The 106,586-nt window shown below is 36.3% G+C and overlaps 11 protein-coding genes, 1 long non-coding RNA gene, 1 other non-coding gene and 1 pseudogene across 32 annotated transcripts; 6 read left to right on the top strand and 8 right to left on the bottom strand.

Moving 5' to 3' along the window:
* Window positions 1–6,198: 6,198 nt before the first annotated feature.
* On the bottom strand, window positions 6,199–16,347 carry LOC111776515 (K(+) efflux antiporter 3, chloroplastic). Of its 3 annotated transcripts, XM_023655981.2 has the most exons (21): window positions 16,121–16,346; window positions 15,880–15,968; window positions 14,952–15,024; window positions 14,299–14,673; window positions 13,928–14,029; window positions 13,545–13,625; window positions 13,335–13,436; window positions 12,493–12,570; window positions 11,332–11,400; window positions 11,149–11,199; window positions 10,854–10,967; window positions 10,666–10,767; window positions 10,441–10,575; window positions 10,052–10,233; window positions 9,828–9,963; window positions 9,064–9,135; window positions 8,851–8,952; window positions 8,551–8,712; window positions 8,395–8,484; window positions 8,135–8,296; window positions 6,199–6,599 (listed from the first exon to the last, which is right to left on the bottom strand). In XM_023655981.2, the coding sequence occupies exons 4-21, from the start codon at window positions 14,638–14,640 to the stop codon at window positions 6,420–6,422; spliced, it is 2,262 nt and encodes a 753-aa protein (XP_023511749.2). In that variant the 5' UTR covers window positions 14,641–14,673; window positions 14,952–15,024; window positions 15,880–15,968; window positions 16,121–16,346; the 3' UTR covers window positions 6,199–6,419. The 3 variants fall into 3 exon arrangements, with proteins under 3 accessions (XP_023511749.2, XP_023511748.2, XP_086974207.1); XM_023655980.2 differs by lacking the exon at window positions 14,952–15,024; XM_087118081.1 differs by lacking the exons at window positions 8,851–8,952; window positions 14,952–15,024 and having other exon boundaries at window positions 16,121–16,347.
* A 1,708-nt stretch (window positions 16,348–18,055) lies between these two features.
* LOC111811414 (peptide methionine sulfoxide reductase B5) lies at window positions 18,056–21,763 on the bottom strand. Its single transcript, XM_023698249.2, has 3 exons — window positions 21,354–21,763; window positions 19,094–19,250; window positions 18,056–18,391 (listed from the first exon to the last, which is right to left on the bottom strand). The coding sequence occupies exons 1-3, from the start codon at window positions 21,698–21,700 to the stop codon at window positions 18,242–18,244; spliced, it is 654 nt and encodes a 217-aa protein (XP_023554017.1). The 5' UTR covers window positions 21,701–21,763; the 3' UTR covers window positions 18,056–18,241.
* A 2,274-nt stretch (window positions 21,764–24,037) lies between these two features.
* LOC111811412 (glutamyl-tRNA reductase 2, chloroplastic) lies at window positions 24,038–26,747 on the top strand. Its single transcript, XM_023698246.2, has 3 exons — window positions 24,038–24,676; window positions 25,094–25,335; window positions 25,425–26,747. The coding sequence occupies exons 1-3, from the start codon at window positions 24,409–24,411 to the stop codon at window positions 26,550–26,552; spliced, it is 1,638 nt and encodes a 545-aa protein (XP_023554014.2). The 5' UTR covers window positions 24,038–24,408; the 3' UTR covers window positions 26,553–26,747.
* Window positions 26,748–27,499: 752 nt separating this feature from the next.
* Window positions 27,500–31,820, bottom strand: TBL12 (trichome birefringence-like protein (DUF828)). 2 transcript variants are annotated; one of them, XM_023698247.2, is made up of 4 exons: window positions 31,225–31,819; window positions 29,735–29,872; window positions 28,116–28,365; window positions 27,500–28,036 (listed from the first exon to the last, which is right to left on the bottom strand). In XM_023698247.2, the coding sequence occupies exons 1-4, from the start codon at window positions 31,755–31,757 to the stop codon at window positions 27,755–27,757; spliced, it is 1,203 nt and encodes a 400-aa protein (XP_023554015.2). In that variant the 5' UTR covers window positions 31,758–31,819; the 3' UTR covers window positions 27,500–27,754. The 2 variants fall into 2 exon arrangements, with proteins under 2 accessions (XP_023554015.2, XP_023554016.2); XM_023698248.2 differs by having other exon boundaries at window positions 27,862–28,032; window positions 31,225–31,820.
* An 855-nt stretch (window positions 31,821–32,675) lies between these two features.
* On the bottom strand, window positions 32,676–42,726 carry FAAH (fatty acid amide hydrolase). Its single transcript, XM_023698896.2, is given in 21 exon segments — window positions 32,676–32,972; window positions 33,179–33,274; window positions 33,380–33,441; window positions 34,267–34,307; window positions 34,309–34,329; window positions 35,716–35,784; window positions 36,265–36,357; window positions 36,434–36,537; window positions 36,624–36,707; window positions 36,794–36,874; window positions 37,160–37,211; window positions 38,301–38,372; window positions 38,666–38,741; window positions 38,904–39,016; window positions 39,666–39,813; window positions 39,888–39,965; window positions 40,051–40,180; window positions 40,267–40,457; window positions 41,908–41,968; window positions 42,046–42,155; window positions 42,257–42,726. Coding segments are annotated over 21 exon segments (1,818 nt in total). The 5' UTR covers window positions 42,336–42,726; the 3' UTR covers window positions 32,676–32,915.
* A 7,430-nt stretch (window positions 42,727–50,156) lies between these two features.
* LOC111811512 (Octicosapeptide/Phox/Bem1p family protein) lies at window positions 50,157–52,011 on the top strand. The gene has a single exon (XM_023698399.2). It carries the CDS (start codon window positions 50,302–50,304, stop codon window positions 51,751–51,753), a length of 1,452 nt encoding a protein of 483 aa, XP_023554167.2. The 5' UTR covers window positions 50,157–50,301; the 3' UTR covers window positions 51,754–52,011.
* Window positions 52,012–54,398: 2,387 nt separating this feature from the next.
* Window positions 54,399–56,052, top strand: LOC111811510 (uncharacterized). The gene is made up of 3 exons (XR_002817552.2): window positions 54,399–54,811; window positions 54,890–54,972; window positions 55,177–56,052. It is a non-coding gene; the product is annotated as an uncharacterized LOC111811510 (long non-coding RNA).
* A 5,873-nt stretch (window positions 56,053–61,925) lies between these two features.
* LOC111811498 (transcription factor GTE2) lies at window positions 61,926–64,406 on the top strand. Of its 2 annotated transcripts, XR_002817551.2 has the most exons (4): window positions 61,926–63,545; window positions 63,636–63,852; window positions 63,963–64,092; window positions 64,187–64,406. XR_002817551.2 is itself a non-coding variant. In XM_023698377.2 (3 exons), exons 1-3 carry the CDS (start codon window positions 62,199–62,201, stop codon window positions 64,019–64,021), a joined length of 1,623 nt encoding a protein of 540 aa, XP_023554145.2. In that variant the 5' UTR covers window positions 61,926–62,198; the 3' UTR covers window positions 64,022–64,406. The 2 variants fall into 2 exon arrangements, 1 of the variants encoding a protein (XP_023554145.2); XM_023698377.2 differs by having other exon boundaries at window positions 63,963–64,406.
* A 1,306-nt stretch (window positions 64,407–65,712) lies between these two features.
* Window positions 65,713–75,991, bottom strand: LOC111811433 (DNA polymerase V family). The gene is made up of 9 exons (XM_023698277.2): window positions 75,832–75,991; window positions 73,638–74,255; window positions 72,908–73,033; window positions 72,600–72,797; window positions 71,145–71,372; window positions 69,905–71,029; window positions 69,355–69,642; window positions 67,936–68,374; window positions 65,713–67,039 (listed from the first exon to the last, which is right to left on the bottom strand). The coding sequence occupies exons 2-9, from the start codon at window positions 74,226–74,228 to the stop codon at window positions 66,174–66,176; spliced, it is 3,861 nt and encodes a 1,286-aa protein (XP_023554045.2). The 5' UTR covers window positions 74,229–74,255; window positions 75,832–75,991; the 3' UTR covers window positions 65,713–66,173.
* A 1,408-nt stretch (window positions 75,992–77,399) lies between these two features.
* On the top strand, window positions 77,400–83,474 carry LOC111811240 (heat shock protein). Of its 2 annotated transcripts, none has more exons than XM_023698001.2 (10): window positions 77,400–77,681; window positions 77,840–77,941; window positions 78,060–78,219; window positions 78,310–78,489; window positions 79,888–80,022; window positions 80,240–80,322; window positions 81,650–81,743; window positions 81,829–81,927; window positions 82,115–82,205; window positions 83,158–83,474. In XM_023698001.2, the coding sequence occupies exons 1-8, from the start codon at window positions 77,428–77,430 to the stop codon at window positions 81,916–81,918; spliced, it is 1,098 nt and encodes a 365-aa protein (XP_023553769.2). In that variant the 5' UTR covers window positions 77,400–77,427; the 3' UTR covers window positions 81,919–81,927; window positions 82,115–82,205; window positions 83,158–83,474. The 2 variants fall into 2 exon arrangements, with proteins under 2 accessions (XP_023553769.2, XP_023553768.2); XM_023698000.2 differs by having other exon boundaries at window positions 82,103–82,205.
* A 2,306-nt stretch (window positions 83,475–85,780) lies between these two features.
* TRNAG-GCC (transfer RNA glycine (anticodon GCC)) lies at window positions 85,781–85,851 on the bottom strand. Its single transcript has one exon. It is a non-coding gene; the product is annotated as a tRNA-Gly (tRNA).
* A 2,278-nt stretch (window positions 85,852–88,129) lies between these two features.
* On the bottom strand, window positions 88,130–90,492 carry LOC111776357 (L-type lectin-domain containing receptor kinase IX.1 pseudogene; annotated as a pseudogene).
* A 5,601-nt stretch (window positions 90,493–96,093) lies between these two features.
* Window positions 96,094–103,853, top strand: LOC111776300 (methylmalonate-semialdehyde dehydrogenase [acylating], mitochondrial-like). 15 transcript variants are annotated; one of them, XM_087118062.1, is made up of 7 exons: window positions 96,094–96,242; window positions 96,334–96,428; window positions 96,818–96,916; window positions 97,016–97,173; window positions 98,609–98,715; window positions 98,904–98,969; window positions 102,119–103,853. In XM_087118062.1, exons 4-6 carry the CDS (start codon window positions 97,052–97,054, stop codon window positions 98,924–98,926), a joined length of 252 nt encoding a protein of 83 aa, XP_086974188.1. In that variant the 5' UTR covers window positions 96,094–96,242; window positions 96,334–96,428; window positions 96,818–96,916; window positions 97,016–97,051; the 3' UTR covers window positions 98,927–98,969; window positions 102,119–103,853. The 15 variants fall into 15 exon arrangements, 9 of the variants coding, with proteins under 9 accessions (XP_086974188.1, XP_086974187.1, XP_086974185.1 ...); XR_015411953.1 differs by lacking the exon at window positions 102,119–103,853 and having other exon boundaries at window positions 98,652–98,715; window positions 98,904–99,253; XM_087118061.1 differs by lacking the exon at window positions 102,119–103,853 and having other exon boundaries at window positions 96,838–96,916; window positions 98,904–99,253.
* Window positions 100,220–102,407, bottom strand: LOC111776299 (L-type lectin-domain containing receptor kinase IX.1). Its single transcript, XM_023655722.2, is given in 3 exon segments — window positions 100,220–100,503; window positions 100,505–102,014; window positions 102,017–102,407. Coding segments are annotated over 3 exon segments (2,037 nt in total). The 3' UTR covers window positions 100,220–100,367.
* Window positions 103,854–106,586: the final 2,733 nt, after the last annotated feature.

The following is a 106,586-nucleotide window of genomic DNA, read 5'->3' as shown; positions in this document are numbered from 1 at the left end:
ATTGTTAAAACTTTTAACTAAAAACATATAGAATAGACTTAACCTCTAAAAACTAACCTCGACAACTCCAACAAGAGGCGAAGATGGCACATCTCCAAAAATTTGAATTGCAATTGTGGACATAGACATAGAAAGTGGCCTTAGACCAGGCGTCACGCAATGTAAACACACGAAGTTTACCGGGAGATGTGAATTGCAACTGTGGACATAGTGATAGAAAGCGGTCTTAGACTAGGCATCACGCAATGTAGGCACACGAAGTTTTGTCGGGAGATGTGAATTGCAACTGTGAACATAGCTATAGAAAGCGGCCTTAGACTAGTCATCATGCAATGTAGGCACACGAAGTTTATCGGACCCTGCAACAAGAGAAGTAATTAGCTAAAGAATCGATACAAAAATATTAAATATAGACTAACATATTAGCTTAGGCTTTTGGGTTTGGTCAATCCATAGACTATGCATACAAAATTACATGACATTCTAACTTTCTTAATTTGACTCCCTAGTGAAGTTTATAATTGGCTCGGTCTTTATACTCCGAAAGGTCGATCTCCTTTTTATCCTTAGATGAATATCGATCACTATGTCTCTACTAATGTCATGTCAGATAGAAGTAGGCTATAACTTCATATAAAAGAATGGTATACGTGTGTGTCAAACAGTAGCAGCTCGCCAAATGAGAAAAAAACTAGGAAGTCGTACATGTTTTTGAAGCAAAATGCACCAAATCAAAATGCTGCTCCAATAAATATTATACCAAAAACGAGCTCCAATTCAAATGTAAGAAATAATTACATTATTCAAATATATCAAACTTGGTCCGAATAATAAATAAAATTACCTTGAAAGCAAATAGTGGTGCCTACGTAATACAATTGTTACAATAATTCCACGCGTTAATCCTCCAAAAATCATATCAGCACATTTATGTAAAAAAAAAATGTTCTAAAATGTCAAAAATTACTCCATAAATAATTTAAATAAAAGTTAAAAATTTTAATTTTTTTTAGAAAGATTAAAAAGCCAAAAACCATAGTGATAAAGACGTCCACGGTTGTGCCCCATTAACATCTCAGTCTTTATATACTTTAGCTCAATCCCCTTCTTACGCTAATAAATACTCATCTAAAATCGGTGACCTGACGTCCTGCCTCATTGACAGCTCGGCCTTTATATACCTTCGGTCAATTCCCTTCTTACCCTAATGAATACTTATCTAAAATCGAATGTATACTCATCTAACATCGGTGGCATAACACGTCAGGTCAGCTAGCAGATACTCTTGTAACATTACATAATAATCAATAAAAATAATCTTACTTTATTCCGGAACCAAATGTGCATGTATCATTAACACGACAACTTTTCTGAATCCAGTTCACGCTCGCAATGGCAGCAATAACCCCTCTATCCATGTAATTGATCCAACATAGTGGCGTTAGATACTCTCGTAACATTAGATAATAACCAATAAAAACAATCTTATTGTATTCCAGAATCAAATGTGCATCTATTATCACCGCAAGTTTTCTAAATCTCGTTCACGCTATTACTCACAGTGTTCTAATATAATAATTGATTAGATGAATGACCCAAAACAATTGAATGTTTTTTTTATTAATTTTTAATTATGATATTTAATTTACTTTCTCCTCATTTTTTTTTAATTATATTCAAATTATGATATTTAATTTACCAGTTTCTCCTATTTTTTATATTTAATTTCTCCATATAAAATCTAACCTTGATTTGGATTAGGCTATTAAAGATTTATTTATTTATTTATTTATTTTATTATTTTACTATTTATATGATTGGTAGAAATTATATAATTTTATTTATTATTTTAATTGGATTTATATATAATTCGAAAAAAAATTAAACTATTATAAATTTCGTTATTCAAACCAATAAATTTAATTTAAAATAGATTTTGTTAACTTAAATTATTTATTTATTTAACATATATAATAGTTATTATAAAGTATAAAAATTTTATTGAACATTTTAAACGAATGAAATACAAATATCAAACTAAATAAAATAAATTTATAACAAAATAGTCAATTTAATCCCGAAAAACTAACAATAAATAAATAAAATAAAATAAAATCTAATGCTCTTCAACTCTTTATTCTCTTTATAATTGAAAAAATAAATATTTACAACAAAATATTGAATGATACTGAAATAAGAACTAGTAGAAGATCCTAAACTATTACTGAGATAATTTTTTTTTGTTTGTAAGGAAGGTCTTGCTTTCGATCCATTAATTGTGCCTTGTTGCACATCCTACTTATTTACATCATCAAAAAACACTCCTGTAATTGAAAAGAAAAATGTGTCAATATAATAATCAACATTTATTCTTTTATTTTTTCTAATAAAGGACCGATACTCAAACATAGTATCAATATTAACATGAACATGCATGAACATTACAATCTAGTTATGACATGTTTTCAAAGATAAAAGAAAAATAACTCATCGATATTCATAAAAAAAAATGAAAATACTGCACACTGGACTATAGGTTAACTAATTAATGCATCTCTTGCCCCATATGTCGTTGAACTCAAAGAAAAAACTAGATTAAACGGTAACGAAATATCCACTTAAAGAATCAACATTATTCTCATTCGATGTTTAATGATCGATACCGTCCCTAATGTGGCCTACTTTTAGAAATTACGTGTTCATGTTGTCATATTAGTGCCATATGTCTACGTGTTCTAACGTTTACCTATAAACCATATAATAGCAGCTAGGAAAAAAATGGTTGTGAGGATGAGAGTAGTCTTCCTCCAATTGTTAAGATGGTCCTACAAAATTGAGTAAACCATTGTTAAAACTTTGATTGTTAAAACGTTTAACTCAAAACGTATCAAATAGACCTAACTTCTAAAGAACAAACCTCGAGAACTCCAACAAGAGGTGAAGATGGCACATCTCCAAAAATGTGAATTGTAACGGTAGACATAGCCATAGAAAGCGGCCTTAGACTAGGCGTCACACAATGTAGGCATACGAAGTTTACCGGACCCTGCGATGTAAAAGTAATTAGCTAAAGAATCAATACAAAAATATTAAATATAGACTAACATATGAGTGAGTTTGATGGAGAGTGGACCTTAGAGAGTTCTTAAACTAACCCATACGAAATTACGTTGTAATAAACTTTCTTAATTTTAACTCTACATTCAAGTTTACAACTGGCTCAGTCTTTATATACTACAGAAAGTCATCCCCTTATGAATATAGATGGTCATATCCTTACATTGCAGATAGTCATAAAAAGTTAAAAGGAAATGATTGAAAATAAGAAAAAATATAAGATGTTTACTTACCTGCGACACACAACAATCGACCAAAAATTAAAAGAAAAACCACAGCCAATTACTGACAAAGTCCAAACAGATAATCCAACACATATGTCAAAATCGATTTACCCTTCAAAATTTAAATTATATTATAAGTCAAACAAATTATACTTGAATCATAGTCGACAATATGCTCAACAGTTATTTAGATTACCTCTTCGACAATGATACAAATATTGGACAAGCTAGAAGAAGTCCAACCATAAACGCCGAAGATAAAATCCAGTCCTCAAAATTGTTTAACTTAAATTGTCCCATCATAATAATCCATAAAAACATCCTTAGAAACCTCTACAAGTGACAATAAAATATTACTTAGATGCACTTCAAATAAATTTTACTGGATCCCGGAACCAGACGTGCACGTTCCATCAGCACCACATTGGATTCCATTTACACCATTGCTTGAAATAGCTCCTCTATCCATATAATTAATTAAATGGATGATACAAGAAAGAACGAGCCCAAATTCAGAAATAAACAAAGATTTAAAGTTTAAAAAAATATAAATGAGTTGAATTCTAACGAGATTAATCAAACATAGATGGTGAATGATTGAACCTTCAAATACTGCTATCATATTTAAAAATCAAAATATGAGAAAAGTAAAAATAGTACCGCAATGGCGTGAACCAAGATCGGTTGGAACTAACTTCGTAAGCAACATAACTAGCCATTAGTTCAAAACACCAAACAAAAAAAGTTTGATATTCGAAAACTATGAAAGGTTCGTGAATTCAAAATAGTGTAGAAAGAACTCACGACAGTACAAGAATAAATAAGAGAAAGTAGGATTGATTCCGGCCGGTTCTAAATCTATGATTCATATTTTATCTTTTGTAATTTTAAATTTAGTATTTAAATTCATATTTTATTTTTCATATTTTTATTATGTTCAGTAATTTTAACCCATTTTTATTTAACTCCATCTTAAATCTTTCTTTCATATTTTTTTTTTTTAATTTTCTAATCAGAATATTATAAATTTTTTATTTATATTTTATGTTTTGTAATTTTAATTGAGTTGTAAATTTTTTTATTCATATTTTATTTTTTCTAATTTTTTATTAAAATTTTAGACTGAATTTTCAATATTTGATTCTTATTTTATCTTTTCTAATTTTAAAATACTTGATTTATATTTTATCTTTTTTTAATTTTAAATGAGTTTCTACATTTTTTTTATTCATGTTTTATTTATGTTTAAATTTTGATTTTAACTGTTTTTTAATTTTTTTTTATTCATATTTTTTTTTTCTAATTTTTTATTCAAATTTTAGACTAAATTTTCAATATTTAATTCTTATTTTATAATTTCTAATTTTCAAACTTGATAATTTAGACTGAGTTTGATTTTTTTTTTTTTTTTTTTAATTTTAAATGAGTTCCTAAATTTTTTTTTTTTCATATTTTATTTAGATTTAATTTTGATTTTGAGTGTTTTTTAATTTTTTTTATTTATATTTTATTTTTTCTAATTTTTTATTAGACTAAATTTTTAATATTTTATTCTTATTTTATCTTTTTTAATTTTGAAACCTTCTAATCTTGAAACTTATATTTTGATTTAGATTGAGTTTTGATTTATATTTTATCTTTTCTAGGCTTTACTCTTTTATTCGTATTTTATTTTTTTAATTTTAAAAATTGTTTTTTTTTTAATTTTAAAAATTATTTTTTTTAATTGAGATGAAAATACAATTAAAAAAAATACAGTAAATTTAAATATATTTACCGAAAAAAAATTAACTTATAGCATGTAGTAAATAAAGTATTAATTGAGTGGTTAGAAGTAAAAAGTTGAAATTGTAGTTTAATGCAACGCTAAATTTCTTGAACGTCTTTTGTGATTCTCAAATAGTTGTACTTGATTTTAGCAATCAAATTGATCTTTTGCCAGACACCGGGTATATGTTGAACCCGAAAACCTGAACCGACCTAACTAAAATTATATGGGATTGTTGCTAAAATTATATGGGATTGTTGGATTGAGTTAGTATTTTTAGTTGGATTGAGTTAATTTTTTTAAACCAAAAAAATAAAATAAAATTGTAATGTTATCTATTTCAATCAAAAATGCCCTTTTGAATTAATCGTAGTTATAAAATAATTTAAATTTAAGTTAAAACGTTCATACTTATATAATTTCTACTATTATATTAAGCTAAAAAATAATTTGGATGTAAACAAATAATTTAAGTTCATGCATTTTTTAAATTACAAATTTAATCATTTTCAATTTTTCTAAGTTTATTTCATACCAAATTTAGAAATGAGGTTTACATCAATAATATTTTTAAATTAATTGTATTTTTTTAATTGCACGAATTTATTAGATAAAAAAAATTAAAAAATTAAAGTTTTATTAAATATAAAATTTAATTTTATATTGAATAAAACATTAATTTTTTAAAATTTTAATTTTGTTTAAGATTAATCAACCACACTTAAAAACTTATTAAATACTTTTTCATTAAATTACAAAACTCTTAATTTTCAAAACTTATTAAATACTTTACTTTTTCATTAAATTACAAAACTCTTGAATTAATATTTCTTTATTTAATTACAAAACTCTTAATTTTCAAAATTACAAATTTGAATTTACAAAACTCTTAATTTTTAAAATTACAAATTTGAATTCTTAATTATTAGTCTCCTATCTTCCGAAATTATAAATTTAATCCAAAAATTATAAATTTGGGTTCTCTTAATTTTTAATTTAATTTTCAAAATTACATATCTCATTTCTCTTAATTTTTAATTTTCAAAATTACATATTTCTAATTTTGTATTTTATGAAACTCAAACCAAATCTAAAAATGCTATTTTTCTTAAACATTTATTCTAAAAAAACATCTTCGAAGCATTTAACACCAACGACCAAATAAAATAACCAAATAGCTATAAAAAAACGAAGCATATTCAGCTATGGTATTCAGATGTTGAAAACAAAAAAAAAAAAAAAACAAAACAAAACTTTTGGAGGATAAAATGAATGTTTCAACATGATTCGGTTTTCTAAACCATCTGTCATCAGAGTGTCTGGCGGTTGTTGTCTGTATCAAGTTCACAGTATAGGACTCCCTTTCCGTCTAGATCTTCATCTTGATTCATTTGATCCACCTCTTTTCCGTTTAAGATCCGAGTATTATCTTCCCGGTTCAGCCTCGACAGTTCGTTCTCTGGAGACTCGATTGAGTCCTTGACGCGTATCTAATCAACCGAATCAGTAGCATTGTCTTTTTTTAGTGATTACAGACAAAGATTAAGCCTTGGAATTATGGCTGTTATTATCTCTTTCGGCATTTAATCGAACATGTCCCAAAGGATTCTATCATTGTGCTCACTAAGTTGTTGGAAAATGAAGCCATAACTCAAATATATTATCTACCAAGTTCGAAAAAAGAAACAGCGGGAAAGTTGAAATTATCTGATGAGAGATCTACTACAACAGTCTAAGCCCACTGGTAATAAATATTGTCCATTTTGGCCCATTATGGATCGCTGTCAGCCTCACCGTTTTAGAATGCGAGATTTCCACACCTTTATAAGGAGTGCTTCATTCCCCTCTCAAACCGATGTGGGATCTCACAATCCTCCCCCCTTAGGGATCCAGTGTTCTCATTGGCACATCGCCCAGTGTCTGGCTCTAATACCATTTGTAAGAGTCCAAGCCCACCGCTAACAGATATTGTCTGTTTTGACCCGTTACGTATCACCATCAGCCTCACAGCCTCACAGTTTTAAAACGTGTCTGTTAGGGAGAGGTTTCCACATCCTTACAAGGGATGCTTCGTTCCCCTCTCCAACCGATGTGGAATCTCACAATCTACCCCCCTAGGGGAGCTAGCTCCTTACTGACACACAACCCGGTGTCTCGCTTTAATACCATTTGTAACAATCCAAGCCTACCGCTAACAGATATTATCCACTTTGACCTATTACGTATCGCCGTCAGCCTCACGATTTTAAGACAAGTCTGTTAGGGAGAGGTTTCCACACACCCTTGTAAGGGGTGCTTCGTTCCCCTCTCCAACCGATGCGAGATCTCACAATCCACCCCCTTGTGAGTCCAACGTCCTTGCTAGCACACCACCCCGTGTCTAGTTCTAATACCATTTGTAACTACCCAAGCCCATCACTAGCAAATATTGTCCGCTTTGGCCCATAACGTATCGCAGTCAGCCTCAGGATTTTAAAACGAGTCTGTTAGGGAGAGGTTTCCACGCACCCTTGTAAGGGGTGCTACGTTCCCCTCTCAACCGATGCGAGATCTCACAATCCACCCCTTTTGTGGGTCCAACGTCCTCGCTAGCACACCACCCCGTGTCTAGTTCTAATACCATTTGTAACTGCCCAAGCCCATCACTAGCAAATATTGTCCGCTTTGACTCATAACGTAAAGCTGTCAGCCTCACGATTTTAAAACGAGTCTGTTAGGGAGAGGTTTCCACACCCTTATAAAGGGTGCTTCGTTCTCCTCTCCAACCGATGTGAGATCTCACTATTAAAAACATGTTGACCATCGACCATTCACTATTGTAGGGCTATCTAAGCTTACCCAAATAGGATGCAAAAACTAGCTAGTGTTCCTAGTCAAAACTCCATCAATTGTCAACTCTAATCTTTACTTTTAATCGATGCAACTTATACGAAAATCCATCGGGGCATCGAGCACGTTTTTTCCTTTCCTTTCCTTTTTCTTGTTAACCAAAAACATGACTTTCATTTCATTCAAATATACAAACCTGCAGCGGTTTCATAATCTCCAACTCTTGCTCATTGGATTTGTCAAGTGCATCTTGAGCTTGTATTTCCATGGAGTTTAGAACCATCCGACTGAGAAAAGACACTTGATCGGACATGACGCCGAGCCCTTTCAAAAGCTTCGACCCGAGTTGTAAACTAGTCTGCACAAACAAATTGCAGAATTATATGTTGAAGGTATCCAGAAGTGTCTACAAGAACAATAACTAAGCTTCATGTCCTGATCACTCGACACCGATACCTCAGCGTCTTCCAAAATAGCATCCGTCGCACCTGCATTCTTTAAGTCTAATAGATGCACCACGTCTTTTGCTCGGGCGTAAATTGGGATCTGTGGTCATAGAAGCTTTGTTATGTTCAAAATCAGACCGAAAATAAAGAGAGTGTGTGTTCGTACAGCTGGGAAAGCAAGCCGAAGCTTTTGAACAGCCTCGATTGTCGCCTTCTTCTCTGTGAACATAACCATGACAGCTTTTGGAGAAGAGATTCCAGCTGATTGCAAAACTGCTGGTCGTGATCCGTCTCCATAGAGAACAGGAAAACCGAGCTTTCTAGACGTCTGAGGATGAAAAAAAACCATAGAAGTGTAAAAGAAGGAGCTATTTCATGAGAGAACACAATGCCATTGCACATATGGGAAGTACAAGAATTTAAATCACTAGACCATTGTGAAAAAATGAAAATCTAACCGACTGACCTTCACGACGGAAAGATCAATGTCGAATGCGACATATGGCCATCCGGGAGTATTGCGATCTGCCCCAGATACCAAAGGTGTAGATAAGAAATTAGCCAGGACCTACGTAAAAAAGACGAGATTCAAAAGAAGAAAAAACTTTTGGTTTGTATCCTTGCTAGATAATGATTCTTAATATAAAACAAGAAAACATAAATACAGGCGGATACATACCTGACCCATTTGGCCGAATCCAACAATGACGACGGGTTCGGTAGCGTCAAAATTCACCGTATCTGCAGCTTTCTGTGAAAATTTCACATTACAAAATATGCCGAGAAATTATTTATGTAACAGTTGTAACGGCCCAAACTCATCGCTAGCAGATATTGTCCTCTTTGAGATTTTTCTTTTAGGCTTTCCCTCAAGGTTTTTAAAACGCGTCTGCTAGGGAGAGGTTTCCACACCTTTATAAGGGATGTTTCGTTCTCCTCCTCAACCGATGTGGGATCTCACAATCCACCCCCTTTCGGAGCCTAGCGTCCTCGCTGGCACTCGTTTCCTTCTCCAATCGATGTGGGACCCCCAATCCTAGCACACCGCCTTTGGGGCCCAGCGTCCTTCCTAGCACACCACCTCGTATCACCCCCCCCTTCGAGGCTTAGCCTTCTCGCAGGCACATCGCCTGGTGTCTAGCTCTAATACCATTTATAACAGCTCAAGTCCACCGCTAGCAAATTTTGTCATCTTTGGGTTTTCCCTTTTGGGGTTCCCCTCAAGGTTTTTAAAACGTGTCTACTAGGGAGAGGTTTTTACAATTTACTTCAAAGTATCTTTCCTGTCTTCGTAGTTGGAATCTCGTGTCCTTACCAAGTAAAGATACGAATATCTTCATAATACAATTTTATTGCTAGTAACAAATGCAAACTTAATTCAGGTCCAATCAAATGCAAATCAAACACCAAGTATCGAAAGGAAGCCTTAAAGTTAGAACATACATCCTCTGTCTTGTAGTTTTCACTGATGAATTCAGATGCTTTTCGTCCAGCTTCATTAAGCAAGGGAGTTAAAGCCATTGACAAGACAACAATAATGATGAGCAGCTTGTTTAACTCGAGTGGTAGCACTCCAAGCCTGCTACCATGAAGAGCAAATAATAAGCAAACATGAAGCAAGGATTCATGGTGGAGAATAAACAGGCACCATCTAGGTTAAGACTTGCCTGTTTGCCAGAGAAAACACTACAAATCCGAACTCGCCTCCTTGAGATAGAAGAAAGCCTATTCTTACGCTTTCTTGAGTACTGAGGCCGACACGGGGACCTATTGCTGTTATTATAAGGGTCTTGATTGCTATTAAACCTGCCAAAAGTGCAAGAACATTTGGCCATTCTCGGAACAGGAGCTGCATAGAAATGAAATCGCTCATTAAACAAGATGCAGAGGAATCCTGAAGTCGTCATAGTACGTCTTATACAGGATGTCGGAACGGGGACCTATTGATGTTATGATTGAAGCAGGCTTGAAGTCGTCAAGTCGTCATAACATGCATAACTACATGAACCAATAAAGTAATCTTAAACCCATACATGGCAAACAGAAGATGTTGCACCTGGATATCGATCGAGGTCCCTGTGGTAACGAAGAATAGCCCAAGGAGCAAGCCCCGGAATGGCCGAATATCTGCTTCAATCTGTGTCCGGAAGTTCGTTTCTGCTAATATTGCCCCAGCCAAAAATGCTCCCAGCTGTACTGTACATCAAGTCTAATTAAGAGTTTATAAATATGAAAAAGCTATTCACATTAGCTGTTCCCAAGCATGAAAAATGAGACAAACCGTATCACTAAAGCCCAATTTCTGAGTGATTAGCGAAGTGCCAGCAACAGTCAGCAGGCAAAGGGCCACAAAAGCCTCTGAGCTTCTTGCTTCCGCGACAACCTGAATGTCGAACGCTCTTGGTTAAGATACTGTAACAAACTCGGAGCGACCCTTACTAGTACTACCAAAATAAGCACGATGCAAACCTCAAAAACTCGCCTAAGAATCAACTTTCCTCCAAGGGACAGCAGACCCAGGCCACCTAAAGCCTTCAAACTTTCTTGTGCAAGCATCGGCCAGATACTTTCCGTGCCCAAATTCTAGGACGGAGACGTAATACACAAAGTCAAACTATTTGATAAACATGATGGGGGGGAAGAGTAAAGTGTACAAAAGCAATCACAGGGAACATTTTAGATGAGCAGCAGAAAGAACATATAATTCCCGGAAAATCGCTTTAATTATAGATGTATCTCTAAACGATGTTAAGCTTTCATGTACCTGGCTCTCGAGGACGGGAAGTATGACCAGGAGAGGGACAACAGCAATATCCTGCATCAAACAGTAAGCATTGAAGAAAAGTTACAGTCATAATTCTGATAGAACTTTGAAGAAAGTATATAATATACGAAAAGAGAACGAATTTGAAACAAGTCCTGAGAAAAAATTTGAAGGGGACAAAACCTGAAGAAGAAGTATCCCTAGAGTTGCCGAGCCAAATCTTGTCGCGAGCTCTCCTTTCTCTGCAAGAAGCTATCAATGATAGGTAAGGTCAACTATCCTAAAGGCTTGCCATTAGCATATTCTAACATTGTAAAATGCAATAAACTATAAACATTGTTCTTCTGACTAAATTTAATGAAATTAGTAATAATAAGATCTAGAATCTTGTCGTTGGATTGAAGTGAAAGAGGATTTGGATGATGAGATATTAAATCAATTTATACATGATTAACGATAACTACGGCGTTATTAGATATTATCTCTAGACAATAAGCTTATTCCTATGAACATTGGATTGGTTTACGTCTTCTTTTTGCCCTATTTCCCCGTGCCAATGCTACAACTGTTCCTGTTCTGTCTCTTAATGTAACAGCTCAAGCCCAGAAATTGTCCTCTTTGGACTTTCCCTTTCGGGCTTCCCCTCAAGGTTTTTAAAACGCATCTGCTAGGGAGAGGTTTCCACACCCTTATAAAGAATGTTTCGTTCTCCTCCCCAACCGATGTGGGATCTCACAATCCACCTCCCTTGGGGTCCTACGTCCTTGCTGGTACACCGCCTTGTATCCACCCCCTTTCGGGGCTCAACCTCCTCGCTGGCACATCGCCCGGTGTCTCGCTCTGATTCCATTTGTAACAGCCCAAGCTCACTGCTAGCAGATATTGTCCTATTTGGGCTTTCCCTTCGAGCTTCCCCTCAAGGTTTTTAAAACAGGTCTACTAGGGAAAGGTTTCTACACCCTTATAAACAATGTTTCATTCTCCTCCCTAACCGATGTGGGATATTTTATTCACAGGGCTCTCTGATCCGAAAATCAAATACAGAAGGATTTAGGTTTGCAATCTTCAGGAGTTTATACTTGCCACTCCATTTGGTAGTCTTGTCCTGCATCTTTTCATGAAATTACACAAAATGGAGACCCTAATAAAACAAAAGGACTTTTGCTTCATTACAGGCTCGGTAGAATTAACACCGAGACACGACCAGACTGTACGTATGTTCTATTGTTCTCAATGTTTAAAAAAAAAGTACATAATTTATTCCTTCAAAATCATGTCTGAAATGGTGTACAGAAAATTAGACAGATGTACAAGTTTGATCATGAGAGTACTTGATTAATGTACCTGTAAAACAAAAGCTGAAGAAGATAGAGAAAGAGCTGCACCAATCACAACAGCTTCATCAATGCTTCTGATGTTAACCTACAATTCAGATAATCATATCTCAAGTTGGTGAGTAAATGCAACATTGTCATCATAACATACAAGGTAGAAATGAAGACAAGACTTCCAAGCCAAGACTGCAGTCATAACACAAAAGGGCAGATTTTATTGTTTGAAAGTTGTAAGATCCCACGTCGGTTGGAGAGAGGAACAAAGCATTCGTGGAAATCTCTTCCTAACAGACGTGTTTTAAAACTTTGAGAGGAAACCCAGAAGGGAAAGCCTAAAGAGGACAATATATGCTAGCAGTGGGTTTGGTCTGTTACAAATGGTATCAGAGTCAAACACCGGGTGGTGTGCCAGCGAGGACGCTGGGTCCCTTGTGAGATCCCACCTTGGTTGAAGAGGGAAACGAAGCTTTCCTAATAAGGGTGTGAAAATCTCTCCCTAACATATGCATTTTAAAACCTTGAGGGAAGCCCAGAAAGGAGAGCCCAAAGATGACAGTATCTGCTAGCGGTAGGTTTGGGCTGTTATAGAAGTTCTTACAAAATTGAGCAGCAAAACTACAAATGTTTATACACGTGGAGACGACTCTAGAAAAGGAAATGAAAAAATTTTAAGAGATTTTACACAAAATATAATGAGAAAAAAGAAAAAATATTTTTGTCAAAAAGATCTTTTATTCACTGATATTCCCTCCAATCTCAACTCATGAAGTCAGACAGCCAAAATAAATTGGGATTCAGAATTTCCATCAATGTAATGCATATTAAGGATATCGACCGAAACAGAGTGCTTACCAAGTCGGGTCTGGCGTGAAAAAGGAACACCAAAATTTTTGTACCAATAGCCCCATTAGGAGGAAGTTCAAATGCAGTGAAAGCGATAGTAGATAATATGACCTTCAAACGAAAAGGTAGGAGTGCGCGAGTTAATAAGTTAAAAGACTTGATACTAAAAGCGACAATCGATATATTTGAATCAAGCATCGGTTTTTTTTAGAACTATACCTGTGTCAAACCCATGCCAAAAGCAAACCGCGCAAGAGCCTTTAGACGTGCAAATGAAAGCTCCAAACCCATCTCAAACAGCTAAAAAGGAATAATGTTAGCACAATGTATAATTAAACAAACACACTCATAAGCCATGCATGCCCGTGCGCGAATACGTCACAAAATTATAACCATAATTTGGGAAGGTAAGAAGCAACGTAATATGAAGCCAGATTAGGACGGTCGAACCTCTAATACTGCACATCACCTTTCTTCCACATTCAAGAATTTATTTCATTCACTTAATCTTAATGTATGTTCATTGTCATTCAATGATAAGATGACAACGTAGCATGGTACCGACAAACTTCGTAACTGAAGCAAGAGTTGACGTGGCTTACCAGGAAAAGTATTCCCCATTCGGACAAAACTTTAACATCTACAATATTTCTAATCACGCCAAGTTGATTAAGTACAATCCCAGCGAAGAAGAAACCGAGTATCTGAAAACAGCCAACATATGGTTAGATTTTGAATCAAACATGAAGAAAAATGCACATTAATTCATATTATTTATGTAGTATAATGTAACTCCACCAAGCTTAAACATGATAATACACAGCTCATTTTGAAATGAACGTCGTATTTACAGCTCGATTTCTTGATGATTAATTGTTATATTCACACGTTCAATAAAGATAACTCGCTTTCAAAAGATCTGAATAAAATACGAAAAGTAAGCGGAGAAGAAGAAAGAGAATATCACTCTTACAGGGCTAGCCTTAATTCTCCTAAATAGAGGAACAACTACGACAGTCACAGCTAGGAATGTCAATGTATCCAATCCTAAATCATTGATGACATCTACAGCAGCTGCAACATCAAGCGCTGCACGCGTTCTTAATCTTTCCCTCCGTTTAGGCCTATGATTAAACCAACTGCATCCATTCGGTCCAACTACTTTGAACGTTACCGTAGCAGTACTGCTGTGGACTAAAGAATAACCATTCCTCCAGCAATTTATGGTGCATGATGGAACGGCGACTTTCGAGTGTGGATAATGTAAGTTGAAGGAAGAGCCACAAAGTTGATGAACAGTATGAGAGTAGGCCATGAAAGAATTCTTCTGTTTAACTGCACTATAAATCTGCATAGTAATAAACAAGTGAAACAACTGAGAAACCCAGAGGAGACTAAGTCCATATTCAACAATTCATTGTCCAAATCTCTTTACACGCTTTGAAATCAATTGAAATCAAAGATCACCAAGATGTTTCAAACAGCATGGTGGAGAGTTCTAAGATATACTCATCAGTTTCCCAGAAACTTACTAAATTGTTTTATATTTCAAATCAATCATGTCATAAGAGAAACTAAACATTGTAAATCATGAAGATATGCAATTTCCAAGCCAAGTTACATAACCAATCATGAACATATTAAGAGATGATCTTGGGAAGTTCATCAGGCATCCATATACCCAGCCCCATCAAGATGCCTGAAAAACGTGATTTCATAGGATCAATTTAAATGTCAAAACCCCATATAGAATGTTATCAAGCAAGAAATCAAAGTGTGAGATCCCACATCGGTTGGGGAGGAGAACGAAACACCCTTTATAAGGGTGTGGAAACCTCTCCCTAGCAGACGGGTTTTAAAAACCTTGAGGGAAAGTCCAAAGAGGACAATATCTCTACCGATAAGCTTGGGCTGTTACAAATGCTATCAAAGCCAGACACCAGGCGATGTGCCAGCGAGGAGGCTGAGCCCCAAACGGGGGTGGACACGAGGTGGTGTGCCCAACAAGGACGCTGAGCCTCGATGGGGTGAATTGTGAGATCCCACATCGGTTGGGGAGGAGAACGAAACACCCTTTATAAGGGTGTGGAAACCTCTCTCAAGCAGATACATCTTTAAAACTTTGAGGGAAAGCTCAAAGAGAACAATATCTGCTAGCGGTGGACTTGAGCTGTTACACAAAGGTTCACATCTCAAGCCTTTTATCGTTGAACTTCACAAAAATTACCACATTATCATCATCCCTACCAAATTCCAATCTAATGAGTTTGTGATCATTTTTTGAGAATGGTTCTTTTTAAGAAAATCAACTTTCAGAAGAACAAGTATTTTTAGAATTGTTAAAATCACTCTTGATTACATAACCAAACACTTCAAAATATTTCAAAACAGGAAAGGTTGTATCAAACCACTTTTGACACATTCAAAACTCAAACTCACAAGTCAAATAAATAGAATCATACAAAATCCAAGAACTCACATCAATACAGTAAAGATTATGAAACATCATAGCATGAAAAAATGAATAACAAAATCTAGTAAAACAAGAAGCTACCTGGGAGTGGGAGCTCTGGCAGCAACTAATCGGCTCCAACATATTGCCTAAACTCGTAATTCCAACACACCCACTTTGAGAAACATTTGCTAGTTTAAAGACAAATTAAACCCAAAATTAGAAGATTAGAACACAAATATTTAGATGAAAATCAAAACTAAAATGTGGCTCAATATCTGAGGCCAAGAAATGCCCACGATCCAAAGTGATTTGTAAGTAGCTATTGCAGAAATGCGCTTACATTGCCGGAATTTGTCATGCAGCGAGAGAAATTGGGAAGATAGAATGGGAGTGTGAGTTGAAAATTGGAATGAGCGGACACCCCATGAAGGGTAGCAATGTTTTTACGTGTCAGTTTTTGCGGCCATTGCAATTCCTGCGATCGGGCATGCAATCCAGTACTCATCCGAAAGAGGACGCTTGAAATTGAGAGAGGGAAAATCTCAGCCACCAATCTGATCACTGTGTAATCCAATTGTGGTTCAGAATGAACCCCAATATAAAATTAATAAAAATATTTTTAAATTTTATATTTTTTAAAGAATATACTTAAATTTTTAAAAAATTTAAACTTTAAAAAGTTTAATTAATAATAACATTCCATTTTTTAAAAAAGTTTTAAAATACATTTTTCGTTAATAGTATGATTAAAAAAATACAAATAAAATTTTAAAATAACGTTAAAATCCTTTACATTTATAAAAAAAGTCTTACTGTCAATAAATAGATGAAAATCAAACATATTATAGATTCTTTACAAACGTTTTTAATGTTACTTTGTAAAGTTCATGTAGATTTTCGGAACGTGCTACTACCTTCTATCAATTATTCCAGGCCTACAACAAGATCCATTGAAGCAGGGTAAATGGGCTTTGGATTTAAGAGTCCAGGGTTGAAAAAGGATTCAGTTTTCGCACCTTAGCTTTGGTTTTGTCTGTCTCAACTTCCTTCACGGGAGCCGGCGACCGAAGCCCCGGTGAACGGCGGCCTCCGTATCAGTGATAAATACCAGTGAATAGGATAGAATGAATGGAAGAACTCCGTTCACTACCTAAAAATAAATAAAAACATTTTAAAAGTTTAAGGGTGATATATATAGTTTCTATCCAAAACTAACCGTAATTATATTTTATTAATTTTTTTGAAAGTTCAAACATATTATTGAAACTTTTCAAAGTTTAAGGATATTTAGTGCAAAATTTAATGGTATTTTTATTAATTTAACAAAAAAATAACATTGTTTTAGGGCCAATAGCCAAGCATATTATTTAGATTTGGTTATTAAGGTGCAATGTCCGTGTTAACTATCAAAACTGTTTCTTGTGTGTCCGTGCCAATTTTGCACACACCTTACTAATAACCTAAGTCCTATTCCATTTAGTTATTAAAAGAAATTCGTATGCATGCTAAAAAAATTCATTGATGTTAAATTGAAACCTGTATTGATCACGATCAACCCATGGTGGTTATCGTTGAATGAAGAAACTAGAGGTCACAACTGGAATAAGAAGAAAATAGGTTGTGACGGTTTGAAAAGTACGACCGTGCACCAGACATATACTTTCTATCCAATTGGTAGTGGAGCAATCTAACGTCGATACAAATTATAAATTATACAAATAAATAGAATTATTAGGCGATTTCTATTACTCTTACCAAAATATTGTAATATATATTGTGAAGTTAATAAACTTTGGACTAAATAAATTTAATATCTTAGAACATAAATAAATTTCAACCCAATGAAATCATATTCGTGAAATTTTGACTTACCATACTTTCAAACAAAGCTAAAAAATTGAATATGCATCATACATCTCAAATGAAACATGCTATCCCTACAAACCTGGGAGGGCTGAAAAAAACTACCAAATTCAAAATATACGCTCAAAAGCATATCGAGATCGAGATCGGGAATAGAGATGGAGGAAATTACTTACACGTCACCAAAATGTACATAGAATAGAAGAAGCAAAACAAAGCTTTTTTCCTTCCCTTTTCCTCGTTCGCCTTTTGAAGTCATTAAGAGCTTATTGAGTTCAGGTTATGTAAATACAACTACGAGATTCAAAAGAAAAAACATACAGAGATTTGAAAAACGAAATCATGGGGAAGGAGAAAACTTGAGTGAAATACTATTGACACAATGAAAGCATATCAAGATCGAGATCGAGAATAGAGGGAAGAAATTTACTTACACGTCACCAAAATGTACATAGAATGGAAGAAGAAAAACAAGCTCTTTTCCTTCCCTTCTCCTTGTTCACCTTTTGAAGTCGTAGAGAGCTTATTGAGTTCAGGTTATATAAATACAATCACGAGATTCAAAAAAAGAAAAAACATAGAGATTTGAAACAAGAAATCATGGAGAAGGAGAAAACTTGAGTGAAATACTGTTGACACAATGGCGCTCGTTTGTAGGTGTTGGAAAGCCTTCTCCTTTAAATACGTGACCCAGATGACCATCGCAAGCAGCACATGTGATTTCAATCCTCATCCCATCAGGGTCAGGCTGGTTATCACAAAAGTAATGTCACTATTTCAACTCTAGGATGTTGCTGGAGGATAACTTTGAGAGAGAAAAATGCAACACTTAATGCATAACATAACATCCACGAATTCTGAATTGTTGTTCTATGTCGTTCTTGTTGTCAACAAAATGATGACATGATGTGCTAATGGGACATATGTTCGGTTTTTTCTATATCTTTTTAAAATTTGTGAACGTTTGGGCTAGATTGTGCATTTCTTATCTGACCCTACCATATTTGGTTGTTACGTTAACTCGCAGGATACTAAACTCTAGCTAGGTGGCTACCGTGGCTTGAACTCATTCTCTCTAGGCTCTTTATGATATTGGACATACATCAGTCGATGTGGTAAGACGAAATACACATGACACAATCGAATGTTGGTCGTGTATGTTTCACATTCTAGCTAGATGTCTACTTCCTTTCATCATTTGTCTGTCACGTCATAGCAAATCAGACAACATTTGTCCGATAACACATGTTGTGTCATTAGTTTAGACTCGGGAGTGCATCTAGTTTATTCTTCCCATACTTCCCTCCGATCAAAAGGAGCCTCCTTTTAGTAAAGGAGCTCCTCTGCTAGAGAGATACATTGCAATATTGCAGAGAAAAATAGCATGAGCTACTAAGAGATCCTAGACTTAACTCCTACACACAAAGAATGATGGAGGTCAAACACTCACAGTGGATTTAATTGCTCCAGGAATACCGTCGAAGAATGCTGGCCAACCACAGCCGGAGTTGAATTTCGTGCTCGATCGATAAAGGGGTGCTCCACATCCCGCACAGTGATAAACTCCCTCGCCATAGAACTTGTCATATTCGCCGGTTCCTGGATACCTGTAAAACCTCAATATTAGATCTGTAAAAGGAACTTAATCTTGCAATAGGATCGACAGAAAATAACACTGAAATTTTGTTATATTGCAATATAAAAAGGGGAACTTACAACTGCCAAACACTTTGCTCTTAAAATACTTTGTAACGGCCAAGCCCACTGTTAGCAGATATTGTCTACTTTGGCCCATAACGTATCGTCGTCAGCCTCACGGTTTTAAAACGCGTTTACTAGAGAGAGGTTTCCACACCCTAATAAGGAATGTTTCTTTCCCCTCTCCAACCGATATGGGATCTCACAATCCACCTCTTTGGAGGCCCAACGTCCTCGCTGGCACAACCGCCCGGTGACTGGTGACTGCCTCTGATGCCATTTTAAAAACGGTGAGGGGAAGCCTGAAAGGGAAAGCCCAAAAAGGACAATATCTTTTAGCAGTGGGTTTGGGCTATTACATATCTATTCTAAAATTCTACCCAACTTTGCCCCTCTCATCCACTCTATTTCTGTTCACCCCAGTACTAACCAACTTCTTTAGTACCAACTTCTTTAACCAATGTCTAACTTAATGACCTAATATTACTCCAAATAGTAACTCCAATAGGTTGGTCTAATGGATAATAAGGGTCATGAAGGTAATAAATGGTTCAAACGTAATGGGTCAAGTCAAGATTGTAACCGTTCAAGCACACCGCTAGCAGATAGTGTCATTTTTGGGCTTTCCCTTCCAGGCTTCCCCTCAAAATTTTAAAACGCGTCTACTAAGGAAAGGTTTCCACACCCTTATAAAAATGTTTTGTTCTCCTCCCCAACCGACGTGGGATCTCACAATAATAGTCACCTATATAAGATTTAATATTTTGCGAGTTACTTGACAACCAAATCTACTGACGAAATTGTCCCGAACTTCAATGAGAAGTTAAAATGAAAACCCCCTCGGAGAGAATATTTGAAGACTTCTTCCATTTCTTTCTAGCCAGGTTTCCTATAGCCATGCTATGATAAAGAACCTCGGCTAGATATATAACGAAGCAACAAGGATGATATTGATGACAGTATTATAAAAGGCCAACTGAGTATTTATGCTGCATTGTAAGGGGGTTTGTGAATGGATGAAAAGAACTTTAACCCAGTAAAAGTACTCTTCAAAATTTTAACCAAAACTGATTATGAAGATGATTTGAATACTTTTAGGAGAAATCCTGGATTATTAGTTCTTCTAAAAACATTTGCAGCAAAAAGCACTTTTGTCAAAACGAATCACGAAGTCACCCTGAGTTTCCACACCATTTGTCACTAATTGAATCGGATTGACATAGAAAGTAAGAAATTTTGCAACTATGGAACTTATGGTTCGAAATGGACTGGATAACTAAGAATACAAATAATGCAAGAAAATATTACATTAATGTAATCAAAACAGAGGAAGTGAGCTAGGCTGCGGACAGACATAAAAACGGTGAGATCCCACGTCGGTTGGGAGGAGAACGAAGCATTCTTTGTAAGGGTGTGGAAACCTCTCCCTAGCATACGCGTTTTAAAAATCTAGAGGGAAAGCTCCAAACGGAAAGCCCAAATAGGAAAATATTTGCTAGCGGTGGACTTGGGCCGTTACAAATGGTAGCAGAGCTAGACACTTGGCTATGTGTTAGTGAGAAGGTTGTGCCCCAAAGGGGGTGGACATGAGGCGGTGTGCCAGCAGAGGCGCTGGCCCTAAAGGTGGGTGGATTAGGGGGTCCTACATCGATTGGATAAGAGAACGAGTGCCAGCGAGAACGCTGGGCCCCGAAGGGAGATGAACTGTGAGATCCCACATTGGTTGATTCTCCTCTAACAGAGGAGTTTTAAAAATCTTGAGGGGGGAAAGCAAGACAATATCTGCTAGCGATGGACTTCCGCCGTACCAGAGTGTGGTGTTGAATAATACAGTTTTCTAAACATAAAATAGCAATTGAGCGATTCAAAGAATAATTATAAGATGATTTCCTTGAAAAATTCATAGAAGCTACAACTACCAATCAACAACCAAACGCAGAATTGGAGAATCAACATAACCTAAAAAAATAAATATAGATTCAAGTGTAGAAATAGCAAGAACAGGTGCTTACTCAGTTCCTTTTTGCCGGAGAATTCGAAACTGCTCGGGCGAGAGGATGGCTCGCCACTCCTCCTCCGATTTCTGGACTGAATTAGGCGAAGACATAGCCAAAACACGGCCCCGACGGAAGCTACGAGGTCTCAAAGCAAAAGCCCCACCAAATCGAGTAGCAGAAACGGCAAAAGAAGTACGATTCGCCGAGGAAGAAGATGATTCGAAATGGGTTAAGGAGAGCGATGAATGGTGAGAAGAGCGAAGAGGAAGACGGAGGATGGGAAGAGCGGCGACGGACGTGGGGTTGCAGAGAAGAGCTCGGGAGGAGGAGAGAGGGGAAGCTCGGAGAACGGAAAAGCCCATGAGAGAGAGAGAGAGAGAGAGAGAGAGAGAGGGAAAGCTTATTTTGCAGAGAAAGCGCCGATGAGGGTTTCCATTGCTTGGACTTCGAAAATGTGGATAATGGAATGTGAAGGACTAGAAAATTTTTACCTGAAAATTTTACCGAGATAAATTGGTTAAACATATTTGTTAAAGGAAAAAATTACCGAAAGTAATATTTTAATATTAAATAGATTTTATCAGAGGATCGAAGCTCGGAGACCAATAGAAAGTGGGTGAAGCAATCGGGTCCGCCTCCATTCGAATTATGTTAGGAGGTGATAAGATAAGGAATCAATACTAGGGGAGTAAGATTCGAATTACCTTGTTCACCGAATATCTCAAATCAAGAACACTTGTTTGAGAGTCGAATCAAGATCGATCATGTCTAGCTTGAATGATTCTTGTTGATCAAATATCTCAATGCAAAAATATTTGATTGAGATTCGAATCACTCCACCGACAAGAATGACCATAAGCTATTATCTAAATGTAACTAAAAAATCTCTAAATTACTCTAAATTGTAACTCACCCAAAAATTATAAGGTTCAAACTTCATTCTTATTCAATGTGACCTGAATTGAAACATCTTTTGATAATTTTGACAAACTTTTCTTCACATATTCATTGAAGTATATTGTATGATTGATGTCTTTTGGTTCATAACAGGAGGTCTTTTGCTTTTGTCAGATCTAAAAAGATACTACAAGTCCTCCGTATCAAATTATGATCTGGAAAGGGTGGAAGCTGTGAAACCAATAGGAAGAGGAGGCAAACTAATACTGACTATTTTTTAAAAAAATAATTATGTATAATGAAACTTTTAAAAATTTAACAATATTTTTTAAATAAAATTAGAATGATATTTTTTAAATAAAGTATTAAGAGTTTTTAAAGGTATATATATATATATTTTAAAGTTTAAATATATATTTTTTTCATATTTAAATATATTATTGAAATTTTTATTAAGCTTCTATGGTCTAATATTTCCATAAAAAAGTTTTTATGTTTTTTTTAATATATTTTTAAATACCTGAAAAATGTATTCCAAACCAATATTTAATTTCATTAGATGCCCATTTTCCATGAGGGACCAATGTGCATACATTATTATTATTATTATTATTATCAAAGATTTAACCCAAATTAATTACTTTTATTCAAGAAAAAACCCCAAATTAATTACAAATATTTAATACAAATAAATTGATTTTAATTAATCAATATAAAATGACTGTAAACCATCTTTGGGAGGAATTTTAAACAATTCATTTAATAATTTAATCAAATAATTAACTATATTTATTGAAAAATAAATACTTTAAATTATTTAGTTAATAAACTAATTTAATTGACATTCCCAAATCAAGTTTGAATTTCTTACTCTTTTTTTTAAATATATATATATATTTAAAATAAAAATACTTTTTCAATAAAAATGTTTTTGGGATAAATAATTTTTTTTTTATAATAAAAATGCATTTAGTTTTGGTTGAATTTTTTAAAAACAAAAAATTTAGATCCATTCACGAATTGATTTTTTTTTTTATCGGGTCACTATATGAATTCAACCATTGACTCATGGCATGTACCAGCAATTTTATGATGATTTAAGTATCAAATCAAGAAAATAATGAGCGACACTAAATAATTGAACTAATTATTTATTTCATGTCTTATTTTCTTCAATTTTATTTAATAATTTGTAATTGATGGTCGTTTTAATTATCTTTTTGGCCTATTAGAGACAAGTAACATTAGGTTAAAAACAAAAATCTTGGATTTTAGTGAAATTTTTTTGTGTTATTATTTTCAAACTCTGCTTCTAAATTTGAAGTTAAACCGATTCATTGATTTAGTTTTGATCAAGCTAATTTTGAAGCGAGTCATCTTGTTATTTAAGAGCGATCATAGATTCCAAGTTCGATATGAGAGTTATTCTTCCTTTACTAGCTCTCAGTTGGAATCATTCGTTAAGTCAACTCTACTCGTGAAACTTTGCAATGATCCTAGAATGATCTCTAACTTTGCAAATCCAATATTGTCAGTGCTTATCACCGACCAACTCGAAAATAAGGTTACAACTCAATCCTAACTCGACCCTCTATCTGAAACCTTTAAGTTGGATTGGATTGGATTGGATTATGAACTTTATTTAGATTCCGACTTTTTAAAATTTAAAATAAAACAAATAAATCCAAAGACTTCCTTCTTGTTAATTCAACCGTGTGAAAACATAAATATTCTGTACGTGTGGATCTTTCTTAATTGAAGAACCCATTTAAAAATTAGGGCACTTTTTTAGTTCTATTTGTCAACGAACGTAAATTAGGGCACAATTTCCTGCCCTCAGTGCTGAGCACGTTCCTTCCGACCATATAGCGGCCGCCATTGGACCCCTCACCTCAACCAAAGCGTGTCCCTTTCTTTGGTCAAACTTTCCGCACCAAATACCAAACCCCTTCTTTGAATCATTCTCCTCTCCATTACAGAATTTAAAAGAAGGTTGAGGCTTTGAATTTCTTGCGTCAAATCATTGATTCATTTCGTCGAAGGGGTGTGTATATATTGGGTGAATCCCATCCGCGGCCGGTGCGGTTTCGCATTGGGTTTTTGTTGTTTCTCTGCGATTTGATCTGGTGAGGGGTTTCTGGGATTAGGAGCCGCATTTTTGGTTTTCTTGTTTATGCCAATGGCGGCTGCGGTGGGGGGTTTGACGATGGGATTTGCCCGTCCGAGTGTTGAATCTATTGCCCCTTCGACGTCGTATGCTGCTCCAGTGCGTGTGTTTTTCAAGCCCTTGAAGGGTAAGAGAGTTGTGTTGCGGAGGGGAGGTTATTGGGGTCCTAGATGCGAGATCGATCCCAATTCCAATTCGGTTCGTAGCGATCAGATTGGTTCGAGTGCGCCTGGGCTTTCGGCTCTTGAATTGCTTAAGACGTCTTCAGTTGATAGTGAGTATCAAGAAGAATTTTAGATTTCTTTAGATGATTTGTGTGTTTGGATGTTCGTTCTCTTGAAACTTCCTATGCTGATGATCTAGATTTGATCGCATTTTCTTGCATTGAAATGAATGATAGTTTGATTGGAATATTTTGGTTGCTGGTCCTGTTAGTTTCATAGGATTTTGCCAATCTCGATCATCTGGCAATCTCAAATGTGTCAATATCGATAGCAACTCGTTGCTTTGTTGTACCATTTCTGTATCATGGAAACACTTGCTCGAAATTATGCTTTAGGATTATAAACTATAATTTTCTTGTTCTTCCCAATAATGGTTTGAATCTACAGTGGTAGCAATTTTGGTCATTTGAAGCTCTGAAAGCTGTAGGATGGAGCTAATTGTTGTTCCCTCTTTTTTATTTGAACAGGATATACAAGAGAAAGGAGCAGTATTATGGTGATTGGGCTTAATGTTCACACTGCACCAGTTGAGTTGCGTGAGAAACTTGCCATTCCAGAAGCTCAATGGCCTCATGCCATTGGTGAACTCTGTGCTCTGAATCATATAGAAGAAGCTGCTGTTCTTAGTACTTGTAATCGGATTGAAATTTATGTCGTAGCGTTGTCGCAGCATCGTGGGGTTAAAGAAGTGACAGAATGGATGTCCAAGGTGTGTGTAATTTACTTTTATGCGCATTCTTTATGTCAAATGAGTTGATAGTCAATGTTCTTAATATTCTTATTCTTCTTATCTGGCAGAGAAGTGGAATTTCTGTTTCAGAGCTTTGTAAGCATAGAGTTTTGTTATACAATAATGATGCAACTCAACATCTCTTTGAAGTTTCGGCGGGTCTCGACTCTCTTGTTCTTGGAGAAGGTCAAATCCTAGCTCAAGTGAAACATGTGGTAAAAACAGGGCAAGGAATAGCTGGTTTTGACAGAAAAATTAGTGGATTGTTCAAGCATGCAATCAGTGTTGGTAAGCGGGTTAGAACCGAGACAAACATTTCCTCCGGGTCAGTTTCTGTCAGTTCAGCTGCTGTGGAGCTTGCACAGAAGAAACTTCCAGAATCTTCATATGCTACTGCAGAAGTGATGGTAGTTGGTGCAGGAAAAATGGGGAAACTTGTGATCAAACACTTGATTGCAAAAGGATGCAAGAAAATGGTGGTTGTGAACAGAACTCAGGACAGTGTTGATGCTCTAAGCATGGAACTCAAAGATGTTGAGATAATCTACAAACCCCTTTCAGAGATGTTAGCATGTGCTGCAGAGGCGGATGTCATCTTCACCTGCACTGCTTCGAAAACGCCCTTATTCATGATAGAACATGTAGCTAAGCTCCCCCTTGCACGTACAGAACTAGGAAGGCGTCTATTTCTTGATATATCAGTTCCAAGGAACGTCGAGCCATGTGTATCAGATCTTGAGACCGTATCCGTTTTCAATGTGGATGATCTCAAGGAAGTTGTGGCTGCTAACAAGGAGGATAGACTTCAGAAAGTTCAGGAAGCTCAGTCAATAATCGCAGAAGAAATAAGAAAATTCGAAGCATGGAAGGATTCCCTTGAAACTGTTCCTACCATCAAGAAGTTTAGAGCTTATGTTGAGAGGATCAGGGCCTCTGAACTGAACAAATGTTTGTCCAAGATGGGTGAAGACATCCCAAAGAAAAAGAAAGTAGCCGTTAATGATCTTAGCTTGGGTATAGCTAACAAACTACTTCATGGTCCAATACAGCACTTGAGATGTGATAGCAATGATAGCAGAACGTTGGATGAGATACTTGAAAATATGCATGCTATTAACAGAATGTTTGATCTTGATACAGATTTGTCCGTCTTGGAAGAGAAGATTAGAGCAAAATTTGAACGTGGCCAGAAGTAGGTTTGCATTTTTTAATGATGTTTTCTTTGATATTCTTACTGTTACAGCATATTCATATCTTGTGAATGCTTGTAACTTCACTCTGTTCATGGTTCGGTTCCTCTTCATTTCATGGGGCAAATTGCCTGAGAGGATGCGGATAGCAAAATATGTAACAAAATGATAGATTATAGAGAAAAAATCAATTGATATGTTGCTGCTGGTGCCTTCTAATTATGGTCTAGATCATCTTATGAATGTCTTAATCTAAGAAACAAGTTCGGGGATGTTTTGCTGGATCATCAACGGTTTGAATATTCTTGAAACATTCTAAGAAAGATCAGAACTTTGTAGAAATTTCTGAATTGGATAGCTAAATGGTGAACTATCTGATATTGAGCATAGATTGATGAGCAACATTGCCAATGGTACCTGTAATGAGGGCATTTCGGTATGGGGTTGGATGATCGTCCCTGGTGATGGCACCCCCTTACTAGTAAAGGGAACTGGAATGGATGCTATTGGTGGTATCGATACTGCTCTCGTTGTCATCCAACGGCGGATATGCTTTTTTTTTTTTTTCTATTAGCGTGGGTCTTTCTTTATTGTTGTTGGTATCTGCTTCTATATATGCAAACTTTTACTGATGCTTATGAATTACTTGCTGGATCGAACTTAAAAACATCTCGATTTGATCAGCCGCCTTTATTGAGTGTCATCACAGCTGCAATGGATGCCCCACGTTTCTATTTCTTCCTTCTAATGTCTCAATAAAGGCGGGGATGGACTCTAAAATCCTCCCCCAATCGGTTTCGACAGTCTTTTCTTCACCTTCTCTTCTCGGCATGATCCATGCATTCAAGCTAGCAAATCAAATCATGGGTTCTCATCTCCAACGTTGGGAGAGAGAGGCAAGTGAGTCGGTTGGGTAAGAATCATTTTATACGAGTACAATAAAGGAAGAAACGAGACGAAACGAAACTTTTCATTGTATTTTGTAGGAAAATCATCAGGATCAGATTACTTCTCTACAGTAAGCAGCACATACCTGTTCCATCAAAATGGCTCTACAAAACTGCCTTTGTTTTAGACTAGCTATGCATTGCATGCCTCTTTTCTCATCAATGTCTAAATGTTCTAAGAACCAGAGATATCATTTTGATGATCTTCACAGGAAATCTGCGAACATCTTGACTCGAACATTTACGTATACGTACCATCAATTATCCCATCATCGAGTGATGACTGATGAGTTTGGACAAAATATCGACCCATGTATCTGGAACTCCTGGTAAGCACCAATGCATACAGTCTTGTCCCCAAACTGCTACTGCATCTTTTCTTCCTAACCAAATGGCTGGATGAGCATCTGCTCTGAACTCGCTCATGTGAGTGAGATCAAGAACCTCGATATCCGTGTCACGAACTGCCTCGTTGATGAGACGATTTATTGTTCTTGCTTCTCTATTCACCCCATTGTTGCTTGGATCAAACCAAAAGTCTAGCTGTCCAGGCATTATAACTCAATCACCTTGTGGAAAAGGAAAGTTAAAAGATAGGCTAAAATTTCAAATGGTTGCTAACCTGAGATTCTTGAAGGGGTTCATTGAACAAGCAGCTGCCATTTTGATTCCATTCACCACCATAGAAATGTCTAGGGGATTGTAAACGCCAAAACTTAATTGTCTTGCTGGGAATTTCTTTTTGTATGTGGGAGACCATATGTTTAAGAACAAGTTTCAGTCCATCCAGCATTTCGAGAGCTGGAAGTATCGGTCGACCAGCACGATAAAAAACTAGAGGCGTCTCTTTTGGAAATTTATCGTAACCCCACCTGATACATAAGAATTATACCACGTGAGATATAAAACTGGTAGTTCAGGAGATGAAAGCAATTTATATCGTTTACATGGTGCTCACTCGAACTAGATTAGTATTCTAACGCGGTTTAAGTTTGCTAAGGATGAACTACCAAAGGGGAAGAACATTGTAACAGCTAAAGCCCGCTGCGGATTTTTCCTTTCGAGCTTTCCCTCAAGGTTTTAAAATGCGTCTACTAGATAGAGGTTTCCACATCCTTATAAGGAATGTTTCGTTTCCATCTTCAACCGATGTGGGATCTCACAATCCACCCCCTTTGGTGACCAAGCGTCCTCGCTAGCACACCGCTCGATGTCTGGCTCTGATATCATTTGTAATAACCCGAGCCCACTGCTAGCAGATATTGTCCTTTTTGGACTTTCCCTTTCGAACTTCCCTTCAAGGTTTTAAAACGCGTCTATGAGGGAGAAGTTTCCACACCCTTATAAGGAATGCTTCGTTCACCTCTTCAACCGATGTGTGATCTCACAATCCACCCCCTTGTGGAGGCCCAACGTCCTCGCTGGCACAACACCCAGTGTCTGGTTCTGATACCATTTGTAACCGCCCAAGCCCACCGCTAGCAGATATTATCGGGCTTTTCCTTTCGAGCTTCTCCTCAAGGTTTTAAAATGCGTCTACGAGGAAGAGGATTCGACACCCTTAATAAGGAATGCTTCGTTCCCCTCTCCAACCAATGTGGGATCTCACAATCCACTCCCTTGGAGGCCCAACGTCCTCGCTGGCACACTGCCTGGTGTCTGACTCTAATACTATTTGTAACAACTCAAGCCCACTACTAGCATATATTATCCGCTTTAGCCCGTTACGTGTTGCCGTTAGCCTCACGATTTCAAAACGCGTCTACTAGAGAGAGGTTTCCACATCCATCTTTATAAGGAATGCTTTGTTCCCCTCTCCAACCAATGTGGGACCTCACAGAACAACTGCACGCTCGTTGGTAAGCTCTAATGATTAAATATTTTCATTTTATCCACTTTGAAGACCATGGGTTTCTACTTCATCCGAGTATAAACCAACCCCCGTTATTATTATCACCAAATTACAATTCTTTTAGTCTTTACGATCAGATCCGACTAGATTCCATAGATTCAGTCGATTGGGTTAGAATCAAGAAACTATATCATTAAGGTGAATCACAGGTTGAGGGCATATCTAGCCCTCTATCTATAACCCTCCCCGACAACCGTCAACTTACTCGACCTTCCAACATAATCACTCACTCAGTAGACTACTTAGTATCTAACAGAAAAAACATTGAAGGCATTGGAAGAATTCTGTTGATTAACTGTCATATTGCTTAAGAGGGAAAAAGAAATTACCAATGGCCAGTATTGAACACGAGAACGTCGTAGAAGTTCGTGATGTTCGCCCAATCATCTGCAGGAATATCGACATCGACACGGTACACTCCTTCTGATTGACTTTGGTCACCAGATGCAGAATACTTTGGCTTCCACCTTTGTTCATTCAGTAACAAGAACATAAGAATAAATCTAACTATTCATAGGAAGGAGATAAAACAAACCAAACATAGTTGTCAGGTTTTGGTTCCACAGACAGACAAGATTTATTTCGTTCAATGTTGAAACTTTTTTTGTCTTTCAACAAATGATCCATTACTATACCCACATCCGAGTTTCATAAGTAATCTGCTAAAGAAGACAGAACATGTCCTGAAACACGAACATGTTTTAGACAGCTCAAAAATAAACTTCACTGACTGAGTGGTAAATGTGACAAGATATTGAAGTTAGAGTATATCCCTGCCAGGTTTCCATGCAACAACTTTCTTTATCAGAGACACAAGAACTTGATCAATAGAAACAAACATGTTGTGAGTAATAATGAAGAGGATAAGATATCATATCCTCTTTTAACTAAAAATGCAACCACAAAACCAATTCCACCGCTAGCAGATATTGTCATCTTTGGGCTTTCCCTTTCAGACTTACTCTCGAAGTTTTTAAAACGTGTCTACTAGGGAGAGGTTTCCACACCCTTAGAAAGAATGTTTTGTTCTCCTCCCCAACCGATGTGGAATCTCACAATCCACCCCTCTTTGAGACCCAGCGTCCTCGCTGGCACTCATTCCCTTCTCCAATCCACCTTTCGGGACCTAGCGTCCTTGCTGGCACACCGCCTCGTGTCCAACCCCCTTCAGGGTTCAGCCTCCTCGTTGGCATATCCCCCGGTGTCTGGCTCTGATACTAACTATAACGACCCAAGCTCACCGCTAGCAGATATTGTCCTTTTTAGGCTTTTCCTTTCGGGCTTCCCCTCAAGGTATTTAAAACGCGTTGGCTAAGGAGAGGTTTCCACTCTTATAAAAAATGTTTCGTTCTCCTCTCCAACCAATTTGGGATCTCACAATCCACCCCCCCCCCCCCCCCCCCCCCCCCTTTGAGGCCCAACGTCCTCGCTGGCACTCAATCGATGTGGAACCCCCAATCCACCCCCTTCGAAATGCAGCCTCCTCGCAGGCACATCGCCCAGTGGTCTGGCTCTAATACCAACGCCCAAACCCAGATATTGTCCTCTTTGGGTTTTCCTTTTTGGGCTTCCCCTGCTAGGGAGAAGTTTTCACACCCTTATACATAATATTTTGTTCTCCTCCCCAACCGACATGGGATCTCATATTATACTCATGAAGTTCTACTCGTTTAGCTAGCTTACACCACAAAAAACTCTAAACATTTTAACTACCAATAGATACCAATCGTTTAGCAAGCAAGATTATCAAAAAAAAAAAAAAAAAAGCTACCAATCGTTTAGCAAGCAAGATCATAAAAAAAAAAGCTACCAATCATACTTGTATTTGGCGAGCAACACAGCACGGTGATAAGCAACAGTGACATTGAAGTTTGGAAAATAAGCACCCTTCCAAGCCCCTTTCCTCTTCCACTTCTTTGCACCCAAATCAGCCACTCTAAGACTACACAAAAAGGAAGTCAAGAAATTCTCATTCAATGAATCACCAACAAACCCTATATTCCTGTTTCTCATCAGATCAAGAAATCTAAACGGATCAATCTGCGGCAAATCACAGGTTTGGGGCACCCATTTCCACGAATTGATTGAACCCATATTATCCCTCTGGTTCCTCAAGCAATTCCAGGCGTTTCTATGAAATGGGCAAGTCTCATCATAAATGGGTCTGCGATTAGGGTCTCGATTCCACTGGCCATTGAAGAGATCGCATGTGGGTGATGCAGAAATCTTTTTGGTTCGTGGAAATGGCGAAATGGGTGCGCGAAGAGACGCGGTTAAGGAGTAGAGAAGGAGGATCAAGAGGGGGAGAAGAATCAGCCATGGGAAGAGGGGTCGGATGAGCTTACGATGCATCGCAGAACATCGTTTATGGCGGCGAATTGTAGAAAGGAACTGAAAGAGTGGTTGCTCCGGCGAGTTATAAATTTTAGGAGAGGCAGTAACAAAGAGCTGTCGTTGTTTAGTTTTTTTCTCATTTCCTTTTTGGTTTTAGAAAGGGCATTAATTTTTGAAGGATGGATGAATATGTATCCATTTAATTTCAAGAAAAATATTTCAATTTTTTTTTTTTTTTGGTGCTATCAATTTTTACTAAATAATTTTAGATTTCATTACATTTAAGCTATTGAATATTGTAATTTTAACAAAAAGAAAAGAAAAAAAAAATACTAATTTTGAGTTTAATGCCAAGATTTTGGATATTAAAATTAAAGTTGCATATATAAGTGTTTGTTCGTTTAAATTTCGATGCTTCAAGTAGTGATCAAGCTAAAGTGTTCGTTTAAATATCTTCTAAAGTGTTTGTTTAAATTTGGATGCTAGAGTCATTCAAGTAGTCTTGATCAAACTAGTGATCAAGCTAAAGTGTTCGTTTAAATATCTTCTAAAGTGTTTGTTTAAATTTGGATGCTAGAGTCATTCAAGTAGTCTTGATCAAACTATTTTCTAGAGTGATTCGAGCTTTAGATTTGGATGCTAGAGTCATTCAAGTAGTCTTGATCGAGCTATCTTCTAAGGTGATTCTAATCGAGCTTTAGATTTAGATGCTAGAATCATTCAAGTAGTCTTGATCAAGCTATCTTCTAGAGTGATCTAATCACGAGCTTAGAAGTGCATTTTCTTTATTCTAGATCTTAATCGTCAAAGAAATTTGTGTCTAAACTCTCTTAAGTTGATTCTTAATCATTTTTTGGGTTATTGGATAATAAACCCTTGTTCTTCAACGAGATCATTAAGTCGAATTCCAAGAGTTCCATAACAAATTCTTTAATATTTTAGATCTCGAATTCTCATCGATTTCAATCATTTGGGATGAAATGATCACTAACAATTTCATTATCTTTTGTTGCTTCTTGAAACTAATGGAATCTTGATTGTTCACCTGTGAATGAGTGAAACCACAATTTCTGGTCTCAAATATTCATCCTTACATCACAAAATACGTTTTATTTCTTCTTTCTCGATCGATTATAGAGGTCGGAACCACTGAACTGAACATCATTCCTTTAGTCTTTAACATTTTAGAACATCATAAAACGACATCGGCCTCTTCGGATTTCCGCATAATTCCTGGGAAAATCAGAAGAAGTTCGTCAGTTGACAAAAAGAGGTAATAGAAACCGTGACTCCTGATCGTTTAGTAGTGTTTCCGTTTCTCGTTTTATTTCTTAAGAAGAAACAAGAAACACGAAAACGAGAAACGAGAAACGAGAAACGAGAGATAGGAACATTACAAAACTGGGCATAAAAGATGTATTCTAAGCCAGTATCAGTACCTCTATTGCAGAAGCCAAACGTAATATTGTAGCTTCACCCCATGGACGACCAATCAGTTGCAAGCCTATGGGGAGGCCTTGTTTATCATAACCAATCTGAAAGACGAACAAGTCGGAAATGAGAACTAACATTGGCGAACGGAGGAAACGAAACTGAATTCATAGATTATCACAAAGCGTTCGAGAATGGAAGCTACTCACTGGAACAGATATGGCGGGGAGTCCGATAAGATTGGCCGCGATGATGAACCGCATGAGGTAACCTAACATCATTCGAGCCATGAAATTTGATAGGAGCGAAAGTATGTATAGATATAGATATATGCATACATATAGCTGCATCCTGCAGGTAAGTAATGCTATTTCTCCCTTGTAAAGATTTATTCTCAACTTATTAGAGGTTGTAACGGCCCAAGCCCACCACTAGCAGATATTGTCCTCTTTGAGATTTCTGTTTCGTGCTTACCCTAAATGTTTTTAAAACGTGTCTGCAAGGGAGAAGTTTTCACACTCTTATAAAGAATGTTTCATTCTCCTCCCCCAACCGATGTGGGATCTCACAATACACCGGACAATGTGCCAGCGAGAAGTCTGAACCCCAAAGGGGGGTGGACACGAGGCAATGTGCCAACAAGGACGCTGGGCCCTGAAGGGGAGTGGATTGGGGAGTCCCACATCGTTTGGAGAAGGGAACGAGTGCCAGCGAGAACGCTAGGCCCCAAAGGGTGGTGGATTGTAAAGATCCCACATCAGTTAGAGAGGAGAACGAAACATTGTTTATAAGGGTGTGGAAACCTCTCCCTAGCAGACGGTTTTAAAAACTTTGAGGGGAGCCCGAAGAGAGTCCAAAGTGGACAATATCAGCTAACGGTGGGCTGGGGCCATTATCTCTGCATGGAAATTTGCTACTACCGTTCTTGAAAGTAGATTTCGGTTGATCTTCGCACGGTATCCAAAGAGAATATATAAATATATATGTGATAAAAAAGTTCAATGGATTCAATTATATGCCAAAAAATTTGTTTGAAATGCTCATAAGCATGTCATGAGAGAACTCTTAAACCATAATTTGCATAATGTTCACAAACCTGTAACCGGCATGTCTGTCTCGCCATATTTATGAGCACTGAGGTATAAGTGGTGCAGTCATCCTGTTATCATTGAAGGAATATAATTTAGATAAAGAAAACGAATATAACTCAAAAGCAAAGTCTATACTGGCAACCAATGCCATGCTAAGGGAGATAAATTATATTTGGTATCTTTCTACAATGAACGGCAGATGGTCTGATTAGAATTTTCAATACATATATAGACTCTAAAGAACATTAAGCATTGATTTGAAAGACCAAATGCAGATTCTTTATCAAAATCCCCATCATAAACTGGGATATATGTGAGATCCCACGTCGGTTGGAGAGGGGAACGAAACATTTCTTATAAAGTGGGGAACTTCTCCTTAGTAGACGCGTTTTAGAAACCTTGAGGGGAAGCTCGAAAGAGAAAGCCCAAAGAGGACAATATCTGCTAACAGTGGACTTGGGCTGTTACAAATGGTATTAGGGCCAATCACCGGGTGGTGTGCTAGCAAGGACGCCGGGCCCCCAAGAGGAGTGGATTGTGAGATCTCACGTCGGTTGGACAGGGGAACGAAACATTCGTTATAAGAGTGTGGAAACCTCTCCCAAGTAGACACGTTTTAAAAACCTTGAAGGGAAGCTCAAAAGGGAAAGCCCAAAGAGGACAGTATCAGATAACGGTGGGTTTTGGCTGTTACAAATGGTATCAAAGCCAATCACCAGGCGGTGTGCCAGCGAGGACGTTGGGCCCCCAAGAGGGTGGATTGTGAGATCCCACATCGGTTGGATAAGGGAACGAAACATCCCTTATAAGGGTGTGGAAACTTCTCCCTAGTAGACGCATTTTAAAAACCTTGAAGGGAAGCTTAAGGGAAAAGCCCAAAGAGGACAATATCTACTAGCGGTGGGCTTGGACTATTGCAAATGGTATCAGAGCCAATCACTAGGTGGTGTGCCAACGAGGACGCTGGCCCCCAAGGAGGGTGGATTGTGAGATCCCACATTGGTTGGACAGGGGAACGAAACAGTCCTTATAAGAGTGTGGAAACCTCTTCCTAGTAGACGCGTTTTAGAAACCTTAAAGGGAAGCCCGAAACGAAAAGCCTAAAGAGGACAATATCTACTAACGGTGGGCTTCGGCGGTTACCTATTATGTGAGATTATTTGGTATGCAATATGCTTTCTCAATGCTCATACTTGCTTGAATTATCAATTTAATAACAATCAATTGAGTATACTAATTCTACTGTTCAATGGATTGGTTACAATAACATGATATCACGGTAACAACAGAAGTGTGCTCTTTTTCCTAGTTGATGAGTATCCACCCTTCATTTTGTCTATCAACGAGTTATTTTTCTATCTAATGAGTGATGATATCAGTCTAAATGATCAAGTGGGTTAAAGAAGACTCCACAGATTCAATTCACTAACAGGAGTGGAGACTGAAGAACATACCCAGTTGTAGGCGTCACGATTACATCGACCTTCTTGAATATTTCCATGTGATGATGCATTATTCTCCGCCTAAAACAAAATATACCTTCATAATCCACATTTTTCGGGATAGAGAATCATAACGAAATAAAACACGGATAATTCAAAAGATCTAAGAACGAGTTAAGCTTCAATAGTTGTAAAATAATTATAAAGAAAGCTAAACACTACAAAATACTTGATACCACTTGTCACAATCGCACTTTTCTTGGCAGCGGACTTTACGATTGTGCGGCACTCACTCCCAACACCAAGTGAGTCAAGCTAATTTGTATTTGCATTGCCTACGGCCGGGAAACGTATGCTCAAGCCTCTGCCCCGTTTGAGGAGAAGGTTTCAAAAAAGGAGGCAGAGAGATCTTTGAAAGCGAGGTTGAAAGTAAGATTTTAAAAGCAACGTTATATAACTATAAGTAAAAGGCAACACAACGGCTTAAATAGCATATAACTTTTCGGGTGGAGGATGACGATTCAAGATGTGAATAGTTTTCTGGTCCCTAGTTTAGCTCACCTAAGACACTGCGCAGCGACATAATCTGATGCGGTAAACGACCGAAATAGTGCTGAACTGGTACGACTGTCATACGTCAATCTTTTACCTTTCCTGAAGAAAATCAATATCACATCATGTGAAAGCTAAAATATCTCGATATAAATCTTCCGACGCCAAAGTAGCATACCCATCTTCACAATCAGGATTCATTGAAGCAAGAAATTCAGACCCAATGGAAACAAGATGAGCAGTGCGCATTTCAAGCAGCTCAGGCACAACAACTTCTACAATCTTGCACATTTCAATATAAAGTATACAAAATATGTAAGCCAATGAGTACACGAATTAGCTCGAAAAAATAATAAGAATGGGCTTACTTCGCAACCATGAGTTTTCATCAACAATTCAAGAATGTCCTCACTCTTTTCGGAGATATCAGTTGAGAAAACGTCATTAAACCACTGCAAGAAAAGAGTGAAATGCTCCATAAAACATCATACATAGAACGATCGAACATAACCAACCAGATCACAAGAAAATAAGTTACCGGCGAGTACTTTCCGAGTCGTAGTGATCCCAAAATATTCAAATTATCATGTGATGATAGAATTGGCAAGCAAGGCGGGGCCTAGAAATGTGCATAATGATGATTAAGTTGTAGATTTATATATGGAAGAAAAGTAGATCATCTCGTCTTAATAGACATGTAACGGCTCAGGCCCACCACTAGCAGATATTGTCCTCTTTGGGCTTTCCCTTTCAGGCTTCTCCTCAAGGTTTTTAAAACGCGTCTGCTAGGGAGAGGTTTCTACACCTTTATAAAGGGTGTTTCGTTCTCCAACCTAACCGATGTGAGATCTCACAAGACAGTTCTCATCTTAAAACTATAAAAACAACAAGCCTATAACCTTACTGGTTTCAAGCTGATTTTATCCTCAGGAGTGGAGCCCAAAATTGCTGCATACCTGATAAGAAATAAAAGGGAAGACAGTAACCAGTGTTCTGAATCAACCAACATGTCAGCATATGTTCAAAATCAAAAGATTCATGTATGATTGTGAAGATTAGAAGCATGCAGCACCGGCAATTAAAGAAAGTAATGGTGACAATGAGTGTAAATATGTCATAGAGTAGCCATTGAAGGTTCAATATAGGAAAAAGCCTAGTAAGCCACCAACTCGGTGCAGGGAATAGAACAAGAAAGACCCGGCCGTCCCACCCCTAACGATTCTGCCTTACCCTACTTATGCATGCATATTATGTCACCGGAGCAAATCGAAGACATGACAGGAAATGACATCAACGAAGCAACTTTACCGATAGGTGAAGGAGCGCAATCTTCTTAGAGATGTCTATGAGGAGGGGCGGAGACGAGGAAACCTTCCACATCTCCGTCCTTGCTACTTATGTAACGACCTAAGCTCACCGCTAGCAGATATTGTCCTCTTTGGGCTTTCCCTTTCGGGCTTTCCCTCAAGGTTTTTAAAATGCGTCTGCTAGGGAGAGGTTTCCACACCCTTATAAAGGGTGTTTCGTTCTCCTCCCCCAACGATGTGGGATCTCACAATCCACCCCCCCCCCCCTCCCCCCCTCAGGGCTCAACGTCCTCGCTGACACTCATTCCTTTCTCCAATCGATGTGGGACCCCCACCAAATCCACACCCCTTCAGGAAACAGCCTCCTCACTGGCACATCGCCCGGTGTCTAGCTTTGATACCAACTGTAATGACCTAAGTCCACCGCTAGCAGATATTGTCCTCTTTGGGCTTTCCCTCAAGGTTTTTAAAACGCGTCTGCTAGGGGGAGGTTTCCACACTCTTATAAAGGGTGTTTCATTCTCGTCCCCAACCGATGTGGGATCTCACAACCTATTTCAATCCCCATCTCTGCAAAATTCCCTTTTATTTTTGCGGAGATTAGGTTCCTCGCAGGGAATTCTTTTATTGTAATCGGTAAGTAATGCAAAGTGATCAAAATGTCAACCATGGCATGAAGATGCGTATACTAGACCAGTGAGCCACAACATATGGTGGCACCCAATGTGAATCACTTACACTAGCATGATATCTTCCACCGACGACGCTATCGGTCCAATAATCTCGACAGTCCCACTATCACATAGTGAACTACAAAGAAAAAGTTAAGCATCAGAGATCCATTGTTTTTCATAAATAAATAAGGGGGGGAAAAGAAAGCATAACTAAGATACCCTCAACTCCAATCGTTCCTAATAATCGAAGTTCAGAACTCGTACCATTTGCGAGGTACATTGCAAGAACCTACTCAATAAAAAACTCTAAATTCTATAGCTTATAAAGCCGTACTTCACGTGTTACAATGTCCTGGACTTTGTTTAGAAATATAAGAGGAACTTGTAATCTTCATCCCTATATTCAAGTATATTAGTTGAAGGGCGTACCCTTTAATACTCGTCCTGCCATACGTTGTTTTTAAGCCCACGACACCACAAAGGGAGGAAGGAATACGAACCGAACCTGCCATTATACATTATCTTAAAATTTTTACACTGAACTAATAGCAAATGATTTGCTGGAAGAAAATAAAACTTTTCGTTGAAACGAAACGTCCTTGCGACATTACAAAATAAAATACGGAGAATCAAGAACACGGAATCTAAAAGAAGTATGTTTCGCTACCTCCACCATCTGTTCCAAGTGCAGCAGAACAAATACCAGAAGCAACAATGGCTGCAGGACCTGAGGATGACCCACCTGTGTACCTATCAGGTGCATGAGGATTTCTTGTTGTTCTGCACACCCAATGAAATCATAAGGCTTAACATTTGATAATCAACGACTGGACGATTTCCAATCATACAGTCAAAAATGCAACCTCCAATTCTCAGATTATACAGCACTAATGTAAGATTCCACATTGGTTGGGGAGGAGAACAAAACACCCTTTATAAGGGTGTGGAAACCTCTCCACAGCAGACGCGTTTTAAAACCTTGAGGAAAAGCCCGAAAGGGAAAGCCCAAAGAGGACAACATCTGCTAGCAGTGGGATTGAGTCATTACAAATGGTATCAAAGTCAAACACTGAGCGAGGAGCCTGCGAGGAGGCTGAGTCCCAAAGGGGGGTGGACACGAGGCGGTGTGCCAGCAAGGACGCTGGGCCCCAAAGGGGGTGGATTGTGGGGGTCCCACATCAATTAGAGAATAGAACGAGTGCCAGCGAGGACGCTGGGCCCCAAAGAGGGGTAGATTGTACGGTCCCACATTGGTTTGGAGGAGAACAAAACACACTTTATAAGGGTGTGGAAACCTCTCCCTAGCAGACGCGTTTTAAAATCTTGAGGGGAAGCCCGAAAGGGAAAACCCAAATAGGACAATATCTGCTAGCGGCGGGTGTGGGCCGTTACAATTAATGTTATCAAGTTAGTGATGAGCGACGCGTACCCATAATTTGGATTATTTCCAGTTGTACCCATACCCAACTCGTGCATATTTGCTTTCCCTACAAATATTACACCACATCTACGTAACCTCGAAACAGAATCTGCATCCTTTTCCACAGAGCGGACCTCATGCATCCATGTCGATGCACCTGTAAGTATAAAATGAAAACCTTAATCTATACGACTTCACGGAAAACCCTTAGCTCTTCCCAAGATTGTTAACCTTTAGTTGGATGTGGGTAACAGTCTATATCATCCTTGATTGCTATAAATATCCCATCCAAGATAGACAATGGATTCCCTAAACAACCAAAGAAAATCAAAGAAAATCAGCAATTATTGCAACTTATCAATATGCAAAGGAGATATGAAAAATGGGCCAATACCTTCCTCAAACCTCTGTGTAGAAGCAGCTGCTTGCTTCATGACTTCCTCAGGATCAAAAGAAATCAATAAAGGTGCTGCTGGTTTTCTGTGATTGAACTCCTGTATAATTGAAATTATGTGTTCCGCGACCTATTACAATGTCATAATGGAAAAACTTTAGTTAGTTAACCACAAATAAACGAGGTCCGGGCATCTAGAAGCTAGTTATCGAATACCATGGAAGGGGTCGTATGCCTTGACCGATACGCATGTGCATAGTCACGAATTTTCCAATATCTGAATGGTGAAGATGGGTCACTCTTAACACGATCAATGGGATCATAATGTGGAAGACACTTCAAAGCTTTGTCTACTCGGTCTTCGGGTTTCCCATCTTCATCGAGGGTCGATACAACAGGCTCTTCTTCTAAAAGTTCATAAGATATATATTGGGCATTTCAGTACTAAGAGGATCATACATTATTTGGAAGCATCTTGGTTGTTCAATTAGTTGATCATATGAAAAGGCATAGTTAAATTATGACTATTTTTCCATTTTCTATCCCAGCATACGTAAAATTTTCACCATTTCGACTACCCAAAACGTTAAAATACCTCGAGAGAAGGAAGTAGTGTCTGAACTGCTAAGCTAGGCTCACATTGGCAACTAAATCAAAATCCATTGCACTTAGATAGTATCAATAGTGGTTCCATTCATAATCCTAACCAAGCAATTCGAAGAACGACACCAAAATAATTGCTGAAAGATCGATGAACAAGCCGAATCTTACTTTCCTTGTAGTAATTCTGTGAGATTCCATATCCGTTGGGGAGGAGAATGAAACGCCCTTTATAAGGGTGTGGAAACCTTTTTCCAACAGATGCGTTTTAAAAACCTTGAGAGAAAGCCTAAAAGGGAAAGCCCAAAGAGGACAATATCTGCTAGCAGTGGGCCTGGGCCGTTACAAATGGTATCAAAGCCAAACACCAGATGATGTGCCAGCGAGGAGGTTGTTCCCCGAAGGGGGGCAGACACGAGGCCGTGTGTCAATAAGGACGCTGGGCCCCGAAGGGGGGTGGATTTTGGTGGGGGGCCCCACATCGATTGGAGAAAGGAACAAGTGTCAGCGAGGACGCTGGACCCTGAAGGGGGGTGAATTGTGAGATTCCACGTTGGTTGGGGAGGAAACCTTTTCCTAGCAGATGCGTTTTAGAAACCTTGAGGGAAAGCCCGAAAGGGAAATCCCAAATAGGACAATATCAGCTAGTGGTGGGTTTAGGCCGTTACAGATTCCTTATCATTTAATGATATATCACTACAAGGGAAGTAAGATTCAGATTACCTTATTAATCAAATATCTCAAGGCAAGAATACTTGTTTGAGATTCGAATCACTCCACAAGCAAGGTTGATCAAGTCAAGCTTGAATGATTCTACATGCAACCTAAACTACATATAATTGCAAAGAAACTTAGCCATTGGCTAAAGGAAAGCAGAAATGCTCCTTTTACTACACTTTCCAGTCTGTTTTACAAAGATAACATACATGACTATATATAGCATCAAAATAATAAAAACTCTTAACCTTCGATGAAGCATTCCAAGAGTTATCTATATTTTATGACCATAATTAGCCACGATGTATACTTTAGGGCCATAATTAATCACTATAACTCTAAATTATGATCCACCCAAAATTAATAACAATGAAACTTGATTCTTCTTCAATGTAGCATGAATTGAAACATTTTTCGATAATTTCGAAACATTTTCTTCCCATTTTCTTTAAAGTTTATATTGCATGATTGATGTCTTGTTCATATCACGAATGATTAAGCAACTAACTAGAACGGTATCATTCAACAAAAACAAAGAACCTTGAGGAGGAAATTCGGGCTTAAACATAGGTGCCTCTGGTATCACTGTATTCAACAGCAGCTGCCATTGACAAGAACACAAAGAAATTTCAATGATCAAACAAAATGAAGACAAAAGGAACTAAAAACTCAAAAGACCTCCTCAATTTTATTCTGCTTCTTTAACATGGAGACCACAAAAGAACCAATAACCGGCATTTCAAGGATCCCAACAAAAAGCTTGAAAAGAAACCCAGCCAAATGAGGAGCTGCTACCAAATCAAAACCAAAACCAAAATCAAAATCAAATTGCTACCCATTTCTACCCTAGAAATCATCCAATGAACAAACAGGGGTTTTAGAAGATAACCTTGAATGACCTCTTTCTCGTATTTGACCGCCGATAAATCGAGTTTCTCAACCGGTACCATCACTCGCTTCTTCCCCATTTCAATGGGGCTTTTGATCTTCGTTGAAAAAAGAAGGGGAAGACAGAGAATGACACGAAATTGAAGGGATTAAGCTCTGGAAATACGAGAATAACGAACGATTGAAGGGTTAATTTGAAGGCGATGAATTCGAAGTAGGGAAGAGACGATTGAGCCGTCGCCAGGGAGCATATGGGTATTGAGTATAGGATTATTTGCCGCCCAAATTCCTCGCTAAGTCCAATCGTACAAGAAGAGGGTCGAAGGGGGTGAATTTTGTGGGTCAGTTAGTATTGAATGGAATTGAATTATGAACGTTTATATGATTTGGGTAGTGACGGAATAAAAAATGTATTTTAGAGACGGGAAAAAGGAGAAATTCAAAAAGCTTTTCACTTTTGTGCTTTGATCTTCAGCCACACTCATTCCAATGTTCATAGTTGTAGAAAGGTAGAGATTGCTTTTTAGTTTTCGAAAAAATGGGGGCGGAGATTACCTTCTCTATCTCCATCTAGAGATATCCAATTTACCTGTGGAGTTCGAGCCTACAGTGACTCGCCCTGAACATAGAGGGGATTTCTCATTTAAACGGGAAATGGGGAGAGACTGTGGAACTTTTTTTTTCCTTGGATAAATGGGATTGGAGACGAGATTATGTTCCTTATCTTTGTTGGATGATGGAAGTCCCACATCCGCTAATTTAGGGAAACCCAAGTGAGGAATACTAACTCTATTGTTATGAGGCTTTTGAGGAGCCCAAAGGAAAGCCATAAAAGCTTATACTCAAAGTGGACTCATACCATGGTGGAGAGTCGTGTTCGTCTAACATGGTATCAGAGCCATGCCCTAAACTTAGTCGTGCCAATAGATTGGTAACTCCTCAAATATCGAATGTATGTACAATTAGGTGTATTTTTGTCCGGTTTTTTTTATTTTTTTTTACGAAGGTAAACCGTGTTAATGCAAATTGTTAGACGAACACGACTCTCCACAATGATATGATATTGTCCACTTTGAGCATAAGCTCTCGTGGCCTTGCTTTGAGCTTCCCAAAAGGCCTCATACCAATGGAGTTAGTATTCATCACTTATAAATCCATGATCATCCCCTAAATTAGCTGCTGTGGGACTTTCATCATCTAACAGAAATTTTTGTGGGGATGGGAAATGAAATAGGTGGCACACATGGACTTCTCCGTCATCGCCTCGCCCGTGGAAATCTCTATCTCCATTCCCATTTCCATCTCTAATCTCACCCGTCCCATCCCGCTTCGTCTTGTGGACATCTCCATCTCTATCTCCATCTCCATCCCCAATCTCGCCAGCTCCGCTCCACTTTTATATATAATGGCAAAAAAAAAAAAAAAAAAAATCTCCATCTCTAACTATAATATATATATTAATTGCACATATAAAACAATATTTATAGGACATTAAATATTACCACTAAAAGCTACATATTTAATGCAATTAAATGAGATATGAAAGTAGTTGGAATAGGTAAGCTACTTTGCTTGACTAATTAATTTTTTATTTTTTTTCTTTTTTCAACCCCAATTATTGGTTTGGAGATCAAAATTCTAAAATTCACCTGAGATGAAATGTTTTTTTTTTTTTTTTACTCGGTAAAAAATATTTACTAAAGGGATAATATATTATAATATCATATTTAAGTTAGACTTAAATATTATAAAGTATATAAATATTTATTTAACTCATTTAAATCATATATTTTTATTTAATAGGTAAATATATTAATTATTTTAATATTTAACGTATTAAATAAAATAAATATAATTTTACGAGCTCTGTAATCAATATATTTAATATATTAAATATTAATTTAAATGTTTTAAATTTTTTTTTCTTTTTTGTATATAAATATTGATTTAAACACTTTAAATTAAATATATTTTTATCTTTGGTATATCATATTTCTAATATAATTATTATTTTAAATACTTAATTTTTTATTTTAATTAAATGGGTCATTTTAATGTTATAATCAACTCATAAATATTATAAGCTTAAAATGATACAAAATTACTCTTTAATTAATTAATTTTTTATGAACTTAGAGTGGAGTTGTCGTCTTAAGATAGGACAAGTTATATCTATTGATATAATCATTACAAGTAAGTTAATTTTCAAAAGTTATTCGTAATTATTAAGTCAAAAGTCAATTTTACCCCTGTAATTATATCTTACGCTTTAAGTGTCGTTGATTCTCTGATGAACAATGAGAAGGTGAGACCCTATTGTTCAAATCTTTAAATTTAACATTTAAATTATGTGTTCGTTTACTTTATATGGGAAGCGGTGAATTCCATCTTATGAAATTATGTTTCCAGCTCTCTATTTGGTCTCAGTACTCAAAATGGTATGCATATTGAATTGACTGCAAATCAAATAACAAACTCCCGCAGATAGAAGTTCATAACTCACGTAGCATTAAGATCGAGTCACATATAATCATTCTCTAAAATGTTAATATTAAGAATCAACCGATTTATAGAGAGAAATTATTATCTAAAGAAATCCTAAAATCGAGAGGATTTTCGGTAGGAACAAAACATCTATGAAGATAATCTTCACTCTTAGAAGCAGTTTAAAACAAGTACGTAGCATGACTCGGTCGTAGGAGTTGTGAAGGAATGTCGAGGTTGTATACTAAATCAAAATTTCAAATCCAGGTACCAAGCGTTTTTTCGTTCTACCTACTTTCATTGGATTTATCTAATTGATAATCTCCGGTTAATTAACATCAATGTCTTAGACTCATTTACTGACTTGTATTTTATGAGTGTTTATCTTTTTACGTGTTCAAGTCAATCTCAACCTAATTTAAAACATACGAGTCAAAACTAACCTAAATTTTTAATCTTTTTTTAAAAAAGAGCTGTCGATTTCTATTACTAAGTCAATAATCGAACCTAATTAAATAATTAGTAATGACTTTATGGGCAAGTTGATTAATGGTTCCACCCTAGGATTCAAATGAAAAACCCCACCAATACTTCATAAGCTATTAAATAAAAAGGTCAACATCCATAAACTTGTAACATGAAACTTGCCCACAAGATTAAATATTAAATTCCAATCTTTATATATATATATATATAGATATATCTCGAGGGGCATGAATTATCGATGGAAACTATTTCAAAAGGGATAAGGACGAGAACATAAATTTCGAGAAAACCAACCACTTTTTAGAGTTTGATACGGAGTATAACAGTCCAAGTCCACTGTTAGTAGATATTATCCATTTTGAGTTTTTACTTTCGGGATTTTTCTCAAGGTTTTAAAACGCGTCCGTTAGGGAGAGATTTCCACACCCTTATACGGAATGTTTCGTTCCCTTCTTCAACCGATTTTTATTTTTAAACGGTTTAAGTTCTTGACATCATTTATGAACTATTTTACATAAAGTATTTGCACTTTATAGTTATGTCATGCATGTCGTAGCGACTCAATTTTAGTAGAAAAATATGATTGTTACAGTTGGTATCAGAGCTCTAGACTTATAGATTCGGTATACTAGCTTATGACGTAGGCTTATGATGTTCCCATGACCTTACAGTAAACGTTTCGTCAGTGTCAGATATGCCTTACGAAAGTATTGTGAGATCTCACATCGGTTGGAGAGAGGAACAAAACGTTCCTTACAATGGTGTAAAAGCCTCTCCCTAATAAACAGTATCTACTAGTAGTGAGTTTGAGTTGTTACACGAACACTGAATCAAAGTCTATTTATACATTTCCTAAAAAAATGACAGAAATATAATGACCACTCTACTGATAGGTTGCTAAATGCCATTTGTTTGTGGCAATATCAGATAAAGAATAGCCAAAGTCTGATATATCTACTCGACAATTCATCTGGTGGCTTCAGTAGTAAGAATTCAACCGAATGAACGGGAGGTATCGGAGGAAGGACGGAGCATAAAGACCTACTAATTCTATGTGGGAAAAGACTTAGAAGAATAAGGGTTGAATTATGAATAGACTTCAAATACTTTTTTTTTTTTTTTTTTTTTAATTAAAAATAATAATGTGGAAGAATTGGATTCCTTCTTTTCAATCATTTTATAGGGAAAGAAAGACTTTTTGGTTTTATTTATTTATTTATTTATTTATTATTATTATTTTCCAACTACTCTAACGTGGGCCCCATGGGGAGCCCCTTTTTTGTCATTTTCTTCCTCTTCACGCTCCAGGAGATCCCCCAAATTGCTTTATCTCCTTCACGCCGGATCTCACGCGTTAACCCACTTTCCACTTTTACCCCTCTCCATCCCTTTATTTACAAATACAACACGTACCTTTATATATATATATATATATTTAATTGTTAATATTACATTTTTAAATTCGCCTTTATTTACAAATACAACACGTACCTTTATACATACATACATATATATATATATATATATATATATATATATATATATATACATACACCCGCGCACACACCCAATTAATGGTTTAAATTGTAACAAAAAATATATATATATATATATATATACACGCGCACACACACCCAATTAATGGTTTAAATTGTAACAAAATATATATATATATACACGCGTACACACACCCAATTAATAGTTTAAATTGTAACAATATATATATATATATATATACGCGCACACACCCAATTAATGGCGTATATATATATACGCGCACACACCCAATTAATGGCGTATATATATATACGCGCACACACCCAATTAATGGTTTAAATTGTAACAAAAAAAAATATATATATATACACTCGCGCACACACACCCAATTAATGGTTTAAATTGTAACAAAATATATATATATATATATATATATATATATATATATATATATATATATATATATATATATATATATACGCGCACACACCCAATTAATGGTTTAAATTGTAACAAAATATATATATATATACGCGCACACACCCAATTAATGGTTTAAAAATATATATATATGTATATATATATATATATATACGCGCACCCAATTAATGGTTTAAATTGTAACAAAAAAAAATATATATATATATATACGCGCGCGCACCCACCTAATTAATGGTTTAAATTGTAACAAAATATATATATATATATATATATATATATATATATATATATATATATATATATATATATATATATATATATATATATATTTTTTAGTTGGATTAGTTCGTATAATTTATTAAAATAAATTAATAAAAATAAAACATTTATTTGAACTGAATCCAAACCAAATAAATTTATAGTCATAAACTGTACTGATTGGGTTGATCGAGTTTTTTAGATTATTTGTACTTCCATAAACACCCTTAAATAATATTAAAACAAGGTACAATTTTTTTTTCATCACTTTTGAAAGTTTAAAAGTATTATTGCAATATTTGAAAATTAAATAATATTATTGAAACGAAAAATAAAGTTCACGATTATCTTCTATACTGCTACTTTTATTTTCTCGGATAATTATTAAGTAAAAGTAGCAATGACTTTTCAATTTTTGTAAAAGTAACAATACTTGGAGAAAAAAGTCAAAAGTCAAATATATCATTAAAGAACACATGATATGAATGTCGATATGTTATATTACCAAAATATCTTAATGATATTCTTTATTACCTTTAATTTCTTTTATTAATCTTATAAGGAATAATATTTTTTCATTACAAATAAATCCTCAATTTTCAAAGGAATGATTATAATTTTTTTTATTATTATTATTAAGGATACACTTGAAAATATAAATCAATTTCTAATTTAAATAATAAAAAAGGATAATTTATTTATTAAAATTATTTAATTTGTTGTCAATTTTGAGTGATCTTATCGGCTGGTTCCCGTTATATCTTGCACTCATCAATAAATGCCACGTGGCCTAAATTCCACCTACTCCACGAATAAATCATTTTTCCAGTAACAAGCGAGTTAAGCTTATTTGTTTTTGCTGTCGCCTACGGCCAAGCGACGTATGCTCGAGCCTCTAGCCCCGGTTCAAGAAGAAAGTTGTAAGAAATTGAAATTGGTGTTATATGGGAATGTAAGCCAAAGACAACGACAACGGCTTACTGCATAAAACTATCGTGTAGGGGATACAGGAAGGTGCACGTTATTGATATAAGTAATAAATTTCATTTTCTAAAGTTTTTTTTAGTTATCGTATCCTTAGAACCACTCTCGTTCAAATTGGTCTCGGTTCAGTTAACATGTTTTTATCTATTCTTTACAAAAAAAATTTAAAAAGTCACTTAACATACTCGAGTGTCGACCAATCATATACTATATACGTAATAAAACGAATCGTTGATATACATAATACCAAAAAGAAAATATCAATCATATACCAATTTTTTTCTTCATAAATGTTTATAATATATTTTAAAAAGAAGATTGGTATAAAGTGAGTAAAACAAAATAGAAATAAAGTATTCCACATGAAATGGTCCAAATGTTATGATACTCGGGTCCATTTTTAAATATATCTGATTGGATAAGGCATATTAATTATCGTCTCAAATGTCGATGGTTCGATTTTTTATCTGTCATTATTAAATTAAAAAATAGAAAAAATATATATATATATATATATATATATATATAATAGATGACTCTCGGGTCCATTTTCAAATATATCTAATTGGATAAGGCATATTAATTATCGTCTCAAATGTCGATGGTTCGATTTTTTATCTGTCATTATTAAATTAAAAAATAGAAATATATATATATATATATATATATATATATACACGAACTTAAAGGTTAAATTGATGTACAATTGATCGATTAATTTTTACGGGGACTGAGGCGGAATTCTCCATGAGGAATTAATCCTTGTCCCCGCCCTGTTATCAAATCCTCATATTTGCGAAATTCTCCATTTAGTCTTGTAGGGATTGGGCGCGAGATTCTCGATGAGGAATTAATCTCTGTCCCTGCTCCTATTATCGAACCATCATCTTTGTGAAATTCTCCATTTATTCTTATGGGTGGAGCGGGATTCTCCACGATAAATTAATCTCTGTCTCTGCCCCTGTTATCAAATTCCCATCTCTGTGAAATTATCCATTTATTCTCGTAGGGATTGGGGCAAAATTCTCCACAAGGAATTAATCTCTGTCCCTCCTGTTCTCGAACCCATCTTTGCAAAATTCTCATGGGGATTGGGGCGGGATTCTCCACGAGAAATTAATCCCCGTCTCCACCCTTGTTATCAAATCCTTATCTCCGCGAAATTCTCCATTTATTCTTGCAGGAATTGGAGCGAGACTCTCCTCAAGGAATTCATAGAGATTATACTCCTCGCAATAAACATATATATAATTTACTATGAGTGGGGTGAGAAGTTGGTTGTCACAATCGCACTTTTGATGGCAGCTTACTTGCGATAGTGCAGCACTCACTTCTCAGCACACAAGTGAGTTAAGTCTATTCGTTTTCGCGTCGCCTACAACCAAGCAACATATGCTCGAGCCTCTAACCCCGGCTCAAGGAGAAGGTTTTAAAAAACGGAGCAAAGAGACTTTGAGAGCAAGATTTGAGAAATTAAAATTGGTGTTATAGGGGAGAAGTTGATAACTAGTCATATCCCCTATAATATATAATACATTTTGAGACATTTCATCCTTAACTGTTTAGTATAAGAATAATTAAACGGTTAATAAATGTTTATAACAATTTATAATAAATTTAAATTATCGATCTTTGAAATGATAATTAATTGACGAGTGGATAATTACGACTATATATATAAAACCGCTAAAGAAAGCGAACTCCAACCCACCACCTGTCCGAAACGAAAACGAAAGCAATAGAGAGAGAGAGAGAGAGAGAGAGAGAGTGTGTGTCACTCCCTATCTCTGTTTCCATTTCCATTTCCATCAAGAAATCCTCAGAAACCTCTGAGAATAAATTCCCCCAATCGGATGAAACCTCTCCGCTCCGGCTGAAGATTTCATCTCCTCCGCCATGGACAATTACGCTTACAATTCCTATGCTGAGTCCGGCGACTCCTCCCCACGCTCCCGCGAGATTGATTTCGAAAACCCTCCTCCATGGGACGACGCCCAGCTCCAGAACCAGAACTACAAGGTCAAGTTCATGTGTAGCTATGGCGGAAAGATCCATCCACGTCCTCATGATAATCTCCTCTCCTACGTCGGTGGCGAGACTAAGATCTTTGCCGTCGACCGTTCTGTTAAGTTTGCTTCCATGCTTGCTAAGCTTTCTTCGCTCTGTGATACTGACGTTACCTTCAAGTACCAGCTCCCTGGCGAGGATCTTGACGCGCTGATTTCGGTTACCAATGATGATGATCTCGAGCATATGATGCACGAGTACGATCGCCTCTATCGCGCTCCTGGAAAGCCCGCTCGGATGCGGCTTTTCCTCTTTCCGGCTAATCAGAGCCCTAGCTTTGGGTCTGAGGGAGGTAGATCGGATCGGGATCGATTTGTGGAGGTTTTGAGTTCTGGTTCTACCCATGGAGGTGATGTGCCTAAGCAATCTGTTCCGAATAAGGTGGATTTTCTGTTTGGTTTGGACAAGGGCGGAATCGCGTCTCCTCCTCCACCTGTGGCGCTCAAATTGCACGATCCGCTGCCTGAGCCGGTCGCTCCGCCGATGGAATCTGCTGCTCGACCTGTTCCGGGAGATCGGATCGCTGTATCGGATCCTGGGGTTCATCCGGCCGAGATTCAGCGTCATTTGCAGGAATTACAGAGGTTGCATATTAGCGAACAGGAGCAAGCCGCGGCGTATCGGAGGAAACCTGAAGAGCATAATCTTATGGGAGGTTACGGCGGCGATTTCTACGCGCAGAAGATGGTGGAGAAGACTCCACCACCGAGCGCACAACCGACCTTGCAGCCACCGGCTGGATATTGGTCGGAGAAGCAGGTTTCCAGCGGAGGTTTCCCGGCGACGATGACGGCCACACCCGGTGGACAAGACCAACCGCCTGTCTACATGATCCACGCTCCCGGTGCGGTCTATCACTCGCCCCAACATCCGATGGTGAGACAAGTTAACGCTCCCCCGCCCAATCAAGGCTACTACGCTGTACAGCGTATGGCCTCAGATGTGTACCGTGAGCAACCGGTCTACAATGTTGTACAACCTCCACAACCATCTTATCCGCCCACATCATCGCCGTCTCTGCCGCAACAACCTCCGAAGGTCGCCGCCTATCCCGGAGGCGGTATAACTCTTGCAGCAGATTCAGGGCCTTACACACAGGTGGCCTACGACAGCACCACCGGGAGACAAGTATACTACACAGCCGGTGGAGCCGCCATGGTAGCATCGCCTCCAACGCCGCCATACCAGGGGGTGTCGGCGCCGATGAGCGGCGATATTAGAACAGGACCAGTGGGACAGGATGGGAAACTGATTGCAAAAATTTCACAAGGCTCAGTTTGAATAAGGACAACAGCATGTGGTATAAAAATTTTGAGCTTTTCTTTTTCATTTTTCTTTATATTATATGAATCCCGACTCTTTAATTTACATGCTTATGCTATTATATGCTCGTTTGCTTCTCGATCTGTGATAAAAAAAAAAAAAAAAAAAAAAAACATAATTATGTTTGTTTATGTTATCATGTGCTATGATCATCCATCTATCTGGGTCTGTATACAACATTTTAGAGGTTATAAAACCATTTTCTCTTTCACTTTTTCACTTTTTTCTTGTCTATTCTTCTGGTAAAAATATTTGTGACTTTGCCCATGTTTCAAAACCATTCATATTCGTTTGATCTTATCCTTTCGTAAGAGCTTCAAACCTATTTGCACGTGGAAATCCATTAGAATGTTGGTCAAGAATTGAGACTTAGAACGATGTGACAGTCATTTAGAACAAAAACAGGGACCCACTTATTATTGTCACATGGATTCCATGTCTCAATTTTCATCCAACTTTAAGTAGATTTTGAAAATGTTTAGGAAAGATCTTTTTTGTGCATGGTGTTTAGCCTTTTAACTTAAAAGTAGTTCTCATTTGTTCATCGGCACCATTTCAAATTAGCTTTAACTTAGAATACGTCTTGAAGTTATAAGTTGTAGATTCAAATCTCTTTCTTTCTTCGATATTTTTTTAAGAAGTATTGAGATTCGGGTCTTGATTATACTGCGTGAGAAAGTTATTCTGGCTGAAAATATTGAGTTTATGTGAGTGCATGATAACAACAGAACTGATTCCATAGGTTTTTTACTTTTGAGAGTATCATTTTTTGGGTGAAGTTGGGAAGATGCCATGTATGGTGTAACCAAGGAAATTTGTTGGAAACCCAGATAGAGAATCCTCCCCAATTACCAAGCCTAGCCTGTCTGTTTGGATTTGGACGGTGTCTTTGTTTTGTTTTGCAGCCAGCCTGACATCACCCACTCGCCCAAACCTAATTCCGAGTGCGTACGACCAACTTGGTACATGCAAATTGGTCCGAACACTCGAGTAAATAGGTGATTGATTTAAGTCTCTTAAATCTTTGGCCACTATGAAGTCACCGGATGAATTACCAAGTAGATATATCAGATCCAGACTCAACCCACCCCTATTCATTCCGAGGTACCATAGCATGTCAGGAGAAGCTATCACTCTTGGAAGCCCTTGTTCGACAATAGATCGAGTTCAAGAAGTCAAGGAGAGAATCCTATTTACTGAGTGAAAGAAGGGAAGAAACAACTCTAGATGCCTCCCGTTCAGTTTGTTTCGTTCTTTCATGTTTTTTGTTTTGTTTCGTTTGTAGATCCCAAGCCCCTCTTGCCTTCCACATCTCTCCGTTCTTAGCTGTTTCTACTTTTTGAGATCTCTAATAGGATTTGAGTTTGCAGAAAGGTTATTTTCGGTAGAAATCGAGTCTTGTGAACGCCTTTCAAGAAGGTATCTTTCCATGAAACCGTGGACACAAAAATCTTGTTGTTGAAGGGACAGAGGTTGTGGTTTCATTGGATTAGTTTGCAAGTTTTGTTCCAAGTTGAAACGATTCTCTTGGGGTAAAATCCACTCATTTTCATAATGATTCCATACCCAACACCACATGTGAATAGAATCTTAGTTTTGTTTTCTTTTTTGATTTTTTCGACCTATTCATTATTTTCCCCAACTATAAAGTGCAACTATTATCTTATTCTACCCCGAGCTTAAAAGCAGTCTACGAATTTCAACGCTTCAAGTTCAAGACTCGAAGTTTGAAATTCGGGATTTGATATTTTCTTACCTATTCTGTGACCTGGCCACATCATCGAAATTGTTTTCACATACCAATATCTAAACCGTACATACGACTTTCATCGAGTACGGCTTTCTATAGAACTTACTCAGTATCCGTTTGTCTCCCTTTCCTTCTTGGATTAGATATGATTGAGTCTCTCTGGGTTTCCGAAATAGTGTCAAAACCAATGTTTCGAATCATTGCTTGGGTTTCCGAAATAGTGTTAAAATCAATGCTTCGAATCATTGCTAGTGGACCCAGATTTGTTCTAAAAAAATTAGGCATTTCGAATTTTTTGTTGACAGAATAAAGTCAAGAAAAACGTCTGGAATTATTCCAATATTGGATCTTGGACATATAATAGTTCTAAATCGAAACCTCGATGCTTCTTAAAGAAACGTTTAGGAGAACTACCCAACATACGATTGCTTCCAACCAAGCACGCTTGACTTTAAAGTTTCAGTAATGGAGTTCACCGAAAAAAAAAATGCAACATATTGGTAAAAAAGAAGGTGCAACTTATTGATATATGTAGCGGTACCTGTTTTGGGTTCTTTTCCTTTGAATTCAAGGGCAAGTTTGTGTCACTTTCTTATCTTACAGTATGAGATCATGGGTTGGATATTCCACTTTTGTTTCACATTTTCTTAGCACTACTTGGCACCAATACTATGGACACCAAAATAAAATAATAATATATATTTTCCTTTTCTTTTTCTTTTTAGAATTTAAAATTTAAAATTAATTTATGAGACATGATTCTAGCTTCTCCACTTTGTACCCATTAGTCAATCATATCATGTAAGAGGACAGGATCCATCACATAAGATAATGTTTTCTTTTTAATAACAATTTTTATTTTTTGAGTGTGATATTTTATTTTATTTTTGGTTAAATTATGTATATTTCGGGTTTCGTCGTTATGCCGTGCATTTTATTGTACAAATATGTAAGGATTCGAAGAAAAAAAATTGTTGGTTGCTGGAAAATTCGAAAATTCTGGCGAGGCACCTGAAAACACGAACAACCAATACCCAGCTCAAACACTCCACACACTCCCACCCTCTTCACCAAAAAAAAGAAATGGCAAAGGTGAGCGAGAGAAGACGAACAACCGTCGAAGTTTTCGGCGAGCGCAAACCGGCAAAATCAAACCAAACCTCTCCCTCTCGTTTTAATATTACCTTCAATCTCCCCTTGATGTATTGAAGGCATGTCCATAGGTTGGAGTTTCTTTTCCGTCAAGCAATTGAGAAAACCCACGAGGTTAGGTTTTAAGTGTTTTTCTCAGATTTAGGACTTCCGTTGTGAATTAAGGTATGAAATCATTATATGTTCATCTAGGGGGAATGCTCTACAGGATTTGTGAAGAAAGCTAGTCAAAATTTTGGTCCAAAGCTGGAGATATAAGAGTCATTCCAAGAACGGTAAGGATGATAATGGATCTTGTTCCGGTGCTCATAACTTGGTCTTTGGTGGCATTTAAATTCCAAGAAAAATAGTAGGATGTAGATGGAACTATGATCTAAAACTTAACTGAAGAGAATGGCTTGAATTGGATCCAAAATATAAAGATATGAAAAAAGAGAAAACAGTAAGAAATCTAATCGAATATCGTTGTTCATCCGTAGGAGGAGAGAGATGGATCCGACAAGCCCCATGTCGACCGGCGAGTGGAACTATGCGTACCACCAGGTGGAGGACCTACGTCAGGCGTCGGGTGGAGCCATGCGTCGAATGTCGCATGGAGCATCACAACTCCACCCGATTTGCGACATGCGGCTTCTGTCGTAATTCCGACCTGCAACCCGTTGGCTCAACCAACCTGCGGTCCAACCCAAGTGAATCGAACCATCTGACCCGGCACTTACGAAATCGATCCCACCGCGCGCAAGAACCCAACTCCACAGCCACGCCTCAGTAGCGTATACGACTCAACTCCACAGCCTGCGACCCAGTGGCGTACACGACCCAATTCATCGACGCCCGCAACCCGCACAACCCGAGGACACGACCCGAAGTCCGCACCCGACACACTCTCATCTCTCCAGCGACACTGTTGTGCATGCAGATGTCGACTCCTTCGGCTCACACGGCTCGTCAGCTCGACTTGGCTCCGTGGTGGCTCGACGCAGCTTCTCAGCTGAAAACTCGGTTTCTCGGCTTAGATTACACAATTTTATACCATTCCTTATGTTTTCAACTCCAAAGCTGAAGTTGACCTTAATTAAGGCAATTGAGATCAATATAGTGTCTCTTTTCCAAGTTTAAGGTGACTTAGGCTAGAAATGTGAGATATGAACGTAAATAAGATGAACATTCAAATAGGACACAACTCCCGACAATACTTGGAGCAGCTTCGAGGGACGAAATTCAACCAACCAACTCTCTGTATGCACGCACTCGCGTACGTGTGTAATAAGATGTTTTTAGTTTAAATGTTTATTTATTTCATTTAAATGATTGTTGTGTCGTTTTAAAGATGTTTTCGAACACGTAAGTCCATGAAAGTGTTAAGTAAAGTTTATATTATAAAGATGTTTAAATGAAGTATTTTCGTATTTAGTATATTAGGTCTGGTTGGAACGTTTTTAGTCTCAACCCAATTCATGAAGTTTTATATTTTTTTCAAACTCAAACATTTATATTTTTTATAAAAGTATAATGTAAAATTTCGAACATTTAATTAAAACTTATAACCAAATGTCCAATTTTTAAAAATTGCCTTTTAGATAATTAATATTGTTTTTAAAGTGGGTGAACCATAAATAATTAAAAAATAATAATGAAATTATATAAAAATAATAATTATATGCATATATAATTATATAAAAAATAAACTATTTTTAAAAATTAATTTATTTAAACCCAATTTATACACGATCATACTTTTAACATTTTTTTGGGCCTAACTCAATGGTTGGGCCCACTATCTCAAAGCCCATATATTAGGCCCACTATCTCAAAGCCCATAGGTTGGGCCCACTATCTTAATAAGCTTTCTCTATGCTCAGTTGGGCCCGCTATCTCAAATCCCAAGGGCCCACTATCTCAAAGCCCATATGTTGGGCCCACTATGTTAATAAGCTTTCTCTATGCTCAGTTGGGCCCGCTATCTCAAATCCCAAGGGCCCACTATCTCAAAGCCCATATGTTGGGCCCACTATCTTAATGGGCTTTCTCTATGCTCACTTGGGCCCACAACACCCTTCCAACTTTAGAATACATTCTATTAGTGTTAAATAGTTCCCCATATATTTTTTTAATTGTTTATAAAAAATAAAAATAAAAATTTATTGATTTAAAATATATATATATATATATACAAAAAAAAAAATCTTTTAATCTAATAAATATTTTTTTAATATATAAATTTAAATGATATGGCTAATTGCATTGAAGATCTACAAAATATTCACAATTTACCAATAAAAAATACATAATATTATATTTTTTGTTTTAATTTCTTCTTAAAATCTGATATCTTTTAAAAATAATTAACTCAATAAGAAACTTTAATTAGTATAAAACAAATATATATATATATATATGTAATTACTATTTTTAATTTAATTACAATATACAAATATAAACTAATAAAAATACTAATGCTATATACTTTTTTTAACTTTAATTTATTCTTTAAATTTGACTTTTTTTTTTCTCTTCCTATTAAATTAAATGGAAATGAATTAGGAATATTTTTAAAATGTTATTAAATTCTTTTTAATTATTAATTCTATTGAATGAAACTAAAAGATATCAAGTCTCTCTAGCGTGTAAAGTTCTAGATTCGTCATTCATAAATGAATTGCATCAACGTGTATATTATTATACCCGAACTTAATTTAATATAAATTTCGATTACATACATAATTCATTAGACATTCGAACCACCTGACTCAAGTTTACCTTGTACCCAAATTTAACTCAATATAAATTTCGATTACGTACATAACCCATCAAACGTTCGAATCGCCCGACTCAAGTTTACCTTGTACCCGAACTGAACCCAATATAAATTTTGATTACGTACCAAACCCATCAAACATTTGAATCTCCCAACTCAAGTTTATCCTGTACCCAAACTTAAACCAATATTAATTTCGATTACTCACAAAACCCATCAAATGTTCGAGTCTCCCGACTCAAGTTAATCCTATACCCAAACTTAACTCAATACAAATTTCGATTACACACAAAACCCATCAAATGTTCGAATCTCCGAACTCAAGTTTACCCAATACCTAAACTTAACTCAATACAAATTTCGATTACACACAGAACCCATCAAACGTTCGAATCTCCCGACTCAAGTTTACCCTATACCCAAACTTAACTCAATCTAAACTTCGATTACGTACAGAACCCATCAAACGTTCGAATCCCCTAACTCAAATTTACCTCGAACCCAAACATAACTCAATATAAATTTCGATTGCGTACAGAACCCATCAAACCCTCGAATCTCCCGCCTCTAGTTTACTTTTTGGCGCTCGAACCCCTAAATCGAGGAACATTCTAGCTTTTTCTTTTCTTATATTAATGTAAAGGGAATAATTGAGAGTTGGTGAAGAAAAAAGACATCTTCAAAAGTGGATTAGCTTAGCCCATAAACACACAAACGAGAACTCTCTAGATGCTCCACTTTTCCAACTGCTCCTTTCTTCTTCAATACAACTAGAATCTTTCCTTTTTATTGTCAAAAACACACGAGCAAATAGTGATAAAACAAAGAGAATCCCACAAACTTCATATCTTCTTCTTAAATACCTTCTTCTTCTCTTCATTTAAGCTCGTGTTGATCCGAAGATATGAGCGATCCCAAATATGCCTACCCATACCCACCTCCTCCAGGTATTACTAGCTGTTATCTGTTGAGCTATGCTTAAATTGATCGCTTTCTGGGTCTCGTTTGATTTAGCGATTTGGATGATGTGATCTATTCACAGGAGGGTATTATCAAGGACCGCCCGTGATGGCACCGCCGCAATACGCTGCACCGCCGCCGAAAAGACAACCGGGGTTCTTGGAGGGATGGTATGTCAAAAAGGTTTGTTGTTTGTTGAATGGTTTAGGGTTTGAATTTGGCTAACAAAGGGTTTAAATTGTGTGATGCAGCCTTGCAGCTCTGTGTTGCTGCTGCCTCCTTGATGAGTGCTGCTGTGATCCTTCCATACTCCTTGTTACTTGATATGAGCTTTGCTTGCCTGATTTGTAGCTGTGAAATGGGTTATGTTCTTTTACTTCTTTGGGAGTGGGTTTGAGTTTGTGTAAACTTTGGAAAGAATATTGTTGATTGGTGTCTAGAATAAAGCTTTGTTTTGATGTGAAGTGTAGAGTTTAATTACGAAAGTTGTGAAATTTGTCGATCGTTTTGATTTTTCGACTAAAGAATTTGAGGTTAAACCGCTCAATCTAGGTTTCGAATTCAAGAAACAAAAGCGTTCTTGTATTGTTTGCTTAAAAAAATTGTGAGATCTCAAATTTGTTGGGGGAGAACGAAGCATTTTTTATATAGGTGTGGAAATTTCGCACTAGCGAACTCGTTTTAAAAACCTTGAGGAGAAGCCCGAAAAGGAAAGTTTAAAGAGTACAATGTTTGTTAGTGGTGGGCTTGGGGCGTTACAAACGGTATTGGAGATATGAGGCAATGTGTCGACGAGAAGGCTGAGCTCTAAAGGGGGTGGACACGAGGTAGTGTGCAAGCAAGGACGTTGGGCCCTGAAAGGGGGTGGATTATGACATGAGGCGATTTACTAGCGAGAAGGCTGATCCCTAAAGGGGGTGGACACGAAATGGTGTGCAAGCAAGGACGTTGGGCCTCGAAAGGGGGTGGTTGTGAGATCCCACATCTGTTTACGGATAAGAACGAAGCATTCTTTATAGGGATGTAGAAGGGAGTGGACACGAGGCGGTGTGCCAGCAAAGACGCTGGGGGTGGATTGTGAAATCTCACATAGGTTGAGGAGGAGAACCAATACATTCTTTACAATGGTGTGGAAGGGGAGTGGAGAAGAGACGGTGTGCCAGCAAGGACGCTGGTCCCTAAAGCGGGGTGGATTGTGAGATCTTACGTCGGTTTTGTGAGACCCCACGTCGGTTGGGGAGAAGAACGAAACATTTTTTTATAAGAGTTTGGAAATCTCTCCCTAGAAAGCTGAAGAAATAAGTTTAATCGCGTAAAGGGAGACTTTTGGGTTTTCCAAAAAAAGTACCATTTTCTTACTCGAAAATTAAATCATTCAAATTTATTTGATACAATAGTTATTAGCTTCATCGACAACCACACCAAAACGAACATCAATAGTTAATTTTGAGTAATAATATATTGTATTTTAAGGATTGAAAATCTAAAAAAATTATTCAAATATTAATTATATATATATTGGGACGACTATCTTATAGGTATGTGAGAATGTTTGCTTAATTCACTGCACCTAAATGGTGTGAAAGTTATCTTATTTATAATAAAATAAATTATAAAGATATGAAAGAGTAATAAAGGAAAATAACAGTATATAGAAAGATATTTGTTTTTAATAAAATATCAAATATGATATATATGGTAAACTATAATTTAGTATTAAATATCCTTAATACTTCCCGCAAGTTGAGCGTCGGATTTGAACGAACGTGAAGCTTAAGTCTGAAAAATTCAAAAAGAGGTCGAGAAACACTTTTCGTGAAGATGTCAACAACCTGATTCGGAGGAAGTGTAGAGAAACACTTTCTTGGCCATTGAAAACTGCAGAGGGATCACCGCTGAGCGGCGATGTTGCCTTGGCTTCGGCGATAATATGTCTAACCCATGAAGAGGGATCGTCGCTCAGCGACGATGCTGCCTTGGCTCTGGCGAGAATATGTCTAACCCAAGAAGTAGAATGGGAAACCTAGAGTAAGGGACAAAGACAATGTTGAAACTGGAAGAGTCAGTGGACGAAGGAGCCAATTTTGGCGAGAAGGGCAGCGGTGACTTGGTTGGCGAAGAGGCTAGTGCAGCACCCAAATTCCAAAGGTAAATCTCTGTAGAAGGTCGATGGGCTTATGGAGATTCCGTTTATTTTCAAAGAGAACACTGATGAGGATCTTGAGATTAGGGTTTCTGTGAACGATGAAGGGTTGATTGGGAGAAAATGAGAGAGGTATGTTGGCCTAAAAAGGTGAGGTTGTATGTACAGAATATGACGAATGGTGATTTGGAGGTCAAAAGGCTGGAGCCGAAGAGTAATCAACCGGCTCCAACTGCGGTAGCTATGGAGGGGCGTCAAAGCCAACAGTGGTGGTGGAGAAGATGAGTAGAGCATTCAAAAGGGCTCTGATACTATGATAATGTTTGGATAATTCACGTAAATGATGTGAAAATTTTCTTATTTATAATCAAATAAATTACAAGTATATAGAAAAAGTAATAAATGAAAATAACAATATATAGAAAGATATCTATGGTAATTAAGCAAATATCTAGTCATTTGCCTTTAATAAAATATCAAATATGATATATATATATATATATATATATATATATATATATATATATATATATATATATTTAGTATTAAATATCTTTAACAGTATGAACGAGTTTAAATGAAGCTAATGATATTTTTAAATGGGTTGAAGATTAAACCGCTCATTCAACTCTAAAGTACATCCATACTTCGATAATTTAAAATTTGAATTAGACGTTTTAAGAAAATAATACTGAAATGAAAATTGATTTATGCATCTACTAGATGTCATCTCTTCCATAAATGAACTTCCCTTGTAATTTGAAATTATAATAATAGTTTTAAATTTAATATGTTTTAATAAAAAAATCTATAGATATATATATATATATATATATTAAAAAAACTTGCAGAAAATAGGATTTTTAAAGCCAAAAAATCCAATTTTAAATAAATTAAAAAGAATGAAAAATTCAAAATATTTGTTTTGAAAAAATCCCGCGAAACAAAAGCGACTAAAATATCATCCCAAACAAAAAAAAAAAAAAGTGAACATTTCCCGGTCTTTTTCACTGGGAATTTACCAAATTACCCCTCTCATGGCCCACCCATCGTCTTCACACAGGGTCCACGTCATCAAAGTATGGGACCCACTAAACATGAAACTCAAATGCACGTCACATTCACCCCAAATTCAAACGCAACTGACTTAATTTTATTCCCATTTAACAATCCAACGATATAGATTTGGCCACGTGCTTAAAACAGACAACATCCACCGTCCATTACAGCTCATTCGGTCAGCCCACCGAGCAGCAAGCTACAGCGTATCCACCGTAAAATCGGTTAGATGAGTATCATCGACGGCTATCACTCTGCCCGAAAATTTCACGGGCAGATCTCAACACCTTTAAGAACCCCCCTTACCTCTCTTTGTTCTTCGCGCTCTCAGAAATTAGGGCTAAATCTTCCTTTCCCAAACCCTAATTTCATTTCCTTATGGAATTTTTTTTCAATTTTTGTTTGAATTTTTTTTCTGAGGGTTAGATTTGGCGCGGAGTAGAGGAGAATCAAGAGCTCGTGATGTTTGATTTTCCCGCCTTCTGTTCTTGTTGATATTTCGTTCTGATTTCTGGGTAAACAAATTTTCTCGCGGAGCTTCACCGGATTGACGAACGGTCTTTGAGTTGCTGGTTCCTTTCATGGCGTCTGCTGTTTTAGCAAATCACGAACCTAGTTGGCCGACGAGCAAACGCAACGGCGATGGTGGAGGAGGAAGCGCGTTTATGTCGAGAGTTCCGTTCTCGAACCCTAAATCTAAACCTAAAATGAAAAAGAGGAAAACTAATGGTGAAGTTAACAACTTCCACCAGATGAGTGAAGAACTGGCCAACGTAACAACTCTATCTCCCTCGGATAATGGCTCTTCCATCGATCGTCACCATGGATCTTCGAACTCCGAGTACAGCCAATATGTGAGTTTCAATGTAACTTCATGTTCTGGAAGGGATTTGATTGATCTGAAGAAACGGTTGCTGGCGGAGCTTGAACAAGTTAGGCGATTCAAGAATCGCATTGAGAGTGGTGACGTTGGTTTTGGGCCTAATTATTTCAAGAAATCGTCCGAGGCCAAGGGGATTAACAAACGGCCGAAGGTGCTACCTATTTTCGGGAAAGATTTGCAGGTTTCGAATTCAATTGAAGTTAGGAATTTGATGAAATCTTGCTCTCAAATCTTGAACAAGTTGATGAAGCAGAAGTATGGATTGATCTTCAACAAGCCAGTGGATGTGGTTGGGTTGGGACTTCATGACTATTATGATATTATTAAGCGTCCTATGGATTTAGGGACCGTGAAATCAAAATTGACTAAGAATTTATATGACTCACCTTTGGAATTTTCTGAAGACGTCAGGCTAACATTTAACAATGCCATGTTGTACAATCCCAAGGGCCATGAAGTTCATACATTGGCTGAACAGTGGTTGATGAAATTTGAGGAAATGTTTCTCCCTGTTAGTAGAAAGTTGAGTGCACTGAAGCAGCCAGATCCATACGATGAGGAATTGCAAGCCAGTTCTTGGAATCATGTAGAAATGGAGAAGTCCAACTTCAACTCAAATTGGAACAAATCAGAAGAAGTAAGAGTTCCATCAAGTTCATCGAAGCCACCATCGATACAGTCGCCGGTGAAAACCCCATCACCAATAAGGGTTCCGCAGGTGAAGCCTGTAAGACAGCCAAAACCAAAGGCAAAGGATCCCTACAAACGGGAGATGAGTTTAGAGGAAAAACACAGATTGGGAGTTGGATTGCAGGGGTTACCTCCAGAAAAGATGGATCAAGTTATACAGATTGTAAAGAAGAGAAGCGGCCATTTGAGACAGGATGGGGATGAGATTGAGCTCGACATCGAAGCTGTCGATACCGAGACGCTCTGGGAACTCGACCGGCTTGTGACGAATTGGAAGAAAATGGTGAGCAAGGTCAAACGGCAAGCTCTCTTCAATGACAATGGAAATGCAGATTCGAGTAAAGCGAATAATGAGGTAAATATGACATAAGTTTTGCTTAAGGGCATGCTTGTTTTCTTTATCTGATGGGATTTCTGTACTTTTTTTTTGCATTTTTCGCTGTAGATATCATCTGCAAATGAGATGAATGAGGTTAAAACAGAGGGGAAGAAGCTTAGAAAAGGGGATATGGGTGAGGAAGATGTGGACATTGGGGATGAAACGATACCAATGGGGGGTTTCCCACCTGTTGAAATTGAAAGAGATGCAGCAGCTACTCATGCTAGCAGTAGTTCTGATAGCTCAAGTAGTTCAGGGAGTGATGATTCTTCCTCTTCAAGTGGTATGAATGATTACGGCGTTGGGTTTGTGATTATGCATCATTAGAAAGAGCTTCTTTTGGGGTTAATTATTTTGAATCTCTCTCTCTCTCTCTCTCTCTCTCTCTTGTAGGTTCTGATTCAGATGGTAGCTCCTCCGACAGTGATTCAGATGGTGATGGTCAATCATAGGTTGTTTAGGATGGACGAACAGCTTTCTGAACGCACACACCATTGAAGCACATCAGTTTCTTTAATCTGAGGTATGATATGATGAGTAAGAAAGCAGCATAATATTCTTCCATCATTGTTGTTACTTTGAACATACTTCATCATTCATGCTCTCATGCTTTGAAGAAACAAGCATGACATTCAAAGCTTGAAGGAGAGACAATTTTGGAAGTTTTGGAGCTTTCAACCTGGAAAAAGGTATCAGAAGCAAGAGAAATTGTAAATGGGGCAGGAGAACAGTTTTCTTATCTCTTTGTTTTTTAATATCTTAGAAGGTTGTTTTTGTGTACATAAACAAATTGTTGATTTCCCAGATCGGTATATATTTCCTGTTTTTCTATGTGAATTGAAATTTGTTCTAATTGTATTGTACGCTTGAAGGAAGCACAAGAAGTGCAGTGATAGTAAGAACTTTCAAATTTTGTAGTCAAATTGCACAAACCTTTGAAAAGCTTTTCTTAAAATTTGATTTTAAGATTCATTGGAAAACAATTCGACTCATCCCGCTAAACTGCTTACCGCTCGAGAGCGCGAGAGTGCTTCTTGCTCGAATTCTTAGGCCGGTATGAAAAGGTTGAAAATTGGAGTATAATATTTGCCATATATTGAACTTTTCAAGTAGAAGCATTTTGAACATTGTTTGGGGAAGCTCTAAAAAGAAAATCCAAAGAGGACAATATTGACTAGCAATGGGTTCGGGTTGTTACATTTAGATACTGGGTGTTGTGCTAGCCTCCATTGAGCTCTGAATGGGAGCCTCCATTGAGCTCTGAATGGGAGAAGACACAAGGCGGTGAGCCAACAAGGATGTTTCTCCTAGCACATTTTAAAAGAAAAGTCCAGAATTGACTAGAAATGGGTTCGGGGTCGTTACATTTAGATACTGAGTGTTGTGTCAGCCTCTATTGAGCCCCCGAATGGGGGAAGACACAAGGCGGTGAGCCAACAAGGATGTTTCTCCAAGCACATTTTAAAAGAAAAGTCCAGAATTGACTAGAAGTAGGTTCGGGTCGTTACTTTTAGATACCGGGTATTATGCCAGTCTCCATTGAGCTCCGAATGGGGGAAGACACAAGGCGGTGAGCCAACAAGGACGTTTCTCCTAGCATATTTAAAAGAAAAGTCCAAAATTGACTAGCAGTGGGTTCGGGTCGTTACATATAGATACCGGGTATTGTGTCAGCCTCTAGTAAAACCCGAATGGGGGAAGACACAAGGCAGTGAGCCAACAAGAAGAAAAGTCCAGAAAAGACAATATCTACTAATGGGTCGTTACACTTTTCCTAAACCTTTTCCTAGCATACCCACCAGTTTGGATCGTTACACTTGGTATCATAGAGAGTTCAAACTAAGAGAGTTCAAACAAGGTTGAGGCGTTTAGTTGGTGGCAAGTATCATCAATCAATGGAACAACAAGACAAGTAAAACCGTCCAAGCATTGAAATTTAAAAACATTGGACAAATTCTTCAATACATGAAAAAAGGAATTAAAAAAGGCATCTATTTCCCTAATAAGCTTACAAAACTTTCAATATTTTACTAGCAAAGATCCATCTATAAAAAGACAGAACATTATCTAAAACTAAGAACAAGTACTGCCCGCTCATCTGCCAAATGCAAAGAAACTATGAAGAACAGGACATCATCAAGAATGAACAGCCAAATGATTCTTTCGATAATAAAATACAGAGAACAAAACAAAACAAATCAATCTAAATGGTATTTTGACCAATACTTGAGTTTGTAACTAGTAAGTAATAAATGTTCTATGCGTTTAACACAGTTTAAAACAAGAGATCACAACTATCTAGGAACAACCAATAAGCACCTGCGTCGGGCGATCGCCAATATTATAAGGTCGTCGTTCCTCCAGGAACCAGCCCCAAAAATTTTGTTCTGGAAACAGAAATCTGAATATGAATCTTCATGTGAGAGCTTTGCTTTCTTTCCTCCATCCATCAAGGTTTCATCTCAGTTATAACAAGAAAACTTTGCTTCTTTTTTAAGTCAAAATGAGTAGATTCTCCAGAAACTTTCTACTCTCAAGAATAAAGCATAAATAGGCTGAATCTGTTGGATAACCATTTAGTTTAAGACTGACATGTTGCTATTATCATTCACGATGCTTCAATTGCTTCAATTGCTTCAATTTACTGAACTGCTCGCCGAGTTGAGATTCGCATACCGCTACAGCTTCGGGAGCCAAGCTCGAAAGGAAAGACTTACTAATGTTAAGGGAGGATACGAAATGGAAAATCTTGCCACAAAACTTGCGTACATCAGCCCGTCGTGCCTGCTTTTCGGGCATATTTGTCAGTAACTCCTTTATCAAATTGCATAGTTCATGCAGGAAGTTCTCCATCAGTTCCTTTGTCACATGATGTCCATTTTCAGAAGACATTGATGATTTTATCATCTCAGTTATTAGATCTAACGCTTCGATTCGCCGAAACTCTGAATTTGTACTGACACATCTCTCGAGAAGAGAACCGTAAAGCTGATGTCCAACCCATGGCCTTCTTCGAATTATCTCTTTCAGAAATTCGGCCTTTATCTGAGACTTTTTACTATGAAAATAATCCACCAAAACCTTATCAAAAATATCAAACACTTTCTGTAGTTCAGGCTTGGACACTCTTTTTGCATCAATAATCTTCAGGATCCAAAATGATGAATTCTGACCAAGGGAAGTGATCATCTTGTAATGATTCAATGATGCTGTCTGCTTCTTTTTTGATACATTTGCAGCAGATTTCTTTTTCTTGGTTGGTTTTGATGCCAACTTTAGGTTCTTCTCCAACAAATTTTCAAGCGTGGACATTTGAACCGCTTCGCCCTTCGGATAGTCTTTTGCTTTGAAAATCTTTTTCTGCAAAATTCCCCATATCCGCTGTTCAAGCTGTTCGCTACCTTCTGTAGTATGAGGGTTAACTAATGCCTGAGCCAAATTTGAGAGCACTAACAAAACATTTGGTTTGCCTGTGCCACAAAAAATGACGAATCAGATAGAGACCATAAAATATCATTACTCCAAGAAAAAGTGGGATACTGAAATAAACACTTAAAAATATCGAACATGTCAGCAAATCATCCATGAAGCTGAAACAATGATATGATAGTACTACACTAATATAAAGAATCGGACTGCTTGTGATTTCCTCAGCTCCAGGTGTCCATAGAAATTACTGATCTAAGTGAAAGAAAACTATCTGAGTTTCATCCCAAACTTATCTTTCAAGAGTCGTGGTGCAGATTACAACCATCTATAACTCCAGATATCTACTTGGAAGACTAAGCAAAAGGATCTTTAAGACCTCGATTGATAACTATTTGGTTTTTTTTTAAAATAAGTTCACGAAGAATACTTCTACCGTGAGTTTCTTTTTCCCCTAGTGTTCTAACAATCCAAGCCAAGTTTGAAAACTAAAAAACTAAAAATTGTTTTTGTTCCTAGAATTTGATTGTGATTTCAAACGTTTATTTAAAAGAGAGAAAACTATTAGTAAAGAAATTGTGGAGAAACAAGCATTCTATTCAAAAAATGGAAAACTAAATTAGGAATTTTAGATATTCAATGAAGATGCTATTTTGGAATATAAGACGCTTGGAACATTAAAACAGATTCTGATAAAAGAAACTGAGATGTAGACTAATCGGAATGCAGTCGCCCTCAAGTTAGAAATGGCAAATAGATACTATTATATCGGTTCGGTGCGCTGGGGGTTTACTAACTGGTGGCATCCTAATTGTGAAATAACATGGTCAATGTTTTTCGTTATATCTCCTTAAATCCTACAATGTTTTAAATTTATTAGTTAGATTATATTAAGTTGCATCTGCTCAAGTCCTAGAAGATCCAGCTAAAAGCATCATACCTGGATTTTCATGCAAGTAGATTTCCAGAAGTGACAGAACACGAAGCTTGAATAACATAAGCTGAGACTGAGCAGTTTCACTCCCAGCCTGATTTTTTCGCTCTTTGAAGATTTGGGCAAGATAAGAATCCATTCGAAACATTGCATCATCGTCCATTCCTCCATCAGATTCAGAATCATCAGAACCGTCAGAATGTTCTTGACCTACTTCTCCAACTCTATCTATGGCTTCAGATTCATCAGTATGTTCATCACTATCTTCATCTTGATTAATTTCCTCATCTTCAACATCAAGAAAATCTCCATCCTCATCTTCATCCTCATCCTCGTCTCCATCCTCTGCATTGTGATGTCTAGAAGGTTTCAAATTTTTCTTGACAACCCTCAACATTCTCATCAGCCCATCATCAGTGATATCACAACAGAAGTACTTGAAAACCTACAAGACAAAGTCTAAACAAAGTCAGGTTCTCTCATCAACTAATATAATAGAGAGAGCCTTGAGTTATTCTCCTTGAGGAATGCATGTGCAATTGATAATGCTAACCTATTAAATTTGAGAACTTCCAGTCAATTATCATAGGCGACCATTTATCCAAATCAAGATGATAGATTGACCATTCAAATGGAGCGACACGGGTAATTTACACCGCAGGGCAAGCAGGAAAATGTTATCATTAAGAAGAAGAAATCAAGCCATACACCCAAATAAGATAAATATGTTTTCTTCATTAAAATAAGAGCACAAGGGGAAATGAAAATACGAAACTAAGGGGATTACAAAAGCTTGTTAACTGGCATAGATATGAAGAAAGTATCATCGGTAAACACCAAGAAGAAAAAAGGATTTTAACAATCTCCCCAAAAATATCTGACTTATCCCCTCCCCTTGAGTATGCAACATGTGTGTACATACTTCAAATGAGATACCATGAACAATAATGTGAATGATGTAAACTATAATACTTTGCATTCATAAAGTTACTAGTGAAAAAGAGGAAGGCTGGAGTAATATATCTATTATTATAGGGAAAATGCGAGAAGAAAAATTATCCAAACAAGGAAACCCCCTTATGAGTAAGAAAATTAAGAAAAGAAAAGCATTAGTGTTTAAAAAGTATTTGAAAAAAAACGAACACTTGCTATTCATGCAATGAACATGCTTAAATGAGATAAAGGACAAAAGATAAAATTTAACAAAGCGCCCAAACGATTTACAAAAAGCGAATTTCATTTGAAACAATAACTAGAGGGGAGTAATTACTGAAATCCTCAAAGTTAGCTATAGTTTACATCAGCAATGCCAGTTTTTTTATCAACATCATAATTGCAACCATATAATGTAAATATATAGATAGATGCAAAAATAAACCTCAATTACTAGTATACACAATTTGCAACATTCAGCCTTGCACGCACCTGCTCAATGGCAGACCTCATGGGTGCCGATGACTGTGGTAGCAATGAGAGCAATGTGTCCACAAGAACATCCATTAACTGCGGTGTTCCATCACCATCCAACTCATCATCTCCAGAGGAGCCTAGTAGATCAGCAGAAGAAAAGGCTTTCTTACAACATATAATTAATTCTGTTGCAGCCTCAGTAAATTCCTCTGGTCGAAGGAGCACTTGCAAAAGCAACTGGATGAGCAAGTACCTCAGTGCATGCAATTTGTTTGCATCAGCACTTAATCCGTAATTCCTTTCCTGACAACAAAGTAATATTTATTAATGACACCATAAATTAATATTTACAAAATTGCATGTCAAATTAAAAGATAAACTATTGATCTTTAATCCCTAATATAATATAGGTTTTTGATCAGTCAAAATTGAGAAACATTTTTGCAGAATTTCCTCAACTCTAATTATAAATTTCTAACATGTCTTCCAATTCAATTGTTATAAAATATTGCTAGCTTATTGTTGATATTAATACATAACAAATTTATTAAACGTAGAAAGTTACCTCTCTCCATAACCTGGTTTCCATCTCTTGTAGTTTCTTGAATGCATCTTCATCCTCATCACTCAGGCGACGGAATAGAGAAACTGAAGGAATGTTGCGTAAAGTACTGAGAAACCTCATAAAATAAGAGCCAAGATCATTTGGCTCAAGACCATTAACCAAACCATGAGACCCCTCGCCCTTTTGAGCATTAGCAAGTAATAACTGCAGTTGTTCAATACACATCATGCAAAGAGCACTAGATGTGGGAGCTTTTGGCCACTTAAATTTCTCCTGCAATTCAAAAGATGTCACTTCTGTGCCAAGCGATGCAGTGAACAAACCCTGGACAGCTAGAAATTTCAAAACTTCTTTCTGCACTCGGAATTTTGCTTCAGGTTCCAGCTTTAAGTGTTTCAACATACATGGTAGAGATTCTATAATCCAAGTTCTCAAAAAATCAGAGTTTCCCATTGTTCCAATGGAGTCCTTATCCTCAACCGAACCAACCTCTGAGTTGTCATCAGTTGTTTGACTTTGATCTGAAGGTTCCTCTGATGTTTGACTTTCATCCACAAACATGCTCATCAAGTTCTGAATAAACAGAAAGCAACCCGATTCCGTCTTAAACTCGGACATCAAGTGTTGAACTGCTTTTGTTCGTGTAATACTATCAAACTTGCCATTGCTGTGCTTCTGTAAAGCCACAACAACGGAAACTTTTCTGACATCATCATGCAGTGCCCATTCAGATAATTCTTTTAGAAAATTCTGCACAACTTTATGCAACCAAGAATCCTTCGTTGAAAGTATGTCCATCAGGCACTGGACAACTTTATATGACAGCATAGCAGGGATAAAATTTGCTGGCAGTCTTGGCAGTAGATGAAGTAGAACATCAAACACCAAGTGCTTACGATCATGAGATGATAGCAGAAGTGCTCCTTCAATTACAACTTCAAAAAAGTTTTTAAAGTTTACCAGAATTTCTTCTTCAGAGGAGCCACTTTTACGGTTCTTTTTATGCTTCTTCAATGAGATTGAAACAGACAATGCATCTTGAGCTTGCAAAACTGTATCAGGCAACAAAATGTTTAGCAGAACAGGCCATAAGCTGTGAACTCTGGGCTGGCAAAAAGTAGACTCCTGCCAAATACCATGCACAAAAAAAAAAAGAAAAAAATATTTCAGTGATTCAATTCTTAAATTGTTATTACAATAGAACTTCTTGTAGAAAAAGATGGACACTTCCAAGTAGCACCTTGAAACAGTTGACTAGGGATGACAGATGATCAACAGAAAAGAATCTACTAGGATTGAATGGATTTGGTAAAAGTTTAACTAATGTTGGACAATCAGCAGAAACTTTTTCTCGTAATTTTAAAGCCAACAGCAGTGCATCTGGGTTCCCAACTTCAGTAGCTGCTTCAAACCACTCTTGAATTCCAGGAGCTTCAAGCACATGATTCAACACTGACTCGGGTGTTAACTACAAAACCATAACACCATTATCAGGGGGGGGAGATTAAGTTGAGACAAAAAAAATAGCTTTTGAAAAGCAACTAGGTACAGCCATAAGAAAAAGTGACCCAAACATAATGGCGGAAGAATAGGTGGGCAAACACCAACAAGTTTACAACCATTTTGGCATTTTCAATTATTTCCAAAAATGAAATAAATTCTAAGAAAAATTGAACCACTCATAATATAAATAAGGTAATTCTCATTTAGTTTCATATGAAATATCGAGAGTAATGAGCTCTACTGACTACACAAGAGGGCTATCTGCATTTCTTCATGTTATACACAATGAATCAAAGAGGAGTGGCTCACCCATCCACCCACTTAAGGCCAAATGAGTTTACAAAAGATGCTCCAATAAATCATTTCCTAAAGAGTTAGGTGGTAGATTGCATGCTAAAGCTAATTGTCTCGTTGAGTTTGGTGATTACTTTTGTTTTTAATGGACAAAGTTGGGAAAGGATTTCTAATAAGTTTATGCTGGATGGTGGGATTCGGGTTATTTTTTTGTGATTTTACTTGCCATCTCAGTTTTGTGTATTGCATTGCATCACAGTTTTGTGTATCACGTCATTTTAGTTTAATGTACCCCAAGTTTGTGTCTTCGTCAAAAGTTAGATACCCATTTGCTATATCATTGAAAAGTTAGTTTTAAAAACAAACCCTAAGGTTTCATTTCTAGACATATTTCCCATTGAAGTCCTAAAACGCTAAAAGTTAAGGACCTTAACACAATGTTTGAAATGGTGACCACCTAGAGGCTAGAAATTACCCTATTCAATCATGAGCTTTGCTTGAGAAGAACCAAGATAGGCAAATTTATCCAAAAAGCAATGTGTCAAAGAAGCCAATTTCATAATTCCATCGACCCAACATCATAAATTATTTCTAACTTGTCCAATATACACAAAAATTTATTTAATTTAACATTAAAAAAATATACAATAAATAAATTTAGAAAATAATACCTCCATTCGAAATTATATGCTCTGTTAAAAAACATAAGTGGAACATTTCTATTTGAAAAAATTGTTTTTGCCTGCCCATTCTTAAGAAGTCCATGTGCTCATTAACTTCTTTTCTTCTCCTTCTTTTTTTTTTTTTTTTTTTTTCAGTATCTCCAAGTGAAGACAGCTCTTGATTTAAAAACCAAAAGAACTCCAAGGAATAGCATATAATTAAATAGATAACATACCTTTTCTACCAATTCTACAATAATTAAGACAGCTGGCTCTTGTAGATAACGTTTTTTAGCTGCAAGAGATATAAGAACACTGGTGATTTCCTTCACATGTGAAGAGTTTTTATCAGAAGAGCATTCTTCAGTTAGTCTTCCTGAGTGAACAAGAGCCCCATATGCAAACAAGCGACCCAAAAGACAGTCCCTCGCTTCCTGCATCACCATAAAAAAGTAATGAAGTAACATTAAAAAAAAATTAACCAGAACACAGAAACCATATCATAGAATGATAGAATAAATCCGTGTAGATGACTCTAGATTACCTGGCCCTTCATTGATGAAGAAACCTCTAATATATTAGTAATAAGTTTCAGCAATGAGTCCACCTTGACGTTGGACTGTGTACCTATCAATGCAGTTAATCCTAAGGCAAAACCCTGTCTAGCACACTGCAATTGTAATCCATAGCAAGCACAGAAGGAAAGTTAGGATTGCATCAAATGGATAGAAATAATCTACAAAATCATCAAAGTTTTCATCAACCTGAGACACCATCAATAACAGGGAAAAACATCATATTGCTCAGCCAAAACTAGTAAAATTAACAAAGGATCTGAGGAAAGGAGCACTTCTACATGCATTCTAGACCAAGATCCGTTGATGACCAAAAAAAAAAAAAACAACCTCAGAGAAATTACGAAACCATGTGATTTTTCAAAAGAATCAAAAGTGTGTCAGATTACTAAATAGAATAATATGAGAAAATCAAACCCCCACTGTAATTGTAACTTCAAGAATAGAAATTTATATAGCTAATTTCATCATTACACTTTTTTGTTATGGCATTCTTGAAGAAATTGTAATAAAATCTACTTATGAAATAATATTGTTTTTGAATATTGATTGTTCTTTCATATTTTAGAAATGAAGTTTACTTTTTACATTGGCCTCGAACCTGAAACTTTATGATGATAGTCTGGAATGTTATCCACTTATTGTACTACTAAAAAGGTAGAGCGAAAGATGCTCTAGATAGATAAAATCAAAATATACCTCTCTCGAAGAAGACACGCCTCGAATCAGTCTACGTACAGCATATCTCACAGATGGGGCACAATTATCCAAGCCATCATCCTTCTCAGCTTCCAGTTTTAATCCACCCTCAACCAAATCCTTATTTTCAAGCTTTTCATATGCTTGTTGAACCTTTAGCAGCTCAGTTGCCAAAGCTTCTGCAGCTGATTCTCTCACCAAAATGTCAGCAGATGCCAAGTCCTTAAAAACACTGATATGAAACTCTGGAAGACCACTGCTTGAAACAGAGACAGAAGACGGCTTAGTCTCATCAGCTTTAACCTTTACACTTGTTTGTTTTGCCTTGGGTTCTTCACTTTCCGAAACAGCTCGCTTTCTTTCTTTGTCAAATGTTTTCCTTTTCTTTTTTCTCTCCATTGGTTTCTCAGAATCGGGAAAGGAAGAAGAGGAAACATCAACATCCCCATTTTCCAGTTCAGCGTCTTTCTGTTTATCCTTCTTCATTTTTCTCTTTAAGGATTTTGGAACAGCACTAACGTCAACCATCGATGTATCTTTCTGGATCTCCACTCCATCTGTTGGGTTAGAGCCTCTTTTTTTACTGTCCATTGTATAAAAGAATTCTCCTGAATTTTTCTGGTATCAAGAATGCACAGAATAAAAGAAAATTAAAAAAGTGACAATCACTATATGAACGTACAAAAGAAACTGGAATTTTAATAATGCACAGATCAAAAAACCTGTCAGACACTATATGAACATATAAAATACACTGGAATTCTACTCAGACATTGGTGCTTGCTGAAATCCAAATATATGGTCCTTTTCCGTTAGGAAATAGATTGTTACCATTAGCTTCTTAACTTACTACTAACTATTTAAAATTTAGAAGAAGCATAAGAAAATAGAAAAATTATAGCACAGAAAAACATCAAAGAGAAAGGACGTTGAAGTTAAAGAAGAGGCAGGCACTCAAACGTTTGGATTGTAACCAACAGGACAAGAATAGAAGGTCCCTAGAAGCTCATGAATAATTTAGAAGTCATGTTGTAGCTTTGGGAAGGAGTATGCATCGTTTCAATTTGATTGCTCGACATTCAACTAAACTGTGTGAACAGAAGGAAAGAAACCAATCCAAATTGAAACAACTGGGTCACCTTTTTCCCATGCTTTGATGACGATAGATGTCATAAACTATTTTCGGCCGAACTTATACAGATAAAGTATCTCAACTATTTTCAGCCAAGCCAACTAGTTTAAGATTTATAATACACTCTGTCTTCTTTACCTCCTCTACGTCTTATAGAATACAATTTTGGGTTCTATAATAGGTTTTTCTCATCTATACTGTATATCGGTGGGGTTAAGGATAGAATAATTACGTCTCCTCTAATCCATCCATTCCACGTTCTAATACATGCCTATTTTACCCTATGCATTTTCTATAACTTCTTTAATCACGTACATAGAATACAAGGCATAGAGGCTGCTCTTATTTCCAGTAAAAGTATCGTGGGTGATTGATTAGTGAGAGCTTCCAATTTTCATAAAGACTTAATTTCTCATCAAACTATAATCTATTAATATAAATATGGGTGGGGTTGTTCTGTCAATCAAAAGAACTCCTACGAGCAAGGAATTTAAAGTGAATTGGATAAAAGAATCCTCCACTTTCTAACGATAACTTGCAAAAAATAGATATACATTGAGTAGTGGCGTGCTCTTTGCAAGAACATAGAAACAAGCCGCCATGGAAGCGCCAGTTTCCAGCAGAAATTTCCTTAGACAGCTTTAATTCTAACATCTATGAGTTTTTTCAATTTATTTGTCGGAAAAAATTGGTAAACGATAAATTACTTAGCAGAAGGAGATTCTGGAAAATTCATGGTCGCAGAAACAAGACAATTTTCCGCAGAGACCAAAGAGATAATACGGATTATCAAAGTCTCAATAAACAGACATGCACAAAATATCACAAGGCAGAGAAGGAAGAAAACGGGAGTTCGAAGAGTCTCAATTCGCCGCAAGGCTGAAATTTTTTTTTTTTTCGTTGCTATTCTGCTGCTGTTCTTAACATACATATAGATATCTATAACAACTCCTCCATTCGTCCATTAACATGTCCTATTTGAGTTTTTCAAGTGAGAAGAAAGACATGGATGGAGATTGGTAGAATAACAGTAAAAACAAGAGAGAAGAAAATCAATGTAACCTCCAAAGAGGGAGGCTGCGGCGGCAGAAAGACGGCCGGGGCACGACGGAATGAGAGAGTGGCCCGACGGCGACGCGGAGCTGCTGAAAGAGAGTGGGAGCCGGCGTGGAGAAGAAGAAGAAGTGCAGCACGTGAGAGGTAGCGGAAGATAAAGGGTTTAGGGTTTCATCAAATTTATTATTTTTATTATTATATATTTTTTTTATTTACGTTGTTACAAATATGTAAGGGTTTAGGGTTTTTAAATTTATTTTATATATTTTTCTTATTAATTTACAAAAAGTGTACACGCCAGCAAATAGGTTAATTTGATTAAATTAATTGAAATTTTAAATTTTATATCTAATTTAATATTTTAAAAACTTATATATTTTTATATGATGTATATGCTTCCACTGCAGTTTAAACATGATTAATACGATATTATAATAATATAAAATATATAATAAATAGGATTGAAACGCCATGAATATGTATGTTTGTCACATACGAATTTGAGTCATGTTACGTATGAAAGTATCATATGCTATATCTCACTGAACTATGATTATATATGTGGGACCTCGTGCACGTTTTACTCTTGTGAGACCATGGATTACTCTCTTCAATTATGTGGTGTACAGATGCATACACTCGGGATATTATTATTTTTCATTGGTTTTTGGAAATGGGAGTGTGTGTTTGCTCGTAGTCAGGCTTAGGGGTATGTTAGTAAACTCACCTAATATGGCCACACGTATCGCGTGTATGTGCGTAAACCATGTAGAGAGAACTACCTAGAGATGCATGTTTAACTTGTGAGGTATGTGCCCGTGGGGACTCGCCTCGAACAAGATGAAAATTCCCTGTTTAAATGGAGAAAGTGGGAGAGAGTGAGAAGATATTTCTCTCCTTTAAATAAATGGGATCGGGGACGAAGATTATATATATATATATATATGTATATGTATATGTGGCAATGCGTTTATAAACTACACCGTAGTTAAATTAATAAAAATTAATTTTTAATTTTGATAAAAGGAAAGAGATTAATTATTGTAAATTTAAAATTAAAAGAAACCAAGTTAATACATCTAAAGTTATAAAATTAAAGATAAAAAAATTATTTTTTAATTAAAGATCGGGTTGGATTATTAATTAAATTCAAATAAATAAAATCGTTTAAATTTCTTTATTAATTTAATATATATACATATATATTTTATTATTAAAAAATATTTATTTATTTATTTATTTATTTGCTAGGAATCAACCCACCAAATATCTTAATATATATATATATATATATATATATTTTGTTATGGTAATTGTTTTTTTATTATCGAACTAATTTTAAAAAATAATTTTGAACCAATGTAATTTTGAAAAAAAAAATTATATTTTAAATTTTAATTAAATATTTAAAACAAAAAAAAAAAGTGATATTTCATGATTAATATTTTAATAACAATTAAAATTTGAATAAAAAATCGATTAACTCAAACTTAATCTATTTTTTTTAATTAATTTAATTTATTATTATTATTATTATTTTATTTAATTTTTTTTATAACTGAACTTAATTGAGAGATTTCAGAACCATTTTCCAACCCTTCCATGGTTCCTATGCTTCAGCGACTACGGGGAAGGACAATCTGCCCATTCCCGCCATGTTCGAAGCTTAGGAGCTTCCGTTCTGATGCTTCCTTGGACGCCATAGCCAAAGCTGCAGAAGACAGAGTTCCCAATGTGGTGTTCTACAACTATCCTTCGTTTTCTGGAGCTTTCTCAGCCCTCTTTGCACACTTGTTTCATACTCGTCTTCGTCTCCCTTGCCTCATTCTGCCTTTCTCTTCCGCTGTTCCTTTCAGGTTCCATCGCGCTTCTCTTAATGCTTCGCTTATTTTACATGAATTCGCTGTCTCTAATGCTGCGTTGAGTAACTTTTTAGCTGAATATTACTAGAATTTCGAACTCCGACGTGATTTTCTAACGATTCTGAACTCTTCTGTACTTTATTATTTTACAGGATCGAGGATTTGTATGTTGAAGGGCTTGAGCGATGCTATTTTCTCGACTTCTTGGGTCCGAAAGGATTTGCTGCCGCCGTTTCACGTCGAGCCAATTGTGAGTAAGTTGATGATGTTGTCTGATAATTACTGATCCGCGTTTAGTTCTTTTTAATTTTTAGTTATGTTTGAAAATAGTTATGGTTTGTTCAGATTTCTTGGTTTTGTTAATTGAATTAGGGTCGTCTGTTTTGATCATCGTAAATCATCACTTCCACATACTATCCCTACGGAAGATCGCCCTAAGAATCTGTCAATTCGCGTAAATCTTGAGAAGAGTAGCTCTACGGCTGTGTATGAATATTTCTCCTCTAGACTTGTGGATATGGAAACTCCTTGTGTAAGTGAAATGGACTTGTATTAATGTACCATTAGCTCATCTGCTTGTGTGTGTTGGCTCACTGTTTTGTTTTGCTCTTCTAATGATCAGGATCCTGTTGCAGACCTTTTAGAACTAAAGGATAGAAGTCGAATTGAAATGGTTCTCAAGTACATCGAGGACGGGGATCTTCGAAGATGGAGCTTACCTGATATTAGGGCATTTAACATTGGATTCAGTGAGTGGCGATCGAAATTGAACTGTATCACTAATCCATACATCTATGAACAGGTTTGGACTATTCTATCTATTTGATTTTTTTTATCTTGATACTCTAATGCTAAATTTTGTTTGTTTCTTTAACTATTTATAAGCTTCAACTAAGTTTCCATTAGTTCTAAAGAAAGTTTTGAAATCTGTTTGCAGTGCCATTTTTCACATTGCTAATCTGTTTCATATTCAAATCTAATCTGTTTTGTATTCAAATCTGTTTGGAGAAGGAGCGTATAAGAGACCATTTTCGTGTTAGAAGTTTGTATGTAGTACCAAAGTATGTAGCGAGACCTGTTATAACCTTGTTTCTATTGTGATTGGGTGCCAATTAGTTAACTTTTTCCCATTTAAGATGCTAAAACACCACGTAACATTCATTCAGTCAACTTTCAAAATTTAATACACATTTGCACAGGGAAAAAGAACAGGAAATTAACATTAAACTGCTACTAACAAAACCTCTTAATAAACTTGAATTATTTTTTTTATTTTAATGGATCTTCAAAAGTCTCGTCAATTTATGAATCTTAATTCTGCCTTTTGGTAATAGCTCAGACAAGGATATTCTCTCAGTTTATAGCAATTATGGAAAAAGCAGCTCCAGCCGTCATGGATCATCTAAACGCATGTTCAAATGTCTTAGTTTGAATAAGGACATATGAAAGGCTGGTCATGATCATGTTATGGAGGAAAAAGAGCCCTCTGAGAGATATTTCTCTATAGAAGGTTTCGTTGAATCAATTGAATTGAAAATTTTAGACAAACAAAACATTTTTGGGTCGGTTAATATACTACTTAAATTTGGTGTAAGTTATTCATAACTTCATCATTGTATTCTTGGTTGATCATTTTCACTTCATTTGAATTATAATCTAACAACCAACGCCATTGCTTCAATAACCAAAAAAAATTGTCCTTTATAACTGCTGTTGTGCCTCTTAACCATTCAATAAGGGAGATAGCTTGTTATCTTAAGTAGACAAGGTATTCATAGGGTGCTAAAATTTCTTGTGTATTTCAGGAGCGGATGATGATCTGGATAATTAATGGGGAATACATCTTGGATTGAAATACGAAGTTAAATTACTGGCATTCTGAATATGACTGAAATAGCTAATATCGAGGTCCAGACTAAATATGGGGAATCAGTTCGAGCTAAAATATCAATAAGATATGATTCTTTTGAATAAAATTAAAGCATTTTAGCTTCTGCACTTTTAGATCTTGGGCTTCAAATTTTTGAGAGGTGGGTTTTATGTCTTTTATTTCAATCAGCGCTGCTTCTGTGTATTAGTTTGACATTATCATAAAAGCTCTGCTGATATCTCCTCTCTGTCTTTAAGTTATAGATTTCACTTAAAAATATTTCTGCTTCTGTACTTGACATATAATGAACTGTGAATCACGCTCTTGCAGTTGCTGGAGATGAATTCTTTGGAATTGATTGCCAAGGGAACTGACTTTATCGCTTCTCGTGAAAATGTTGCAAAACAATTCCTAGACAAGGCTTTTAAAATTCATCTGGGGAGGGGATTTTATGGCGAGTGTCTGGTAAGAACACTTCTTCTTGTGTTTAGAACTGATTCATTGCAAATCTTTTCCAGGACTCTCATAGTCCTCTTTCTTCATCTCTGAATTTGTCCTTTCCATCAAAGAACTTTTTATATGCTGGACATAATTGTATATTAGTTTCATGCCTTTGTTTGTAATTATTTCCTTGAATTTGTTTTACATTTTTATCTCCAAGGACTTGAATATCTGTGCGTAGGCAGTAAGAGCAGATGGGAATTCCAACTTGAGCGATGAAATTGGGAAGCAACTAAGTTTGAGAAGTGCTGCAGCTGGATTGAGGTAAATTGTTAAACTTTTCCCTGAAAATATTGTAAAGGAGTTTCTCATTCCCGTTTTCTTCTGGTGTCTACTGTTAACCTATTTGGGTAATTATGGTCAAATTTGTTTGTGTCATGACCATTGATTTTTGAAGATTAGAGACTCAAGGATGCTCCCACTACATATAAAGCTATTATTTCCTGGTTATCTCCATCCTGATAAATGATTTATTGTAGTTAACCTCACTGCTAGGAAACTTAATGAATATTTCCTAAGGTTAAAACTATAAAACTAGATGATGTTTGTCCTCGAACATGTAGAACATCCAAGATGACAAGATCCATGTATCAATCGGATTATAGAATCACTAATAGAGGAAAGGAAAACCGACTTGGATCCCTATCTCTGATACTTCTGAAATCCTAAAGCTTAAAAGTATGAGAACGGTCTGCCTTTGCCAGTGTAAAAATCTCATTCATGTTGGGAATAAGTTGATATTGGAGACAATCACCTTACAGTTTAGGCCTTGCTGATTGTTATTCTAATAAGAATCCAGATATTATAAAAACCAAACAAAAGGTAACTACATGAGATGTAATTGCTTCATTTGTTAAGAATTAGAAATTAAAGATAATTTACAAAACTTTAAAGACGACCCGTGTCCAAACCTCCTTCGAAAATTTCTCAGTACCTTTAAAAATAAATCCTCAAATATTCTAGAGGTTAGCAAAGAAGCAAATGGCATGTTTTGGTAGAAAGTCTGAATTCATGTTTTTTGATTCACAGACATGTATTTTTATTAATTGTTTTTGGATTTTGTGATCCAAATAGTACAAATTTTGAAAACAATATTTTTATGTCTTTTTTATTATTTTAACTAGAATTTGAATTCAAAACTTTACAATGTAGGTTTGGATTTAAAGATAAAAACTCTAATACTATTTCATGTTATAATCTTAATTCATTTTTGTTAATTCATTTTTTTGGTTTATATTCAGTCTAATATTTAGTGGATAACTACCACTAGTTTTATGATTTATAAATATGTTGCATCAAACATATTTTGAAGAGTTGTTTAAATTGTGATCAAATTTTTTAATATGTTACCAAAACACACATCTTAAAACATGAAATACAACTTCGTTTCCAAATTTATATTTTCAATTTGTCTACTAAACAAGCTCTTAAAAATCCAACTTCTAGGAGAAAATAAAAGGAATCACCTCCCCCAACATATCCTTCAACCTTTAGAGTAACCAAAACCCTGTGGTATTTGGCAGCGATTAACGTAGCTTGATTCTATTTTGGTCATTTCTATCTTGAAACCACAAGTTCTTTTGTGCTTCAGGCCTGTAGGAGCTGTCATATACATGCAACGAAAAAATCTTAAAATGTGTTTGAGGACCACGGATGGTGCTACCGATACATCTGAGGTCTCCAAAGTGAGTATTGCTTGAACTCTTAGTTCTTTGTATTGAAGTCATTGAGGTACAGTTACTGAGTTTCTTAGCATTTTAAATCCTGAAGGCTTATGGTGGTGGGGGTTCGCCAAGTTCAAGTTCTTTTATGATCAGGATGGACGAGTACAATAAATGGCGAGTGGTGAATTCATCCTGACAAACTCAGGTAAAATATTGATAACATATCGTAGTTACTCTAATTCATCATCGCTCGAACCTTCGAGTTTATGATAATTTAACTTAGTATCAAAACAGGAGTTTTAAGTGTTTAATTTTAATCTAGTGTCAAAGTTTGAGGATATATGTTCGAATTAATATTGATAACTACATGTTGGGCTTAGGGTCAACAACAGGTGGAGCAAAGAGGGGATTCTTTAATCCCCATCTCGGCATGGACATCTCGACATGGACATCTCGACCTCCTTCCGACCCGCATCCCCACAGGTTCTTCCTCGATTATACGAAAATTTTATATTAATTCTCATTATATTTTTTAAAATCATAATATGTTTTAAAATGCAAAATCTTAATGCTACTCATAAAATCATTTAAACACAATTTTATTTCTCTATCAACTGGCACCTGAGTATCTTTAGTAGTATGTTATGCAGTAAAAGAAATTAAAACTATACGATAGAATTTAATAGTACAACAAAAAGAAAATAAATGGTTGAAAAATGTGAATAACAAACTAAAATTGAGTGGTTGTAGGCAGTTTCACTATTACATTTTCTGTAGCAAACATAATTAACAAATACTATCATAAAGTATAAGTAAACCATAAAAAGTAAGGGAAAAATGTAATTTGATCCCTGAGTTTGTCAATTTAAAACTTAGTTAAGTATTATAATCTTAATCTTAAAGTTGTTACATGGTTTATATATTTTATTTAAATCAATTATTTGATGAAGACTTCTCCACTTTCTTTTGTTAAAGTTAGTAGGTGAATTAACATAAATTAAATGGAGAGAAAAAGTTGGTAATATTTATTTAAATTAGGGTCTCATTTGTTGAAATTAAAAGTCTTAGAGTTTAAGGTGTTAATTACTTTTTTTCTAAAAATTAAACATTATCCTTATTATTAGTATTATCTAAGGTAGAAGTCAAACATTTAACTATTTCTCTCTTTTCAAAATCAAAACCTTCTTTTTTGCTTATTTAAATTAGGGTGAGTTTACTCGTCAATGAGAATGTGTTGGAATGAAATGAAATAAATAGAAATGCAAACAATCACATTTACATGAAGCTTTTTAGAATTGCTAGAACTAGAATTTGAAATTCAGATTCAATGGTTAGGATTCGATATTTTTTGTCGCATTCATTCTAACATGAGTATGTCAGTCTTCTTGTCTTAGAATGATTCTAAAAGTCAATATTGTTTCTTAAATCAACACAGGTCTTTTTATCATGTTTTGTCTCAAGCTAAGTACACCTAACTATGAAGATCATATGATTAAGTCATCGAACAAGTAGGTGCACCTTGTACTATCAATTCTTTCTAAGTTTTTGTAAACTATAATTTCATATTCTTATAATTATTCTCATTCAGACGTGGTTTCAGTTTATTCATGTATCCTTATTTTATTGGGGAGTCACATGCCCACTAGCTCTATCTTGATTCGTTCCTAAACTACTTCCTATTGGGAGATGTTTTACTATGATTCCATCTGTAAAGACCCTACCTCTAATGTGATTAGACCGTCCTTACATGCATATTGTTGAGATTTTTAAATAAATTCAAGCATCGAAACTTAAAATTTTTGTAAAAGCTTTTCAGAGATTTAGATAGGATTCCAATATTATCTAATCACGATCTTGTCAATATAGGATAAGGGACTGCATAGAGTTGGTAAACACGAGGGTTGCTATCTCTTGCGTCCCCTTGATACTATTAGGACTACACGGACTACTCTAGTAGTTTATTTATTATAGAGGGTAGATTTCATGATGTATAGTAGCACACCAAAATTGGAAATGAGACGACGTATACTAAAATTAGAGCAAAACCATCTAGATTACTCACGGAGCCTTGTTAACGAGCTTCAAAAGATTAGTAGTTTAGTAGGAGCCTCTTTAGGGCTAAAGCACTTGAGTTTGAGTAAGACTTATACTTTAGTTACAAACTTGCATAACTATTAAGTTTAGTTTAAAAACTTATTGAGTATTGTTATATTTATTTAGACTACATTTTTCTTGTGAGATGACAACTAAGCCGCATGGTCGAGGCGAAAGTGAGAGCAGGCTGTGGGGCCTTAGACTTTTTAGATAAGTCCGAGTACGATTTAAAATTAGTCATATTACTATATTTTTTTTTGTTGCTCTTTTGAAAAATAATGTCGCCAACACGTTTTTTTAAAAGTTTATCAATTCTTCCACATCTTTTAAAATTTCAAGGCATTAGAAATAGCTTGTGACTCGACCGCCTCGAATCTTGGGTTGTTACAGAAAAATTGTTATAACTTTATGGAAATATAAAAAATCTCCGCTATTTTAATATTAAAGTGTTAGTGTTATTCTATTATTGACTATTTAAATGTGAAAGCAAGACTTTTAAATTATTGGCAAATAGAAAAATAGTGGGATTGTATTTATTGTTAGAGATGTGACAAATATACTAAACATTATGATTATTGAAAAGAATAGTCAAAAGTTTGATATGGGATGGGAAAATAAGATATGAAATCCCATTAAATTAATTTTCTTTATTCTTTCCGATGTTAAATATAAATTATTATATTATTTTAATAAGTCTTAATTTTAGCCATTGTTAATTATTTTTTTAATATCTTATTATTTATGTGCAATTTTTTTTTTCTTTTACCTAAAATTTTCCAAATTCGATAAAAATTAATTTTGAAGCTCTAAATTTAAGATTCAAGAAAATTATAATAATTAAAATTAATACTTGAAATGCGTAGAAAATTGAATAAATATATTTTAGCCAAATAATTTTGTTTTTTTTAAAAAAAAAAAAAAATCGGCGGCCATATGACCTATCAAGCACCATAAAAAGTCTAGTCGTTATAAATGACTTTGCTCATAAGCAATATAAATCACGAGATTAAATAAGTCACAATAATAGTACGAATGAAAATGTCATCTTCGATCACGTAAGCAATATAAATCACGAGATTAAATAAGATTTATGGATTGTGAGATCCTATGTCGGTTGAATAGGATAACGAAACTTTTTTTTTTAAGAGTGTGGAAATCTCTCCCTAGCAGACGTGTTTTAAAAACCTTGGGGTATGAATTATTTATGATTCTAAATAATATATATAGGGGTTTATCCCAAATAGTTTGAAAATTCTTGTATAAACAAATGAGAGATTTAGGACGATAATTATATTTTTTATCCCGCTTCCACTTATATTTTTCACCCTTTCCCGATCCCACAAATTTAATTTAAACATAAATAACTATAACAAAAGATTATGGCGAAGGAGTAAAAGAAGGTTTAAGAGGGAAGTTGTGAGACCACGTCTTTAGAGTGATATCGTAGTTCCTATGGGGTGAAAACGATGAAGTTGGTTCATGAATTTTCATTCCTTTTGGTGCATTTCGCTCAAAGGGTTGAAGAGAGATAATGCATCAAGCTGGTGGTGTAGGGTGCACTCTCTCTTTGGATTAAGCTAACCGAGGATTTTGAGAATGTCGTGTGCATAATGCCTGATATAGACAAATACAATGGAACTGATTGTCCTAAGACTCATATGTTGCAGTTGCTCGTTTCTCTTGCCACCCACTTGGCGACCTCTACGCTTGTTACCCTTACCATGCCCTCTACTACGGGCTTTAGCCATAAACTATGGTACTTCTAGCTCGCTACCATTGGAACAAAACATCGCGGTAAAGGGGAGTGGCGAAACTTTGTTATTATTTTTCCATTTAAGTCGTTTTTAGTGTGGCAAAATATTAAAATTTATTAACTAAATATATAACTGTAATTTAGGGTCAAATTGGACAGGAACCAAAAGAGCCAAGATTTTTTAAAAAGAGAAGGAAAAGAAAAAAAACATTGCACCAGCCGGGAATCGAACCCGGGTCTGTACCGTGGCAGGGTACTATTCTACCACTAGACCACTGGTGCTTCTTGTTTTAAATCGTTACAAGTAAAGTAAATTATAAATATCTGTTACCCACATTACACCATTTTATTAATACTAAATTATAAATTTACTTAAATAATTTATAATTTTTTTTTACATTTTATTAATACTAAATTATAAATGTACCTAAATAATTTATATTTTTTTTACATTTTATTAATACTAAATAATAAATTTACTTAAATAATTTAGAAAATTTTAATTAATTTATTTATTTTTAAATAATAAATTTACTTAAATAATTTAGAAAATTTTAATTAATTAATTTTTTTTTTAAATTTGATCTTTCGTTAAATCTTACTATATATATATATATACTAATATGATAATAAGTTATTTAATAGTTAAATTAATTAAAATTAATTAAAATACTCTCTAAATGTTTTGTTTTATGCTTATAGAAATGATTAATATTTTATTTCAAAAATATCCAAAAATATTCTTAAAATTTTTAGAATATTTGGTAAATTTTAAATTAAAATACATTTTAAAAATTTAAGGGTGTTTTATATATATATATATATATATAATATATATTTTGAAAATAAGAGTATTAGAGTATCTTTTAAAATCTGTAGAATACCGAGATACTGAAGCCTGGCTAGATCATGGGGTCATATCCTCTTATCTGTTATATGTTGTTGCCTTCCTTCTTACATTCTATGTAACACCAATCTCTCTGCCTCCACTTTCTAAAACTTTTTTATTGAACAGGGGCTAGAGGCTCGAGCATACGTCGCTTGACCGTCAAAATTTCTCTGCCCTTGTTTCAAAATCTCTCTGCCTCCCTTTTCTAAAACTTTCTTCTTGAACTGGGGCCAGAGGCTCGAGGATACGTCGCTTGTCCATCAAAATTTTTCTGCCCTTGTTTTCTAAAACCTTCCTCTTGAACGGGGCTAGAGGCACGAGTATACGTCGCTTGGCCGTTGAAATTTCTCTGCCCTTGTTTCAAAATCTCTCTGTCTCCGTTTTCTAAAACTTTCTTCTTGAACCGGGGCCAGAGGCTCGAGCATACGTCACTTGGCCATCAAAATTTTTCTGCCCTTGTTTTCTAAAACCTTCTTCTTGAACCGGGGCCAGAGGCTCGAGCATACGTCACTTGGCCATCAAAATTTTTCTGCCCTTGTTTTCTAAAACCTTCTTCTTGAACCGGGGCTAGAGGCGCAAGCATACGTCGCTTGGCCGTCGAAATTTCTCTGCCCTTGTTTCAAAATCTCTTTGTCTCCGTCTTCTAAAACTTTCTTCTTGAACCAGGGCCAGAGGCTCGAGCATACGTCACTTGGCCATCAAAATTTTTCTGCCCTTGTTTTCTAAAACCTTCTTCTTGAACCGGGGCTAGAGGCGCAAGCATACGTCGCTTGACCGTCGAAATTTCTCTGCCATTGTTTCAAAATCTCTCTTGTCCCCGTTTTCTAAAACTTTCTTCTTGAACCGAGGCCAGAGGCTCGAGCATACGTCACTTGGCCATCAAAATTTTTCTGCCCTTGTTTTCTAAAACCTTCTTCTTGAACCGGGGCTAGAGGCGCAAGCATACGTCGCTTGGCCGTCGAAATTTCTCTGCCCTTGTTTCAAAATCTCTCTTGTCTCCGTTTTCTAAAACTTTCTTCTTGAACCGAGGCCAGAGGCTCGAGCATACGTCACTTGGCCATCAAAATTTTTCTGCCCTTGTTTTCTAAAGTCTTCTTCTTGAACCGGGGCTAGAGGCTCGAGCATACGTCGCTTGGCCGGCGAAATTTCTCTGCCCCTATCTTCTAAAACTTTCTTCTTGAACCGGGGCCAGAGGCTCGAGTATAAGTCACTTGGCCATCAAAATTTTTCTGCCCTTGTTTTCTAAAGTCTTCTTCTTGAACCGGGGCTAGAGGCTCGAGCATACGTCGCTTGGCCGGCGAAATTTCTCTGCCCCTATCTTCTAAAACTTTCTTCTTGAATCGGGGCTAGAGGCTCGAGCATATATCGCTTGGTTGTAGGTGACGCAAGAACGAATAGGCTTAACTCACTTGTGGCTGGAAAGTGAGTGCAGCACAATCACAATAACGAATAGGCTTAACTCATTTGTGGCTGAAAAGTGAGTGTTGCACAATCGCAAGTCCACTGCCATCAAAGTGCAATTGTGACAAGTGGTATCGGTAATAGATCTCCATATGAGGCCTTCTGAAAAGCTCAAACCAAAGTCATGATAGCTTATGCTGATAGTGGAGCATATCATAGAAGGATCGTAGGGACAAAGAAGGCTTTCTAGTTCGAGTCGGGTCTGGTGGACATCATCTGTTCTTATACTTTCACCTAAATTTTTATAGATCATAATTTGTTTCCATAGTTGAAGCAATAGCATAAAGAATTTCTTCACAATAATTTTATTGCATTCTAAAAACAGATTACATAATGTTTCTCACTATGGTTGCATAAAAAATGAGTAAATTGTTCAAGAGATGAAAGAAGGAAGAAGATTCACAGTTGAGATCGAAACAATCCCAAATTCGAAAATGTGGAAGAAGCTGTGGAAATCTTGGAAGATATGCTATTGCCATGGAGATTACCGTTCTCTGAACACGCCGAAGAACATAATGATTCCATTTGCGCACTCAAAAACACCCCAGATGTCGAGAATCCGGGATATTCCAATGGCAGATTCGGCAATGGAGATTTGAAGTTAAGCATGTCAATCACCTGTTTGATCGAAGGCCGCAGACAGAAATCGGGCTGAGCGCAAGCAAGTCCGACGATCAACAGTTGCTTCATCTCATCTCTTTTGAAAATTTGGCGCAATTTCGGATCCGCGGCCTCAATCACACTCCTTCGTCGGTAATAATCCCACACCCATTCAACTAGCTTTATCAAACATTTCCTTCCGTCTTCTCTCGTTTCACCTAGGGCTCGTTTTCCGCAGGCGATTTCCAAACACACGATGCCGAAGCTGTAGATGTCGGATTCTTTACTTGAAATGCTGCTTTGCAGGTACTCTGGTGCTACATAACCTTCTGTTCCTCGTAGCGTGGTGGATGTTGATGGTTTTCCACGATCTACGAGTTTAGCAAGCCCGAAATCGCCGAGTTTCGCGTTGAATTCGGCATCTAGTAAGATATTGCTTGATTTTATATCTCTGTGTAGAACGTATGGATCTTGTTCTTCTTGTAGATAGTGTAGTGCCGAGGCTAAACCTACTGTGATTCTGTATCTGTGATTCCATGTTAGGAGATTGTTTTGCTGAAATAGATGGAAATCTAAGCTCTTGTTTGGCATGAATTTGTAGACTATGAGATATTCTTCGTTCCTGCTGCAGCACCATCCAATCAGTTCTACCAAGTTCTTATGCCTTAATTTGCTGATTGTTTTCACTTCTGATGCAAATTCTCTTGAGCCTTGATGGAGGTTGTTTGGAGTGATTCTCTTCACTGCTACATCAAGTTCCCTGTTGTCTAGAAATCCTCTGTATACCTTCCCGAATCCTCCTTCTCCCAATAGATTTTCATCACTGAATTTGTTGGTTGCTTCTGATAGATCTTTATATGAAATCTTCCTTGGCCCTGTTTCGTTCTCAAGATCTTCCTCTTGGTCCCTTCTCAGGCTTCTTCTTCTAATGGTTCTCTTCATGATCCATATCCAAAACCAAGCAAACCCCAAGATTAGAATGAGTGGAAGTGCCACTTCCATGATTATCATGAGCCATTTCATGGAAATTCCTATAGTGGAGTGAACTGGAGAGCTAGCTGGATCAGTTGTGGTGGTAACATTCACTTCAACTTGTAATCTAGAGTTGAAACTCCACGAGCTAATCGTATGAATCTCGAATAGATTTCCGGTCGATCCCGAGAAGCCGATCGTAACCCATTCTGGTAGATGCTCTCTTAAATCAATATTGAAAGAGAAGCTAGAGGAGTTTCTTGGAGAAACTTCAGAATCTCCTTCATCAACTAGAAAAACAGTCAAATTGTGGGAGGTTGAATTGTAACTTATCACTGCTTGAACTTTCCCACCGTGTTCTATGTCACTCCACCACCATGAAGTAGTGAATTGAGATATAACGGAGTTTACATCGATGCCGATGTGATTCCCCCCCGGATCCTCCGATAATACATTCGAGTAGGTATCGAACTCAACAGCAACGAAGTTGTTGGCTGTTGCTGTTGGTGTTGAGTACTCTAGATCACTCTTGTTGGAATTCAAGAGACCAAAGTTCCTACCTCCTGAGTAATGTGGAAGACTCGAGCCATTTGGGGCGAGGAAGAAGGCAAAGCCATCGCCATAAGGGTGACTTCCCTGCGAGTCGATTGAGAAGGAGAAGTTGGTGGTGAAGTCTGCAAGATTCTTGTGGACACTCTCCCAAAGATGGAGAGGATCTTTGTAGGTAGCACGGCCAACACTTCCATCGAGAGGCATGTCTCTCTGGTTCATGGTAAGCTGAATGACATTGTTGGAAGAGTATGCATTTCCTTCGTAATGAATGTCGTGGCCATTCGGGTCGAAACCAACAAAGCTGAACGTTAAGTTCTCAGAAGAAATGGTGGCTGAGACTGAAACTGGGTTGGTTATACTCCACAAGAAGCTATAGTAGCAGAAGATTAGGAGGAAAAGGTTTGGAGAGGTGAGCATAGAGACCTCCATGGGAGACATAGATGCAGAGATCCTAGGCAGCCATGAAGGAGAAGGCTTGAATTTATACAATAATGATAGTCTTCATCTCTCTCTCTCTCTCTCCTCTCTCTCTCTCTCTCTCTCTCTCTCTCTCTCTCTCTCTCTCTCTCTCTCTCTCTCTCTCTCTGTCTTTGTCAGGAAAGTGAATCAGTGTGAACAAACAGTGATGAGGAAGCTGTAGGGAAGACGGGGATTTGGGGGCAGCACTTGAATCTGCCTGAAATTTCCAAGGTGTATTTTTAAAAGTCTACTATTCTGCAGTGTGTAGGTACCCTAAGAAAACAAGGTATAACCATCGGTAGGCTCCACGGGAAGCTGCTGTTCGGCCTCTGGCACGAACCGTAGAGTGACAGCTAAGAAGTTGTCTTATGAAGAATGAAAGCCCGTACGACACCCGATGCATAGTAAGCTGTCTTTACATTGGATTGTTTGAGATTATTTGCATGGTTTGAAATGAGTTCTTGTTTTTTCTTTTTAAGAATTATACGTGGATGAGCAGATTCGAGTTCATGACCTTTAAAAGAGGTCGTTGGGTTAATTATGCCTTTTCTTTTTAGTATAGTTGGACAATATGTATCAATAGCGATTTTAACGTTTTACTTTTTTGGAAGGTCAAGGTTTATTTTGATCTCGTAAATATTTTACTTTAATCTCTCACTTTTACCTTGTCATTGTATTATTCTTCATATAAAATTTAGAAAATCACATCATATACATGTAAGGAGTGACCCCGTCATATGGGTTTGTATCGTGTAGGGCATGACTCTAGTAAATTGCATCACATACATGTAAGGAGTGACATCGTATATGAACTTATATCATGTAGGCACAATTCTAATGGTATGGTACATACAAAGAGCGACACCATATGTGTACTTGTATTGTGTAGGGCATGACCTAGTAGATTACACTATATGCATGCAAGGAGTGACCTCACATATGAGTTCAGTATAAGGCACGACCCTATTAGATCTCGTAAATGTAGGTGAGACCCCATATAAATGTAAGGCACGATCCTTGTAGATCATCTCATATACATGTAGGGAATAACCTCACACGTGGGTTCATGTCGTATAAAGCAAAACTCTAGTGGATCACATCATATACTTGCGAGGATTGACCTAGTACGTGAGCTCATATCATGAAGGACACGATCCTAATAGATATAAGCTCATAGACGACCGTGTCAGGCACATACTCGAACAAGGCTGAGAAGGGCTCCAAACCATAACTTCAAAAGTTAAGGTTCCAACATGAGTCCTGACATGCCACTCTAGAGTTAAGTCCGTCTATATGAAATATGAAAACTCACTAAATATGGTATCAATTGAACACTCGATGAACACTTATTAAGTCAAATCGTATGATCGTCGTTAAATTTATTCATAAGAAGATGAATTTTGTACTCGTGTTTGTGGGACTATTTAAATCATTGTCACAATTTTCTGTTCACAGCTGGCCTTGTGGGTCAAGAAAAGATGGAATCAGACTTGTTTTCCACAATAAATCAAAATTTTATTAAAATAATAAAAATCACTTTTTAATTTAAAAATACTTAAAAATTGAAAGGTTTTATTTGACTTAAAAGTAATAGATAAGCATAGATTTTTTTTCCCCAAAAATAATAAATACCATTAAGAATATATCATTTTCCCAAAAAAGTAATTTCATTTATTATTATTTTTTTTATAGATTCTTGAATTTTTAGAATATTGAATAAATTAAAGAACTAAAAATTTTAAAACTTAGTCAACGAAAGTGTGTTAATTTTTTTTTTGTCCAAAATAAAATATTTTATTGGAATACTTTTTCATATATTTTCTTCAAATATTTTCATTAAAAAAATTTACATTTATAAAAACATTTTTTTAAGAAAGCATTTTAAATAAATGTATTTTCAAGAGTGATTCTATTCATTATAAATACATTTTTCTTATTTTCAAATATATTTCAAATCGAGAATTTGAAATCTTGATTTGACACTTGATGGTCCCGACATTTCCATGACGACATCTACTCTTAACACTGAAGACTATCCCCCACAGACCAACATGAGTCCTTCACATGCATCCTAAGATAACTTTCAAGAGGTCACCCCAACATAAAATCGCTATAAGTAAAGCACGTTTAACCATGGAGTTCTACAATTGAGCCACTAAAAAGGAAAGTGCACCTTATTAGTACAAGTACCAACTTTCATTTCCTTTAAATCTTTCTTAGTCATCATATCCTCAGGATCGCTCTTATTCAGATGTGGTATCTATTCATTCATGTACCGCTCTTTTATTCAAATGTAAGAGTTTAACTCGAATGAAAAAAAATAAATTGGTTCGCAAGATGAAAACGCTCTTCCGAACAAGCTCTATTAACCTATATAGAAGAACGTACGTGAGCCACTCAAATGAAGATCGTGAAATTGATTATATACGTATAAGTTATTTTCAGCCACAGCTGGCCTTGTGAGTCAAGGGAAGACCAACCTAAAGCATACTCAAGGAACTTAGCTGTGAACAATTTAAAGCTCATTATATTCAATACTTTCAACCCATTTTTAATGCCCACTTTATGTCTCTTCAGTAATTTTCATGCCAAGATTTGGTTTGATTTTTCTACGTTCGACACGCCATAGTCTACGTTCATAATTCTCCGATTCAATGATTAAATTCTGGTCGATAATTATTTGAATTTTTTAAAAAAATTTGGCACGAACTTCTAAATCAATACTAGGAAGTAAATAATAAAAGTTATAAGCTTTAATTTTTAACAAACTACGACTGAAAATGTGTATCCGGGTCTCTCGTTAGCTTAGCATGTCTCTAACTATGGTGTTGAATCCGAGCAAATTTTGAAACTGCTTCATCTGCAAATTTTATCTAATTTTTTGTCACTTTTTTTATGACGATTCAATGGTGGATTCGTCATGATTGATTCCCGATATTCGATTCTTAGGAATATTTTAAGGAATTATGAGTCGTAATCAATGAGAGGAGGAAAGGCCGGAGAACGCCAACAGATCGTTGGATGACGTTTCTTCTTGACTTGTGAGTGTCATCCTTGCGTAAGAGTATGCTAATATTCTCTGATGTTCGAATTTCATCCACCATTTTTTTTTTCTTAAAAAATAACACAATCTTTTAGAACCAATGAATAAAAAATTCAAATTAGTAAATGAAGATGTAATTTTTATAAGTGGAGCGGGGCGGTATCGGGGTCGAGAAATTATCTATCTAACTTTCTCTCTCATTCCCAGTTACTTAATACACCTCGTGAACGTGTTTCTATGGTGTAAACGTTAGGATGATTTTGCGACACGTTTTATGAATGTGTTTTTGCACAGTAAATGATATGGTTATTTCTCAATACACATCCTGAATGTATTTATGGGGATAAATTGTTAGGATCGCACAACAATGCACATACTCGATCTAGATGAACATAAAGAACATGAGGAGAGAGAAAATGCAAGGAGAAATATTGGCTAAAGGTTTATATCGATGATTCAGGTATGTACAGTAATATCATTTACGAGCCTAATGAATATATATATATATATATATATATATATATATATATATATATATATATATATATATATGTAGTTATTTATTATATATGACCGACCATTTTCTATGTATAAATGAGAAGATGGTCCATAATCTAACGGTTCTCGTATTGGTAGACTCATTGAGTCAAAGAAGAATTTCATTATCAAACGACTATCAATGTCTTCCCTGCACCAGACCAATTAAGGCTTTCCATAACCTCAATTTTCAAACATCAACATATTTTGTCAGCATGTCTGGATTTTTTGCACCCTTGTCTTCTCCACACACATCACCTTCTTCCACTGATCTGCAAGTAAAATGGTATCGTATTTTGATGTGTTTTGTCTTTGAATGATAGACGGGGTTCCTGTGAGATCCCACGTCGGTTGGGGAGGAGAATGAAACATTCTTTATAAGCGTGTGGAAACCTCTCCCTAATAGACGTGTTTTAAAACCTTGAGGGAAATCCCAAAGAGGACGATATCTGTTAGCGGTGGACTTGGGCTGTTTACATCTGAGAGCCAGACACAGGGCGATGTGTTAGCGAGGAGGCTAAGCCCTGAAGGGGGGTGGACACGAAATGGTGTGCCAACAAGGACGTTGGGGTCCCACATTGATTGGTGAAGGGAACAAGTGCTAGCGAGGACGCTGGCCCCGAGGGGGTGGATTGTGAGACTCCACATCAATGAAGATAGGAACGAGTGTCAGCGAGAATGCTGGGCCCTGAAAGGGCGTGGATCATGAGATCCCACGTTGATTGGAGAGGGAAATATATATATATATATATATATATATATATATATATATATATATATATATATATATTTCCTAAAGGTGTGGAAACCTCTCCACGCGTTTTAAAAACCTTAAGGTAAAACCAAAGAACGACGATAGATATCTGCTACCAGTAGGCTTGGACGGTTACAAATTGGCTTAAGATCCTGTGGATTTCGGCTCAAATTAGAATTAGAGATGAAGTTTGACCAACATAATTTTTAAAATTTTAAAATTTATTATTTGAACGTAATTTTTGACAATTTAATTCTAATAATAAATAAATAAATAATCGAGATAAAAGGTGACAAAATTAATTAATTGGTTATGATTTAAATGTTAAAATTGTTATAACTCTTCATGTCAATTATGTTAAATCAAATGTTTTAAAAAGTGCATTTTTTCCCTACATATATATATATATATTTTTTGTTATGGAGTATGATAATTAATTATTTAATTTTTAATAATATTTTTTATTATTTAATTTATTTACAAAAATCTAAAGTTATTAAAGTAATTTTGATCTGTACTGACAGATGATAATTAGACTAAATTAAGTTTATAAAACATCTATTTATTTATTTTTAAATATTTAATTATTATTTGTAAATCAATTTTAATATATATTTTGAAAATTTAACTTCTAAATAGTTAAAAATTATAAAATTAAATTCAATATATATACATAAAATTAACAATAAATTCGAGTTGATTCGATTTAATTCAATTCAGTGGGAGAGAAATTCATGAATTAATTTAATCCATAAAATTTCTATTTATTTAAACTCAACCCAACGAAAATAAGTCCCTAAAACAACTTAAAACTACAAAGTTCGATCATTTTTTAATTTTTTAAAAAATTTTGTCCGTTCATTTTCATAATTTCTTCCAAACATTTGAATTTTTTTCAAAACAAAAACAAGATTGTAAAAATAGTTTTTAAAAAAAATTAATTAATTATTATTATTTGTAAAATATTGATAAAAAATGGGTAACAAAACAAAAATAATTTTAAAATTTAATTAAAAAATGAAAAAAAAAAAACGAGCATTAATTTTTATTTTTTAAATTGTTTTTTTTTTCTATAATTTCTTTTATTATAGTTTCCATTTTTTTAGATAAATACTTAATTTTTAGCCCAAAAAAAAAAAAAATTTAAAAGCGCTCCAAAACCGCCACCAAGTAACCATGCACGCTAGAACCTCCACCGTTAGATCCTCTCAAACTCTTACATCAACCATCCAACCGTCCAATATCGGAGAAGACACAGTTCTCATGCCGCACTGGATTATAGCCCAGTTACCCAAACTTTGTCCAGCCTTTGCATGTAAGATGAATCTCTCCATAGCTCTCGTGTGCGAGTGTGATCGTCTTCAATCGGCGCCGGAGAAAGATGTTGCAGTTCTCGATTCGGCGAGGTAAAGTTCTTTGATCGTAAAGGAATTTGTTTCTGATTTTTGAATTTGTTAATGGAAGTTACTTCTTGATTACGTTCTGATCATTTTGCAGTGAAGAAATCGAGTGTTCTGAAGCCTTAGATCTTTGCTCTTGGAAATTATCGTTTCTCCACCTCTGCTGAACCGTCTTCCAAGCCTAATCCTCCGGTGAGGAAGCGGTTGTTTCTTTAATTTTGTTTTTATTTTCTTTTGAGTAGAGATTGTTGATTTCTTGAGCTTGTGGTTTGAATGAGGAACTTTGTTTGCATTGTTTGGTTTCTGAGAAAACGTCAGGACAGGACGTGGAAAGTATGAGCTATGCTATTCTTTCTACGGTCCCAAATTTGCTTCGTTTTTGTGTTTGTAATTGTTTCTTGTAAAGACTGGCCTTCACTGCGTTAATTTCTGATTTGAAATAGTCTTCTTAACTTCTTGAAGTTTAGGAATTACTCTGTAGGTTGAAAGAAAGGGGAAATTTTCCTGTAATTTTTTTTTAGCTTAATCACCAATGTAGTTTGTCTTTCAATTCATGACCATGATATCATATATAATGTCAGCGCATACTTGTTTCATCTAGCGTTGTTACGAAAGGCTGAGATATACTTCATTTACGCAAGCCTTCTCAATCCTCAGCATTCATAGATGTCATAAACCTAGTGAGTTACCAGCTCATTTTTACGCACTCTTTTCTATTTCAGATTTGAGAAAGTTAAGTTCCTTTAGGTACGGGTACGAAAATGTGCTTTTGTTTATAGGCAAGGAAGTTGTTTCTCAAGTTCCATTGACCACAAATGAGGAATTTAAAGCTGCAGTATCTGCAGCAATGCAGGCATTTCCTGCTTGGCGTAATACTCCAGTTACATCTCGTCAACGAATTATGCTCAAGCTTCAAGAACTCGTTAGGCGAGATATCGTAAGTTCGTTTTTCAGTAAAAGGAATATTCCAAATTCACTTCAAAAGTGGATCCCCCCCTCTCATTTCAGGACACACTTGCTCTAAATATTACAACAGAACAAGGAAAAACATTAAAGGATGCACATGGAGATGTATTCCATGGGCTAGGTTATAATCCTTTAGTTCCTTTCTCTCCCTGTATATGTCTGTGATTATGTGATGGGAAAAATCGTTTTATTATATGGCCTGAGCTGAATGTTTGATAGAGGTTGTGGAACATGCATGTTGAATGGCATCACTACAAATGGGGGAGTGTGTGATATGAACCAAGACACATCAATCATACAATATGCTTCAATGAAGATGTGAAAAAAATATTGTTGAAATTATCAAAAGATATTTCAATTCATGCCACATTGAAGAAGAATGAAGTTTCATGTTATAAATTTTGGGTGGATTACAATTTAGAGTTATTGTATTTCATTAATGTATTTTAAGACTTTTTATTTACTATAGGTTACAATTACATAATGGTTAATTATCGCTATTAAGTATGAATGTTACAACTCTTGGAATGCCTTTAATAGTTTCATTTTGAGGCTATATAAAGCCATGTATGTTGTATTTGTAAGTAGACTTGGAAAATATAGTAAAAGAAGCATTTATGCTTTTCTTTAGCCAATGGCTAAGTTTCTTTGCAATTCTATGTAGTTTAGGTTGCATGTAGAATCATTCAAGCTCAACATGATCAATCTTGCTTGTTGAGTTATTCGAATCTCAATCAAGTGTTCTTGTCTTGAGATATTTGATCAACAAGAATCATTCAAGCTAGACAAGATCGATCTTGCTTGTGGAGTGATTCGAATCTCAAACAATGTTCTTGCCTTGAGATATTCGATCAACAAGGTAATCCGAATCTTACTCCCCTTGTAGTGATTTCCACATATCACTAAACATGATCGATCTTGCTTGTGGAGTGATTCGAATCTCAAACAACGTTCTTGCCTTGAGATATTCGATCAACAAGGTAATTCGAATCTTACTCCCCTTGTAATGATTTCCACATATCAGTGTGTCTCTAATGTGTCACATGGAATTGATACCTACAGCATCATAGAGCCTCTCTAATGTGTCACATGGAATTGATACCTACAGCATCATAGAGCCTCTTGGTGTTTGTGCTGGGATTTGTCCATTCAATTTTCCTGCCATGATCTCCCTATGGGTTAGCCTGTTATTCTTCACTGTCATTCCAATGGTTATAATTTCAGCAGTAAAGAATTAGTTTGATTTCTCAACGGCTGGAGTACGCCCGTTATCTAGTTCTTTTGTGGTGTAAAAGACTTGCTGCTATGAAAGATTTTTATCCCCCAAAAATTAATTATGAAGTATTTTCTTCATTCCATACTGATATTATCCCTCCAATTAGCTTTTCTTTTTCTTATGTTTATAGACTGACAGTGGCAATACTTGTGCCATGGGATAATCCTCTGCAGATATTCCCAATTGCTGTTACATGTGGGAATACCTTTATTTTGAAGTCTTCAGAAAAAGATCCAGGTGATTTTTGTTTTTGAATTATTCCCCAAGCATCTTTATTATGAACTGTCTTCTTTTTGTTTTTGCAAGCTTATACCTATGATTAGATTCTGGAACCATATCCACTAGATTCAACTGCTATCTTAAATGACTTGATTTGTCTGCAGCATCAACAAAATGTTATTTGAATTTTGGTGTTTTTTCTGCAGGATGTTGTGAATGCCATTTGTGATGATGAAGATATAAAGGCAATATCATTCGTCGGTTCAAACATTGTAAGCTATCTTTACTGAAATAACTTTTACTTCATGGAGTTGGCAATCTCAATACATTCTAGGTTAATTTCTACAACTGGTTCTTGTTGCAACATACTAAAATTCTATTATAGGATAGGGCCCTTTCCACTTTTTGTTTTTAGAATCTAGATCTGATAGTTTAGATATTTGTTCATGTGGCCATTGGAGTTTTATAAGTTATTTAATTGGTGAAACATCCTCTTACATTGGGACCTTGGCATTCTTTACTTGGTCTACCGTTGGTACAAAGTGATTTAAGTTTAGCTTTGTGGTTTTATTGTTGCAGATGACTGGTTTCAATATTAAGTTTATTTTCCACACTATATTTGGCCTCGAGTTTATCCTATAATTCTTTCGCCATAGTCACCTTTATAAATGGATACTTCTAATCCTTGCCAAGATAGGACTGCATAATTCGGCAAGTTTGTTGATTTACTTTCCTTCATTCTGCATCATGTCTTCCGCAATCACATCAAGGTCTTACACGGCCAACAAATCATTAACCTCGCCTTGCCAAACACCAAAATTATTGATTCCATCAATTTTTTCTACTTTGAGATTAGAGCTCAAAATTCGATCCACGCCATGATTTATTTAGTATTAGATGACTCTGCCATTTGTAACAAGTTTCTCTACCAAAAGACTAATCCAAATGAAAGTAGAAAAAAACAATTCTTGAAAAAATGGTTTCCAAGAAAATAAGCACGCTTGCAATGAGAGACTTGTCTTTGATAATTGATGGTGAGTGTGAGCACGTCTCGCGTCGATGAAGTTGAGTCTTTCAGAATACCCTAAATGCCACAACTAAAATGCTTTGATACCAATTGTTGTAACGGAAGTGAAAACAAGATCAATCGCACTCAAACACCCACAAACAGAAATTAAACAAAGAGCACAAAGATTTACGTGGTTTGGAGAGAAGAAATTCTCCTGCATCTACGAGTAGTAATCAATCTCAATAATCTAAGTGTTTACGAAGTGTATATCTCACACTACCAATTCTCCCAACAAAATTCTCCCAAATGTCACTCAACAAATATAAAATGACGCTCAAACTCAATCAAACTTAATACATCTCAACCATTCTAGAAAACCCTTTATATAAACATAGAAGCATTAGTGTCATACATGAATCAAGATGATTCATGTATCAAAATGGAAGATGAACCAAGGGTATGAACTAAAAAAATGCCGCATAAGAGATGCATGAACCTATTCTTCATGACAACTTACAACAAAACTAGCTCATTTTTTTTAATAGAGAATTGGAATAACGAATCAAGTATTTAACCAAAACTAATAAGCTAACACCATACATTCTATAGTATTGTGTGTTCATTGGTGAACATGTTGAAGAAGATGTATAGAAGATGCAGCCTAGTGGGAAGAACTGCTAACGACATTACTAAAGTTGGAGCTATTAATGGTATGAGAAGCAACACTATTTTGAGTAGCTGATGATGATGGTGAAGACGAAGCATTTGGCCTTCTAATGGGAAGAAATTCATGTGGGTACAGGCAATTGAGATGGAAGAAGAGGCAATGGCGCTTCGAAGTTCATCACGTTTATGGCTTGTCTTATTGAAGGTCTGCAATTGCTATCTGGATGAGCACACCACAGACCCACCACCATCAGACGCTCCATCTGCTCCTCCTTCTGCTGCACATCTTCAAACCTTTCTTGGATCAGTTTTGAGTCTATTCCTTCAAGAAGCTTTCCACAACCAGAAAGCTTCCAAACCCACTCCACCATCACAATCTTCTCGTCCTCTGCATTCGGGTCGAAAGGTTTTCTTCCACAAGCAATTTCCAAAGCAACCATCCCGAAGCTGTAGACATCTGATTCCTTTGAAGCCCTTCCTGTTGTTGCACATTCAGGAGCCAAATAGCCAATCGTCCCAGCAAGAAGAGTTGTTTGTGAACCTTTGTTATGGTCCACTAACCTAGCTAACCCGAAATCTCCAAGCTTCGCATTAAAACTCGAATCCAACATTACATTGCTCGACTTTATATCTCTATGCACCACACATTTTTCCCACTCTTCGTGAAGATATAGTAAACCCGAGGCGATTCCTTGAGCGATTCTGTACCGACATTCCCATGTCAAGAAATTGTTTTCTTTGAAAAGATGGGCGTCTAAGCTTCCATTTGGCATGAATTCGTAAACCAACAGAAGTTTACTTTTCTCATGACACCAACCAATTAGTTGAACTAAGTTTCTATGCCTCAATTGGCTGATGATCTTGACCTCAGATGCATACTCCTTTATCCCTTGCTTAGACCCTTTTGATATTCTCTTCACAGCAACATCGCAATTCAAGTCACTTAAGAAACCTTTATAAACATCGCCAAATCCTCCTTTTCCAAGCTTCTTATCCTCCTTAAAATTGTTCGTTGCTCGAGCCAATTCCTTATACGAAAACCGTCGAGTCCCTTTACCCCTTTCAAACTCAGAATCATCCAACATTATCTCCTCCTCTATGTTCTTCCTCATTGCCATTCTATTCTTCCAAACAGCTATCCAAACCAACACTAACCCTCGCACTATGATAGCTTCTCCAACAACGCCCAATCCGACTGCTAGACCTGCCTTGCTACCATTACTATGACTTGGGTGCAAGTTAGGCCTTGGCTCAGGAATTGACTCGGCGGGACTTGGCTCGGGACTTGGCTCAGGACTTGGCTCGGGACTTGGCTCGGGACTTGGCTCAGGACTTGGCTCAGGACTTGGCTCAGGACTTGGCTCAGGACTTGGCTCAGGACTTGGCTCAGGACGTGGGGACAAATTAGAACTAGAGGTGAAGTTTGGATTAAGGGTCAAGTCGAGCGTTGACTCAAAAGACCACGAATATACAGTGTGAGTTGCATATGCATAACCAGTGGAAGCAGAAAAGCCAAAAGTAACCCGTTCAGGTAGATGCAACCTCAAATCTACAACATGGTGAAGATGTTGGAACAGAATACTACCATTCAGATCAAACCCAGTAAAAGTAACACTCAAATTATGATTAACAGAATCATAATCCAAGCATGATTCTTCTTCCCTCCCTTGATATCACATTTCCATATCGAATATGCAATAGATCTCATTGAACTAATATCGATACCTACATGTTCGAGCTTTTCAGGTGGGTCGAAAAGGTTGCTGTAGATATCAAACTCAACTGCAAAAAATGTGGCTGTCACATTCGATAACTCGGGACCGTAGCCAATACCCAAGCCGCTGCCTCTTGAGATGTTAGCCTGGAACTTAGAACCAACAGGGGCAAAGAAGAAGGTAAGGCCATCACCATAAGTTGATTTTTGCCTTGAATCAATGACAAAGGAGAAATCGGTTTGGAAACTCGACAAGTTTCCAGAGACTTTATCCCAAAGATGCAAGGGTTGGGAATACATAGCTCTTCCAACATAATCCATGTTGGCGTCGCCCCCAGTGAGCTCGATTGCTTGGTTTGTCGGGAATGCTCTTTCGTAGATGATGTCGGTGTTGCTTGGATTGAAAGAAGTGAAGTTGAAAGATAAAGAACTTGCAAATGGAAGTGTAGAGAGGAACAGTGAAATGTTGATAAGGAAGAACGAACATATGAGAAGAAACTTGGAATTGGAGCTTTGTGCAGCCATGGGAGAAGGCAGGAGACAATGCTTAGAGCTTCAAGTTGAAGATCAATGGGGAAGAAGACTTGTTAAGTAAAGTCTTTGCTGTGGCATTTTCCATTTGGAAAAAACGCGGACAGGACTTTCAAAACAGTGGAAGAGAAAAAAAGAAAAAAAAATGGAAGAAATTTCTTCCCTCAAGCAACGACTTGAAAACCAAATTTAATTTAATAATTAAATACAATTTATCTGCCGATATTGTCCTCTTTGGACTTTCCTTTTTGAGCTTCCCTCCTTAAGGTTTTTAAGATGCGTATGCTAGGGAAAAGTTTTTACATCATTATAAAGGGTGTTTCGTTCTTCTCCCAAACCAATGTGGGATTCTCACAATCCACCCCCTTTGGGGCTTAGGAAGACGATGACACTCGTTCCTTTCTCCAATCGATGTGGGACCCCATTTAGTGTGAGAATCCCATATTAGTTGGGGAGGAGAACGAATCACTAAGGGTGTGGAAACCTTTCAGTAGGAGACATGTTTTAAACACTTTGGGGGAAGACTGAAAGGGAAAGCTCAATGAGGACAATATCTGCTAATGGTGGGCTTGGGTCATTACAAATGATATCAGAGCCAGACACCGGATGATGTGCTAGTGAGGAGGTTGTTCCTCGAAGGGGGTAGATACGAGGTGGTGTGCTAGTAAGGATGTTGGACCCCGAAGGGGGGTGAATTTGGTGGGGGTTCCACATCAATTGGAGAAAAGAACTAGTGCCAGCGAGGACGTAGGACGATTGTGAGAGTCTCACATTGGTTGAGGAGGAGAACAAAATCTTTTCCTACCAGACACACTTTAAAAAACCTTGAGGAGAAGTTCGGAAGGAAAAATCCAAAGAGGACAATATCGGCTAGTGGTGGGCTTGGGCGTTACATGTTCATCGAGATGGGGACAGGGACGGGAACGGGAACGGATATTACGTCCCATTCTCGTTACCTATTGCAATCACCTTATTCGTGAGATCATTCATTTGTTTTTGTTTTTGTGGAGAGGCAAGAATTTTCCGTAGGAATTTTTTTTCGATTTTTTTAGTTCTTTTTTTGCAGTCTTTTCTCTTAATATGGCTCGTTTTGTTTGATTTGGAGTGGGTGGAGGCTAACTTGGAGAAGTATGGGCAAGTACTCAATTCTAAGAGTTTTGCTCGTTGTTTTTGTAAAAGTCTAAATTAGTCCAAAGTTAATGAAATTTGAAATAGGAAGTCTTGATTTGATTTTCATGACTCGTTTCAAATGGGATGATAAAATTGGTAACAAAACTAGTCCTGACATGAAACGGGATGATAAAATTGTAACAAAACTAGTCCTGACATTGTATCGTGACCAAAATTAACTAATGTTTAATCCCTCATTGTCATCAATTAATTATACATTATAAGAACAACATATTCTTACAAAGAATCCTCGAACGAAGATCAAAATAAACATATGGATTAGCTTGTTTGTTTTGTAGGATAAACATGGTACTCGGACATCTTGAGATGCTCGAACATCTTAGCATGTTCATACCAAAGGAATCTCAAGAACTTTTTTATGCTCTCGTGAATCTCAAGTTTATGATTTTTTTCCTAATTTTATAAGTTTGAGATTTTAAATATATTCGATCGAGAGGGATTTGTTGAATTTGAATGAGGGTAATTTAGTCTATTATTGATATATGAGCTTCATTAACATAGTTGTCCACTTGGACCATTTTGATTTATTTAAAACATTTTATAAAAAAATATTATTTAAAAAATAGAAGTTTGATAAAAGAGCTTTTGAAAGCTTCTTTATATATATATATATATATATATATATATATATATATATATATATATAATATAAGTTTAGAAATTAGATTTAAAATACAGTTTTGTATTTTTATTTGTTTGTGGACCAACCACTTTCATAAATATTTTAGTTAATTCTCTTCAATTTTTTAAATAAGTTGTTATTTTGCTCAATTTATTATTTTCTCTTAAACATTCTTGGAGATAAGAATTTGTCATAAACTTTTTTTAATTTTATAAATCAAATTAATTGGACTTGCAACTTTTTACTATTTTTTTTTCTAATTTTAACAAAAAATTATTATTAATTTATAAAAAAATCAAGTTTAACACGGGATATAATTTAATTAATGCTCAAAATTGACGTAAAAATCACAAATCATATACAAGTTTAACGTGTAACTTAATGAAATTGAAAGTTTAAGGTTGAAATTGATACTATTTGTCACGTTCGAAGTTAAAATTGTTATTTATTAATTTACTCGTTCGGTGAAGTTTATGTTCCAATTCCTGTTAGAAAAGTTTCCCACACATGCCCAAAACCACGTGTTTCTTTAGGAGAGGTATTTGTATGTTTTTTAAAAAAAAAAAAAATCACAAAATTAACTAATATCATTCTAGACCGAGTAACTACTGTCATGAAAACTACAAACCTAATTCTCGAAAGTATAACTACACGGAAACAAACAGACGGTTGGATGATGAAAGTCTCACATTGGCTATTTTAGGGAATGATCACGGGTTTATAATCAAGGAATACTATCTCCATTGGGATGAGGCCTTTTGAGGAAGCCCAAAGCAAAGCCATGAGAGCTTATGTTCAAAGTGGACAATATCATACCATTGTGGAGAGTCGTGTTCATCTAACACAGACTCTCTTGTGTCCTCCTCTTATTCTAGTGTCATTGTTATTGATGAAAAGTGTGAAGAAGATCCAATGAGTGACGTCGTTGAAGACTGTGGTGACCATTGTAGTTCTGTCAATTTTGATGGTGAAGCGTTCAAGCGCAACTAACATGCGGGCGAGAATAGGGAAAAGGTAGTGATGGACAAAACAATGTACAATGAACTACTCGTGGCTAACCTTGCTGACCTCATCGACGATCTTACGAAAGTTGAAGACGACATGATGCCAGTGAAGAAAAATCGTTGGTTATACGTTCATTCTGACAAATAGAAGACACATCGAGTTTGAGGTTAACGAAAGAAAAACATTATCTTAAAATTGAAAAATACTCGAAGGAATTTAAAATATTCTTAAAAATTAGGTTTAAGAATAGTTTTGTGCCTAAAATTAGGTTAAACACGTTTAATCCTTCCATTTTGTTATTTTTATCTATTAAACTTTCAAAAATATCTAATATGTCCGAACTTTTAAAAGTATTTAATATGTTCGTAAATTTTTAATCTCATATATATATTTAATTAAAAAATTGATTAGTCTATTAAATAAAATTCTTAATACATTTTATATATTTTATTTGGCTCGGGCCAACCCGAAGGTTTTGTCCATAAACTCGAAACTGAACCGATTTAGTTTGGGTTCAAAAAAATGAACCCAACCCTACCTGAAATGCTAATCCAACCCAACCCAACCCTTATAGTTCGGGTTGGGTTGGTCCGGGTTGTCGGGTTGCCGGGTTGAATGTACACCCCTATTGTAGATGATGTAGTCCCGACCCTCATGTCGATGATGTATAATTCAATTGGCTTAACATATTGTAATGATTGTATATCTAGAACATTATGTATAGTTCAATTGTCCTTAAGGCTCTATTTTCATTTTCGGGTAAATGGGATGTGCAACCGTTCTTGACACACGGCTCATGTACATGCACATGCACATGGACCCACTAGACGAACATCGCTATCGTACTCCCTAGGCCTGACTATGGACATATACACTTTGTGCGTGTCCATATAATGCATGACTGAATTATCACACGACATGTAACAAGCCCACTGGTAGCAAATATTGTCATCTTTCTTTGTATTTTTTCTTTCGAGCTTTCGCTCACGGTTGTTAAAACGTGTTTGTTAGGGAGATATTTCTACATCCTTATAAGGAATGTTTCGTTCTCCTCCTCAATCGATGTGGGATCTCACAATCCACCTCCCTTTATGGCCCGACGTCCTTGCTGGCACTCGTTCTTCTCTCCAATCAATATGGGATCTCACACA

The sequence above is a fragment of the Cucurbita pepo genome, chromosome 15, assembly GCF_057944985.1.
Source record: "Cucurbita pepo subsp. pepo isolate OVF chromosome 15, ASM5794498v1, whole genome shotgun sequence".
Taxonomy (NCBI): Eukaryota; Viridiplantae; Streptophyta; class Magnoliopsida; order Cucurbitales; family Cucurbitaceae; genus Cucurbita; species Cucurbita pepo.
The sequence above is the reverse complement of the archived record's forward strand: the minus strand, read 5'-3'. Positions and strand labels throughout refer to the sequence as shown.

Bases quoted from the DNA above. Each gene is read 5' to 3' on its own strand.
- LOC111811240 (XM_023698001.2), top strand. From the start codon at position 77,428: ATGGTTCCTATGCTTCAGCGACTACGGGGAAGGACAATCTGCCCATTC. The intron at 78,220-78,309 runs GTAAGTGAAATG...TCTAATGATCAG, and splicing joins TGGATATGGAAACTCCTTGT to GATCCTGTTGCAGACCTTTT. The intron at 81,744-81,828 runs GTGAGTATTGCT...TAAATCCTGAAG, and splicing joins ATACATCTGAGGTCTCCAAA to GCTTATGGTGGTGGGGGTTC.
- TBL12 (XM_023698247.2), bottom strand. From the start codon at position 31,757: ATGCATCGTAAGCTCATCCGACCCCTCTTCCCATGGCTGATTCTTCTC. The intron at 28,366-29,734 runs GTAATTTCTTTT...CTTATGTATCAG, and splicing joins GTGTTCAATACTGGCCATTG to GTGGGGTTACGATAAATTTC. The intron at 28,037-28,115 runs GTTAGCAACCAT...ATGCCTGGACAG, and splicing joins AACCCCTTCAAGAATCTCAG to CTAGACTTTTGGTTTGATCC.
- LOC111811512 (XM_023698399.2), top strand. From the start codon at position 50,302: ATGGACAATTACGCTTACAATTCCTATGCTGAGTCCGGCGACTCCTCC.
- LOC111776515 (XM_023655980.2), bottom strand. From the start codon at position 15,921: ATGTTGGAGCCGATTAGTTGCTGCCAGAGCTCCCACTCCCAG. The intron at 14,030-14,298 runs GTAAGAGTGATA...GGCTGTTTTCAG, and splicing joins GGAGAATTAAGGCTAGCCCT to ATACTCGGTTTCTTCTTCGC. The intron at 11,200-11,331 runs GTTTTGTCCCCT...TGTTTGATGCAG, and splicing joins TAGGGATACTTCTTCTTCAG to GATATTGCTGTTGTCCCTCT.
- LOC111811433 (XM_023698277.2), bottom strand. From the start codon at position 74,228: ATGGACAGTAAAAAAAGAGGCTCTAACCCAACAGATGGAGTGGAGATC. The intron at 73,034-73,637 runs GTATATTTTGAT...TTACAATTGCAG, and splicing joins GCGTGTCTTCTTCGAGAGAG to TGTGCTAGACAGGGTTTTGC. The intron at 71,373-72,599 runs GTATGTTATCTA...ATGGTTTTGTAG, and splicing joins TTGTAGAATTGGTAGAAAAG to TTAACACCCGAGTCAGTGTT.
- LOC111811412 (XM_023698246.2), top strand. From the start codon at position 24,409: ATGCCAATGGCGGCTGCGGTGGGGGGTTTGACGATGGGATTTGCCCGT. The intron at 24,677-25,093 runs GTGAGTATCAAG...TTATTTGAACAG, and splicing joins TAAGACGTCTTCAGTTGATA to GATATACAAGAGAAAGGAGC. The intron at 25,336-25,424 runs GTGTGTGTAATT...CTTATCTGGCAG, and splicing joins TGACAGAATGGATGTCCAAG to AGAAGTGGAATTTCTGTTTC.
- LOC111811414 (XM_023698249.2), bottom strand. From the start codon at position 21,700: ATGGGCTTTTCCGTTCTCCGAGCTTCCCCTCTCTCCTCCTCCCGAGCT. The intron at 19,251-21,353 runs GTAAGCACCTGT...GAGGTTTTACAG, and splicing joins CTCCGGCAAAAAGGAACTGA to GTATCCAGGAACCGGCGAAT. The intron at 18,392-19,093 runs GTGAGTGTTTGA...TGTGATAACCAG, and splicing joins CTGGAGCAATTAAATCCACT to CCTGACCCTGATGGGATGAG.
- LOC111811498 (XM_023698377.2), top strand. From the start codon at position 62,199: ATGGCGTCTGCTGTTTTAGCAAATCACGAACCTAGTTGGCCGACGAGC. The intron at 63,546-63,635 runs GTAAATATGACA...TTTTCGCTGTAG, and splicing joins CGAGTAAAGCGAATAATGAG to ATATCATCTGCAAATGAGAT. The intron at 63,853-63,962 runs GTATGAATGATT...TCTCTCTTGTAG, and splicing joins TGATTCTTCCTCTTCAAGTG to GTTCTGATTCAGATGGTAGC.
- LOC111776300 (XM_087118062.1), top strand. From the start codon at position 97,052: ATGAGGAATTTAAAGCTGCAGTATCTGCAGCAATGCAGGCATTTCCTG. The intron at 97,174-98,608 runs GTAAGTTCGTTT...TTATGTTTATAG, and splicing joins AACTCGTTAGGCGAGATATC to ACTGACAGTGGCAATACTTG. The intron at 98,716-98,903 runs GTGATTTTTGTT...TTTTTTCTGCAG, and splicing joins GTCTTCAGAAAAAGATCCAG to GATGTTGTGAATGCCATTTG.